At 38.9% G+C, this 144,179-nt stretch overlaps 1 pseudogene; it reads right to left on the bottom strand.

Moving 5' to 3' along the window:
- Positions 1-60,966: 60,966 nt before the first annotated feature.
- Positions 60,967-62,215, bottom strand: LOC131507977 (keratin, type II cytoskeletal 8-like; annotated as a pseudogene).
- Between the last annotated feature and the right edge of the window lie 81,964 nt (positions 62,216-144,179).

Here is a 144,179-nt window from a genome sequence, read left to right as displayed (position 1 = left end):
GCAGAGAATACTCAACACTGTCAACAGAGAGCCTGATGTGGGCATGACATTATGGACCATGAGATCATGACCTGAGTCGAAATTAAGAGTTGGGCGCTTAACTGACTGAGCCACCCACGTGCTCCAATAATACTTTTTAAAATATGAAGATAGAGATGCATGGCTTGCTCACTCGGTTGAACGATTGACTCTTGATCTTGACTCAGGTCATGATCTCACAGTTTGTGGCTTCCAGCCCTGCTATGAATCCCCCTTGAAGTATCCTGACACTATCAATATTGGCAACCTGAGCCGACCCAGGCAAGATTTGGTCAGAATAAAAATCTCTACTTGATAATGACCTTTTCACAACCCCCTTCTTTGTACCTGCCCACATGGGCTGTTTGCCTTGCTGAGCTCTCAGTGTTCTGAAACGCAAAGAGCAAGATTTTTAGAACTGGAACACCCCTGGGGTGCCTGGGTGGCGCAGTCGGTTAAGCGTCCGACTTCAGCCAGGTCACGATCTCACGGTCCATGAGTTCGAGCCCCGCGTCAGGCTCTGGGCTGATGGCTCGGAGCCTGGAGCCTGTTTCCGTTTCTGTGTCTCCCTCTCTCTGTGTCCCTCCCCCGTTCATGCTCTGTCTCTCTCTGTCCCAAAAAATAAAATAAACGTTGAAAAAAAAAATTAAAAAAAAAAAAGAACTGGAACACCCCAGTTCAGAATCTTTTAGCCTGGGACTTCGGAAAAGTCACGTGACACAAAGTCCTGAGACACAATTGTTTCTTGTACAAAAGGAGTTAATAGCATCACCTACCTCACAGGGCTGTTGTGAGTAAAAAAAAATTGAGTATGGGCAAGTGCCTAATAATTCCTGACATATAGTAAGTATTCAGTACATTTCATGTTCACAGAATATAAAGGATTAATTATTACTGATTAAATAGTGAGCTATTTTTTTTTTTTTTTTGCAACATGGCATCCACCTTGTGGTATGTTGAGGTTATCTCATTGGTAGTCAATGTTGTTCAACAACAGGTATCTATGTTATTGTTTATGTGTGTCACCTGATCACACTCAAATGAAAGAAGGAATAGATGGTACGCCTCTTTTCAAACTGAGTGGAGACGGCCCTCGCTGCCCTCAGTGCCTTTTTTCTGGACATCTTGACTGACGTCTGATTCCTTGCCTTGCAGTGGCTATTTGTGCAAATATTTTTATTGGGGACCCTCTGGGACCTCATGCAGACTTCCCACACCACCACACGTCCATAATCCTCAGCATAACCAGAAAGTCATTTCTCTTCTGAAATTACAGTAAATCTCAAAGGCCTGGGAGATGGAAAGGGCTGGAGTAGAGAAATGGCTGCTTCCCTTTGGTTTGCCTGGCCAGCCATTTTCTGCCATTCCCCTATGAGAGCTTTAGGAGGCCCCCAGTACGGTCTTCGTGACCTCCTCCGACATGCCTTATGTCCTCTTTGTGGTGGGAAAGCCTCTACCTTCTGTTTGAGAAATCAGTCCTGTGATACATCCAAAGCTCTAAAGGGGAAAGGGCTATGTCAAGGACAGACACTGTTCTCATTTGGAGGTTGTTCGACAGATCGAAATCTCAAATGGTGTACCAGTCTGGGTGTCCTAATGGAGGCTGAGGCCTCACATGCTACAGCCTTTTGAGCTCTCCAGCCCCATGTCTGTGGTGGGCAATTCTTTAAGGGGTAAAGCTTTGCGGCCTTGAGATCTTTTGCCTTTTCCATCTCTGCAAGGTGCTCCATTTATATAATTGTTGGCGGGTGCCTGGATTCAAGTAACCTTTGCTATGTTGTGTGACCTGTAGTCCTATCTTCATTATTTAAGCAGGCATAATAATAATAACTCATACAGCTCTGTGAACATGAAGGGAGTTGTTGCACTTGGCACAGCGTAGGTGCTCAAATACATGCGCTTTACTACTAAGCATAACAAACAGAAGTTCTAATAAAGATTATAAGAGCTTCAGAATCATGTACCTTCTTGGGGTTGAGCAAAGATTAACGATCTGATGGAGACACAGGATGAGCTTCCCCATCCTGGTTCTGGTAGTCTCTGCCTTCTCATGGTGGGTTCTACACTTGTTCCGGGGGTTTAAACCACTAAAGGTTAGGACAATTGCAGGGGGCCCCAGCTGGGGGGAGGTGGTCAATAGTGGCAGGATTTTCTTCATTGGTTTCTCAATGAGCCGTAACTCTTTCAGATTCACTGCTCACATATGGCCTCCAAGCAGATCTGGCAGTTTCCATCCATGATGCAGGCTGGGAGAGGTAGGGTCTGGAAAACTCATAAAAGCAGACTGAGTGGTAAAGGAAAATCAATCTTCTCCTGCTTTGGACCAAGTTGATGAGAATCATTCTCCCTGATTCTCCATAAATTGGAACAAGGCTTAGGACACTAATCCTACTGTAATACCATGTGAAGACGAACACTGACATTTGTGACATTTAAATAACAGTTCAGGTCTGTTATTAAACCAGGGCCTCCAACTGTTTAACCTTTGCCCTTGTGTACTATTACCCTTGGTCTAGTGCATGCAAATGTGTTTATTAATGTGTTTCAGCTTTCTGATGACACGTGCTTATTTAATACGCTGCATCATGTGAACTATACTGCATCAAGCACAAAATTTATTTTAAAACGTTTAAATATCATATTTTCCAAGGCTCTCTCTTAGATGGGTTTTATGCAGTTAAAACTAAATAAACAGTTGAGGTGATTAACCAGAAACTTTTCCGTGGGTGGAGGAAAGTGTATTTCTTGAACTAAACAAAATTATCTAGAGAAATCCAAAGTCATTCATTCATTCAACAAAATTTCTTAAGTGCATTTTACCTGTCACATAAAGAAGACATGCCTCTTGCTCTTTTTTTTATGTTTGTTTATTTTTGAGAGATGGAGAGCACAGGTAGGGGAGGGTCAGAGAGAGAAGGAGACACAGAATCTGAAGCAGGCTCCAGACTGAGCTGTCAGCACAGAGCCTGATGCGGGGCTTGAACCCATGAACCGTGAGAACATGACCTGAGCCGAAGTTGGATGCTTAACCCACCTCGACATGCCTCCTGCTTTAAAAGAACTGTACCTATACACCTGCTCACATAGTTCTGTACCTTAATTTATATGTATCTTACTTGACAAAATCCTTACTGGTTTCAAAAGAGCATTTCCTCATTAGTTTGAATGGGGATGTGGCTCTTTCCCACTCAGAGATGATATTTTTAGAAAGATAGTGTTGGTATTAAAGTCAGGAATAACCTCTTCATCTCTTGGGTATTTTCCTAAACAGGAGAAAAGACTTCTTGTTATATTCCTTATCATCACATACCATTTTCTGAGTATCAACAGGTCTACTCCACATGTAATGAGAAGTGAGTAGGGTCACTTGACTATTTAAGGTCACTTTGATGGCTGAGATTCTAGTTTGGCTTAATGTTAACTTAGTCCCAAACTGGCACATGAGAGACCGATGGCTGAATGACTGGTTCTGTCAGTTTCCAGATGTGTGAAATTCACAAGCCTCAGTTTCCTCATCCATAAAATGGCTTAATAATATCTACCTTGCTGAGTTGTTGGGAAGATCAGAGGAAATAATTCTGGGAAGATAGCCAACATAGAGCCTGATGCCCTACAACCCCTGTTCTGGTCCCCATACTTTCGAGAGACCCCCACCTCATCCCAGCCCTCCTCCAGCCCTGCCACATGTCACTGCACAAAGCTTTCCTTTCTAGGATGGTCCTTCTAACCTGGGAGTGATTTTGTCCCTATGGCGATATTTGGCAATGCCAGGAGAATGTTTGGTCGTTACATTTTTGGGGCAAGGGATGCTAGTTGCGTTTAGTAGGCAGAAGTCATAGATGCTGCCAAACATCCTATAACGCATGGAAAAAACTCCTCCGTACCTTGCGCAACAAAGACTTATCCAGGGCAAAGTGTCAGTAGTCCCAAGGTTGAGAAACTTTGCCCTTGATTCCTAGGACCCTGAAATTCTCTCCCTAAATAGCCAATTTCCAGGGTCTGTGCTTCTCATCCCCTGGGCAAAAGGGGTGGCTAATGTAGATGTGTAGGATGGGGTGTCCACACATGCTGTGTAAGGCCTCTCTCAGATGCTTGGAGTTGGGGGAAGGGGCGTGGCTCTTGGGCCAGCTCTCTCCTACCGTCATGTCTCAGTGTGGAACTCTGAGGAGTCTGGGAATTCTAAATTGGCACCTGGCTTCCTAAGTCTTTAGGAAGGTATATTTGTTAATTTCAGAGAATAAGATATATTTCATTTAATGGCTTGTAAGCTTGATCTATAGCTTTAAGTACTTATACGTATAATATGTGGGCCTTTGTTTCCACTCTTGCTCTGGATCCCACAAATGTTGGGAAGGGCATGCCAATTAGATTTCCAAAACTCTGCATCATTCCTTTTCCGTGGCTGGGGTCACCTGGTCTCCTTCCCTCAGGCTCAGTTTTAAGAACTTGCTTTGCTTAAGGCAGATGATGCACGGATGGTCCTATTGCCACATGCCCCATGTGCTGAGGCTCAGCACATTTCTTTTGATTGCTGGTGTGTTCCAGAGTTTGTGATCTCTTTTGCAGTTGGAATATTTATGGTGACCATCCTCCCGGTGACCTCTTTTCCTGAGAACTTCACTTCAGTGCAGGCATGGGCCTCTGGCAGACGTGTTAGTATCATCTGATGCAAGCAAAGGCCTTTAGAATCTTTTCCAGGGAATTAGTTTCTGCAAATGGCTGTACCTCAGTGCCATAAACATGACAGTTGCTTCTGGACAGCTATATCCCACCACAAAGAAAGGCAGTAGGTAGAAAAAGGAAGAGATAGAGAGAAATGGAGGCCTGCCTGGGTTCTTGATGCCTTTCCAGTCTCAAAAATATGTCTGGGTTCCATCAGATACCTCAGTTTCTTCCAAGAAATTATCTTGTTTGCTTAAGCTGGGTTGAGTTGGTTTCTGTTATGTGTAACCATAGGGCCTTGACTAAGACCCCATCTTTCAAGTTCTTCTTTTGGTAACTTGTCCCAAATTTTAGTGCCTTGCTTGCATCAGATTTGGCCTTATTCTCCCCAGTGCACTGACTGGCAGTGTGGAGGATGGAACCCACTGCTGGATGTGAAATTTTGCCTGTTGCGAGAGCTTTCCCTCATCATTTACAGGTGGGGATTGACTCCCAGGAGCTGTCCAACATCAGTGGATAGATCTGGTTCTGGACTCTCCTAGTTGCAAGAAACAAGACCATTAGGCCACGTCCTTTGGTGTGATGCTCCTTATTCTCTAGAAATTTACAGCTTAAAGCTGTGTCTACATATTTCCAAACATCCTAAGCAAATGAATAATGGTTTGGAAAATTCATGAACAATAGATAAGGAAACACATTTTCACTTGGACACGTGCAGTGTTTTAGACATAATCTTGAATATACACCAGTGCCAAAGAATGGTAGGAGAATATACAAATGAATATTAAGATTCATGGATATTCACTAATATTGATATTAAGGGGCCCAGCTCAGAGGACAGAGGTGGGGTTGTGGTTTAGAAATGTGTGCTTGTGAGTGAGCGTGTCAATCTGCTCCTTTCCAAGGCCTTTTTGCATGTTTTCTCATTTAATCCTCACTATAACCACAAGTCCATTTTTACAGATCAGAAAATGGAAGCCCCTGTTAATGATGAAGAAGGAATTGAAATTCAGGTCTCTCTGATTCCACAGGTATGGGGGCAAGTTGGGAAATACAGGAACCAGTGATTTTCTTGCAGAACAGAAATGTTGGGAATGACTATTTTTTAAAAACTGTTTGTCTCATACAAAAAATAGATTCTCAGAAATCATGTGGAAATTCTGTTATGTTACCTAACCGTTGTGTTCTTTTTTCTCTCTCTGTTTACCGGAGGATTTAAGCCAGCTTCCACAAGAGATCCTTGATTCATTAGTTCAGCCAAATTTTTGTTGAGGGTGAAAAAATCAAAATGGCTTTTAGATGTAGTGTAGTTAAGACGGTTGACTGGATTGCACACTCTCCCTTCTGTTCTTACTGATATTCTTTTAGTTTCTTCCCAGGAGTTTGCCATTGTTTTCGTCCTATTTTTATCTGTGTTACTCAGTCAATGACCAGTTTATTTGGATGGATGTGTCTGAAGTTTTCTTGTGTGAAGACTCAGGATGGTTGTCCGGCTAATCTGAACATCCATGCTAATGTTATTAAGATGACCAAAAAAAAAAAAAAAAAAAAAAGCAAACAAATTCCAAAAATCAATGCCTTGACCTCCTAAACATTCTATTTATATATTTACAGGCTTAGCCTGGCCATAATTTTAAATTCAAGAACCAAACCCAATTATAGATCTGTACGTAAAAAAAGATGTTTCAAATAAGTTTATCATGATCCAGAGAATTCTGTGCCAACAGTTTTCTGACTTAATTTTGTTTACTCCTAAAATTCCTAGTCTAATGGACACATCCAAGATCATTCAAACAGGGGAATCTTAACTATGATTGCTGAGTAATTAGATTTTTTTTTCAGAATTACTTTACCATGTATTTTAATCAAAAACTAGCAAAATCTAAAGTCCTGCAAATCCTACCAGTTACAGGAGAAAAGTAAAGGACTAGTTAAAGACCCATGTCCACAGCAGAAAAAAATGATGAGTTTTTCCTCACTCAGCAGAACGGGATGCTCCAAATATATTGTTTTTCCCCTCCTGGAGTTATTTATTGGCCAGAAGGGAGGTGGACAGGACTTCTTTGAAGTTAAACATCTTGCTTGGATGAGCAGATATGTTGCATCAAATCAAAGTAATAAAAAGACAAAATGCTTTATTAAATCTTCTTTATCACTATATTGTGCTCCAATAGGATGATCTAATTAAAGGCCAGTTAAGCCTTTTTTCATCTGAAGAGGAGTTCAGAAGCTTTCATTATTAAAAGGTTTGCACAGAAACAAATACATTGCTGCATTGCTTCCAAGTTTCTCCGTGGTGCCTCCTTCCTGTTTTGCTCTAATTGTTATGGATGTCTTGGCTGCCACTTCACGGTTTGATGCTAATTAGTCTTTTTCATCTTCAAAGGACCTGTAAGACACTAACATGATTAACATTCATAATACCACTCTGAGGTAGGCGCTGAAGGTGCTGTATTCGTTTTGGAGACAGAGAAACAAAAGAAAAGAATTTAAAGTGGTATCTATTTGGATGCTGCCGATGAGTGCTTTGCTCTCTGGTTCTGAGCTCCCAAATGCCTCAACTGGCTCCTTCTTTACCTCTGTGCCTGCCGCTGCACATCTCTGTCAGATGCTGCCAGTTCATTCTGCATTACGTGACATTTCTTCCAGTCATCTAACCACCATCATCACTATGAGAAAAATATATACAAATCAGGGAGAACGCGATTAGCGATCGCCCCTCAGCTGGATTCGCTCTAGGTCACCTTGATTTAGGCAGCATGCACTGAGATACTGACTCGTGTTTTAATTTAATTCTTCGAAAATATCATTCTTGCATAGAACTGCATTCAGTTTGGACTAAAGTGGAGATCCAAAACCAGCAACTGATACAGCTCTTTGGCCAGCCAAATTGTTTCACACTTTTCTGCACTTGCAAGTTTTGTGAAGTTTGTTCTTCCTAGGTCATCATAGACTCCTCTGTCCTCTATTGCTTTATACAGAGTTTAATCGGTGCGATTTATGTTACCTGCCTAACTGATGAAGGCGTTTGAGTTTGCTGACTAAATAAAGAAGGGAAAGATTGTCTTATTCCCCCAAACCAAGGCAAATTTGGCTAATTGGCAAAACTGGTACGTTGTTGAATTTCTTGGATATCATATCACTCCTGCCCCCAAACGATCTCTCTCCTTTCCCTGTCAAATCCTTACTAATTTATTTCATTTAGCATTCTCAGAGGAAAGTAATCTAATAAAGGAATCTACACGGAATTGTAAATGACTGACACCAGCTGGATGTTTTGCCCCTCTAGAGCTACTGAGAGTTTAAAAGAGAATGGTAACCACACCTTCATGTCTGTTTTCTGTGAAGCTAATGGAACTTTCTTTTTTTAAAATAATGGCATGATTGGAGTCTCTCAAGTCACATTATATACTTGTGATTATTGGCTTTTACACTGTGTGCATATAAGACAAGTCCCACCCAAAAGCCTATTTTTTTTTAATTCAGATTTCTATGTCGGAATCGAAAGTATTGGATGAAATCAACAAGTAAATCCTGGAAAGTAAATCTAAAACATTGCTTATTTATTTAGGCTTCTGTCTGTATTAAACAGAGAACAGGAAGAGAATGTTCTGGGGTGGAGGCATAACAGAGGCTAGGCAGACTCTCTTACATTTTTTTATTTCCATTTTGAATTTGATGCTGACTTGTCTGGCTCTGAAAGAATCAGACACAGATAGTAGAGATTTCCAGCCATGATAAATGACCTTGGACAGAGTCGCTGGTGGGGTAATGGCAACTATTAGTGGAAATAGGAAACATTCCAGTTGTGACCTGTTCCAGAATGCACCTGCAGGCCTGAGAGGTGAAAGCTGAGTACAGCCTTACTGTGTCACTCTCCTGTGCCTTCCATAGCTTCACTTTGCACTTTAACTTGACCTTAGTTGAATTAACTCAACCAAAGTCCCCAAAGGATCAGGCAGTGCAAAAGTAAGCCACTTTCTGAGACATGTGCATCTCAGTTAATTCTTTTGGCCTTCCATTTTTAATTTTTACAGGTTCTCGGCTTTCTCTTAACCATAATTTGTGATTGAGGTTAAATTAAAGTTTATTTTATTTTTGGTGACATTTTCATAACTAATTTGAACTTAGGTCCCTTTGTGGAGAAATATTTACAAAGAAATAACATCAAATTGCATGGTGTAAATACCATGCCATTCAACTATGTAAATAGCAGTTGAGATGTTTAATTGAAAATAAAGTACTGGTAAAATATAAACATCGTTTTTGTTCCAGTTGCTTTGAGTGTAGGCTTCAACGGCACAAATGAATTCAATAACTGATGGTGAAAGTTAGGATTTGTAACAGGGCCCAGTAACTCCAGTGTGTCTGGAAACCTTTTTTGTAATTGCTATATTCTTTAATGATGCTCAGTCCATCTCTCAAAACACACTCATTTGTTGTCACAGATATTGGCTGTTTGAGACCTACTACACTGGCATTTTAACGTACAATTCAATGTACCATTGTGGGTTTTGGTTTTCCTCTCATTAAGCTCTTCCGTGGCTATCAATTAGATATCTTTCAGGCTGCTTCATTGTCTCAGGCCGCTAGAAGTATACCAGACCCTCCAAAGTGATCAAATTATTAGTGTTTTGAACTTGTTTATTTATTTATGTGGCTGTAACTCTGTATTCTATGGCGCACGCCAAGCAAACCCCTCACAGTTCACAACTTGACAAGCATATTATTGGAAGAAACATACATGCTTGGTTATGGGATAAGGAATGTGCAACTACCTTGGAGAGGGTTAAATGTCTCTACTTTTTGGAGAGGTTCCTTTATTCCAGATTTAGAGACTCTAATATGTAAAGATGAAATTGTAACACCTTTTGATCCAAAATTTGATGGAAGGTCATTTCAATAATCCCAACCGATTGCATATTTCATCTTTACATTACATTAATGGGACCAAAATAAAAAGCTTTCGCACAGTGAAGTAAACGTTTACATCAACAAAACAAAAAGTCAACCTACTGAATGGGAGAAGATATTTGCAAATAATATATCCAATAAGGGGTTAATATCCAAAATTTATAAAAAACTTACACAACTCCATGCCCCAAAACCAAATAATCCTATTAGAAACGGGCAGAGAACCTGAATAGACATTTTTCTTTTTTTAAAAAAAAAATTTAATGTTTATTCATTTTTTGAAAGAAAGAGAGGGAGAGAGAGACATGGAGCAAGAAGAGCAGGGGAAGGGCAGAGAGAGAGAGAGAGGGAGACACAGAATCTGAAGCAGGCCACAGGCTCTGAGCTATCAGCACAGACCCTGATGTGGGGCTTGAACTCACCAACTGTGAGATCATGACCTGGCCGAAGTCAGGCACTTAACCGACTGAGCCACCCAGGCGCCCCTAGACACTGTTTCAAAGAAGACATACAAATGGCCAACAGACACATAACAAAATGCTCAATGTCACTAATTATCGGGGAAATGCAAATCAAAACCACAATAAGATATCACCTCATGCCTGTCAGAATAGCTATGTCAAAAAGACAAGCAATAACAAGAACTGGCAAGTTGATGGGAACATCAATATATGGGAACATATATTGGTGCAGCCACTATGGAAAGCAGTATGGAGGTTCCTCAAAAAATTAAAAATAGAAATACCATATGATCCAGTCATTCTATTACTATTTACCCAAAGAAAACAAAAACACTAATTTGAAAAGCTATATGCAACCCTATGTTTATTGCAGTATTATTTATGATACCCAAGATCTGGAAGCAACCCAAGTCTCCACTGACGAATGGATAAAGATGTGGTATAAATATACAATGAATTGTTACTCAGCCATAAAAAAGAATAAGAATCTTGTCATTTGCAGCAGCATGGATGGACCTAAAGGGTATTATGCTAAGTGAATTGAGTCAGACAGAGAAAGAGAAATACCATGTGATTTCACCTACGTGTGGAAATCAAATGAACCAACCAACCAACCAACAAAAACCAGAAACGGACTTGTAAATATAGAGAAGAAACTGGTGGTTGCCAGAGGGGAGGGGCTTGGGGTTTGGGCAACATAGATGAAGGGGATTAAGAAGTATAAACTTCTAGTTATAAAATAAGTAAGTGATAGGGAAGAAAAGTACAGCGGAGAAAATATGGCCAATCGTATTGTAATAACTTTGTATCATGACAGATAGTGACTACACTTACTGTGGTGAGCATTAAGAAATGTAAACAGTTCTTGAATCACTAATATAACTGAAACTAACATAACATTATATGTCAACTATACTTCCATAATAAAAATTAAAAAATAAAGTACATTAATGGGAGAACTTCCATTACCTTTCTTGAGTAACTGTATCTAGAGAGAAATTATAACTTAACTATTAAGAGCATAGACTCTGGAACCGTATCTATTGGATTAGTTGTGAAACCTTGGGCAAGTTACTTAACTGTTCTGTCACTCAGCTTTCTTATCTGTAAAATGGATGTAAAAGTAATACCTGGTTCATCCGGCTGTTATAAGGATTAACCGGAATAACATAACATAAAGTATTTAGAACAGTGCCTGGCACAGTGCTATATGAATATAGTTGTTATTCATTTAATTAGCAAACATTTATTAAGAGCTTTCATTGGGGCACCTGGGTGGCTCAGTCGATTGAGCGTGTGACACTTGATTTCGGCTCAGGCCATGATTCCAGGCTCATGGGATCGAGCCCTGTATCAGTCTCGGTGCTGAGCACGGAGCCTGCTTGGGATTCTCTCTCCTTCTGCCCTTTTCCCTTGCTTGTGCTCTCTCTCTCTCTTTCTCTCTCAAATATATTAAAAAAAAAAAGTCTCATCATTAAAAAAGCATTTATTATTTAGCATCTATTAATAAACATTAACTTTCTATATTATTATCTTTTATGACAAACAATTCTTTTATTTTACTGATTTATTTTATTGTTTTTTCCAGCTTTATTGAGGTGTCATGGACAGATATAAATTGTGTGTAGGTAGGTCGTGTAAGGTGATTTTTTAAAAGGTATACAACATGATAATTTAATATGTATATACATATTGTGAAATGATTATCACAATCAAGTTAATTAACATATTCATTATTTCACATGGTTACTATTTTTTTGTGTGTATGGTGAGAAAATTTAAGATCTATCCTCTTAGCAAATTTCAAGTATACAGTATTATTAATTGTAATCACCCTGCTGTACATTACATCTCCAGGACTTACCCATCTTAAAACTGAAAGTTTGTACCTTTAACCAACATTTCCCCATTTTCCCCACCTCCCAGGGAAACAATTCTTTAAGGAAGTAAATCTAATTACAAATTCTCACTACTTTATTCCACACAATGAAGGTCAGGCTTTGAAGAGTTAAAACCTAATGAAAATGTGCTCATATCTGGTAAAATTCTTGGTATGAACACTTCTTTTTTTATTTAAAGGGCAGCATCTGGACCTTAGTAAGCAAATATGCAATAAAATATTATTTTGACCTTTTAAAAAGTTGATCTTTATTTTATTCAAACGGTAAAAATATTCCAAAGAGTAAAGTTCCATGTTGAATGGCAGTTTGCCATCATTTAGGGAACTGTTTATGTGCAAATAATGCTTTTACATTGCATATTTTGTACAAAGAAAATCAGACTATAAGCTGACAGAATCACCTGAAGTGAAAAACTAGAAAGATTTCACCTAAGCTCACCAATCATGGGAATCCAGTTTGAAAAGATCCTTTTTAGTTGAGAAGCGGCTGCATTTGTTTTCCGGCAAAAGAGTCAAAGATTTTAGGGTAGATTATTTTGCTCTCTGTTACAGTCTCATCTCTCTCTCTATGATCCTTGTCAAACAAAACCCGGGAATCATTTTATAACCTTACTTATTGCAGCAAAGACATTGGTGTCAGGGACACCTATTTGGTTTCCATCTGAGGCATTTAATTTCTTTTAAAAACATTTTTTTTTTAACATTTATTCATTTTTGAGAGACACAGAGAGTGACAGAGCGCAAGCAGGGGAGGGGCGGAGAGAGAGGGAGACGCAGAATCCAAAGCAGGCTCCAGGCTCTGAGCTGTCAGCACAGGGCCCGAAGCGGGGCTCGAACTCACAGACCGGTGAGATCATGACCTGAGCCGAAGCCGGATGTTCAACCGACTGAACCACCCAGGCGCCCCAGAGGCATTTAATTTCTAAGGCTCAAAGTGGACCTTGTCAGAAATCGAAAATTACATCCCAAATGCAAAGGCTTTTACAAAACAAATCAAACTAGCACATTTATCGTAAACCTTTGCTGTGTGCGTGTGTGTACGCGCGCGCGCGGATCCAACTTCCTCTTTATTAGTCTCCAGGGGCCTTTTGGTGAAGCCTAACAGTGTGGAGTCCTGGGGAGTTGCACAACTGGCGAAGGGGGCTGGGCCCTCCCTCTTCTTCCTCGTCTGAGGTAGCTTTGTGGTTTAGATTTGGGCAGTTAGACCTTGTCTTCTGGGCCTTTGAATCTTGAGCAGGTGAGGAGGCAGGCAAGGGACGGATGGAGGCACATTCTGGCAATGGGATTGGAGCCTGCTCTCCCTGCCGCCTCTTCTGCCCCTGGCTGTCCAGCTGCGTCAGACCCCTGGGTTTTTGTCCCTTTTCCAAGACCGGTCCTCCAGCCTCCTATCAATGTTGCAAGCCTCCATATACTTCCATTCAGTCTCCTTCTCCACAATTTTTTTTTCCTTATGATAATCAAAGGAGGTTTCTATTTTATGCAAACAAGAATTTTCATTGATGCAACAATCTTCAAAGCCTGGGGAGAAATCAGTGCCAACCTGTTACACTGAATTATCAGTCTTGCCAATGGTAGCTAATCCGAAGGCGACTTGCCCTTAAATAATGGTTTATGGAATCGATTAGCTATTGGCAACTGTATCAGTTATATGCTTCTGTAGGACTGCACAAATAATATTTGCCCAAATGTATCTTGATTTGGCAGTCATCCCTAATCAGCCAGTGATGGCTGATCTTATTTCAGCTGCTATTTTGGAACTGGAATTTTGACATTGTTAGAATGAGCTATGCTACTGTCTTGTGGAGATGAAGTAAGGTAATTGGTTTTAATCCTGTGCTTTCCAGAAGTGAAATGTCTGCAATGGTGTTATTAGCTGAGATACTGTAGATAGTTTTACATGTCGGGAACAATTAACACGCGTCCTGTGGGTCTGATTACTAGTGTTAAGGAAGTTCTGTTCTGCATAACCCCCAAAGCAAAGCCTCCAGGAAAGTTAAAGGTCCCTGTTCCACCATTAAAATGGAAAAGTAATGTGCCTTTTTTTGATTGACTATAAACTTTGAGTCGTGGGACTTTGTTCTTAAAGGTGAAAACAAACATGAATAGGAGGCAAGTTGTTTTCCTTAAAAATTCTTAAAACTGTAGTTGAAACACTTTATCAGAAAATTTCTCCAAATAAAACTAAATCAATATCACCTTATAATTATCACAGGGAGAAAAAAGAAGCCAAAAAGCCAAAGTGGACATTTTCCTTAAAACACAGCAAGCACAAAAGAAATTTTATATGTTTAGGCCGTTGCCCAGAAGAGGGATAAATTCGATATTTGATATGTGAAACCGTTGTAGGAATAGCATGAGGAGTTGTATTTATAAAAGATTTTAGGACTAATTAAATGATTGAAAGTGAATTTACGAGACATCCTGATTACTACATATGGTAGGTCCTTAGAATATAAAGGTAATTAGGTGAGATTCACATACACACAGTAAATTCCCAGTAATATGCATATTCTCGATTACACGTGAGTAGAGCCAAGTCATAAGTCGGGCCTTCTGCTCTCGGCTTCTTCACTAACCACGTGACTAACCTGAGGCCAGTTGGCTCCAATGCAAAGTGAAAAACGTGGACTATAGGAGTTCAAGCTACCTGTCAGCTCTGAGATTCCATGATCCTAAAATTGTACGTTTCATTTTCTTTTTGGTCGTTGGATTATGTTTCTCTTCTCTGAAGGACGAAGGAGAAAAGAAGTAGTAAGAAATGTGATGTCAAAGAGGACAGGATAATCCCAAATGCCTGGCCCCTGAATGGCTTTGGGAGTGAAGGAACCCCCTTCCAGTCCAAGAAAGAGTGGGACAGGTGTTGTTCTACCAGTGGCCATCAGCCGAGACGAAGAATTAAGTCTTCCCGCCACAGGGAAGTCCTGATAACAAGTGCTGGACTGAAGAAGCCGGTGTCTGCCTCCATCACAAGCAACTGCACGGCTTTGGGCAAATTATGCAGCCTCTGCGGGAGTCTTATCTTCAAAAGAGGAGCTAGGACAGATCTTCAACATTTTCTCTCCCAGCAAACTGTTAAGCGGTGGGAAGATAGAGAGATTAGACATTTTTCTATCAAAGGCAAGAAAGCTGTAAGAGGAAAGTGGAAAAAAAAAAGAGTAAGAGCGAGAGAGCAAGCACAGGGGAAGAAGTGGGGGAGGAAGGAGGAAATAGAAGGAGCACTGGGCTTTGAAGTGAGGCCAGAACTGCAGCAAAGGATTGTGGGATAGGAGGTCAAGAGAAAAAGTAGATGGGGACCCTTTGTTCAGAGGTTAATAGTTATGTGTCAGAAGTGCTTTATCAGAATAAAATGCCCTCTGCGTTTTTAGATACTTTTTTAGAGGAGTAAACCACTTCCGTGGAAGTTTCCCAGGGTCCTTAAGAAAGAAGCGTCCTGTGGTTTCTAACCTAAAAAAGGATATTCTGCAGTTAGAGGCTCTGTTTTAATTAGAAATAACCAACTGTGGAAAAGGCCTGGTGTTTCAGATTGAAAATGACTCGAAACAAACGATTCTGTTTTTATTTGGGGTGCCCAAGGGGTAGGTGGGGGAAGCAGCTGAGAGAGATCTGGAGAGTCTTTTAATTGCTCACCAGGATCTGTACTCTTTCTACAAGTTCAGTGCCATGTAGCACTTGTAAATGATGAATGAGGGAGAGGCCCCCAGCTCTTCCCAGGCATTCTGATTCCGAAGCGATCCCAGCCAAAGGTCAAAACCGAGGTAAATTCAAGTTTGCTTTGGCAAAACCTGCTTTCTTATTCAGATAGCCGAGTACACGATTGTGTAAAATTAGCAAAGGTTACCATGGGAGCATTAAGAAAGTTTGTTGAAAGTGTAGGAGACAATAGCACAGTGGCGTTTCCTTGAATGAGTTATCCAAAGTGCTTTAAATCAGTAGTTCCAGGGAGTTACATATATATATATATATATATATATATATATATATATATATATATATATATTTGTTAAACAAGAAAGGCAAACAGTTTCCTTTACGTTTGGCAGGTTTCTTTGTGTGAAAGTGACGCAGTCAAGTTTTTATTTGTATAACTCTCCTCAAATGTGCAGTCATGCTGCCCTCGTGGATGATTAAGGGGGTTCGCAGGAAAACCTCCACCTCTGACTGTTTAACTTACCAGGACTTTTAAAAGTGAGGCTGATAAAATTCATAAATTTCTCACATCTCTAACAGTCGATGACACTCACCAAGTCCGTTTCTGATACACTTCAGTTCCACGCTTTCGTGAAGCCGGGTCACTGGTGACAAATCTCATGCAGAACGATCAAGTCATAACTAAACTTCAAGTGTTTCCTTGATGGTTAAGACCAGAAGATCTGAATACAAAGTAGCAGGATCCTTGATCTGATCTTTTTTCTGACATTTCCCAAATCCACAAGGCGGAGGGCACGGTGCAGGTTGGGGTATAAACTGTTCCATACTCTTAACCCTCACTGAGAAGCACCAGAGATATGTTCTATTTTGCAGCAGGGAAACGAATAAACACACACACATTATACAACAAATATTTGATTTGACCGTGGATTTATTTTTAGTAAGCTTATTAAAAACTGTTATCTGCAAAGAAGACGTAACTGCCAAGATGAGGGAATGAATGAAGGTAATGGATTATAATATAATCACAAAATGCTGAAGTGTGAATTTCTTTCGTTTGAGACATTTTAAAAAATTCTCTTATTTTCTAGGCTCTTGCAGTACAGTTGCTCTAAAACCACTGATTTAATCACCTCAGGATTATAAAAATTGTTTAAGCCGTGGGAAAGGGTTACATTTCCTCCTCTTTTAATTGTTGGTCAAAATTTCAAATAGAATGCAATATTTTATATATATGGTGACAGGCCAACTGCATGCTTTTTTATAGGATGGATGGTTAGTTGTCCTTGTATAACCGATATCACTCTCCGAAAAAGCAGGTCAGGTAATGCTAGACTTGGTAATAGCTGTGGGTGCCTTGAGCACGTCTCAAATCAATAATGACAGAGGTAGCCTTATAGCAATTTATGAACCACAGTCCCCTTGGGAAACATATTTCAAACCATAACTTCATCTAAACTGTTTATCGGCTAAGCTTGCTCAAATGTATGAAGTGTCAAAAAGTTTCTTTGACATTAGGCTTGTTATTGTCCTTTGATTTATGTACCCAAGCAAAACGTAGTAAATAAAAAGATTGTTTGGTGGTTTGGTATTTTAAGGAAATGATTAGAAACATTTGCCAATGCTATTCATTTTATATGTTTTTTTTTTTTCCTTTCCAAATAAAAAAAAAAGTATTTCCGTCCAGCGAGTGACTTCACAGTAATGGAACCTTGAATGATCATTATAGTAAGCAGAAATGCCAATGGAGTTGCTATGAAATATTCAGAAAACTGAACTAAATGTGTGATGTTCATATAAAGCATCTGTCTCTTTCCTTGAATTTTGCATGCCCAGGAGTTCACAAAATGTCCCATTTGAGGCACATTTATGGTGGTAAATCTGACTTATTAAAAACATGGTTGTCATATCTTAGTTAGTTTGTGTGGAAACTTTCACATGGAAAATTCAAAGGACTATTCTCTTGAAAAGCATCCTTAAAGAAAATTCTTGGGTATACACAAAGAATTTTTATTTGCTTAGGAATGGAAATATTGACTTCTTAGATTTTTTTTGATGGTGGAATATTATAGATGTATAAAATGCATCAAAAGGCAAACTATAAGACAAACCCTTTGAACAGTATTTCATTTAAGTGTTTTAGTCCAGGATTTTACATTTTATTTTAGTTTGAGGCTTTCCAGTCTTATAATTACTTAAGCAGATTTTCATATTAGGCAACCCTATGGGTAGAATGTATATAAAAAACCTAAATATAAGATTACAAAAGTTGGTCAAGGATTCCAAAGGATTGCATTATGAGTTTTTAAAAGATTAATTTTTAAATAATTTTTATATCGATACAAGTGGAATTCACTCACACATTACAGGGAAACAAGAAACCCAGCGGAGATGGACACATTTTAATGCAAGTGTTGCTTAAATAAGGACTATTTCTGTTAATGATATATATTTTTTTGAATAGTTGGAACTAAGTTGATGGGCACCATAAAAAAAAAAGTCACAGACATAGGACAAATGAGCACACAGATATCTATACCAGCGTGGTTAACTTGTTAGCAAATCTGTTTCCCTGAAAACAGGATACAGTGAATCTGTGTATATTTAATGGAAAGTGGCCACATTTACTGAAGAATTAGGAGAAAACACTCCCCAGTGGAGTCAGATCTGCTATCCTTCAAAGAAAGACTGTTTCCTAGGCTGGCCAATATTCCTATGGAGCAACCTATGCCTATTGATAAGTTATCCCATTCCTCTCCGGAATCAGCTGGTCAGGAAGGATACAGAGGGGAGGGAGAGGAAGGGAGAAGGCATTGTGATAGCGGCTTTGTCTGATCGCCAAGGTAGGAAGGGGGTGGAGGACTGAGAAAGGAAGAATAAGAGAGGTAAAAGATAGGAAAGAGAACAGGAAAAGAAGGGAAAGAAATCAAACAGAAACAAAACAAAACAAAGCAGGAAGATGATAGCTAGATAGAAAAAAAAAGCATCTCTGAAACAGAATCTCCTTCCTGACCTCCAAGCTCTTTACAACAGGGATTCCTAACCTGGATTTCATGGACTTCCCCAGGTCTGTGAACCCACTGTGCAATTGTATGCATGTTATGTGAGTATGTGTATGTGCATTTTTTTCCCTGGATGAATTGTTTTTTGTTTTGATCTGATTCTCCAAGGGGTTGCAAGACTCAATAAAACCTAAGAACTACTACTTAAGTGGGATCTTGTGCACACTGTAAAGACATTTATCTTTTAAGCAGCCTGAATGCTGGAGATGGACCGTCGATCATCAAAGAATGTTACTTTCTAGTATTCACGTTTGTGTAGCCTGAGGTTATTCATTTTTTCAGACCTTTAGAATGCTAGCTATTCAGTCAAACAGCATTGATTGACTATTTCCATTAAATTAAGTCAGCTTTCTTCAAAGTGGGTGTCCTGGGAGTGTGGACAAACAGTGCTGCACAGAGAAAAGGAAGAGTATGCATTTGGTGGCAAATATTTCTGAGATGCAGATACTGTAGGGAATGCTAACGAACTGTAGGACACTGTACTGGTAACATCTCCTCCTTACTCCTCATTAGTTCTGTATCCTCCTCTATAAATGAAGAAGAAGAAGGAGAAGAAGAAGAAAGAGGAGGAGGAGGAGGGGGAGAAGGAGAAGTAGAAGGAGAAGGAGAAGGAAAAGGGGAAGGAGAAAGGGAAGAAGAAGAGGAGGAGAAATGTATTACTGGCGGACATTTATTGGGTGCTTACCGTCTTCCAAGTGCTGTGAGAAGCATCTATATGCTTTATGCAACTAAGCCTTTCCAACAATTTTTATGAGGTTGCTGTTATGTTTTCATTTTATAGATGGGGAAATTGAGGCATAGAAGTCAAGAAATCGGCTCAAGGTCATGAAAGCAATAAATGGTAGAGACAGTGTATGAACACAATACGGGCATTGTAAGTCTGTAGCCCATGCTCTTGGGCCACTAGACCAGAGCAAGGCACCTGGCCAGGCAGTTGCTTAGCTCCTGTTGCTGCAAATGGGAGAGAATCGCCTGCTCCTTCTGTGGAGTGGTTACCATGGCACCGCTGTGCTAAAGCTGTGCCTAGATTTGAAATACACATTGTTATCTTATTTCCTTCCATGTTGAACATTATACTCCTCTGTTGTGACTTGTTCTTCTCTTCTCCCCTTCCAGATGACTTCCTAGGTTCTTGTGGTTCTGTAATTCTAGGGGAGAAAGGGTGACAAGAATTTGATACGACTTTCAGAAGAAAACTAATTTTCCATCACCCACACAAAGTTGTTTCTTAGAAGCTTCAGGAGAAATTGTGTCTCCCCAGATATGTGGTTTTCTATCAGAATGAGATCTAATGCTTCCAAAGTATTATCTCAGCAATATAGACCCCACCTACCGTAGGCAACATAAAAAAAATTCCTGGAGATGTAACACCTTTCTTTTTTAGTTAGCCAACTTCCTGTGGACAATTATATAATGTAAGTAGGCATTATATTATTTGGTACTCTACATTCAAAGAAAGTTCCATGTTTTTCCTCTTTTGGAATGTTTGCCTTTTTTCCCGAGGGATCTGGGTATTCACCGATGTGTACTTAAATCATTAGGATTTAGTGCACTTAAATCCTAGAAAAGCACACATTAAAAAATGTTAAGTATCTTTTTCTTAATAATCAGACTTCTTTCCTTCTTTGTTCTTAGTGCTATTAATCAATAAAATGGCCAACGTTGGTCTTTAAAGAATCTTATTCAGATTTTTGGGAGATTTGGGAAGATACATCCCTGTTGAAAGAGAGCCTTTTGTCCCCCTCTCTTTTGGAAGGCCTTAGCTTATATTTAGTGGCTCCTACACCCATTCTGGACTCCACGGAAAGGCCTTGAATGGGATTAGGTCCTAGAGATAGCATGTCAGCCATCATGAGGGATGGGCTAGAGCATCCTTTATTTTTTTCCTTTGGGTCCCGTGTGAAAAACAATTTAGCAGCATTGATGAGTGTTATTAACAATGAGATAGGATATAGCTCCCCTTCCCCACAGCGGATGTGCTTAAATATAGAATAGCTATCTTTTGAAAATTTAAATGAAGCTCGGGGGAGGAAAAGGTGGTTTGGCAGATATCTTAGGGAATTTTCTATTTCTATGCTGTAGTCTAAGGTTTAATTCCTCAACTCCCTGTATCGCCCTACTTCAATCAATGATCTGAGTAGTTTCATTTTTACTAAAGCTCAGAATGCCAACCATATTGATTATTTAAAAAAATCAAATAAATCTTTGTTTTCTTCTGAATGGTTAAGTTGATGGATTATTTAGCTCTATACCCTCACTGCCTAAAGGAGCTGATAGTCTGGGATTTTTAAAATAAAGCCCTCTTTATATATTTCTTTTTTCTTTTCCGAATGGCATTTTCTTTATTTCCAAAAATTACCTTTTAAATCCAAGGAAATGATGGTGCCTCGCTACCTTCCAGAGCATTTGGTCTTCATGTTGAAAGTCAACTATTTTTAGGAAGGGAGTTTCCAAATATGAGCTATTTGTCAGAAAAGGTTTTTCATTGTAGGTATACCAGAGCTTCCCAGTTTGAGACTGAGTGTGAATAATTCTTCTCAGAGGCTCTGGAAGGGCCAAGAGTGAAGTTTCCTGACCCGCTATTCCCTCAACATCTTCTCTCCCTCACCTCCCTCCTCAGAAGCAGTGAGCAGCACTGAGCTACAAAACTGGTTTTCACTGGTGCCTGGTGGAGCCTTAATTCCTTTCTGTCAGCACATCCCTAGGCCTCTCTCCTAGTTAGGATAAGGACTGGATAAGCAGTTGAACTTCTGGATAGTTTTCCAAATGAAATTCAACCTCTAGACCTTTTGAGGTTTACCCAGTCTTCCTCACTAGCCTGAGATGAGTTTGGAATGAATTTTTACCTAATGGATTCTATTTGAGGCAATGGTTGCATTACTCAGAGTCATGAGCATAACTTCAAATAAGGGAAAAGAGCTAAGCAAGCACATGAGAATAGATGTGAGCCTGAGGAAGGCGTCTGAGGAGATGCCGGGAGATTCTGCCTAGCTGTTGAATGGAGAAGTGGGATTTCATGAGATAGAAGTCACCTCCTAACGTCAGAACCATGTTTGAGTGATGATGTAAAAAAGAATATAGCTGATGAAGAAATGTGAAAAGCACTGTTTTGCAATATAGTGAAGTGACTATGCAGCATTCAGGATAAATTACTGAGTATTGATAAGCCCGGTGAAAGGCATTAAGACGTTAGAAATGAAATCTGTGATAGGAGTACCCTGAGTAAGTGGGACTGTGCCTCCTGCTGGTTTGTTGCAAGGAATTATCTTTGGGGAAAATCCTACTGAATTACATGACTTGTGAATCTGTTACTAGGGAGGGACTAAATGTTGATAAGAAAACAGAAGTATTTTATTTAAAAAATTTTCATGTTTATTTATTTATTTTGAGTGAGAGAGAGAGAGAGAGCGAACAAGCCAGGGAGGGGCAGAGAAAGAGGGAGAGAGAATCCCAAGCAGGCTGTCAGCACGGAGCCAGACACGGGGCTTGATCTCATGAACCGTGAGATCATGACCTGAGCTGAAATCAAGACTCAGATGCTTAACCGACTGAACCACCCAGGTGCCCTGAAAGGATAACTATTTTAAAGCACCAAGATATCTTTAAAACGTTTCATTTTTAGCACAGCTACTTTTCACTAAAAGAAATCATTACATCTCTATTTGTCCAAGTTACTGTTTTCGTACCAGGGCTAACATGAGGGTGAAGCCAGTGTGGCACCTTGTCACGGCCCTATTTTACACCACACACTTTGTTTAACTGGTTAGACCTCAGACATTTGTGTGCACACAACCTGTGCTTCTATAGATTTATCTTAGTAATGCTGTAGAGAATGGAAAGAATACATAAAAGTTGGCAATAATACTCATTCGAACCACGTCTATTCTTTAAAGATGAAACTTGTTTCCTGTGACGGAGAAACGTTATCACTAATAACTCCTTCAACTACAAACAGTTATACAGGAACATACCTTAAACAGTCAGTGAAGTCATCAAGAGGCGTAAGATTTAATCTTATCCTCGTAGAGGTTATGGAATAGTCAGGAATATGATGACTTTTATATGGTAGCATAAACTATGCGCTAAACGTGGAATACTGGTAAGCAATGCTCCAGGGAGACCCAGTGCTCTTTAGATTAGACAGGTGGATAAACAGAGGACTTACACCAAGGCTTGAACACAGGGTGTACCTGTTAGCAGAGGAGGAGAGTAGATGATTCAGGTAGTGGGGCTGATTTTTTTTTTTTTCAATTATTAACTTCTTTTCTTTCCTGTAACAGGATTATATGCTCCTGCTAATTTCAGTGTGATTTGTAATATCTACTTAGAGGGGAAATATATCTTATTTCTTAAAAAAAATTTTAATGTTTATTTATTTATTTATTTATTTATTTATTTATTTATTTATTTTAGAGAGAGAGAGAGGGAGGGAGCAGGGGAGGGGCAGAGAGAAAGGGAGACACAGAAAGGGAGAAGCAGGCTCCAGGCTCTGAGCTGTCAGCACAGAGCCCAACGCGGGGCTCGAACTCACAGACCGTGAAATCATGACCTGAGCCAAAGTTGGACGCTCAACCCACTGAGCCGCCCAGGCACCCCTTTGGGGGAAATATATTTTTTTGGTCTATTAATGTTGGGTTTGCCAATATTCCTTGCTTTGGTAATGAAATATGAGTAAGTCCTGACGTATGTCACATCAGAGCAGAAGCTTTAAATGTGAATGTTTTTCTTCTGTTTTCTGCTAGGACTATAGTCTGTCCTGGATAGTGGCTTCTTCTTGGGCATGGGTTCTTGAATGAAGTGACACATAGAGCAGAGTTGGGACCTGGAGCAGAACTGAAGCCCAGTAAAAATCCACATGTAATATGAATGAAAAATAGATATTTGTTGTAATCCAGAGATTTGGGGGCTGTTTGTTGCTGAGGCACAGCTGACAGATACATGGAGGGATCACAACTTGAGCAGTGAGTGGAGATAGAAAGCTACACGGATGAGGAAAAGTAGAAAATAATCTACTTTGGTCTCGTCAAGGGATTTGTATAGGAGAGAAATTAAAAAAGAGGTTGGGCCATCTTTTGAAAGCCTTAATAACAGATTAAGAACACTGACCTTGTTCTAAAGGCAGTGGAAAAGCACTAAAGATTTTGAGTGCAGGAGCAAAGGAACAAAAGGATATTTGAGGAATATTTGTCCAACAGGAGTATTAGGATAAAGGAGAACGTGGGAAAGACACACATTCTTAAACACGTTCTTTAAAAATGTTTCCAGGGGCGCCTGGGTGGCGCAGTCGGTTAAGCGTCCGACTTCAGCCAGGTCACGATCTCGCGGTCTGTGAGTTTGAGCCCCGCGTCAGGCTCTGGGCTGATGGCTCGGAGCCTGGAGCCTGCTTCCGATTCTGTGTCTCCCTCTCTCTCTGCCCCTCCCCCGTCCATGCTCTGTCTCTCTCTGTCCCAAAAATAAATAAAAAAAAAAAACGTTGAAAAAAAATAAAAATGTTTCCAAACGGGCACCTGGCTGCCTGAGTCAGTAGAGCATGCGACTCTTGATCTCAGGGCCGTGAGTTCAGGCCCCGCATTGGGTGTAGAGCCTACTGAAAAAAATTGTTTCTGAAGAAAAATAATTATTTTGTTAGAAGATATTTCCATATACATTTTCATATTTCATATTTCAATATATAAAATGCAAAGAAAACAAATCAAATGAACAAAACAAATTGTAAGGTAGAAAAAATTGATGTGACCAAGACAACACAAATGGTTGCTTAGGTGAGGGAAGCAGGACAATCTCCTAAGACTTATTGATATCTTTGTCAAGCTGGTACCTCATGGAAACCACCTGAGGCCGAAGCCTTCTTCATAATTCAGATTTGTTCCTTCTCTTTGTACACATATGGCAACTCACATGCAGTCTTTTTCTTTGTCTGCAGATCCATTATTAATGTTCTGCTCACTGTGGTGTGTGTCCTGTGGAATCATGAAGGGGAAGAGAACTATTTTCGGCACAGAAAACCTGTCGACTTGTTGGTCTGTAATTGGTACCTGCAGAATCCATAGAACTTCAGGATTAGTGACCTTTACCACACATATGAACGAGGATGAAAGTTGACATTAAGGTGGCTATCTGGTATTCCACAATAATATAAAGTTTACTTGCTTCTTATCTTGTTCAATACTTCACAAGCTTTGGGTCCACTCGTGAGTATCTTTCCTACCTAAGCGGCACAATTTTTTACATGGATTGGATAAACTATCTTGCATTTTCCTAGGTGATATGCCATTTGACAAATTGGTTTATTGAAGGCAGACATGCACGCAGCAACACAGAGCGAAGAAGGTCATCTAAACATTGCAATCTTCCCCTGTGTCCAGATGTGAGGGTCTTCCATTTCGAACTCCTCAATAGAGTTTTCTTGGTTGTGCTGAGACATTTTCACTCACTCTGATCACAGTGTTTGCCTCAAATCTCATAAAGCCTGGCATGTTACTGCTGTTCTGGAAGTCTCCTGCTTTGTGAACGACAAGGTTTAATGAATTGGGAGTATCGATGCACGTTGCATTCACTTACAAAGGGAAAATCCTTTCAAACGGCTATAGCCACAGAAATTCAATTTAGTTTATTTAGGAGGAAATGAGAAACTTGAATTGTAGGTGTGGAGTCTTACAATCTTTCAGACTGATAAAAACACAGTTTGGGGGATGGTTAGAACAGCACGGAATTGACTTAGCCAAAATTATTTTTGTGAGCACGTTTCCAAACGTAGGATCATGTTTTGATAAGAAAAATCCCTTTCTCCGCAAGTTCTCAGGTCCCACTCATTGGCCCCTCAGCCTCAATTCTGGAACCTCTGTCAAGCTGTTATGTGGCTCAGTTCTTGGTGATATGTTTTCAATTTGAGTCAACTTGATGAGAGAAAAATTACTAAAAAGTGGGAATGAGCTGTGAGGTGAATAGGGTTTTCCTATCAAAGTGGAGGTATTTTTAAAAGCATTTATTATTTCAAACTAAAACATTTATAGAAAGCCATGAGTGTGAAGTGTATGGTTACCAGTTGCGGCTTGCCATATTGAAAAATTCAAGTTCATAGGAAATATTTACTGAGGCTCTGGCTAGCAAGTAGTTTGTTCATGGCAATAACTTGGTCCAGAAGGCATGTCAGTTTAAAACAATAGTTCACTAACACAGTAGTAACAGGCAATTAGGATTCATAAATGTTGCCGTGATTGAGAGATAATTTGGGGTCTTAGATGGAAATAATTCTGTAATTAACAGAAAAGAGCTTAAATGCTGTATGGCTGTGTCTTACACATGATATGAAGGTCAGAAGTGAGAAAATAACTCCTCCATTTTCAATATTTTATGGGCTCTGATGTAATATGGTTATTTTTTTCTGTGCTGAAAATGATGAATATCGTTTTTGGCACATTTGTTCCCTAGTAAAGAAGTATTTAGCTTACAAGTGAAAAAATCTGGCTTTGACTGTGGATTAAAGAGATGTTGTATGGCTAAGTTTACTTTTGTCGGAAAGGTCAGCTTTGTGTGGCATTCTCTGGAAATTTGTTTGGAACGTATAAAATTCTCTTGCCATGTGAATCCTGGAGATCTGAGGGAAATATATTTAATCACATTTGGTGGGAACATTCCCTTTTGTGTGAGTTCTTAGTTCACAATGTGTTTCCTTAATTACATGTCATGGAGTTCATCTCACAGCAATGCGTATCATGTATTGTCGAATAAAAGAATAGGCTGCAAACAGTATTGACAGTATATGATTTTATATACACGTAAAATTTTGTGTGTGTGCATGTGTATAAAAAGAAAGATATCTTGCAGGTTGTTAATATTTAACTCTGGGTGGTAGGTTTTGGGTAAGTATTATTTTCTTTGCATAGTTTCTCATAGTGCTTGGTGTTCTTTTGTTATTATGAAATATGACACACATTTGAAAGAGGACATATGTACAGCTTAAAGAATAATAATGTAATGAATATCCACTGTAACAGCTAAAAAATGGGACATTTCTTTATCTTAGGAGCCAAAACTTTCTTCTGCTTCTTCCTCTTTCATGGAGGGAATTGCTTGCCTAAAATTTGAGCTAATCATTTCTTTGCTTTTCTTTCTGGTTTAGTCACCTATAAATGTATCCATAAGCCATCTATAGTTTATTTTCATTGTTTTGAGTTTTAAATAAATGGAGCCCTACTGGATGTATTCCTCTGTGACTCTTTCTTTTTCTTTCTTCAACTCATTACATTTTTAAGATTTATCCATGTTGATGCGTGCTGTTGATCGTTTTTTTCTTTGTGAGTGGATAATATCATTTCATCACACACAAAAAATCAATGCAGTTACAGTCATTTCTTGAAGAGGAAAACCTCATATTGACATTTTAGAAATATAAGTGATGAAGCACTGCTGAAAGAAGCATGCTTCTGTGAACTGAAAATTTGTTTTACTATTCTTTATATGTCTGTACGTAGATGGTGTCCATAGCTGCCTACAGAATGTGACTTCAGGGATCCCCAGCAGAGAAATATCCCCCTTTCTTGACCCTACCGGACAGTCACTGAGTCTGAAATTCAACCATTACCTATTCTTTCCTTGGGATTTTAGGAACTATCTCCCAAAAGGAAAATTGTATCATTTGCCATCTAACATGAATTAGCTTGGCCAGTAATTGGCTTTCGGACTTGGGAAGCAATGAGCAGATGTTGAGGGGCATAGGAAAGGAATAGTTCTAGACCTTGAGATGTTTGGAGGAGGGGCTTCAGTGGGGCATTTAAATGAAGACCTTGGGGGCCCCTGGGTGGCTCAGGCGGTTAAACGTCCGACTCTTGATTTCAGCTCAGGTCATGATCTCATGGCTCGTGAGTTTAAGCCCCACATCCAGCTTTTGGCTCTCAGTGAAGAGTCTGCTTTAGATCCTCTGTTCCACCCTCTCTCTGCCCCTCCCCAGTTTAATGTTATCAATCTAGAACTTCTGATCCTGCAGAGAAAACCCTATGAGATATTGCATATGGCTCTCAGATTCCATTCACTTGAATACCCCGAAAACCTCTCTTGGATCCCTCACAAAGGGAAGGTAGCTGAACAGCAGCAAGACTTGTGTTTTAAGCTGTCTCCCTGTTTCTTTCCCGGAGAGTATTCATTCAGGGGAATAAATAGGAACGTCTCTGTGCAAGCCACCATATATCTCACCAAGTTACTGTAATATTTTCCTAACTGGTTTCCCCACTTCTATCCTCGACTCTCCAGTTTATTCTCAACACAGTAGCCAAAATGATCTATTAATACATCACTCCTTGGGGGCGCCTGGGTGGCTCAGTCGGTGAAGCGTCCGACTTCTGCTCAGGTCATGATCTCATGGTCTGTGGGTTCGAACCCTGTGTTGGGCTCTGGGCTGACAGTTAGGAGCCTGGAGCCTGCTTCAGGTTCTGTGTCTCCCTCCCTCTCTTCTCCTCCCCCCCTTGTGTTCTCTCTATCAAAAATAAATAAACATTTAAAAAAATAAAAAAAAAAACAGTCACTCCTCTGTTAAACCTCTTTAAGATCGTTCACCTACTTTCCCTCCCTGCCTTCCACTATCTCCTCCTCCATCTTTCTCACTCAATTTTCTACTGCTCCCCTTGTTCACTACATATGCGACACACTGGCCTCCTTTCTGCTTCTCCAGCTCACCAAGCACCTTCTCGCCTCAGGGCATTTGCACTTGGTGTTCTCTCTGCCTAGTCCACTCTTCCCTCATATTTGGTTCATTCCCTCACTGCCTCCAGGTCTACACTCAAATGATATTCTTTTTTTTTTTTTTAACTTTATTTATTTTGAGAGAGGGAGAGCGAGAGCATGAGCAGGGGAGTGGCAGAGGGAGAAGAAGATAGAGAATCCCAAGCAGACCTCATGCTGTCAGCCTGGAGCCCGATGTGGGGCTGGAACTCATGAACCTTGAGATCATGACCTGGGCCAAAACCAAGAGTCGGACACTTAACTGACTAAGCCATCCAGGTGCCGCTCAAATATTACATTTTTGATGAGGACTTCCTTGGTGTCTGCTTTATATGAAATTGTAACTCCCAGAGTCTGTATTTCCTACTTTCCTCCCCTACTTTATTTTTCTTTATAGTACTTATTGTCATCTAATATATTATATATTTTACATTTTTCCTTTGCCTATTCTTTAAAGATTTTTTTTTGACGTTTATTTATTTTTGAGACAGAGAGAGACAGAGCATGAACGGGGGAGGGTCAGAGAGAGGGAGACACAGAATCTGAAACAGGCTCCAGGCTCTGATCAGTCAGCACAGAGCCCGACGCGGGGCTCGAACTCACGGACCACAAGATTGTGACCTGAGCCGAAGTCGGACTCTTAACCGACTGAGCCACCCAGGCGCCCCTCCTTTGCCTATTCTTTGTCTCCCTCCACTAGAATATAAGCTCTGTGAACTTTTTTGTCTGTTTTCACATTACTGTATTCCTGGTGCCTGAAAGGTACTGGCACACCGTGTGCTGTGTGTGTGTGTGTGTGTGTGTGTGTGTGTGTGTGTAATAAATGAATGAGTATGTAAAAATAAAGGATGACAGCTACCTTACGCCTATATCACTTTTCTTAGAATATTTAGTTCCAGCCTAGAATTTAGCTAGAACCACATTTGGTTTTCACTTAAGTGCAAACATTTGCTCATGGTGTTTTCTTTTTATGTACCACAATATTCAGTATTTGAATTTTGTTTTTTCCCAGCTGAAGAGAGCAATACATTAAGTGCAAGTTTAGTAATTTCTAACTGTTCTCACCTTTTGGAAAAGAGTTACTCATGTTAGAATGTGAAAAACATTTAAGTTTTCCAGAAATATTCTCTTTGAGGAAATTTATGCTTTTATCTATTTATTTATTTATTAGACATAGCATTTATTTATTTATTTATTTATTTATAGATTAAGTTTTTAAAAAATGCTTATTTATTTATTTGGAGGGGGGCAGGGGCAGCGAGAGAGGGAGAGAGAATCCCAAGCAGGATCCATGCTGTCAGTGAGCAGCTGTATGTGGGGCTTGAGCCCATAAGCCCTGAGATCATGACCTGGGTTGAAATCAAGGATCAGCCACTTAACTGACTGAGCCACTCAGCCGCCCTTAGAAAAAGCTTTTTTTTCTTAATTTTATTTTTTGTTTTTAAAAAATTTACATCCAATTTAGTTAGCATATAGTGCAACAATGATTTCAGGAGTAGATTCCTTAGTGCCCCTTGCCCATTTAGCCCATCCCCCCTCCCACAACCCCTGCAGTAACCCTCAGTTTGTTCTCCATATTTATGAGTCATAAGTTTTGTCCCCCTCCCTGTTTTTATATTATTTTTGTTTCCCTTCCCTTATGTTCATCTGTTTTGTCTCTTAAAGTCCTCATATGAGTGAAGTCATATGATATTTGTCTTTCTCTGACTGACTAATTTCACTTAGCATAATACCCTCCAGTTCCATCCATGTAGCTGCAAATGGCAAGATTTCGTTCTTTTTGATTGCCGAGTAATACTCCATTGTATATATATACCACATCTTCTTTATCCATTCATCCATCGATGGACGTTTGGGCTCTTTCCATACTTTGGCTATTGTTGATAGTGCTGCTATAAACACGGGGGTGTATGTGTCCCTTCGAAACAGCACCCCTGTATCCCGTGGATAAATGCCTAGTAGTGCAATTGCTGGGTCGTAGGGTACTTCTATTTTTAGTTTTTTGAGAAACCTCCATACTGGTTCCCAGAGCAGCTACACCAGCTTGCATTCCCAATAAATAGCTTTTAAATAGATCTTTGTGTGATCTACACATACAGTGAAAAGAAATCTTTGAGCAGCAAGACTTACTGTTAGGTTAGGGCAACTTTTAGAGTTGAGGCGGGCAATTACATTTTTAACCCGATTTTTCATCTTGAACTTTTCAGATATTTGAGAAAACATTTGGGTCAGGTGGTCAATGCGTGCATATATTCCCGTTTTTCTTCTTTAACTTACATCAGGAGGTGAGAAGAGAGTTTTCTTTGCAGAAACAAGATGCAGGGGGGTGTCAACAAATCTATCCTGCCACTAGTTTCTATAAAGTTGTATTGGGACACAGCCACACCCATTTGGTTATGTGCTGTCTATAGGTATCATCTATGCTATCTGGCTGTGTACAAAAAAGGTCTGTGGATCCCGGGGGCTCCTAAGTGGCTCAGTCGGTTAAGCGACTTACTCTTGTTTTTGGCTCAGGTCATGATCTCACGGCTTTTGTGGGTTCGAGCCCCACATCAGGATCCGCGTGCTGACTGCATGCACAGCCTGCATGGGATTCTCTCTCTCCCTCTCTGCCCTTCCCCTGCTCGCACTCTGTCTCAAAATACATAAATATACTTAAAAAGAAAAGATCCGTGGGTCCCTTATTATATTATAACCTAGCCAAGTTGAGGAGGCCAGCCAAAAGGCAGGTAATCTTACAGAGGAGGATGAAACAAAGGTGTTAGGACAATCACAGAACAGCTACTCAGTTCTTAATTAATAAGTAATCATACATTTCCTCAATTAGTACAACGGTTCAGTCCTATTACATTAGTTATAAATATAAATTTTCTAGGTAAAACCATGTATCTTCTTGATATATTAAAATCCAGAACTGTTTAATTTTGGATTGTTTTTCTCAAGTAATAGTGACACTCACCCCTAATTCACAGTTCTTTCACAGTTTTTTTAGATCAAATGTTCTTCTGTAAGCAACACAGATCTTTACAACACAAATTGCACTCTGATTTGCCTGTTTTATACGTGTCTTTTAACATATGATTGAAATTTGTTGCAAGTTATTGCAGTGATTAGTTTTAATGAAGTTATATCTCTTTTGACATTAACTACTTCACAATGAAATGTTGGGTACAGCATTAATGCTGTAGTCAATTTGGTCAGTTTTATAAAAAAAAGACTTGATTTTCTTAAAGCACAGACAGCATCTCTTCATTTAATATTGTGTCTTATTTCTGATACATCCAGAGAGATTGTATGGAAATGCCCATTGAGATGTGTGATAAATAACAGAATTAAGATGTGTCTAACATTTGAGAAGATTTCAGAATGTGTGTTTTGCATTTGGGAATCTCCAGGAAGGCTCTACTTGGAAGGTTTATCATCTGCTTAAATTAATAAGGTTTGTGTAGTCGAGACAAAGTGTCAAATCAAGCTTTCCAATAATGGTTGGGAAATAAAAGGACACGTGACATATTTAGCATTAAATACAACACTAGTGGTCTGAAAAAGTTAGGTGTCTTTGGAAACGTTATAATCCGATTAATTAAGGTCCTGTAGAAAACAGTAGACTTCTGCCTACAAGATAGGCTTAAATATAGAGCCATAAAATCAGAAATAGAAAATACATCTGGCACTGCATTGTTGCAGTAAATTCGATCATTAAATCAAAAAGTAATAATAAAAAAAACCCTACCATGTATGGAGTTTATGTGAGCCAGGCATTATTCGATGTGCTTTCCAGGCATTATGTAATTTGTTTTTCACAACAACCTTCCTATGTCTATTTTGCTGATGAAGAAACTGGGGTTGCAGCAATGTCTCAAGAACATAGAGAGGACGTGATGGGGCTTGACTGATCCAGGTAATCTGTCTGATCCCGAAGTCTGGCTCTTAACCTCTGCAGTGGAGCACTGCTCTAGAGAGGTGTAATCTAGAGGAAGACTTAAATAGATTCTCTCATCTGTTTTTATGGCCTGCCACTGGTTAAAAACATCATTCTTTCCAATCCTTCATGATTTCCTGAAGCCTTGAACCCTGCCTCCCTTACATTTGCATACTTAATTGCCTTTTAGAGAAGATCCTTATAAGTGAAGTTACAAATCATTTCTTCAAAGCGTTAGAGTTATCTTTCTCTTATTTACTCTTTCCCTAGGCTCCTAAATATGATATTGTAAATCTCACCTATCATCCATGCCTCAAAAGGTGCTTTCTCGTTAAAAAAGAAAAACAGAGAAATTCCAGTGTTGTTCCAGACAGCTGTATTATGTTGAGATGACATAGGTCTGGAAGGTGTTCATTCTACTGGACATTTCTGGAAACAAATATTTTAGCTTGATTTATGGTGCTGAAATAATTATTGTTATTTTAGGGATTCCACATACTTCCATTGGAAGAACATTTGGAAAGCATCTTCTGATTGTCTAGGCACCATTCCCTGCTCCGAATTATTTCAACTTAATTAAACCGTGTGGTGTTTTGTGTCAATAAATAATGCTTGTAAACAGACGTGAAGGTGAAAAGTACAATTTAGCAGGACACGTTACTGATATGATGCCATCAGCCCAGATATGTCAAGTAGTCTATAAGCACATTCTTTGTACACTTTTATGTAGAGCCAATCATTGTGGAATCTCGACACGATCTGGATCGCACCCTCTCTCTTCATGATCGTGGGACATTTTAGGACTTTTGGGGAAGAACCTAAGTTGTTTCGTGCTCATTCCCTTTGTCCCTCTCTTGGCTTTTGGGTTTGTCTGCTGAATGAGCCGAAAATTATGTAGTATCCACAAGCTGAAGAGTGTAGTCACATTCCCTGCTCGACATACATTTCAACATAAAATTTCCCCTTTAGCCTTCGGAAGGAGAAGGAGAAAAGAAGGTGCAATTTTGGGCGAGCAGTTAATAGGTTCAGCAAAGCTTGCTTAATTATTTCCATAATCAGTGAAGTATTGTTGACTAATTAAATGTTTACCTCATTCCAGAGGAGTTGAGGGGATATACATGAATATGTAAAACAAGATTAAAGGTATGCATGAGGAGGGGCACTTGGGCAGCTCAGTTGGTTAAGCATCTGACTTCTGCTCAGGTTATGATCTCATGGCTCCTGAGTTGGAGCCCATGTCGGGCTTGGGCTCTGTGTTGACAGCTTTGAGACTGAAGCCTGCTTCAGATTCTGTATCCCTCTCTCTGCCCCTCCCCCGCTTGTGCTCTGTCTCTCTCTCGAATATAAATAAACATTAAGAAATTTAAAAAAAAACTTAAAAAAATTTCTTTTTACATTTATTTATTTATTTTTGAGGGACAGAGAGAGACAGAGCACAAATGGGGGAGGGGCAGAGAGAAGGAGACACAGAATCTGAAGCAGGCTCCAGGCTCGGAGCTGTCAGTACAGAGCCCGATGCGGGGCTCGAACTCACAAACCACCAGATCATGACCTGAGCTGAAGTCGGATGCTCAATGGCTGAGCCACCCAGGCACCCCTAAAAAAATTTTGTTTTTAATGTTTATTTTTGAGTGAGAGAAAGAGAAAGAGAGAAAGGTAGAGAGTGGGGAGGGGCAGAGAGAGAGAGAGTAAGACACAGAATCCAGCACAGAGAATCAGCACAGAGCCAGATGCGGGGCTCAAACCCTTGAACTGTGAGATCGTGACCTAGGCTGAAGTCGGACGCTTAACCCACTGTGCCACCCAGGTGCCCCACATTAAGAAATCTTTTAAAAGTATGCATGAGGAAATATAACGTGAAGGTCAGAGCCGGGGAGAATTGGAATAGAACAATTCACACCCACATGAGTAAAGCCAAGTTCAATTTGGCTCTGAACTTCCAGTGACTAACATGGAAAGGGAAACATAATTGATAAAGTCTAAATTTAATTCACTGAAAAGAAACTATGCCAATACTGTGATTTTTTTTTTCCTATTATTTTGAGCATAAAAGTCACGTGGGACAGGGCTCTTCTAAGTCCCATTGTGATGTGTTGGTCAATTTTAGGGAAGTGTATTGATTCTTTCCTGCTACAGATCACAACTCAATGTATTATTACGTTACCTCAAATGTCACCTAGAAGAAAAAAATGTCTCTCCAAATATAGTCAATTTAAGCCTGGGCTATAATTAACTCACTTGGCAGAATCTGGCTATATCATTCTTTTTAGTTTTAATTTTTCTTATTCTTTTTTTAATGTTTATTTATTTTTTGAGAGAGAGGGAGACAGAGCATGAGTGGGGGAGGGGCAGAGTGAGAGGGAGACACAGAATCTGAAGCAGGCTCCAGGCTCTGAGCTGTCAGCACAGAGCCTGATGCAGGGCTCAAACTCACGAACTATGAGATCATGACCTGAGCCGAAGTCAGACGCTTAACTGACTGAGCTACCCAGGCACCCTTAGTTTTAATTTTTCTTTATTTTAGAGAAAGAGAGAGAGAGAGAGAGGGAGAGAGAGCACACATGGGAGAGCGGCAGGAGAGAATCTTAAGCAGGTTCCACACTTCGTCCGATGTGGGGCTGAATCCCATGACTCTGGGATCATGACCCAAGCTGAAATCAAGAGTCGGATGCTTGACAGACTGAGCCATCCAGGTGCCCATGGCTTGTTCATTCTTAGCTCAGCTATAAGGACCCACTACACTTGCTGTTTATTTATTATTTTAATGTTTTAAATGTTTATTTATTTTGAGAGAGAATGAGTGGGGTAGGGGCAGAGAGGTGGCCTCCAAAGCAGGCTCTATGATGTCAGCACAGAGCCCAACATGGGGCTCGATCCCACAGACCATGAGATCATGACCTGAGCCGAAACCAAGAGTTGGATGCTTAACTGACTGAGCCACCCAGGCACCCTCCGTTTGCTGTTTAGAACTACATAGAGAAACTCCTATCTTTCTGTGTTTCCCCCTGCATATTCCTGTTAGTAGGCCTTTATTCAGTATATGGCTTCTGCCTCAAATATGCCTGTTAGAAATTGCAAAGGGTATGTTATTTTACCCCGCTTGCAAACTAATAAGTTAGCTGCCATAGTTTCACGACTCACGGCAAATAGCAGTAGCCAGGGCTTAGCATTTATGTTGGTGTCCCGAGTGCCACTCCTGCAGGACCACATAAAGAGTAGGTGATGCGTACAAGCATGGTGGGTTGCATTACAAGAGAGGAACCCTTAGTCTGAAGGACCTGAATCTTTTAGTCATTTTGGTGGGGGTTAAGAATGCCTGCTTCTTGGCCCTGGAGAAAGACATTATCTCTAAGGTGGTTAGCTATACAAACATCCTTGAAAAGATAGTTTGGAACAATGACAGTGCCTCTACTTGTAAGAAATGCAGAAATGTGACAGACCCATGAAGAATTGTTTCTCAACACTACCCTCACTCTATTATATCCTTTTTAATACTACCCATCCCTGAAAATCAACATTATAAGAGCTACCTTATTTCAGCCTTCTTGGTTCCTACATTTTAGTGAAATGCTATCTCTCTTGAAACTCTCTTGGAACTTCCATTGTAATTATAAACCCTACCAGGATCTAAAAAAATGTTACTTTATTGTTGAGAGAGAGCAAGTCCACACAAAAGTGGGGGAGAGGCAGAGAAAGAAGGGGACAGAGGCTCTGAAGCGGGCCCTGTGCTGACAGCAGAGAGCCTGATGTGGGGGTCGAGTTCAAGAACGGTGAGATCATGACCTGAGCCAAAGTTAGATGCGTAACCTATTGAGCCACCCAAGCACCCCTCTTTCTTAATTTACCTAAGTTCTTAACTTTCTTTTTTAAGTTTGTTTTGAGAGAGGGGGTGGATAGGGGCAGAGAGATGGGGAGAGAGAATGCAAAGCAGGCTCTAGGCCATCAGCACAGAGCCTGACACGGGGCTTAAAGCTACAAACTGAGATCATGACCTGAGCCAACACCAAGGGTTGGACGGTTAACCTGGTAAGTGACTGAGCCATCCAGGTGCACCCCCCCACCAGGATTTTTAAATGAACCTTCTAATATATACTTTCCTGTTTCTGATGGTTTCATACGAGTTAATAGTTTTTTTCTCAAGGAAGTTCTAAGGTCTTAGAATGCAGAAACGACTTCTGGAGCTTATTTGGCATCCACTACAGTACTGAATATTGTAGATGGTATTAGAGAATATATAGGAGGATGAGAAAAGGCCACGGTTAGAAAGGTTGTCCATGGTAACAAAATGATAAATAATTGCCTGTAATTTCCCGTTTGTCTGCTTTAGTGACCAAAGAAACAGAATTCCTAACTAAGAATCTGGAAGTTTTTATGATTTCAGAGTCGCAGCAGGCCAGGATTCTACCGCCAACTCTTGGCTTGATTTTACTGGAGTTTAATCTTGGTGTGTTAGTGAATTGTGTTGATTTATCTCTGATTAAACATAAGGGATGGAAGTAACTTTCATACACAAAGCTGGCTGCTTTCATCCAAAAGGTCCTTGGATAAATAGGGCCATGCAGTGTGCACAAGATAGGTGGCAGGAGGTAGCAAGGAATATTCTGAGATAGCTAATCCACATAGATACTAACTCATAAGGAACAAGTCCATATTTATTGAAAGCTAACTAGGTATCTGCTCTAGTGTGGCAGCCTGGCTTCTTTCTGGTCCAGAAGCAGAGAATAAGGCCAGCACATATATTTGGAGTAATTTGGCAGTCCAAGTAGTTTTCTTTTCTTTTCTTTAAAAAAAATTTTTTTTAATGTTTATTTTGGAGAGAAAGAGAGAGAGAGAGGGAGACAGAGTGCGAGTGTGGGGGAGGGGCAGAGAGAGAGAGGGAGACACAGAATCGGAAGCAGGCTCCAGGCTCTGAGCCGTCAGCGCAGAGCCCGGCAAGGGGCTCGAACTCACAAATGGTGAGATCAGACCTGAGCCGAAGTCGGATGCTTAACCGACTGAGCCACCCAGGCGCCCCAAGTAGCTTCCCTTTTTTCTGCATAACTCTCTCTCTCTCTCTCTCAAAACAACAAGAACGGCATGCATTTTAAAATGAAGATAAAGGGGCGCCTGGGTGGCGCAGTCGGTTAAGCGTCCGACTTCAGCCAGGTCACGATCTCGCGGTCCGTGAGTTCGAGCCCCGCGTCAGGCTCTGGGCCGATGGCTCGGAGCCTGGAGCCTGTTTCCGATTCTGTGTCTCCCTCTCTCTCTGCCCCTCCCCCGTTCATGCTCTGTCTCTCTCTGTCCCAAAAATAAAAAAAAAAAAAAAAAAAAAAAAAAAAATAAAATGAAGATAAAAGGCTCCTTTACAGAACGTGACTTTATGGATGCGTGAGAAGCATCACAGTTCAGTGAAAAGCATAGACTTTGAGGCTCGGTTAAAATTTGGACTCTACCACTTACTCACTAAGGGAGTCAGGTTAAATTACACGTGTCTGATGAGTAACTTTAACAGTAAATGTGGAAAATAAAACCTACTTATTGGCATCTTTGAGAATTAAATGAGATCATGTATGTCAAGCACCCAGTGGGGGGTCTGCTATATACATTTGGGCCCTGGAACGATAATTTTCATTATTACTGAACAATTGACTCATAACAATGATTCAAGGCTGGAAAACTGGGGAGGTGATTAAAGAAGAATTTAAAAAGCTAGGATTAGGGGAGGGATGAGTAGGTAGAACACAGAGGATCTTTAGGGCAATGAAATATTCCGTATGGAAAAATTTTTTAATGTTTACTTTTGAGCGAGAGAGGGAGAGAGAGAAAGTGCAAATGCTCCTGTGCACACCTGCGTGAGTTGGAGAGGGGAAAAGAAGAGAGGGGGACAGAGGATCCAAAGTGGGCTCTGTCACGACAGCAGAGAGCCCGGCGCGTGGCTTGAACTCACAAACCGTGAGATTATGACCTGAGCTGAAGCTGGATGCTTAACTGACTGAGCCACCCGAGGCCCTTGTATGGTAAATTTTAGTGGATACATGTAATCGCACATTTTTTCAAACCTATAGAATGTAAAACACCACGAAAGAGTCCTAATGTAAACTATGGATCCTTTGGGTGTGACTCCTAATGTAAACTCTGGGTGATTATGATGTGTCAGTGTGGGTTCATCAGTTGTAACAAAAGCAGCACTGTGGTGGGGGATGTTCATAATGGGGGAGGCTATGCGTGTGTGGGGGCAGAGGGTAGATGGGAGATCTCTGCACCTTCTGTTCAGTTTTGCTGTGAACCTAAAACTGCCCTAAAAATAAGATCTCTTAGAGACATCCCCAAGCAGGAAATAACCTAAGGAAGGCTTTAGCTATCAGCTAAGGTACCCACCAGATCTCGGGAATGGAAGGAAAAAAGATGGCTGCTCTTCGGTGGGTTGTCCTGATTAGTGAGGCGTTAAATTGAGAATTTCAGTCTCCAGAGCCATGCAGAAAAAATTTTAAATTTTGTAACCTTATGGATCTTTGTAAAACTTCCATGCTAAAATAGACAACTTACATAATTGCCTGTGATGTACTTTAGAGGCTTTGTCTGAGTTTCAACTTGGCTTACCATATTTTTTTGCTTGCCTTCAGATATTCCCATTATAAAGTATAAAATAGAAATTATAACGTAGGGAGTAATAGCTTCTTTGTCAATTTGAAATAAAGTAATTGGTAGCTTTCCAAGATAGTCTGAAGGGGGCAAGTTACATTTGTGTGATCTAAATCCATTGGTTAAATGCACAGGGATTAACATCTGTTAAAAGAATCGGGCTTGGCATGCAGGTGTTTCAATATTTGCATTTAGTATGTGTTTCAGAAACAGCCTCTGAGAAAAACATTTATGTAACAATCTGGTGGTTTTATTGTTTAAATCTGTCAGGACAGTCATTTTGTTACTCAGACTTTGTGACCCTCTTGCAAGCTGTAAACTATTTAACGAAGTGAATATATTGAGAAAGATGACAGACTTTCAAACTTCGGGGGGGAAAAGACTATTATAGGAGAAGAATCAGCTTTCCCCCTTGAGACTGCGCCTAATATGTGAACAGCAAAAACAATTACATGGGTGATTTCAGGAAGTCCAATAAATTCCGTCGCACAGTTCTACTTTTGAAATATTACATCACTCAGCAAAAGCTTAGGCTCATATATTAGCTGAAATGAACTAATCATGAATTAATTACCATCCGTTCAGCTTTGTGAATGGAGTGCAGAGGTAAGGCTCTGGATTCCCTGCAGCCAGCGCCTTGAGGCTTAACGACTTCTGCGGTTCAGTCTCCCAGTGCCCGTATGTGGGGAGGGGCGCTCCAAAGCTACTTATTTCATCAGTCCTGGTGATCCCCTCTCATTGCGGTGATTGACTTAATCGTTCCATAATCCACATTGTTAAAATAAGTTGTGCTCTGGCTGTTTGTTTTGTAGGTAAAGTGGGGGAAATAAATGCGGCGTTTCTCCAGGGATTTGTGGCTTAAAATTAGAAAGAAAATAGAGCAATCAATTGGTTTCACACACTGCCAGATTATACCTCAAGCAAATTAAAACTGGGTAAAAGTTGAATTGTAGGTGATTTCAGCTTTATGAAATCCACACGTGGGTATGATAGCACATGATGGCTCACTTTGGCTTAATTACTTTTTTTTTTTTTTAATGTTTGTTTATTTTGACACAGAGAGACAGAGCATGAGCGGGGGAGGGGCAGAGAGAGAGGGAGACACGGAATCTGAGGCAGGCTCCGGGTTCCCAGTTGTCAGCACAGGGCTCGAACTCACAGAGGCGGGGCTCCAATTCACAGAGTGCGAGATCATGACCTGAGCCGAAGTCCGAAGCTCATCCGACTGAGCCACCCAGGAGCCCCAAGCTTGGTTAGTTTTCACGTGCCTTAAACGTCTATATCCAGTCAGACACAATGTTTGTGCATAAATAGCAACTCGTTTTGAATGTTATATCTGCCCTGTGCTTTATTCTCACACAGTTTTCTTTGCTTTTTAAACTTCTAGATCCTAGTTCAGGGTTATCTCAGGCCACTTTGGAAATTCACCCAGGAAGTTTCTGTTGGTGCAGATTTCATATACATTATGGCTTCAGGTAATTGATTCCAAGAGCAGCTGGTTGAGGTGGGGATGTGTATGTGGAATTGTATTCTGAATTTTCTTTGATAGCTTCTGGAATAGTCTGCACTTCTCCAGGCCATCTACTGTATTTTCTTCGCTTATACTTCCCCCAATTGCTGTAGCCAGTCCCATAAATTCTATCTTATTCATATCTCTCCTTTGATGCTTTCCAGATTTGGGATTGCACGGACCAGCAAAATCTCCAGAAAGTTTTTTGGGGAACGTATATTGATGGTCAAAATTTGATTTAGTCAGTTATGGACATGAAACAAATACTTTTATCATTTAATAATTGAGAGTACCTTTTAACACCAAAAATTAAGAAAGGTCTAATGTATGAATGAAGAACAGTGCTTTAAACTGAGTCAATTTAACTTATGCAGAAGTCATTTCATTTATGTCATTTTTCTCATTTGGATGACAACTTTGCTGGATTGACGTGTAGCAGGAGAATATAGAGAATTATTGATACATTTAAAGATGGCTTTGGGGCTCCTGGCTGGCTCGGTCAGAAGAGCATGCAACTTTTGATCTGGGGTTGTGAGTTCAAGCCCCACACTAGGTGTAGAGGTTGCTTAAGTAAATGAATAAATTAAAATGAAAAAAAAATGACTGGCTTGGAATCAGGAGACCTGGGTTAGGGATCAGACACCACTCCATGTTAGCTATTGGATTTTCTCTGAACTTCCCCTCTGTGAAAAGGGGATGATAACCCTGGCCTGGGCTTTGTCATGAGGTAACTGTGAAATTCATGTGGAATAATGTGTGCAAAAGTGTTTTTGAACCATAAAGCACAATGAAAATGAGGTGGTTTTAATATAAATCTATGCAAGACTATTATGAGAATTGTAGAATCTCCTGCGACTGGGCTTAGCCTTAGGAATTATCTGAGGAATCACCCCACCTCCTTTCTGAGGAGTATTTGACCTCCCTTTTTTTCAGTGGAGGAATCTCCTAAGAAGTCTAGAATCTCCTAAGAAGTCTCGAATCTCCTAAGACTGGGCTTAACCTTAGTTATTACCTGAGGGATCACCTCACAGCCTTTCTGAGGAGCATTTGACCTCCATTTTCAGTGGCAACACAAGCCATCCATGGTCTTCTGATGGGTAAAGTATATGGTTTTTAAATGGAACTGGTTTAGATACTTTCCTGTAGCATCTGCCTATTGGTACCGGTTCCTCGAAGAAAGAAATGCTATTCTTTCTCCTCGGTGATGGCGCTTGAGAAAAGTAGAAGGATTTTATTTTCTTTCCAGGCCCTAATTCCTTTAATCATTTCTTGTACAGAAAAATTCCGAGTCTCCTTGTCGTCCTGTCCTGCTTCTCCCATCTCTCAGGGGAACTAAAGACAGACCACGGTATTGGTATTGGAGGTATGCTGTAGTGAGCATGAAGAGAGGTAAGGTTTCACATTCCCTATTTAACACATCGCACTGCTAGCAATGCAGCTTAAGGTCTTGAGAGAGATTGCCTCTGGGAGATCTTCCCTGAACTTCTGGATGTTTTCTGTGTTGTCTTCTACGCTTCCCTCAGACTCCGTATGTTTCTGCCTTTGCTTTTAGTATGTTCTATATAATTATACGTTAATATACCTATATTTTCCAGTATGTATCTTCTTCAGAACAGGATAGATCTCTTTTTCATTTTTGTGCTCTTATTATACAGTAAAATCTTTTTTTAAATGTTTATTTACTTATTTTTGTGAGAGAGGGAGGACATGCACACATGCGAGGTAGGGACAGAGAGAGAGAGAGAGAGGGAGACAGATGCTGGGTTTGAACTTGTGAACCGTGAGATCATGACCTGAGCTACAGTTGGACACTTAACTGATGAGCCACCCAGGTGCCCCAACCCAGTAGATTATTAATAAATATTGAGTTCAACTGAACATGAGCCTTTTTCTTGGCACCTGCATGATTCTGTTTATAAATATTAAATGGACAGACCAAAGCTTCATGTCTTTTTTTATTGGGGTCCTTGTCACATATTTCCTATTTTTTAGTTGCTTACTTTTTCTGGTGTCAAGAGGAAAACCTTATAAAAAGTTAATTTTATCTTGTTAACTTGGCCCTGTACTCCAGTCTAGTAATTGAGTGCCAAGTCTGTTTTTTTAATTTCTTGAATGATTTTAAATCCAGGTAATAAAGGAAGTCTCTTTTCTGTTTGTCACAGAGCCAGCCATTTTTTCTTTGCTGGATGAAATTGTTACCTGTTTTCTTGAGCATTCCTTAGAAATAGTTTACACACACACACACACACACACACACACGAATATATATATCTTATTTTACAGCTTATCCAGCTTAACTCAGAAATTATTCACAAATGAAGTCATATGTATTTAAAGTTTATAATGTGATGATATGATATACATATACATTGTGAAATGATTACCAACATCAAGATAATTAACATATACATTGTCTCACGTGATTAACTCTCCCTTTTCTTTCTTTCTGTTTCTTTCTTTCTTTCTTCCCTCTTTCTTTTCTTTCTCTCTTTTCTTTCTTTCTTTCTTTCTTTCTTTCTTTCTTTCTTTCTTTCTTTCTTTCTTTCTCTTCTTTCTTTCTTTCTTTCTTTCTTTCTTTCTTTCTTTCTTTCTTTCTTCCCTCTTTCTTTCTTTTCTTTCTTTCTTTCTTTCTTTCTTTCTTTCTTTCTTTCTTTCTTTCTTTCTTTTTCTTTCTTTCTTTTGTGGTGAAATCCCATAAGATCTACTCTCAGCAAATTTTAAGTATACTGCACCATATTATTAACTATAATCACCATGCTGTACATTATATTCTCCAAACTTATTCATTTGACAATTAGAAGTTTGTATCCTTTGGCCTACAGCTCCCACTTTTCCCTCACCACAGCCCCTGGCAATCACCACCCTGTTTCTACAGCTTTCCTTTTTTGAAAAAGATTCCATATATCAGTGATACCATGCAGTCTTTGTCTTTCTCTGTCTGGTTTATTTCATTTAGCATAATGCCCTCCAAGTTTAGCCACGTTGTCTCAAATGGCAAGAACTCACTTTTATGGCTGAATAATATTCCATTATATATATATACATATACACTACATTTTCTTTATTCATCTACTGATGGGCACTTAGGTTATTTCCATATTTTGGCTACTGTGAATAATGTTGCAGTGAACATGGGTGTGCATATGTCTCTTCAATATAATGCTTCTATTTCCTTTGGGTATATTTTCGAGAGTGGGATCATATGGTAATTCTATTTTTTAAATTTTTTTGAGGAATCTCTGTAGTGTTTTCCATAAGGGGAATTTACATTTCCAGCAACAGTGTACAAGGGTTCCCTTTTCTGCCTGCTTGCCAACATGTTATCTCTTGTCTTTTTGGTAATAGTTTTTTAGCAATGTGAGATGATATCTTATTGACATTTTGATTTTCATTTCCCTGATGATTAGTGATGTAGGCTATCTTTTTCATGTACCTTTTGCCATTTATATGTCTTCTTTGGGAGAATATCTATTCAGATCTTTGATTATTTTTAATTGGATTTTTTTTGCTCTTGTGTTTTATGAGTTTCTTATATATATTGGTATTTACCTCAGATATAGGGTTTGTAAATAAACATTTTTTTCCCATTCCATAGGCTGCCTTTTAAATTTATTGATTGTTTTCTTTGCTATAAAGGTTTTTAGTTTGATGTAGTTCTACCTGTTTATTTTAGCTTTTGTTGCCAAGACCAATGTCAAGGAACCTTTTCTCTGTGCTTTCTTCTAGGAATTTTACAGTCTTAGATCTTACATCTAAATCCTGAATCCATTTTGTAATTTTTGCGAGTTGTATAAAATAAAGGTCCAGTTTTATTCTTTTGCATGTGGGATATCCAGTTTTCTCAACACCTTTTATTGATGAGACTATTCTTTCCCCATTTTGTGTTCTTGGTGCCCTTGTCAAAGATTAGTTGACTGTATATGTGTAGCTGTATGTTTGGGCTCTCTGTTCTGTACCATTGGTTTATGTATGTGGTTTTATGCCAGTACCATGCTGTTTTGATTACCATAACTTTGTAATATAGTTTGAAATCAGGAAATGTGATACCTCCAGCTTTGTTCTTTTTTAAGATTGTTTTGGCTATTTGTGGTCTTTTGTGGTTCCATTCAAATTTTAGAATAGTCTTTTTTTTTTAATTTCTGAGAAATGTGACATTAGAATTTTGATAACAATTGCAGTGACTCTATAGATGGCTTTGGATAGTATGAACAATTTTAATAAAATTAATTCATCCAATTCACAAGCATGGGATATTTTCCATTTGTTTGTGTTCTTCAATTTCTTTTTATCAATGTCTTATAAACATTTTCAGTGAACAGGTTTTTTGCCACCTTGGTCAAATGTATTCTTAAGTATGTACTGTTTCTATGCTTCTATAAATGGAATTGCTTCTTAATTTCTCTTTCAGATAATTCATTTTTAGTGTACAGAAACATAACTGATTTCTGCATGTTGATTTTGTATCCTGAAACTTTACTAGATTTGTTTATTAGCTCTAACAGTTTTTTGGTGGTCTTTTGGGTTTCCTATATAGAAGATCACATCACCTGAAGAGATCATTTTACTTCTTTTTCATTTTGGATGCCGTTCATTTCTTTTTCTTGTCTAATTGCTGTATTTAGGACTTCTAGTACTATGTTGAATGGAAGTTATGGGAGTGGGCATCCTTGTATTTTTTCTGATCTTAGAAAATGGGCTTTTAACTTTTCACTATAATGCTATTATGAATAGCCTTTACTATTTTGATGTACATCCCATCTATGCCTAATTTGTTGACACTTTATCATGAAAGGGGGTTGAATTTTGTCAAATGCTTTTTCTGCATCTATTGAGATGATCCTATGATTTTTATCCTTCATTTTGTTAATGTGATGTATCACATTCACTGATTTACGAATTTGAAATATTCCTGCATCTCAAGGATAAATCCCACTTGCTTATGGTGTATGATCCTCTTAATATGCTGAATTCTGTTTGCTAATATTTTGCATCTACGTTCATCAGGGCTTTTGGTCCATAATTCCCTTTTCTTATAGTGTCCTCGCCTGGTTTTGGTATCAGGATAATGTTGGCCTCATAAAATGCGTTTGGAAGTATTTCTTCCTCTTCAGTTTTTTGGAAGAGTTTGAAAAAGATTGTTATTAATTCTTCTTTAATATTTGGTAGAATTCTCCAGTGACACCATCTTGTCCTGGTCTTTTATTTGTTGGGAAATTCTCTATTACCAATTCAATCTCCTTACTTGTTTTAGGTCTGTTCAGATTTTCTATTTCTTCATGATTCAATGTTGGTAAGTTGTATGTCTGTAGTAATTTATCCATTTCTTCTAGGTTGTCCAAATTACTGGTATATAATTGTTCATAGTAGTCTCTTATGATCCATTGTATTTTTGTGGTATCAGTTGTAATGTCCCTCTTTCAATAATAATTTTACTTATATGATTCATCTTTTTTTCTTAGTATAGCTAAAGTTTTGTCAATTTTATCTTTTCACAAAGCCAACTCCTAGCTTTGTTGTTATTTTCTATTGTTTTTCTAGCCTCTATTTCATTTATTTTTGCTCTAATCTTTATTATTTTCTTCCTTCTGCTATTTTTCAGCTTTCTTTGTTCTTTTTTTCCCTTACTCTCTTGATGTATAATCTTAGGTTTATCTTAGATTGCTTATTTGAGATTTTTCTTCTTAAGTTTTTTTAATGCTTATTTATCTTGAGAGAGAGAGAGAGAGAGAGAGAGAGAACAAGCAGGGGAGGGGCAGAGAGAGGGAGATGGAGATCCCAAGCAGGCTGGGCACTGTCAGTGCAGATCCTGATGCAGGGCTTGAGCCCATGAATTGCAAGATCATGACCTGAGCTGAAATCAAGAGTCAGATGCTTAACCAAATGAGCCACCCAGGTGCCCCTTTTCATTTTTGAGTTGAGGTATAACTGACATATAATATTGTATTAGTTTCAGGTATTCAGTATAATGATTCACTATTTGTATACACTGTGAAATGACCACCACAGTGGGTCTGATTTCCACATCATAATATAAAGTACATTATATGCAATACAATATTGTTAAATATAGTCAAACATACTATATGCACAATACCCATGACTTATTTTATGACCTGAAGTTTGTACCTCTTGAGCTTCTCCTATTTGCCCACCTCATGACCCCTCTCCTCTCTGATAACCACCAGTTTATTTTCTACGTTTATGAATTTTGTTTTATTTTTTTTTAGATTCCACATATAACTGAAATCATATGGCATTTATCTTTCTGTGTCTGACTGATTTCACTTGGCGTATTACTCTCAAGGTCCATCCATGTTGTTGCAAATGGCAAGATTTTTTTTTTTTTTTATGGCTGAGTAGTATGTGTATATTCCACATATTTATCCATTCATTCCTTTTATGGCTGAGTAGTACTCCATGGTATATATACATCCCACATATTCTTTATCCATTCATCCCTTTTGTTGTTTCTATTTCTTGACTCTTGTAAATAATGCTGCAATGAACACAAGAATGCATATATACGTTTTTGAATTAATGTTTTATTTTCTTTGGATAAATACCCAGAAGTAGAATTGGTGGGTCATATGGTAGTTATATTTTTAGGTTTTTTTTGAAGAAAGTTCAAGCTGTTTTCCATAGTGACTGCACCAATTTGCATTCCCACCAACAGTGCATTTTTCTCTTCATCCTTGCCAACAGTTGTTTCTTGTCTTTTTGATAACAGTCATTGTAACAGGTGTGAAGTGATATCTCATTGTGGTTTTGATTTGCATTTTCCTGATGAATAGTGATATTGAGCATGTTATTAGGAGTTGGCCATTTGTATGTCTTCATGGAAAATGTCTATTCAGATGCTCTGTCCATTTTTTAATTGGATTATTTGCACTCCTCTTCAATACTTTAGAAGAATTTGAAAAGAGTAGGGATTAAATCTTCTTTAATTGTTCTGTGGAATGAGTCAGTGAAGCTGACTGATCCCGGACTTTTGTTTTTTGGGAGGTTTTTGATTATTGATTCAATTCCCTTGCTAGAAATCAGTATATTCTGATTTTCTATTTCTTTATGATTCAGTCTTAGAATATTTTCTGTTTCTAGGAATTTATCCATTTCTTTCAGGTTTTCCAATTTGTTGGCACATAATTGTCCATGGTGGTCACTTATGATTTTTTGTATTTCTTTGGTATTTGTGGTATCTTCCCCCCTTTCATTTTTAATTTTATTTAATTTGAGCCCTCTTCCCTTATTTCTTAGTGGGACTAGGTGAAGACTTATCCATTTTGTTTATCTTTTCAAATATCATGTTAGTTTCATTAATCTTTTCTATTGTCTTTTTAGTATGCATTTCATTTATTTCCACTCTGATCTTTATTGTTTCCTTTTTCTGTTACCTATGGGCTTCATTTGTTCCTTTTTTTCCAGTTTCTTTAGCTGCAAAGTTAGATTATTTGAGATTTTTCTTGTTTGTTGAAGTGGGCCTGTATCATTAAGAACTTCTCTCTTCGACCTGTTTTTTGCTATATCCCATAGATTTTGCTATGTTGTATTTTCATTCGTCTCAAGGTACTTATTGATTTCTCCTTTGATTTCTTAATTGATCCATTTGTTGTTCAGTGGCATATTATTTGATCTCCACATATTTGTGATTTTTCCAGTTTTCTTTTTGTGTTTCCAGTTTCATGTCATTATGGTCTGAAAAGGGGCTGACAGATTTTATTAAAAAAATTTTTTTTTAAATAAACATTTTTTTTTTAATGAGAGAGAGGGGGGAGAGACAGAGCATAAGCAGGAGAGGGGCAGAGAAAGAGGGTGACACAGAATCTGAAGCAGGCTTCAGGCTCTGAGCTGTCAGCACAGACCCTGATGTGGGGCTCGAACTCACGGAGTGTGAGATCATGACCTGAGCCGAAGTCAGACGCTTAACCGACTGAGCCACCCAGGCATCCCAGTGCTTGACAGATTTTAATCTTAAATTTGTTGGGATTTGTTTTGTGGCTTAACATATAATCTATCCTGGAGTATGATCCACGTGCACTTGAGAAGAATGTGTATTCTGCTGCTTTTGGGTGAAATGTTCTGTATATATTAAGTTCATCTGGTCTAATGTATCATTTAAGGCTGATGTTTCCTTATTGATTTATTGTCTGTATAGTCTATCCACTTATGTAAGTAGGGTATTAGAGTCTTCTAGTATTATTGTATTGGTGTGGATTTCTCTCTTTAGGTATGTGAATATTTGCTTTATATATTTATTTGCCTCTATGTTGGGTGCATAAATATTTATAAATGTTATATGTTCTTGCTGTATTGACCCTCATGTAATGCTCATCTTTGTCCTTTATTACAATCTTTGTTTTAAAATCTAGTTTATTTAATATAAGTATAGCTACCCCACTTTCTTTTGGTTTGCCTGAAATATCTTTTCCCATCCCTTCACTTTCAGTCTGTGTGTGTCCTTACAAAGGAGGTGAGTCTTTTGTTCTTTTTTCCCCATATAACCACTCCATGTCTTTGATTGAAGAATTTAGTCCATGTATATTTAAAATAATTATAAATTTGTAAGCATATATTTATTGCCAGATTTAATTATTCTTTTCTTGTCTGTTGAGATAGACCTGCATTGCTATGAGTTTCCTTCTTATAACTGCTTTTGATGCATTCCACAGATTTTAATGAGGCATTGACCAAAGTTCTTTTTTGCATTTTGTAAACTGTATTGTTTTTAAGATTTCAATTTTTAATTATTCATTGTTAGTGTGTACAAATAAAATATTGTATTCTGAAACCTTGTTAAATTCACTTATTGGCTCTAGTTGTTGTTTTGTTTTTGAAATTCCTGAAGGATTTTCTATGTAGATAATCATTTTTCTGCAAATAGAGGCAACTTTTTCTTTTCCAGTTTGGAGACCTTTTATTTCTTTTATTTGCCTTATTGAACTGACTTAAACTTCCAGTACAGTGCTGAATAGATATGGTAAGGGGGGCATTACTGCCTTTTCCCATATGATAGGGAGAAAGCTTTCAGTCTTTCTGCATTAAGTATGATATTAGCTGTAAGTTTTCTGGAAAGCTGTAAGTTTTCAAGTTGAGGAAATTCCCTTTGAGTTCTTCTTTGCTAAGAGTTTTCAGCAGATATGCTTATTTAATATTTCTCAACTGCTCTTTTTGAATTTGTTGAGATGGCAATATGATTTTTATTTTTTAGTCTGTTAATGTGGTGAATTACATTTATGGATTTTTGAATGTTAAACCAAACCTTGCTTTCCTTGAAGCATTTTATGCTATTTTATGTATTATGTATGATTTGCTAAAATTTTATTTAGAATTTTTGCATCTATGTGCATGTAGGATATTGGTTTATAGGTCTCCTCTGTTATAATGTCTTTCTGGGTTTCATACCAGAGAACTTCTGACCTCATGCAGTGAGTTGGAAAGCATTGCCTCCTGTTCAATTTTGTGGAAGAGTTTGTGTAGACTTGATACATTTTTTTTCTTAAGTGCTTGATTGAATTCTTTAGTGAAACCATCTGAGCCTGAAGCTTTTGTTTATTTGTTTGTGAGAAGTTTTTAATTATAAATTCAATTTATTTAATAGGCTATTTAGGCTATCTATTTATTCTTGAGTAAATTTGGTAGTTTGTATCTTTAAAGAAATATGTCCCTTTTATCTGAATTGTCAAATGTTGGCATAATGTTCTTAATATTTCCTTATTTTTCTTTAATATCTGTAGGATATATAGTGATGTCATCTCTATCATTCCTGATATTGGTAACTTGTGTATTCTCCCTTTCCTTCTTCTCATTAGTCCAGCTAGCAATTTATCAATTTTATTTATCTTTTTAAAGAAGCAGCTTTTATTTTTATTAATCTTTTCTTTGATTTTCTATATTTTATTCCATTGATTTCTAGTTTGATTTTTAAAATTATTTCCTTATTTCCTCTCTTCTACTTTGGTATGTATTTGTCTTTTTGTTTCTACTTTTTTTTTTTTTTTAAGATTTTATTTTAAGTAATTTCTAAAACCAACATGGGAATCAAATTCACAACCCCGAGATCAAGAATCTCATGCTCTACCAACTGAGCCAGTCAGGTGGCCCTCTAGTTTCTTAACATGGAAGTTGAGTCATCGATCTGAGGTCTTCTCTGTTCTAAGATAGGTGTTTGGTGTTATAAATTTACTTCTAAATTTTTTTTAACATTTATTTATTTTTGAGACAGAGAGAGACAGAGCATGAACGGGGAGGGTCAGAGAGAGGGAGACACAGAATCTGAAACAGGCTCCAGGCTCTGAGCTGTCAGCACAGAGCTGGACGCGGGGCTTGAACTCATGGACCGCGAGATCATGACCCGAGCTGAAGTCGGCCACTTAACCGACTGAGCCACCCAGGTGCCCCATAAATTTACTTTTAAATATTGCTTTAGCTGCATCTGACAAATTTTAAAATGTTGTGTTTTTGATCCAGCATAATTATTAATTTCCTTTTTTTTTTGACCCATGGTTTGTTTAAAAGCGTGTTGCTTAGTTTCAATATAATTGAGAATTTTCCAGATAATTGATTTCTTACCTATTTTTATTGAGCCCAGAGTAAATGCTTTGTATGGTTTGGATCATGGAGACATGTTTTGTGATCTAAAATATATACCTTGGAAAATGTTTCATGTGCACTTGAAGGAAATGTGTATTCTACTGTAGTATTGAATGGGTTGTTCTAAAAGTACCAGTTGAGGTCAAATTGTTTGGTAGTGTTCTTTAACTCTTCTATATCCCTACTCATTTTCTGTTTAATGATTGTATCAATTATTGAGATTGTTGAAATCTCTGAATATAATTGTGGATTTGTCCTTTTTTATTGCAGATGTATCAGTTTTTGTTTCATGTGTTTTGATGTTTTGTTATTATGTCCTCATTATGAATTGACCTTTCTATCTAAATAATGTATGTCTTTGTTCCATGCTTTGAAATCTACTTTATCCTATATGATATAGGTGTCCCATCTTTTGATTTCTTTTTTAAATGTTTATTTATTTTTGAGAGAGAGTGAGAGATCATGAGCAGGGGAAGGGCAGAGAGAGAAGGAGACAGAGAATCCCAAACAAGCTCTGTACTGTCAGTGCAGAGCCCGACGGCGGGACTCCATCTCATGAATCGTGGGATCATGACCTGAGTCAAAATCAAGAACCAATCATTTAACTGACTGAGCTACCCAGGCACCCCCATCTTTTGATTTCTGTTCACATAGTACATCTTTTTTCATTCTTTTAATTTTAATCAATTTTTATTTATATTTAATTTTTTTGATAGGCAATATACAGAATTGAGTATTTTGTTTCTTTTTTTTTTTTAATCTAATCAATCACTGTCTCTGACTCGTGTGTGTAGAACGCTAACATTTTAATGAGACTATTAATATAGTGGAGTTTAAATCCTGGTATTTGCTTTCTATTTGCTCTATCTGTTCATTATTCTCCTTTGTCATCTTTTTTTAAATGTGTTCTTCTGGATTTATTGAATATTTTATTGCTCCCTTTAATTCTTGTTGTTGATTTATTAGGTAGAACTCTTTGTTGTGTGATTTTAGTGGTTGCTTTGGTGTTTATAGTAAACATCTTTAAATTTATCAAATTCTAACTTCTAGTGATGATATTATACTGCTTTACATACTATATAAAATCTTTATCACATTTTCTTCTCCCAGCCTTTCTGTCATTATTGTCATATATTTTTGATTTCAGCTTGGATCATGATCTCATGGCTCATGGCTTCAAGTTCAAGTGTGGAGTCCATATGGTATTCTCTCTCTCCCTCTCTCTCTGCCCACCCCCCACTTGTGCTTGCTCTTTCTCTCTCTCTGAAAATAAATAAACTTTAAAAAATATAAAGATACTTAACTGATAAGAAAAAAGTAATTAAAAAACACGTCATTGCCATTTTTGGTGCTCTTTGTTACTTTGTGTGGCTTATGATTTCCATCTGATATTTTTCTTTTGACTGACAGACTTTCTGTATCAATTCTTGAACTTCAGCTGTGTTAGTGATGAATTCTTTCAGCTTTTGTATATTTGAAAAGTGTGTTTAGTTTACTGTTGTTTTGCTGAATAAAGGATTTGAGGTTGACCGTTTTTTTTTTTTTTTTTCCCTTTTAGAACTTTAAAGATGTTTTTCCACTATCTTCTGGGTTGTCTTTTTCTGATGAGAAATCTGATGTCATCTTTATCTTAGTTTCTTTTTGTGTAATATATTTTTTCTCTGGCTACTTTCAAGACCTTCCTATCACAAAGATTTTAAGTTACTTGATCATGACATGTCTTGGATATGTGGGTTTATGTATTTCATTAAATATGAATTATATTATATTTTAATATATTTTGGCTTTTATGTCTTCAAATATTTGAATGTTCTAGTGATGGTATGGGATTTATATAGGTTGTATAAGATGAAAACTGATAAAATGGAAAAATCTTCCTAAAATTTGTTTCATACTTCTTGACTTTTATATTTCCATGAATAACATGATTATTTTTAGCCATCTATCTAGGCTCAAAGCCTTGGAATAATGTTTTATTCATTTCCCTCTATACTGTAATCAATCACATATAGTTGTTACACCTATGTAATCAATCACCCTTTACTGAGCATCTAGAATTTGCCAAAAAACACTGTTATCATCTAAGTATCACAATGTCTTTGAAAGTAGGTATAAATGTTTCTATTTTCCCAGTGAGAACAAAGAAACTTAAAGAAGTTAATCTGGTGACTCTGTCATTGAGTTTGTAAAGAGAAGAGCCAGAATTTGGGGCCAGGTTTATTTGTACCCTGAGGCCCTCCCCCCTCCCCCCTTTTATTTCTGGTGGAGTAAGCCATTTCTCTCAAGGGACAGTATTATTCTTCAGGGCGTTTCCCTCCTGAAGAAATTTTGTTATTATTTTTTAAGTTTTAGGGACACAGATTAGTTATAATCCTTGGTTCACAACACTTTCATCATTGGTCCATTCATGGCCACATTTTATTTTATTTTATTTTTTTTATTTATTTATTTTTTTTAAATTTTTTTTTTCAACGTTTTTTATTTATTTTTGGGACAGAGAGAGACAGAGCATGAACGGGGGAGGGGCAGAGAGAGAGGGAGACACAGAATCAGAAACAGGCTCCAGGCTCCGAGCCATCGGCCCAGAGCCCGACGCGGGGCTCGAACTCACGGACCGCGAGATCGTGACCTGGCTGAAGTCGGACGCTTAACCGACTGTGCCACCCAGGCGCCCCTTATTTTATTTTTTAAAAATATTTTTAAAGTAGGCTCCATGCCCAGGGTGGAACCAAATATGAGGCTTAAACTCACAACCCTTAGATCAAGACCTGAGCTGAGATCAAGAGCTTAACTGACTGAGCCACCCAGGTGCCCCCCACACTTTATTTATTTATTTGTTTGTTCTTCTGTTTTAAAATAATAATAATGACAATAATTAAGTGAAGTACCACCCAACATGAAAGATAGGACCTTGCCAATAGCCTATATCTACTCACTGGCTCTTTTATTGATCTCCTTTCAATTCCTACTGATGCTACATGACTTACAAGTCTAGATAGCTCAGCTTTGAACTATTTAAATTGTGTCATAATTGACTCATATCCAATTTTCCCCCTCAATCCATTCTAAACATCTCTTGATATTTGATTGATTTCAACATACAACTCTTTTCACATCATTATCTTATTCAAATTTTTCATTCTTTCCCCAGGATTTCTTAGCTGGCCTTTCAAGACCTCTAAGATTTATGTGACCTCAATCTATACTAGTTATGTCTCACAGTGTTTTTGTCCTCTGCATGCTTTAGATGAGTCAGAGTGTTCATGATTCTCAGACAATCCCCCCATATTTTTATTTTTTTTTTTTTTTTTATTTTTTTTTCAACATTTTTTTTTTTTATTTATTTTTGGGACAGAGAGAGACAGAGCATGAACGGGGGAGGGGCAGAGAGAGAGGGAGACACAGAATCGGAAACAAGCTCCAGGCTCCGAGCCATCGGCCCAGAGCCCGACGCGGGGCTCGAACTCACGGACCGCGAGATCGTGACCTGGCTGAAGTCGGACGCTTAACCGACTGCGCCACCCAGGCGCCCCTGATCCCCCCATATTTTTATCCTTGACACCTTAAGCTGTTCTCTTTGCTTGTAAGGCAGTCTCTGATTATTTAGTCATCTTTTTCATGAAGTTCTCCTTGATTCTCCCAACCAGAAGTAAACACCAAACTAACAAATCACTCATAGACTACGGTCTATCACGTGGTTCTTGTTGCCTACTAATTCATGCTACAACAATTTGTATTCTTTTTTTTTTTATTTCCGTTAATGGATTGTAAGCTCCTAAGGAATGGGGATTATTTTAAATTTATTTTTGTATTTCTCATCAGCTCAGTCACTTACTGTAGTTTTTCCTTACTTTTGGGAAGGATGGATGTCCATTAACCTCAGGAGTTCAGCACCAACCAATTATTTCTGCCTTTCACTCTCAAAGCCTTTTTTCTTTTGCTTTTCCTGACTCACCACTTCTCCCTGTCTGTGCACTGAATATACACAGTGGTGGTGGTGGAGGGTTAGTGGGGGTGGGAGGAATAGAGATAAGGGAAGGAGGGAAGGAAGTACCCGATACATAGAGCTATGTCATAGCCTCCAAGAGATGGATCTACAAGGAAGTGATGTAAGCTCATTGACAGGTGAGAATATGACAGTATCGCTTATTTCAAGGGTAAGGAGTGGCTGCAATGGAAATTAGATCAAGAGAAAGAAGGTGGGTGGGGGCTCCAATTGCTTATCATGCCTCACGTGCTTTTTCTAGTGCATCCCAGGTGACTAGTCATTCTTACTACATTAAATAATAATACCTTGCCCTTGAATGGCACATGAGAATGTAATTCACATTATCCCTATTTTAAAGATGAGGAAAATGGATTGATGCAATTTCTTTAACTATCATATTTATTGTTTAGGAAGTTAGTTGTACTCTTCTCCTAGCCTAAAAGAATGTAGGGACTTTTGAGAGGCAGAAGAGGGATGATCTGAACTAAATCTCTAAATAGGTCTGAACTAGAGCATCGATGGAGAGAACTCCCCCCCCCCCCCCCCCCCCCGCTTGATGTGGTGCTGCCCTAATCATACACTTTCCTGTGCTGAAATGCAGTTCCTAAGGTTCTTTAGCATTTATTTTACAATATGTTTTCTTGCTTCTTTCAGGGCTCCGATGCCTTTTGGTGCTCTTGACTTCCTGGACTGGGGTTTGGGTCAGGGTCCTCCTCCTGCTGGTCTCAGTGTTCAGACCATCCAAGCAGTGACAAGGCAAATTGGGCCTACTTAATGGCGTGAATTCCAGTTTTCTTAGATCCATTTCAGTTAAGTTGCTAAGAAGGAACAGTCCTTTCACACACACATTTATTTCTGAGGAACACTGTAGAGTCATAATTCCACTTGCTCTCCAATAATTTGTACATTGTGTGCCCCACCACATGCTGCTTTTGCAGATTTATACCTTCAGTGGAAACTTGCCGAAAAAAGCCGCTAGGAAGGAAAGGGGGAAAGAGAGAGGGGAGGAGGAATGGAGGGAGCAAAGGAGGATGGGAAGGAGGAAGAGAGCAAGGGTGGGGAGAGAGAGAGAGAGAATGAGAGAGAGAGAAAGACTTTATTTTTAGGTTGACTCCTAAATCAGGGCAGACAGGAAACCATTACAGACGTACCTGACGTTGATGATTAGGTGATGAGGCTTGTCAATGTTACTAAGTTGGTCTCAGTGGCATTTCTTTAAAAATATTTTCTTCAAACCTACAGATTGAAGGTACTTATGAAAAGTTCCAGAAAAAAAGCTATTTCCAGTGAGTTCCTTGTGGTGGTGGTGATGAGGGGTGTGTGTTATTGATCTTATAATCAAAATAATGCCTTTAAACCAGGTTTTCTAAAGAAAATTAATGACTGCCTCAAGTTAATGGCCTTCAGCTAATCTCCCAGTCAGCCATTAATCCCCAGGAAATGCCCTGGGCCTTGATCATTGTTGTGTAAATAATACAAAAGTGGGTATAGTTCTCTTGTCAGATGGGAAGCCTACGTTGCCCTTGTCTCCTGGACTCCCTTTATGGTAAAAAGAATAACCCATTAGGAGGGAAAACTGTAACAATTTCGTTACCATTGTTTAACTAAAATTATTAAATAAGATATTAAGCAACTTGAACTCTGTATGTTTGAGTAAGAAATAATGGAGGACTCCAAGCTCCGAATTCTTAGAGCTGTGAGTGACGTAAAATACAGAGGCCAATATTGAATTGAGAATAATGCAATTACTGTCATATTAGATATTTCAAGTTAAAATCAGGGTTAAAGTAACACATAATTGACTACTTTACTGGTTGCAAACAAAAGATGGCACTGAAATTTACTTTTAAAATTAGGACCTTATATTCTAATAAAAATATCCTGAGGAACTGCATTTTACAAGTTTTCAAATAAATATCATGATGAATAGGGATATTTTTCTTATCTTAAAATATCAAAGGGTATTTATAGTCCTTTTCGTGGCTTATTCTGCATTCCACGATCCTCAAGAAGGCAAATAGTGAAATGAAAAACATGTGTGAGATATTAGTAGAGCAGTTGATGCTCCTGAGGTGGAAAGGCCTTCGAGGGGATTTTCCTACTTTGAACAGAGATGTCCACGCACATTGTTATCCCGCGTCCCAAATTCAGGTGGTAAACTTTACAGGAAGTAGGTTCTCAATAAACATTTTCAGAATGAATAAACATATTTTAGTCAAATATGAACAAACATTTTAAATGTAATTATTTCAATTTAAATAATTTAAAATTTTGGCAATTACACCCCAGTAAAGCTGGAAGAAAATAAAAAAAAATTACTCGTCCTTGCCCAGAGTTTTTTGTATATTTGGAAGATTAGCTTTTTCTTCTTCTTCTTCTTCTTTTTTTAAATTAGTTAGCTAGTTAGTGTATTTATTTATTTATTTAAGTAACCTCTACACCCAATATGGGGCTCAGACATGACCCCAAGAACTGAGCCAGCCAGGCACCCCAGATTAGTTCTTTATCTTTGATATACATTTTGTGTGTTTTCTCCTAGATTGGCGTTTATCTTTTTTCTCTTACATATTTTCTTTTTCCAAATGACTATCCATTTGTCACAACACTATTAAAGAGTTCATCTTGTCCTCACAGGTGTGAAATGCTGTCTCAATTATATTCTAAATTTCCATATGTAGTTGTGTTTATTTTTAAACTTTCCTTTCTGTTGTATTTGGTTGGCTGTTTGCTCATATGCCATGTTTTGGTACATAGGAGAGCTAATTAGTTTCCTCTTGGCTTTTTTTTTTTTTAATAAGTGGCTTATCATATAATTTTAAATGCATTTAAATACATACATGGATTTTAGAGCCAACTTATCTAATTCTAGAAAAAAAATCTCATTTATATATTTTTTTAGAAAATCACATTACATTCATATTAACTAGGAGGAGACCTGATACCTGTTTTCAGTTCAGTGATTCTAATGAAGAGTCCATTCATTCAATTTCCTTTTTTCTTATAGGGTGTTTGCCATGTCACCCATATAGGGTTTGTACATAACTGTTAATTTACAAAATGTTTATTTTTATTTTTGTTGATGTCTTTATTCTGTCATTATATCTTCTGATGGGTTATTACTTATATATATTATGGCTGCAAAATTTTGTATAATCTTGTATCTTACTAAGTTACTGAATTATTTTATTTATAATACTTTTATCATTGATTCAGATATTCCAAGTAAAGTAACATACCAGGTGAAAGTAGAGATGATTTTATTTCTTTTCTGATTCTTTTATCTCAAATTCTTTTTTCTTGTTTCATTGCACTAGCTAGTAAGTCTGATTCTGTGTTAAATAGTTAAAAAGAATAGCAGGCATTTTGCCTTATTCTGGATCTTAGTGCAAATGCTTCTAGTGTCTACATAATAAATAATATGCTGGCTTTAAGATTGAGGGAAATTTATTTTATTAATTTAAAGAAACATCTATGGCTTTCTATTTTATGAAGTATTTTATCAGAAACGACTTTTGAATTTAGTTGCATTTTTTTCAGTGTCTATGTCATAGTCAAGTAATTTTAAAAAATCTTTTCAGATGGTGATCATAGTAATGGCTTTCTTTTTTTTTTTAAGTTTCATTTATTTGTTTTAAGAGAGAGTGTGCACCCACGTGCATGAGTGGGGGAGGGGCTCAGAGAGAGGGAGAGAGAGGATCCCAAGCAGGCTCCACGCTGACAGTGCAGAGCCCAATGCAAAGATCAATCTCACAAATCGTGAGATCATGACCTGAGCTGAAATCAAGAGTCAGGCACTTAACTGTCTGAGCCACTGTCTTAATATCAAATCACTCTTGCATTCATGTAATAAACTGGTCATGATATATTAATTTTTTTAACGTTTATTTATTTTTGAGAGACAGAGAGAGACAGCATGAGCGGGGGAGGGGCAGAGAGAGAGGGAGACATAGGACATGAAGGAGGCTCCAGGCTCTGAGCTGTCAGCACAGAGCCCAACGCGGGGCTCGCACTCACAAGCTGTGAGATCATGACCTGAGCCGAAGTTGGAAGCTTAACCAACTGAGCCACCTGGGCACCCGCGTGATATATTAATTTTTAAATGAGAGGTTGGATTCTATTTCCTAATATTTTGCTTAAGATTTTTTGCCTCAATATTCCAAGGTAAGATTGGTTTCTGTTTTTCTTTACTATGCTATTTTATTAGGTTTATGTATTGATACTTCTTTTTTTGTAAAAGCATTTTTGGAATCGTCTATGATTAGAAAAATTTGTATAGCATTGGATTATCTCCACTTTGAAGGTTTGACTGAGCTCCCCTGTGAAACTATCTGCACGTGATCATTTTTGAGGGCCAGTTCTCCATTTCTCTTTTGAAATTTAATCCGAAATTTTTACATATATATAAGAAATGCACATTTGAATCTGTGATAGGAGAACAATGGCCCCCCAAATATCCATGCCCTAACCCCCAGAACCTATGACTAGGTTATTTTTGCAGATGTGATTAAGGGTAGGGACCTCCAGATGAGGAGATTATCCTGAACTGCCTACTTTTTTGAGAATTTAAAAGTAAATAACTTTTTCTTGCTGGGTCAGAGAGATACAATGTTTTACTATTGCTGACTTTGAAGATGGAGTAAGGGACCATGAGCCAAAGAATATGGGTGGCTTCTAGAAGCAGGGAATAGCCTTTAACTGACAGCCAGTAAGAAAACCAGGACCTTGTTCATACACCCACAAGAAAATAATTTCTACCAACACGTGAATGAGCCAGCAACAGATTCTTTTCTAGAACCTCCATAAAAGGAACCATCCTGCTGACATGTTGATTTTAGTTCAATGAGACCCAGAGTGGATTTCTGTCTTAAGAACTATAAAATAATAAATACGTGGTGTTTTCTGCCACAAGTTTGTGGTGACTTTTTATGGCAGCAATGGAAAACTAATACCTGGACAGAGAAGGTCAAATTTGATAAATGTATTTTGTATGAAATTGACTGTTTTAGCTGGGTTTTCACATTTATTTTCATAGAATTACACAGCGTGGACTCATGGTTTTCGAAATTTTGTCAATTTATTTCTCCTTTGTTATTTATTATTTTGTGTCTTTATACTTTTTTTGTGTGAAGTTTGGAAGAGCCATCTGAGGCTTTATTTGGGAAAAGGCACTTGAATTGGCTTTTGGCTTTTATTATTTTTTTTATATTTTTAGTTTTTAAATGTGTATTTTGAGAGACAGAGAGAGAGCACACACAGGGGATGGGCAGAGAGAGAGAGAGAGAGAGAGAGAGAATCTTAAGTGGGCTTCATGCCCAGTCCTGCGCCCCATGTGGAGTTCGATCTCACTGCCCTGAGATCATGCCTGGGCTCAGATCAAGAATTGGATGCTTAATGATTGAGTCACCCAGGCTCCTTGACTTGGCTTTTAGGTGGGGACATGAGCAAGATGGGGTATCCAGGGCACTAGACTCCTCCCGCTGGCAGGCTGAGGACTGAAGCGGAGCCTCAGGTGGGTCCTCCTGTTTCTGACAGTCCCCAGCACAGCTCCTTCCCCCAAAGGCTCTATGGCCGCCATGAGAGGGGTGGCTGGGAGAGACCTCAGTGGCTGTTCAGGTGGACAGGATACCAGACAACTTGGATGCCAGCTTCACGTGGCGGATCTCTATCTTCCTCACAACCACCGCCTTGGAGGAGCTGACGCAGCTGAAGAAATTGGAGCCCCCGCCAGACTAGAAGATGCTCAGGCCATAGTTGAGATCGGGGCTCACGAGGACCCTGTAGGCCGAGCTCAGCCCACCTGAGTACCCACTGGTGGTCTTAATATAGATACTCATGTTCTCATCCCAGACTCCAGCTAGCTTTCTTCGCTCTCCAGGGGCTTGCAGTAGGTGGAAATCTCCAATATCCAGGGCCAGCTTGATGTTCATGAGCTCCTTGTACTCGCATAGCTACCATGCTATGTCCTACTCGGCTCACTGCAGGGTGCCTCCAACCATGCCAGCTTGGCATTGGTGAACTTCACGGACAGCTCCCTGCGCTGCTCTGCATCAGCGACAGCGTGCTCTTTGATCTCCGGGTACTGCTTTTTGAAGTCCTCCACCAGCCCCTGCCTGCTGCCAAGCTTTAACCCCAGCTTTCGCTTCTCCTGGTCCAATATGTCCAGCTGCTGCTGAAGGTTGCTGATGTATCTCTAGAACATGTCCCTGTGGCTCCGAGTTGTGTTCTGCTGCCGGAGGCTGGGTTCGGTCTCCGGAATTTTGTTCTTCTGCCCCAGGTGCCAGCCCTATCGATGGAGGCAAACTTGTTGCTGAGGGTCTTGATCTGCTCCTTCTCCTGGGTGCACACGGCCTTGATACTGGGGTCTGTCTCCAGCTTAAGGGGACTCCACAGGCTCTGGTTCACTGATGCAACCGTGATCCTGCCCACTTCCCTGGCCCCACTGTAGCCGCTGACCACACTCATGCTGGTGCCCAGGCCACCCTGGAAGCTGCTGCCTCTGCCCACCCGGGACAAGGCTGGTCATCTGAAAGGGGAGTCTTGGATGAGAAGGCAAAAGGCCCTATCTTTGCCTCTAGACCGTCCCCATTCTCAGTGGTGTTTTGAAGAGGGCTGGGCCAGTCTTATCTCCTGCAAAATCTGCCTCTACAGAAATATCTTCTAATTCTCTTGAACTGATCTCTCCTGCAGGACTGCTAAACTTGGCAAGAAAGAGCCAATTCTTACCCGTATTTTGATAGTTTTTTCCCAGGTGGTCTCACTCATAAGCTCTATCTGCATGTGATCTGTATTCGTAAGATATTATAGTCCACAGCTAATCCGAGAGTCAGTTTATCACGTCATCTACCATGACAAGAAGGATCACCAACTTTCCAGCCCACTGTATCTGTTTTCTTGCTGATCACCAACTGACCACTGAATTAATATTTGCTATTTTAAGTTTTGTTAAGCTAGCTCATGCCTAGGTACGAACCTCTGTTGTTGTAGAGTGTATTGACTGTTCACAACGTAAAGAATAAAGTGACGGCGACTTTGAAACAATAAAAGTGTATTTGTGCCAATTCAAGCATATGCAGTCCGGGGTTATGATATGATAACCTTGCCTTTTCTTGCTCTATGTAGTCCCTTGGGCTTGCTCTGGTCTGCGTGGTTGTATGTGGCTCACGCTGCCGCTTCCATGTTCCAGGGCCGAGGATTGCATACTTCATTTCTGCTTATAATCAGCTGGCAGAACTTAGGCACCTTCCTGCATTCCTACCTGTAAGGAGAATGCAAAATACAGTGTTTAGTCTCAGTGCCAGTTTGTCCGGATGAAACACAAAGACGATCTCATAATGGCAAACAAAGGGGGAGAATGGATAGTGAGACCTATTGGTGGCATATACCACATCCTTTTCCTCATGACTTTTTCCCGTTTTTTTTTCCTTTGAAAAGTAAGATTTTTTTTTTTTTTTTGCATTTCAAGCCCTAAAAATTTCTCCCATAGTGAGTATTTTTATTTAGAGAAATTTAAGCTAGTATATTCTTTCTATAGTTCTTAGTTTTTTCTCTCCAATGCAAATAGCCCTTTCATCGTATATAATAATAATCCTTGTTTAAAAAAATCAGCCAACAGGGGCACCTAGGTGGCTCAGTCGGTTGAGCGTCCGACTTCGGCTCAGGTCATGATCTCATGGTCCGTGAGTTTGAGCCCCGCGTTGGGCTCTGTGCTGGCAGCTCAGAGCCTGGAGCCTGTTTCAGATTCTGTGTCTCTCTCTCTCTCTGACCCTCCCCCCGTTCATGCTCTGTCTCTCTCTGTCTCAAAAATAAATAAACGTTAAAAAAAATCAGCCAACAAAAGAGAAAGGAAATATCCAAAATCTCTGCACATTGAGGAAAAATACCATCAATGTTTTGATGATTATTGTTTCATGTACCTTTTTTAGAAACATACACATATACTCCTTTCCCCAAAGATTTTAGCAAAAGATGATCATATAATAATTTTGTTTTTATTTTATAAACTTAAAAAAACCCACAATTTTCTTTTTGTTCATTATCTCTTCTCCCGCCAGCTGAATAGCCCTAGGTATCAATGTTACCAACCTCGTAGTATCTTGGCTTACTTCAATTTGTGGTCATATGATTATATTCACACACATGTTTACATATATTCACACACATTTAGAGTTATATATGTATTTAAATATTTTGGTATTGTTTGGTTTAGAAAGGTAGGATGATATATATTTTTCTCTGTCTCTTGCCTTTCTCATTTAACAGCATGTTGTAGACATCGTTTTTTGTTTGTGTGTATTTTATTTTGTTTTATTTTATTTTATTTTATTTTTTCCAGAACTTAAGAATGTATTTACTTCCTCTACTTTATGGTGAATCTAACATTTCTTTTTCTTAAGTCTATTTATTTTTATTTTTGAAAGAGGGAGAGAGTGAGAGAGAGACAGAGGGGCAGAGAGAGAGGGAGAAAGAGAATCCCAAGCAGGCTCTGTACTGTCAGCACAATGCCCGATGTGGGGTTCTGTCTCATGACTGTGGGGTCATGACCCGAGCTGAAATCAAGAGTCAGACACTTAATTGACTGACCCACCCAGGCACCCCAGAAGCTAACATTTATTTTAGGAACTAATTATGAAATGTTTCAATAGCTACAAAATAAAAATGTCTTTTATTAATACTGTAGGGGCCAAGGGCAGGCAGTCCCAAAGTGTGTTGTGGGAATCTTTTTAATCATTGACTATAGATTCATAAAATTCCTTGTAATTGCTGTATGTTATTTCATGGAATGTTTTTAACCACAACTTATTAAAACTTTTACCCGTTAATAGACATTCACTCCCCCCACCCCCATTTTTTGTCCCTGCCCTAAAAAAACTGCATTAACTATCCGTATATACTAGTATTTTATTTCTATGGTACAGATTACCGGTAACAGAGATGTTGATTTGAAAAGTGTATGTGATTTGGGGCGCCTGCGTGGCTCATTCAGTTAAGCGTCCGACTTCGGCTCGGGTCACGATCTCATGGTTTTTGAGTTGGGGCCCCGCATCGGGCTCTGTGCTGACAGCTCAGAGCCTGGAGTCTGTTTCTGATTCGGTGCCTCCCTCTCTCTCTCTCTACCTCCCTGGCTTGCACTCTCTCGCAATAATCAATAAACTTTTAACAAAATTAAAAAAAAGAAAAGAAAAGTGTATGTGATTTGTATTTTAGCAGATATTGCCAGACTGTTTTTCCAAAAGGCTGTAACAATCCATACTTTCTCCAGCATACTCTCCTGTATCTCCCTCATCGATAGGTGTACCACTGTTTTAAATCTTACCAATATCATATGGGTTACGTATTGCTACCTTAAAATTTCATTTTATAATAGCGAGATTCTGTGCATATATATATTTAATTATTGTGTATATTGTATACGTATATTTAATCAAAAAAGAGACACAAATTTATTTAGAAACACAAAGTGCAAGGGGTGTCTGGATGGCCCAGTCAGTTGAGTGTCTGACTTTGGCTCAGGTCATGATCTCACGGTTCGTGGGTTCAAGCCCCGCATCAGGCTCTGTACTGAGAGCTCAGAGACTGGAGCCTGCTTCTGATTGTGTCTCCCTCTCTCTCTGCCCCTCCCTCTCATGCTCTGTCTCTCTCTGTCTCTCAAAATAAATAAATATTGAAAAAATAAAGAAAAAAAGAAATTCAAAGTGCATGATTGCTGTAGCTGTATGTAGTGACATACATATTATGAATGTCAAAATCAAATACATCTATTTGATGGTAGCAGTTAATTTTCCCCTGGCGGTATTGTGTTTCTCTTAAATCTTTGGGAGTCTGTAGGCTGCTATATAAATGGTCTGAGTGCTAGGTGAATTTTTTTAATGTAAAGATATACAAAATCGTAGCTCCTTGTTTCTCTGTGATAGAGACAGAAACTGTGAAATAAATTTGGTTGTTCTCGTGGTATTTTAAACAAGCAAAAAAAAAAGCTCAACTGTCTATAAAGAAACTGCATTTATAAGTTTTATTATTAAATCCACCACTGCTTTGCTGACTAATAAAATGGAAAATGTGTGCTTTTATAGGTTTATAAAAAGGCAAGCTATAGTTTCATGAAAAATATCTTGCACCGATTGAATACAGGTGGCTGCTTGTTTAGACTTGGAAGATGTAAAGGCTTAGTATAGATGTCTGAAAAAGGTAATATGGCACAATAAAAAAAAATCTTCCTTTCTTTGCTCATCAATCCTTTGGGTATTCCATGTCAAATAAACGCTACAACAATTTATAGTAAAAGTACACAGTGGAAGTGCCAACGTTAACACTCCTTAGGACTGGATACCTGCCAGACTTTTCACACCAATATTTAATGTGAACCAAAATGTCTTTTCCATTGGAAGTGTGAGAAGGAGCTTACTTTCCTATATTTGGCAACACGCTTATGTGAAGTATAAAGTCAAATGCCCGTGATGTTCTCTTTATTTCAACCGTGATAAATTGTGTTCATTTGTTTAAGTGCATGTGGCAGCTTTAGTGTTCCAACTATAAATTTTGGTTAACTTCTATTGACGTGCTGTATTAAACTTAAGAAAAACAAATTACACTTCACCCGTTTTAATTGACCAAATGTGTCAAAAACACAGTAAGTATAACCCAAAAGGTCAGAGCCTTAGTCTACACTGTAATGGGTGTCATGGCAGGGATCCAACTTTTCTTGTACATTTCATTTTTCATGAAGTTTTAGGACAAGGCATACGTTTAACATTCACTTCCACTTCTCATTTATACTTCAAAGTTTCTCATAGGCTGTATGACTACCAGGAACGCTTTTCTCTTGTGCTATTTAAAGTTCTCTTTGCATTGACGTGTGTGCCCAGAGAATACTGATGTTCTCCTGTAAACAAGGCCTTGAGAATGGACTTTGGCATCCTGAGGGACGCAATGCTGATTTATAGCACACCCATAGATCACTGTAACACTCCCTGGAAAAGACCTGGTTTACATATCTAGTCCCTGTTTCCATGACGGAACAAGGAACCATGTGGTTAGGTACCAGATTAAACTTGGCATATTGGATTCCCTTGGGATCTGATGCAAGTTACCAGTTTTAATTCTTTTGCTCTATGTCCAATCGTTTATCTAAATCTTTATTCCTTTGATAATGTATTAGCTTGGTGCCTGATGATTAAATGATATTAATTAAACTCTCTCTCACCTGCTGTTGTGTCCTCTCTCTCTCGCTCTTTCTCTCTCTCTAGTTACCCTGTGGGGTGGTATCTTTTCATCTCCTGTTTCAAAATTAGCTTCTTTTCAAGGGTTCAAACATTGGTTTCCAGTGTGAATTTATGTCTGGAGAAACTCAAAATGGAGCAGGTGTTTGCAAAGTGTCATGTTTCATATTGGAGGAAAAAAGCGATTCTAAATCTTCAAGTTTATTCCATTTCTATTACTATTTGTAAGAATCTCATTCTAAGGAACATGCTTTACCTCTGAGAAACCTTAAGTTTTATGTTGGCAGCAATGGGAGACTGTTTGTTCTGCTCTGATCAATTTAGGGGTGGAAAAGATAACAGTCATCCTTGTCTAAGAAGCCAGAGACTGACGGATGGAGCCTAATCAGGGGTTTTAATTCTCCTTAAAAAAAAAAAAAAAAAAAGGAAGAGATTGTTCCTTCCCTCCACTCCAGGGAATCACTATTATCATGAAGATTACCTGAGACTGAGTCAGGTTCTAAATTACAGTTGGCAAACTTTCTGTGAAGGGCCAGAGAAGAAAACTTGTGCTTTTAAGCCCATATGATCTCTGTCACAACTACTCAACCCTGCCATGGACAGCATAGCCATTGATATTGCATAACCGAATGACTGTGGCTGTGTTCCAATACATGTTTATGGACATTGCTATTTGCATATCATAGAAAATATCTTGCGGGTCATGAAAATGTCTTCTTCTTACCTTTTCCCAACCATTTAAGAATATAAACAACCCTTGCTTTGGAGCTGTATGAAAACAGTTGGCAGGTTGTATTTGGCATGAGGGTCTTAGAATGCCAACCCTTGTTCTAACCTAATATTAGTTTCTAAAAGGCCCAAGAAATTTAGAGTAAGGAAGTTTTCTTTTCTTTTTTAATTTTTTTTAACGTTTATTTATTTTTGAGATAGAGAGAGACAGAGCATGAACGGGGGAGGGTCAGAGAGAGGGAGACACAGAATCCGAAACAGGCTCCAGGCTCTGAGCTGTCAGTACAGAGCCCGACGCGGGGCTCGAACTCATGGACCGCGAGATCATGACCCGGGCCGAAGTCGGCCGCTTAACCGACTGAGCCACCCAGGCGCCCCAGGAAGTTTTCTTTTAAATTAATGCTCTAGTCTTCTTTTACCTGCAGCATTTTCTTTCATACAAAGGTAGTTTACTTCTCTTCCCTCATTTTTTTGATCAGATGATAAATATGTTGGTATTTTGGAGTCCAATCTAATGGGAATTAGGGGTAGCAAATGCTGTTGATGCCTTGTTCTATCTGCTCAGTACCCATCATTTACCTGCCGAGCTATTCTTCTTTGTGCAGCAAGTAAGTGCGATTCTGTGTAAGATCTTCTCTGGCTACTGGAGTGTATTTGGCCTGTGGGTAGGACGTGCAGGGAGTGCTGAGGCATTCAGACCCTTTGGGGGTAGCTCTTGGGCAATGTGTGATACAACTGGAGGGCAAATATCCCTAGCTTGGGCTATCTCTGAGGCATATTGCTCATTGTCTCCTTGGATTCTTCAGTGGGACTGAAACTCTAGTCACTAATAACTGTAGCCTGCTTGAAAACATACCCTTGATTGGCCTCCTTCCTTTCTCTATTTTCAATTCCCCACTTCTTTCCTGGTACTTTTTAGGATTACTTCCCAAAGAAAGTAATTGCTTTCTTGATTGCTAGATTCTTGATTGCTAGATTCTGAAGAGATTGCACATACTTCAATTCAAAACCAACCTTTTGTAATGAAGGCCACTGGCCTAGGTTGTACATTTTAAGTCCTTGCTTTCTTCTTTTGTATTTAGGCAGAGCCTGTCATCTTCTTTGTGTATGGCAAGGATTTCCCCTTCTCCTCTTTTGTCTTCAAAGGGAAGATACCATGACTGTTGGCCATCTGCATGACTGCTGCATCCCAAGAAGAGGTATGCTATCTCCACCCCGGTCATACTGATTGTCATGCCCTGTACAGTATGGCACACGACACAAGAAAATAGGTCAGAGGGGACATTGTGCATCCTCCACTTCCTCTTCATACCCATCCTGTAAATATATCAAACAAAGGCGATCTCTATTGACAGCTCACTTTCTCTTCTTCATTGTGAAGAGCAGAACTGGGATGAATTGGAACAATATGGTCTCTTTGAAATCCAAATCTTGGATAAATTTCACTCTGCATCTAATTGACCATAGATTTCCTTACTGCCCCCTGCACTCTGACCTATTCTGCACATTTTTCCCCCAAAGTGCCTATGTGTTATGGTGCTAGGACTATTATTCCCAGGTATTCCTACTATTATTCCTGGTTATTCCAAAAAACAAATTTTAACTTTTATTCAAATTCTTAAAAGTAGTAATTTCCCTCTTGATAACACTCTGTCTCTATATCTTTCTTTCATTAGCAGTAAGCATGGATATGCTTTACTAACTTTCCTCCTAGTACCTCCTGTTTTTGAGAGGTACAACCATTTTACTACTTGCAGTGTAAGTGAAAAAGGAGTAGGAATGACCACAAGACTTTTCAGGGTAAAATTTTCATAAGGAAAGAGACGCGAAGTGGATACATGCAAAGGAGAGATACTAGGAGCAAAGGGTGGTGGTGGTAAAAGCACCTGAATGTTAAATACAGAGTTGATAATATGGGAAGGCTATTTCAGACAGGCTGAAATAGAAGCAAATTTACACATTAATCAAAAGTTTATACATATATATGCAGTTTATTTATTTTGAGAGAGAGAGAGAGAGAGTGAGCACGAGTGGGGAAGGGGCAGAGAGAAGAGAGAGAGAATCCCAAGCAAGCTCTGCTCCATCAGCACAGAGCCCCATGTGGGACTCAAACTTACGAACCATGAGATCATAACCTGAGCCCAAACCAAGAGTCAGATGCTCAACAGACTGAACCACCCAGGCCACCCAAAAGTTTATATTTTAATAGAAGACTTTACTATTATTTCGATGTCAGATTTTTAAAAATGCATGTTTCAATAATTATTGTCAGATTAACTCCCAATCCCTATTACTATGAAACCAATGTCTACTTGGACCAAAAATATCTTAGGTAGTTTGGCATGAAGGATGATGTTAAAGGCTAAGATGAGAATAAGGAAGACCAGAGGTAGACCAGGAATTACACCTTTATAGGCCATATTTACACATTTCAAAACGAAATAGATGCATTCATATAGTAAGCTATGCTGAGTTAAGATACCCAGTTTGGTTCAGAAGTTCAGTAAAATAGTTGGGGAAAGAAAAAGACAGTTAAAAATAGTCCCCGGTTTATGAAGAGCAATGTTATTAGATGAAATCTTCTCATTTAACATTGTTACAAATATGAATTTGTGTGGATCAACAACTTTTCTTTTTAAAAAAAAAAATTTTTTTTCAACGTTTTTTATTTATTTTTGGGACAGAGAGAGACAGAGCATGAACGGGGGAAGGGCAGAGAGAGAGAGGGAGACACAGAATCGGAAACAGGCTCCAGGCTCCGAGCCATCAGCCCAGAGCCTGACGCGGGGCTCGAACTCACGGACCGCGAGGTCGTGACCTGGCTGAAGTCGGACGCTTAACTGACTGCGCCACCCAGGCGCCCCTCAACAACTTTTCTTAATTGATCCTGCATATAACCCTAGAGCTGGGTGCTGATGGTGCCCCAGATGCAACCTCTGGCTTAAGCAGCCTGTAGTCCAATGACCTGATGAGTGTCACCAAAAATGGTACAGGAAAACCCATCAGGTGCCTTATGTTCTTTGACCTATTTTGGTCTACCACACTGTAATGTGGAAAACCTATGGTGTGGTTTTAACTTTGCTTGGTTGCAGATTTATCTTGACTTCATCCTTCCATCCATCCATCCATCCATCCATCCACTCACCCATCTATCCATCCATCTATCCATCCATCCGTCTGTACATCCATCTACTCACTCAGTCCATACTTTTTGATCATATACAATATGCCAGGTACTGTAGAAGTGTTTCAGATGTCTTCATGGAGCTTACTATCTTGTCTTTAAAACAAATCAGCACTGAGATTTAGAAATACATTAGTAATCCTTGGGATCCAGGATTTATTAAAAGTAAATTATGACATTATTGAGTTTCAAAACAATCCACGTATGGAGGTTAAATTATGGCAGATTATAGTCTTTGGGGACTGCTTACTGAAAATGTATCACTGCAGTCACATGAAGACAGGAGATAATTTGAAGACAAGACATCTATATTGTGTTTAAAGATTTAGTTGTTGAGTGTTGCTCTTAATATTCTATATATTATCCATTTATCAAAATTCAGCCCCACCAGTCGTCCAGCTTCCTTCTGGTCATTTTAATAATCTCTCAGATAAAATTTTTTACTTTACAGTTGGACGTCCACCACCCCAAGATCACTGCCCTCTCACTTCATCCTTCCTTGGGATTTTCAGCTACACTTCATACATCATCACCTTTTAGCCTGCGCTGGCTACCCCATCTCACACTTCGTCACTTCTTGCATTCTTTGTGAGTTCTTTGCTCTGTTACAGAATCTGTCTCCATTGTCCACTAATTTATTATTTATAAACCAAATATAAATTAGTCACGCTCTATTGGTATCTAGATCAGTTCTTTAAGACTATTACACATTATAAAAAAAAATAATTTCTAGGATAAACTGGGGTCAAGAAAGTATTATATGATACTGTATATTATATTCCTTTTATATTGACTCTAGAAACTTGAGCAGGCAACTTATCAGTAGGCAGCTTTGTTACATTAAACTGAAAGTAATAAAGATATTTGCCACTGCTGTGTTGAGGTGTTAGCATTATAAGTCGGACATGTTGCTTTTGGTGATGTTCACTTGAGCAGATTTTTACTTTGAATACATTTTACAGTAATGAGTGTCATTCTAGGGGTCATTTTCTTAACTTAAACTATTAAGTAATTTCCTTCATTTTATTGACCAATCCAGGATGAGTGTTTGTGAGGTACTGTGGATCATCTGAAAGAAAATCTTTATACAAAAATACAAGTACTGTTGTTATATGGTTTCCTATTGATTTAAGTAGACTTTCCTGAGTGAATTACTCCTTCAAGTTTTCTTCTCTTTTTTTTGTTGTTTATTTATTTATCTTAGAGAGAGAGAGAGAGAGAGAGAGAGAGAAAGAAAGAAAGAGAGAGAACAAGCTGGGAGGGGCAGAGAGAGAAGGATACACAGAATCCGAAGTGGGTTCCAGGCTCTGAGCTGTCAGCACAGAGCCTGACATGGGGTTTGAACTCACAAACCGTGAGATCATGACCTGAGCTGAAGTCAGACGCTCAACTGACTGAGCCACCCAGGCCCTCTCTTCCAGTTTTCTAATGCAAAGTTGCCAACAATATATTTCATTATATAATAGAATTGGTCATAGGAAATGTAATATTTTTATTCATAGTTATTACATTTTATCCATTTAGATTCTCATGTATTCTATATGTAATTTCCAGCTCTTTGCTAATATAATGATCTCAAATTACCCAAGTAGATTTTTCCATCACTGTATGTGTCTTAGTCTGTTCTGGCTGCTGTAGCAAAATACTGTAGACAGTGTAGCTTACAAACAACAGAAATTCATCTCTCAAAGTTCTGGAGGCTGGAAACTTCAAGGTCAAGTTGCCAGCATGGTTGTATTCTGGGGAGGGCTCTATTCCTGGTTCATAGCTGGCAGTTTTATCCCCGTGTTCCTCACATGGTAGAAAGGCTAGGGAGTTCTCTGGAGCCTCTGCTAGAGGGGCATTAGACCCATTCACGAGGGTTTCACCATCATGAGTTGGTCATTTCCCAAAGGCCCTACCTTCTAATAACGTTATCTTTGGGGGTTAGGATTTCAACATAGGAATTTGGGGGAAACACAAACATTCAGACCATAGCACCATATCCACTGGAATCAAAGGTTGTACATTCAGAAGTTCACCATCCATCCCCACAAGGGGATGCAACTTTTAGCTTGCCATTGAGTTTTAATGTGGGTTAGTAGAGTCTAGGGGAGGCCAGCCAACAATTTCAAGATATAATGTGAATGGATCGTGATTTCTGATGGCATCATCTTAATAATTCTAGAAGTGGCATTTATAGCTGTATGGTGTATCTCATTGATGTTACTAGCTTGTCATTCAGTTAGCCCTGGAGAATCTTGGATTTATACTATTGAAGTGGAAAAAACATGCCTATGTAAGGCATTTTAATTATTATATAGGAAAATATTTACTATTTAGAACAATTTTTTTTAGGTTAAAAATCAAACTGCTGAGAATTTAGCATTAATTGCCTTTACCGAGTCCTCTTTGGGCACCTCATTATTGCATGGGTACTAAATTGTGACATTAATCACATCTGTTACAGCTAAGCAGGCAGGTGTGTGTGGCCAATTTTTAATTTTGTTTTTATTTTACTCTTTGGTCTGTAGAATTTACGGTTTTGTTTATTCGGAGGATGATGAGAAAACCCTGCCTTTGGAGTACTCCATAAAAATTTACAGAGACAATGGTTTTTTTCTTTAGTCAAAATAATGCACTGCATTTAATTTAATGACTGCTCAAAGCCGTAATTGGTTTGCACTTTGAAGCACTTTGGAATTTGTTGGTGGTTTTTAACTTAGGGTATGAGGGTCAAAATACAAATGGATTGATAAATCTGACTTTAGAATCTGAACTCTTAAAATCAATTTTAGTAATCCAAGAAAACAAATGTTGAAGTTTGTAGAATAAGAGGCTATGACATTATATAATCAAGTATATACAGAAACATTTTTAGATTCATCTGGTGTGACTCAGAACTGTGCGAATTTTTCAAATTCAGACGGGCAGTGTGGCATTGATATTTTTAAGTAATCAACTGAGGGAGCATGCTAGAAGAATTCTCTGTAATCTCTGCATGCAGACACAAGACTAACTTTATGATTGGATTCAGATGGAAAAGATCAGATGACTTAACTGATGAATTTTAGAGGCTCACGGCCAGTCTACAAAGGCCCAGTTGCGACCAAGAGGAGTCCAAAATATTACCTGTACTATTTTTTTAGCAAATATTTCTTGAGTTCCTTGAATATGTTAGGCCCAGGTGATGGAGATATAAACATAAATAAGACACTGTCCCTCCTCAAGGGCTATATGGAAACAATAAAAGCAGTAGTAGTAGAAATAATAAGTTACATTTACTGAGCACCTAAAGTTATGTCCACTACTTAAATGCAGTTATCTCTAACATAACAACTCTGCAAAGTATCATTTGCTCCAGCTTGCGAGCAAAGAAACAGCCCCAAAGTGGTTAATTAACTTGTCTGAGTCACCAGAGAGCAAATAGAGAATTTGGATTTGAACCTTGCTCTGATCCTAAGGTCTAAGGTCACCATTTTGAAAATACATGGGTCAGATCATGTAGATCATTTAGGACATTCCAAGTAGTTGAGATTTTATTCTGAAGGCTACTGAAAGCTACTGATTTTAAACAGCATATGGCATGCCAGGATTTGGGTTCTAGAGACAAACTTCTGACAATAGTATGGAGTATGGAATGGAAGGGTCTGAGACTAGAGGCAAAAAGCCACTGCAAGAGCTGAGGTTGGAGAGAATGAAGTCCTTACTTAGAATAGAGCAGGGGGACTGAAAAGGAAGTGAATGGATTTAAGACATGTTCAAGAGGAGGTGGGTGCAAGAAAAAAAAATCAAGGACTACATCCAAATTAGAAGATGGTACCATTTGGTGTTATTTTGTGAATAGGAAATACAGAGAGAGATGGAGATGAGATTAGTTTAAAAACTATTGAAAAATTGTACAAACTCACTATAAAACTTAAAGAGGTACAAGAAGACATAAAGTGAAAGTTAAATGTCACCCCAAGTCCTTGGACTCAGAAATATTCGTTATTAACTTTTGGAACATTTATTTCTGGACATATTTCTATGGGAAAAATATATAGAAAAAGATAAGTTACAAGATTCACTCGACTTCAGACGCATGATTTTTTACCGTAAGGGATATTAATTCCTAAAAGCTCCCTCTAAAGTTAAGACAAAAAAATGACAATACAGTTGAACAACATGGGTCTGAACTGTGCGTGTCTATTTTTACATGGACTTTTTTGGGAGACAATATGGCACTGTAAATGTATTTTCTTTTCCTTATGGTTTTTAAAATAACACTTTCTTTTTTTCTGGTTTACTTCATTGTAAAAACACAGTATATAATACATACACAATATATGTGTGTTGGTAAGGCTCCTGGTCAACAGTAGGCTATTAGTAGTTAAGTTTTGGGGGAGTCAAAAATTATATGTGGATTTTTTTATTGCATGGGAGTTGCGCCCCTAATCTCTGTATTGTTTGAGGGCCAACTGCGTATATGTCAAAAGCCATTCTGGTTTTATAATTACATGTTACATCTCTAAACAGTGTCCTGTGGATTCAAGTTCAAAACGTTTTTTAAAGTTTATTTATTTTTGAGAGAGATAAGAAGGGGGGAATGAGTGGGGGAGGGGCAGAGCTCTGCGCTGACAGCACAGAGCCTGATGTAGGGCTCTAACTCATGAACTGTGAGACCATGACCTGAGCTGAAGTCAGACGCTCAATGGACTGAGTCACCCAGGAGCCCCCAAGTTCAATTTTTAATGTGTTGAATCTAAGGTGTTCACACATCTTACTGACATCCATACAGAATAGTCCTTTATTCAGATGCATTTGTGGTCTTGGATTCACAGTGAGATCAGGTCTAGACATGCTGAGTCAGGAGATGTTATTGTATAGGTGAACGTTGAAACCCTAAGAGGTAACACTGAGTTAGCATGTAGAATTGATGAGGCCTGAGGATAAAGCCTTTGAGGGTACTCTAATATTTAAGGAGTGGAGAAATAAGAGATGAGTCTCCAAAAGTATCTATTTAGGTAGAAGAAAAACAAAGAGATATGATGTTATAAAAGCCAGGAGAGAAAAGAGTTTGAAAAAGTTGACCATAGTGTCAAATGTTACGGAACAATTAAGAACGATAGAGTGGCTAAATATCCACTGGCTATAGCAATTTGGGAACAGCATGAACAGCAATTTGGTCTCATCAGAACAGTTTTTGTAGACAGGAGAAAGAAACCAAATTACAGTGAGTGAAGAAGTAAGCAGGAGGCAAAGATCACTCTTAAGTAACTTGGTTGTGAGGGTCAAGGGAAGCTAGAGAGATTGCTTAAGAAAGACACAGGGTTGAGAGAGGGCTTGCTTTCTCACGAGGAGAGGCTTGACTATATCATATGCAGAGGGTAAAACCCCCAAAGTACAGGGGAAAACAGAGCTGATAGGCAGAGCAGGGACCTGAATGGGTGAAAGATGTGGATTGTAGGACTAGCTTTGGGCAGGAAGTGAGATATCTCATTCTCTGTGATAGAAGGGGCATATATATATGTAGATATATAGGAAAACAGGGCTACAAGAAAGTTCTTTTTAAATGATTTGTGTTTTCTATGTTAAGAAAAGGACAATATAAGGGGTGCCTGGGTGCCTCAGTCTGACTCCTGATTTCCTCTCAGGTCATGATCTCACAGTTGGTGAGTTTGAGCCCCACACTGACAGTGAAGAGCCTTCTTGGGATTCTCTCTCTCTCTCCCTCTCTCTCTCTCCCTCTGCCCCTCCCCTGCTCATGTTCTCTCTCTCTCTCTCTCTCTCTCTCTCTCAAAATAAATAAATAAAACTCAAAAAAAAAAAGAGAAGAGGACAAGATAATCTGCTGCAAATGAGAATGACAAGGTTTGAAAAAGGAGTTTGAAAAATAATAAATGTAATTAGTGAAGTTGTTTGTGGGTCATGGGAAAAGGGGCCAACTAGGGGCATGTAAAGGACTGCTGATTGGCCCCAAAGGCTCCATCAGGGCTGTAAACTACATTTCTTCCTGGCGCCAGATTTAGTGGAACAGACCAGTGGTTAGAATGATCCACGGGGTTTCGGTCCTTATGCATTAGAAGGGAGATCGACAAGGTCAAAGCCAATGGATGTTAACAACAGAATATCTGAAGGGATGGATCCCAAAGGCCTAGACCAGAAAGAGGAGAGAAAGGGAAGAAGATAAGGCAGGTTCTCTGAGGTTGACGGTAGGTATCAATGAAAGTAAGAGAGTGCAGAATATGTGAAGAGAAAAAGTTGTGACTGGGATGTGATGTTTTAGATTTAAGAGGTGGAAGGTTTTCAGTGGGAATGGGAAATTTCAAATAGCCCAAAGCAGTTGCATATTTTCTCATGAAGGGAACACAGAACCTGGGAATTCCATTGTTGTGGACTTGAGATTGCAAACACACTAGCTGTGGAAGGCACACACCCAGAACAAGTCTGTAGGGTGAAAGAATGACCTCTTTCTTTCCAGCTATCCATTCTACAGAGAACAGTCCTCCGAGGGTTAGAGAGATTGAGTTCCACGTGGGGTGATGGAGACAAAATGGAGCTGTCACTCCACATCTACTGCAGCTACTGTTAAAATATGCTCAGTTCTATTTTCAAGCTGAATCGATTATGTGAAATGGTTGTGTTAGTATCTTGTCCATCATTGTCATGCTGTTACAGAGCTTAGCACGTTAGATGGTAAGAACTGTAGTCTCTCTCCCATTAGACTGTGATTTCATCTGTGGCAGGGACTGCATCTTATTTATTTTTATATTCCCAGCACTTAACAGTGTCTGGCACATCAAAGGGGTTCAGCTATGTTTACTTCCTCACGTAGACAGAGATAATCAGGAAGAATTCACCAACTAAGCATGCTTGGAGCAACTGTCTTTTTTATCACTGTTTTCTATATTTGACTTACCCCCCAAAAGGACCAATAGGACATACAGTAGGTGTGGAATAAATATTTATAATCAGTTGGCTATAAAACAGCATCCTTTCTGGATTGTAGAATTTTGGGCATTGCTTTGTTGTTATTTATGTAACTCTTCCCTGTGGAGGTATATTTATACAGATTCATTTACTTTCCTCAGTAATAATTTATTCCCTGAAAATACACCTTTGCAATTGCCTCTGCACCTGGTTGAGGTGATGGAATGACATGAATGATTCTGATGATGATCGAATGATTTTAATAGTGATGGAATATCTCTGTACATTGTGTAGCTGCTATTAGAGATCTACGATGTTTACTGAGAACTCTTCTGGAAATGTCATACTTCTTGATTCAAAGGCTATGTCTACCTAACAAAAGTGGAAGGTTAACTCTTAGCTAATTTTTACCTTTTTTTTTTTTCTTCTTGACTGGCTCTCTATCAGTCAAAATCATGGGCTGATTACTCAAACAGCTCAAGTGTGGTTTGGGCAAATCAACAAGTACAGGGATCATTTGACTGACATAGAATGGAAAAAAAATTGCCATTTAAAAAAAGTGAAAAAGTCATTTTAATTACAGGGCTATTCATATACTGGAAACTGGAATGACTAGTTCTTCTCAGGCACACAAGCAAATGTCAGAGCTTGTTAGAATGTTTGGCTGGAACCTGTGCCCCAGTCTTCAAGAATTTCTGTCCCATTTTCACTCTCAATTTTAGGCAATATTGCTCTTCTTGTCTTTGACCAAAGGGTGGCCTTTCTTATTTTTATTATCTACTGAGAGCTCATTATCTATCTATCTCTATTCTGTCATCTATCTATCATCATCTTTGTCTCTCTCCCTCTCTATCATCTATCATCTATCATCTATCATCTCTCTGTCTATATCTCCCAGAGAAGCTTGAGCTATCTGGTCTCTAGATGTCTCTTATAAATAGTCATTCAACTCCACTTAACACATAAAGGGGACATGAGGATGTAAGCATTAACTGATTAAGTTGTGAACCCAAGTGAAAGTATTTCTATATTCAATGACCGTCACAAATAGCCACATCCTCATCTATATTTTGACCACAGATTAAAAAACCCTAGTGGGATCAGAGGCCAGATATATTATTATCCTACAGCAACTTCAAGATTTCTGGCTCAGGCTTAGTGATGAGACAATGACAAGTGTGACAAACCAATACAAATTGTTTGGGTCACAACACAATTACTGGTTTTGTTCCTGAGGGACGAAATTTGAGGGGCACCTGGGTGGCTCAGTTAAGCGTCTGATTTTGGCTCAGGTCATGATCTCACAGCTTCTGAGTTCAAGTCCTGCGTCAGGCTCTGGGCTGACAGCTCAGAGCCTGGAGCCTGCTTCGGATTCTGTGTCTTCCTCTCTCTCTCTGCCCCTCCCCTGCTCATGCTCTGTCTAGAAAGAATAAATGTTAAAAAAATTAAAAAAAGGAAAATTTTATCAAATGTAGTTTAGATTAAACTTACAAGCAGTATACAGAAAGAATAGTCTCATGGAAAAGAAATACAAAGCTAGAGCACTTCAGCGGGCTGTTTTCACCATTGACGTAAGGATCAACATTTACTTGGTGGGATATATTTTCATAAAATGACAGAAAATTAAAAAAAACACGTGTAATTAATGTTCTCAACTTCTGAAGCAACTGAGTGCTTCCTTTTTAAAGTTAGAGGTTTTTCAGGAAAGATTCAAGTAAGTATGCAATCCCAACCAGACGTTACGGTAATCCTTCTGAAAGACTAGTCAGGAACAATTTTTTCACTCCAGATTGCTTGTCTTGTTGACAAGATTTTTCAAATTCTTCTTGGATTCTAAGGAACCCAAATGGGCATGCATGGGGGGCATAAAACCTGTTATTTCCTACAATTAAGTGAGACAATTTGCTCTTACTTTTTCAGATTTGGTTCAAACATATTTCCCCAATATGTCAGGAAAGCTGGACTCACCTTATGGCTCTTGTTTCACCTCTGAGTGTAGTATTTTTGGGTGAGTTTCCCCCGGGTTTGTTCCTGGATTCCTTTTTGGGTGGAAACTGAACTCAGAATTCCCTTTTGATATTTCCAACCACACGCTTCTAATAATCTACTTCTTCTCTAATCCTTTTTCTTTTTCTTACACCCAAGACATCTACTGATGGGGTTCATGAAACTGGTTTCCTGTGCTCTCTTCTTCTCTTATAATGTATTTTTGGTGCCGTTTTCAAAGACCTCTTTTGAAAACATAATCTTTTTTTGTTACTTTTCTTTAATTGCAACTCCAGCTTGTGTTAATGGGTATAAGCCCCTTAGCCACAGACCAAACACAGTGTCTAGATAAAGAGTTCCTAAAGAAAGCTGGTGAAAAGGCTTGTCATCTCTTGTCTACCTGGGTGTTAGGTGGTGAAGTAGAGAATGATGGAGAAAACTAGTTGTTCAAATTTGTTGGAGCAGGAAGTTCATTAAATCACGGCATTTCATCCTTATCCTCATCGTACAGTTAGGAGGATCCTTATTTTTCTTCTACCACGGATGAAGAAACTGAGATGCAAGAGGCTGAACAACCTTCTTTGAATCATATAGTTAGAAACTAGCAGAGCAGGGATTTAATCTCAAGTCTGTGTCATTTTGAGGACTTTGTTAACTATCATACCACACAACTCAACCAGCTATTCAGAAACATTTGCAATAGATCATAAAGAACTTTGTTAGGGTAACTGAAAACTCAGCTGATATGAATGTTGGGTCCATAGTCTTGCCCTGCACCGGACTGTACAATGATGTTCAGAATGCCTCCACTGTGTCTGGAGAGAAAAGTATTACCTTCCAGGGAGGGTTAAACTCTGGGAGACCGATTCGTATTAAAAAGACCCACAAGAGGTTGATTTAGAAAGTAGAGGTCCAAAGTATTTCTGTAAAGAGAAATGCATGTCTGTGGGATTACAAATATTGATCACTTGGAGTAAGTTTTCCCTTTAGCTAGGTAGATTCACTTAGGAGATCCGTAATATATTAGAAACTTTCTATAATCAGGAACAACCCCCCCCCGCCCCGCAAATATTCCTAATGGGTTTCCTTTAAATTACTATAGTTGAGTATTGTGGGCTGAATTGTATCTTTGCCAAATTTACATGTTGAAGTTCTAACCCTCAATGCTTCAGAATATGAGTGTATTTGGAGATTGAACCTTTAAAGAGGTAAATAAGGTAAAATGAGGTCATAAAGGTTCAGTCTTAATCCGATATGACAGGTGTCCTTTTAAGAAAAGATTAGGACACATACCTGTGATCACACAGAGGAAGACCAAGTGAATACACAATGAGAAGGTGGCCATGGATCAGTCAAAGAAAGAGGTCTCATAGGGAAGCAAACCTGTGCCCACCTTGTTGTTGGACTTCCAGGGCTGTGGGAAAATAAAATTCTGTTGTTTAAGCCACTCGGTCTGCAGTATATTTTTTTAAAAATTTTTTAACGTTTATTTATTTTTGAGACAGAGAGAGACAGAGCATGAACGGGGGAGGGGCAGAGAGAGGGAGACACAGAATCCGAAACAGGCTCCAGGCTCTGAGCTGTCAGCACAGAGCCCGACGCGGGGCTCGAACTCACAGACCGTGAGATCGTGACCTGAGCCGAAGTTGGCCGCCTAACCGACTGAGCCACCCAGGCGCCCCTGCAGTATGTTTTTGTTATGATAGCCCCAGCAATAATTAATTTTTTTGTAGAATTATTTCCATTTCACTAAATAATATTGTTCATTAAAAGTCAGAGTTTACTCTCTCTAAACAGTCCCGAAGATATACTGAATGATTTCTCTCTAAACAGTCCCGAAGATATACTGAATGATTTTTAATCTGTTTCCTAGATTCTGAACTTACCTGTCTTTTCTGTTTTCTTCACTAATAAATTATATTATTTTTAAATTGCTTTGATTAGATTTGGTAAACACTCCAGGACAGCACTGAACAATTAAAATAAAATGTGAACCAGTAAAGTTCACATTATTAAAGTTTATAATAGGCACATTAAAAAATAAAAAGAAACGTGAGATTAATTTCAATAATGTATGAATAGAGATTGGTGTGTTATGTCTTATATATGTTAATATTACATGTGATACATCCAAAATAGAATCATTTCTTTCTTTTTTGTTTTTTTTTAAGGTTTTGAGTAATCTCTACACCAAATGTGGGGCTTGAACTCATAACTCTGAGATCAACAGTTGCACACTCCACCGACTGAGCTAGCCAGGTACCCCCCAAAGTAGAATTAATTCAACATGTAGTCAATATGAAATTATTAGTGAGAAATATTACATTTTCCCCCCATACTAAGTCTTCAAAATCTAATGTTTATTCTTAGAGTAGATTTCATTTTGGACCAAACATATATACATATACATATACATATACATATACATATACATATACACACACATATATATATATATATACACATATATACACATATATATACACATATATATACACATATATGTATATGTATATTTTTTTAAAAAGTTTTGTTATTTATTTGGAGAGAGAGAGAGTGTGTGGGGGAAGATCAGAGAAAGAGGGAGAGAGGGAATCCCAAACACGTCTTGTGCTGTCAGTGCAGAGCTGATGTGGGGCTCCAACTCATGAATTGTAAGATCATGACCTGAGCTGAAACCAAGAGTGCAATGCTTAATTGACTGAGCCACCCAGGCATCCTTGAACCAATCACATTTTAAATGCTCAGTAGTCAATGTGGCCAGTGGGTGGGATAGCTCTAGACCTATGGTTGAATCTTTTTCTATCAGCAATGTATTTGCACATCTTTTTAAAGTGATGCTTCTGTAGATGTCTGAGGTCACCTGTTGTGTGTTGGTGATTTGAAGTTTCAGTGTCAGAATGTGATATGCTCTTACATGAGAGCATAAACTTTATCTGAGTTTACTGCCATTTTACATAACAAATTCTTGAGTGGCCAAGCGTGATAGGAGGAAGTCATTGCTAGAGTTCCAATCAGATAATATTTTCCTGCTCAAACTTTCTGGAAACACTCAGTTTTTCCCAATAGATAGTCATGAAATGACCTGCTACATGCCAGGTAGGCACGAAAGAGGGAAAATATGTGTAAGGTCATTTATTTTTGAATTGAGTTATCTTAAATATTGAAAATTTCTAAATGGATTAACGGGGAGAATGCTTCCATTTATTGGTCTTTTACTATGTACTGACACATGTGATCTTACTTACCTTTTAATAATCTTGTAAGCTTCATACACATGAGAAAACTGAACCTTAGTGAATTTGAGTAAATTTCCCAAGACCGTGCTGTTCACAATCGGTGGTGTTTCTCACTCATATTTGTTTGATTTTCAAGGATTTGTGGTATGGTTAAATCTTATTCCAGGGCATGGTCTGTATTTGAAAAATTTCAAAGCAACATGGAGTGTGTATGAATTTTGCAGAAACTGTTAAATCTAGCTTTTAATGGCCATGGGTTTTGTAGTAGATTAAGCTCAAGTTCAAGGTTCCAGCTCTTCCACTTACTAGGCTTTTTGTTTTTGTTTACCTTATTTAAACTCCAGAAGCTTGTTTCCTCATTTAGAAAATGGCCGTCATAATAGTTTCTATCTCTTAGGGTTGTGTAAGGACTGAGTGAGCTAATTCAGGGAAAGTACATTGTGTGAGGCATATATTAATGACTCCCCATCTATTAGCTGCTTGTTCTTTTTTATCACAAGCAGTGACAAGCCTGGTATATATTAACTCTTTCAATTTACAAGAATTTTCTTGACCACTCAATATAGCAGCATACATTTTTTATACTTTAAATGTGATTAAGCAGAGAAGCCTGAAGTACTTTTCTATAATTAACTGCTCAACTGTGTTAGAGAATGAAAACAGCTTTCAGAAGTAGATCTGACATTCACCAACAGCCGGGAGAGGACCGAGCTGATGTCTTTTCTACCTATGAACTAACAGTTTTGTCCTTCAGAGGTGGTGACCTTGATTTCTTTCTGAAAGATACCTGAACTCTAGCCAATGCTGCTTTAGGATTTGATGTACCACCTGACCCGTCTCAAAGGAGAAAGAAGAATAAAGTTTTTCAAAGGTCACATCTCAGCCATTTACAATTTTTTGTTATGTTTCTGTCATGGCTGAAGATTGTATTCAGACAATTGCAACAAAAACAACCAAAGTCAAAATGAACCAATGAACACAACAGAAATGGAGAAAGAAGGGGAAAAAAGAGCTTCTGTCTAGGGTTCAAATGCTTCCACTCGTAAGTCTTAACCTTTTTGATAATTATATTATGTGCAGCGGCAAAGAAACAAAAGGGGATAAAGGTCTTAAGAGTTATATTGATAAACTATGTGTGGTGCTCAAAAATGGCATGGAATATCTTGTTTAAGCTGTAAAAATATATTAGCATGTCATGTTATCTTCATAAATTCTTCTCACACATAGGGTGGGTGGAGTTCCTAAATCCCAAGGCACATTACCAATTCAGTTGGTCACTGCCATTCATCAATTGTTTTGTCACATATTTGCAGCCCCTCAGTTGGGACTGAGGTATTATGATTCTAGAGGGTTTGATAATAGGTGAATTATTAGCTGTTGGGGACGGATTTGTTTCTGAGCCTTTCTGTGGCAGTCTCTTATATAGGAAGGCAATCATTCTCACGGAATTTGCTCCCTCAGACATAAAGAGATTTTGAATATGGCTTGTAATTTTTTTCCTAGTAAAATTTCATTAGTGGTTAATTATGATTGGTAGAGCTTACCGGAAGTTCGCCAAGTGTGTTGAGAGTTCAAACATGTCAAATTTTGAACTGCGTCATGATGGGATGGACGGCTCTTGGTATTCTCTGTCACCATGTTTATACACACTGTGTATCAATCTTCTATGCATTATCGCATGTTGAACTTGTGATTTTAACCTTGTTGGAAAACAAAAGGGGCTTTTAGAATTCACTTTTCTCAGTCTGGGCAACGGTACTTTCTGGGCTTTGAGCCTTTGCCTTATACTGTATGATTTGGGGTAAGAAATAATTCAAGGGCTATTTCAACAGCGTCTAACTTTGATAGGATGCAAGAAGTTAAGTTAAATGCTTTTTGTAGATGTTGCAGGTTGGGCCAGATGAACCCAAAGTGTGGCTAAGTCTGGTCAGTCTCATCTACAGTTTTCTCAAAGAGAAGCCAGATCAGATCTAAGGCAGATTAAGCAGAATCCATTTCTCTTCCAAAAGGGCCCATTTGTAAGAACCAGGAAGAAGATAAAACACAAAGGAATATAATAAACTTCTCAATACATCCTTCTGAAAGTTTCAAGTTTCTATTTTAAAAGGGTGTATCCTCATTAAAGGCAGGCACTTTAGGTCATGCAATTGTCATGAGCTCCGAAATCAGCTTGACTATTGCAAAAATTTATTGGTTTCTTAAATTTTTTTTTCCCGTAAGGGTAGGAGAAAATAACAAACGAAGGAGGCTTTCCCAAAAGTCAATACAAAACACAGTTATATTGAAATAACTAGGTAATTAGACACATGATTTAAATTACGCTGAATCAAAAGTTGTTGCCTGGCAGGTAATGCTGTCAGGGTTTTGTGCTGTCTTTCCTCTGTTTTACCGGAGACTGGATTGATCTGAAAACTGCATCTATAAGTTCCTCACTGGAGAATATAGACAAAGAAACGATCCCCTTGGCAGTAGAAGTCCAGTGGTGGCAGATGCACGTACAGCAAAAATTCTGGCATGCTGGAGTAGGTTTAAAATAGTGCTAAGGAGTTTTTAATGTGTTTTTTTTCTGTGTTGGGATATAAACATTTCTTGATGAGGGATGTTTCTGTTTCGGCAAAGAATTATGTGGCTGAATGATGCAGAATGGGAGTCAGGGCCTGAAAAATATTTGATTCTGCGCTACAGAGGCCTCGTAATTGAAATGAGGTCTGAGTCTTAGACCTTCTCTATCCATCCCGCAGTTACCTAAAATATTTCCGATAGGTTATTTTGAGCCCCTTTTGTCAGCCGTATAGCTCTGGTGCCATTGTGGAGAACCCTTGGCCTAGGGCGGACTCAGTCCTAGATTTTCTTTTCTTTTTTTTTTTTTAATATGAAATTTATTGTCAAATTGGTTTCCATACAATAGATTTTCCTATTTAAAGTGCTTGATAGGGGATACAAAATAAATCTAAGTCATAGATTCTATATTCTAGATGCTTACAGTCTATTTTAGGGAAGCAACACTCACTTATACAGGAGTAGAGAGAGGAAGAAGACCAATGAGGGCTTTAAGGTGCTATGGAATGCTTGTATTTGGACAGGCGAGGAACAAGGAGGATGATAACCCTGACCTGTATTAGGGGGGTGGGGCAAGCTACATAGGTGTTGAGGTTGAAATGTGTCTGGCATGAGGAATTAGATGGCTCTTCTCCCCCTGAACTGTTTTTTTTTTTAATTTTTTTTTCAACGTTTTTTATTTATTTTTGGACAGAGAGAGACAGAGCATGAACGGGGGAGGGGCAGAGAGAGAGGGAGACACAGAGTCGGAAACAGGCTCCAGGCTCCGAGCCATCAGCCCAGAGCCTGACGCGGGGCTCGAACTCACGGACGGCGAGATCGTGACCTGGCTGAAGTCGGACGCTTAACTGACTGCGCCACCCAGGCGCCCCTCCCCCTGAACTATTTTAACTCAGTCACCTACTCAGCACATGTTTATTGCACATCACTCATGGTCCAGGGTGCCTTGGTGAGGAACACAGTGCTGAAGACAAGGAGCATAGCTGCTGCCTTCATGAAGTTTAAGATCTGGTGGGCAATAGGCATTGAACACGAAAACAAACAAACGTATATAACAAGAGACCGTGCTAGGCAATAGTAAAGAAAAGCAAGATGCTACAAAAGAGGTCGTGGTTTGGGGAATACAGGTTGGAAGAAGAGACCTTTAAGGTGAGATTCGAAGGATATACTTTTTTTTTTTACTTAAATTTTTTTTAACGTTTATTTATTTTTGAGAGACAGAGAGAGAGCACGAGCAGGAGATGAGCAGACAGAGAGGGAGACCCAGAATCCGAAGCAGGCATCAGATCCTGAGCTGCCAGGCTCCAGACAGAACCTGATGTGGGGCTGAGCCCTGCGCGGCACTCAAACCCACGGACCGTGAGATCAGAACTGGAGCTGAAGTCCGACGCTTAACTGACTGATCCACCCAGGCACCCGCTGAAGGATATAGTTATTAAAATATACAGACACTTCTTATATAGGATGTGCTAAAATTAGATAGAATTTCTACCAAGGAGCTCTTTTATGTCATGTGTCTTACAAATGAGGTAAAGAAATATTTAGGACATGCTCATTCAATTGGCAACTGTATCAGGCAGGGGCTCACCAAGAAACAGATGCTACCTGCAAAATGGAGAACTTGAGGAGGGTTGAATAAATTTATAAAGTAGCGGTGATGGTGTACGGAAAGTATTTTCAGGGCCATTAATAACAGAGCTGTCACAACCCCTAGACCCAAAGGGACAAGCTGGAGGGCATGGAGACCTGAGTACCAGGAGGAGGGGCAGTAATGCTTTGAGATGAACAGTGACCTTGGTTGAGGGACACAGCGGCCCGAGGTGCCCCCGGTGTGAGAATGCAGGTTTGGGGGGCACGATACAACCTGAGATCTTGCTCTCCTTTTCCTTCTGCTCTCCTGGTAATGATCCCCTTTGGCTGGACCCAACTAGACATCATCAGATAATGAATTTCACACAGGCTGGCTTCCCAGTTAGAGATCAAGGCCCAGAAGGTAGAGAACATGGACTTTGGAGAGAGACAGAAGATACCTCATACGGCAAGGCTACATGAAGCTCTTACCGTAGACACAGCTCAGAGGTGTGAAAGAACGCAGGCCTTGTAAAACGACTCACGAAGATCTGCTCTGGTTTGAGTTCATCTGTGGTGGGTGTGGTGTGGTCCATCGGAATCCAAACTATGGCTTCTAGAGACTATGATAATCGCTCTTTCTTCTAAGGTTTTTCCTACTTGGTTTTCAGGCTTCTCTTCTAGTGGCTGTATTTTTTTCTGTAGCCTCTGTCAGAATACCCGAATCACACTGGGAAGGCACACCACATGTGATGGCAATGCCACGGGAAGCGCAACGGGCCAGAAACCTCTCACGGCTGAGCACCACGCTACCAGAATTACTCACACAGGCACCTACAGCACATTCCTACAATGCCACTTCTCCTTGGGACCATTGCTCTGCTCTTTCCTGGGGTTGTTCTGTCATTTTCTTTTTCCTCAGCAAGGCTGGGGATGTGGAAATGAAGAAAGGCAGAAGTTGAAATTTGTTGTAATACTAGCTGACATCTGAACGCTGGGATCGCTGTGTAAGAGGAAGGAATGGATGTATTTACCAAATAGCGCCAATCCCCCTTTCCGCCTTCGTTTCAAATTCTGCAGGAAAAAGACAGCTCTGAAAATTTACGAGCCATAACGTGCTCTTCATTACTTGGTCACAGGGTAAGCAACCAGCACCCAAGCCTAAGGGTCACCTGCAGGTCTGGAAATCTTTGTAACTTTATAGGGAGGTTCATTGGCTCCAGGAGGAGTGATGAGGTGCTGAGAAGCCACTCATTCACCAGGGAACTGCTAAGCAGTTTTGTTATAAATAAGGATATACATATGCACAGAGCTCTTTCGTTAGAGCATTTTCCCCAAACATGAGAATCTCAGTTAATTGTTACAGTGGCCCCGTGAATGGGGCAGGGCAGGCCTCACAAACTTCCATTTCAGATGAGAAATTGAGCCTCACAGGCCATGGGGTCTGCCAGGGTCCTGTGGCTGGGAAATAGCAGAGGTGCTGGAAATGAATTCCAATTTCCAATTTTTTTTTTTTTTTTTTTTTTTTAAATCACAACAGTTTCCAATGGAAGCTTTCAAAGCAGAGACTTGTCTAGCCCTTTTACTGTTCGCAGAAAATTCAAGGGTGTTGAGATAATCGGGAACTTTTCCTTTACTGAGTTTGTTTATAAATTTGTCCAATGAGGGGCGCCTGGGTGGCTCAGTCGGTTGAGCGGCCGACTTCAGCTCAGGTCACGATCTCGCGGTCCGTGAGTTCGAGCCCCGAGTCGGGCTCTGGGCTGATGGCTCGGAGCCTGGAACCTGTTTCTGATTCTGTGTCTCCCTCTCTCTCTGCCCCGCCCCCGTTCATGCTCTGTCTCTCTCTGTCTCAAAAATAAAATAAAACGTTAAAAAAAAATTAAAAAAAATAAATTTGTCCAATGAAAAGAGAAGTGTGGCTGGAGGTAAAATTATACTCTGTTGGAACTTCTGTTCAAATACCTCTTTCCTTGTTTTTTCCTCTTCGGGATCCTGGTAACAGGACGGGAAACCTGTTTCTCTCTTTGCTGTCATACTCGCTCTTAGTAAAACGAGGACTCGTGGCAGCATTGTGAACAGTGGAGTTCCACGATCTGTGGGGGTTACACATTTGTATTTTCTTAGTTACTCCTTCCTCCCTCCCTCCCTCCCTTCCTCCCTTCCTCTCTGTTTCTCTCCCTCTCTCTCTCCCTCCCTCCCCTCCTCTCTCTCTTCCTCTCCCTCTTTTTCTTTCTTTTGCCCTGCCCTTTCCCTGTGTAACAAATTACCAGAAGTGGAGTGGATTCAAATAACACCCACTTAGAGTTCTGTAGGTCAGAAGTCAGGCTGTGCGTGGCTGGATTCTCGGTTCAGGGTTTCATAAGGCTACAATCAAGGTGTCGGGAAGGCTGAATTCTTGTCTGAAAGCTCTGGGGAAAAATCCACTTCTAGGCCCATTTAAGTTGTTGGCAGAACTCGGTTTCTTGTGGTGCTAGGACTCAGGTCCCTGTTCTCCTGCTGTCAGGTGGGAGCTGCTCTCAGCAACTTGAGGCCACCCTGAGGTCTTTGCTCTATGGCCTTCTCCTCCCTCAGCAAAGGAAAATTTCCCTCCTGTTGAATTCCTCTCATGCTTCAATTTTCTCACTTCCTTTTCTGAGACCAGCTGGAGAAAGCTCTCTGCTTTTTTTTTTTTTTTTTTTAAAGCTCTCTGCTTTTATTTATTTATTTATTTATTTATTTATTATTTTTCACATTTTCTTACTGGGCTTGACATTCGCCTCTTGCAATTTTATGGAAGTATAATTAACATAATATTTTTAAATATTTAAGGTAAATGATTTGACATTTTGATATACTTCTGTATTGTGTAAAGCTCTCTGCTTTTAAAGGGCTCATGTGATTAGGGCAAGCCCACCTGGATATCTCCCACCCCCATCTTTAAAAAAAAAAATTATTCACAATTTGCCTGAACTTTAAGTATCAAGAAACCTGAAAAGGAGCTATGTATAACAAACTATTACTAGAAAACATAAGTAACTGTTTAAAAAAGAGTAGATGATTAGATTAAAGTATAGGTAACAGCAAATGCTTAACCATCCTGTATTATTTCTGCCTTTTTCTGGAAATATTATTTTATTTAATATAACATATAATATCATATTAGTTTAAGATATTCAACATAATGATTTGATATTTGTATACACTGAGAATGATTAAGGAAGTAAATCTGTTTTTTTTTTTTAATTTAGGATGAGAATTTTCAAGATCCTCTCTCTTAGCAACTTTCAAATATGCAATACAATGTTACTGATTGTAGTCAGCATGTTGTACATTATACCCGCCCCCCCCGCCCCCTCCGCCCCCCCCCCACCATGATTTATTTATTTTACAACTGGGAGTTTGTAACTCTTGTTCCCCTTCACCCATTTCACCCACCCCCTTATTCTCCTCCCCTCTGGCAACCACCAGTCTGCTGTCTGTTATCTATGAGTGCTTGTTTTGTTTTGTTTTGTTTTTTTAGATTCTGCATATACGTGAAATCATATGGTATTTGTCTTTCCCTGTCTTACTAATTTCACTCAGCATAATACCCTCAATGTCCACCCATGTCATTGCAAATGACACGATTTCATTCTTTTTTATGGCCAAGTAGTATTCTATTGTACATATATACCACATCCTGTTTATCCATTCACCCATCAGTGAACACTTAGGTTGTTTCCATATCTTGGTTATCGTAAATAATGATGCAATAAACATAGTGGTGCACCTATCTTTTCAAATTGGTGTTTTTTTTTTTTTTCAGGTAAATACCCAGAAGTGGAAATGCTGGATCATATGATGGTTCTATTTTTAATTTTTTGAGGAAACTCCATACTGTTTTCCATAGTGGTTGCACCAATTTGCATTTCCACCAACAGTAAATGAAGTTCTCTTTTCTCCACATTTTGGCCAATAGTTACTATTTCTAGTTGTTTTGATAATAGCCGTTCTAACAGGTGTAAGGTAATAATGTCTCATTGTGGTTTTGATTTGCATTTTCTTGATTAGTGATGATTAGTGATGTTGAGCATTTTTTCGTGTGCCTGTTGCTCATCTGTACATCTTCTTTGGAAAAATGTCTATTCAAATCCACTCCCCATATTTTAATTGAAAAAATATTTTTTTTGCTATAGAGTTGTAGGAGTTCTATAATTTATAGGTACTTTGGATATTAATCCCCTATCAGATATATGGTTTGCAAATATCTTCTCCCATTCAGTAGGATGCCTTTTCACGTGGTAGGTGGTTTCCTTCACTGTACAAAGCTTTTTAGGGTGATGTAGTCCCATGTTTATTTTTGCTTTTGGAGTCAGGTTCAAAAAATTATTTCCAAGAATAATGTCGATGCGTAGGTTTTTTTCCTAGGAGTTTTGTGGTTTCAGGTATCATATTCAAGTCTTTAAGTTAATTAAACTCAAGTCTTTGAGTTAATTTTTGTGTATAGTGTGAGAGAGTGATCCAGTTTCATTCTTTTGCATGTAGCTGACTAGTTTTCCCATCTTTATTAAAGAGGCTGTCTTTCCCCATCATATATTCTTGCCTTCTTTGCTGTAAATTAATTGACCATATATATAGAGATTTATTCCTTGGCTTTCTATTCTGTTGCATTGATCTATGTGTCTGTTTTTGTGCCAATACTATACTATTTTAATTCCTGTGTTTGTAATATTAGTTTGAAACCAGGGAGGGTGATCTCTTAGCTTGTTCTTCTTTCTCAAGATTTCTTTGGCTATGTGGGATATTTTGTGGTTCCATATAAATGTTAGGATTATTTGTTCTATTTCTGTGAAGAATGCCTTTGGAATTTTGATAGGGATTTCACTGAATCTGTAGATTGCTTTGTACATTTTAACAATCTTCATTCTTCCAATCCATAAGCATGGAATACCTTACCATTTATTTGTGTTGTCTTCAACTGCTTTCATCAGTGTCTTATTGTTTTCAGTATGTAGGTTTTTCACCTCGTTGGTTAAATTTATTCTTAGGTATTTTATTCCTTTGATGTAATTGTAAAAGGGATTGTTTTTAAAATTTCTCTTAATTTTATCACCCCCACCCTGCCTTTTAAGATTTAACTGTGCCATGTAACATAACATCACCACAGGAGGAAGATTCATCATGTTTACAGTCCCAGGGATTTTTCAGGGCATGTATACCAGGGGCCAGGAATCTTGAGGGACCACCTTAGAACTCTGCCTATCGCAATATCCAAGAGAAAATGTTGAATAGAAGTTTGGATATTCACATTTAGAGTTCAGGAGAGAAACTTTGGGAGTCATTGTGGTACAGATAGTACTTAAAGCTGTGAGGCTGAGCTCACTACAAGTGACTCTAGATATTGAAGAGAAGAGGCTCAAAGACTGGGCTCCGGGCAATGTTCATCTTAAGAGATCTGGCAAAAGAGAAGAAACTACAAAAAGGAAACTGAGAAGCGGTGATCAGCCGGTGGCAAGAAATCCAAGAACGTGGTATTCCGGAAGATGAATTTTAAAAAAGGATACCAAATACCAATATCAATTGAATCAATTGTATCAAATGCTGCTGCTCGATCAAGTAACATGAACAAAAAGAATTGATCTTTAGATTTAGCAACATGGGGGTCTTCAGTGGCTTTGATGAGAATGTTTTTTTATAGAGAGGAGAGACAGCAAGTCTGTCAAAAGTGACATAAGACAGGGGCGCCTGGGTGGCGCAGTCGGTTAAGCGTCCGACTTCAGCCAGGTCACGATCTCGCGGTCCGTGAGTTCGAGCCCCGCGTCAGGCTCTGGTCAGGCTCTGGGCTGATGGCTCCGAGCCTGGAGCCTGTTTCCGATTCTGTGTCTCCCTCTCTCTCTGCCCCTCCCCCGTTCATGCTCTGTCTCTCTCTGTCCCAAAAAAATAAATTAAAAAAAAAAAAAAAACGTTGAAAAAAAAAGTGACATAAGACAGAATGTGAGGAGACGAATTTGAAATAGTCACTCTAGACCATGCTTTGTGACTTGCCTTAAGGGGAGTTGTGAAATGATGGTAGCTTGTGCAAAGAAAAGTGGAGTCAAAGATGGGAATAAAAGTGTGGTTAAAGAAGGGGTAAACGACAGCATGTTTGTATGTTGAAGGAAATGGTTAGTTTGAAAGGAAAAACATTAATAATGAGGCACAGAGAGGTGAGAAATGCCGGTGTGGCCTTGAGTAGGCAGAAGACTGAAAATCAAATACATAAATGGATGGGTCAGCTTTAGATAAGAGCATAGAATGTCCTTCTAGAGTAATTAAAAATGATGATTAATCTCATTTTGTGTCCTTTTGCACAAATAAAAAAATCAAATGTATTTATAATTACCATGTGTTTAGCACTTTACAATTTATGAAATATTTTCACACCCATACTTTGTCTCAATACACATTTGAAATATCTTATTTGATTCTCACAGTGATTCTGGGAGGTAGAACTTTTACCCTCATTTTCCAGTAAGGACAGATAATCGAGGAAGATTAAATAAATGTCACATTGCTCATGGGTAGTATTATTAGAATTTGGAGCGTCAGCCTAAACTTCATGTGTAGCAATGTTTTCCAAATTGTTGAGTTGAAATCCTGAGTCAACACTCAGTCACTGTATTTGGATGTTGTTAGATGTGTCTTACTATCATTTTGTACATTGCCTTTATCTTTCAAGCAAATTCAATGAATTCTTTTAACATTCGTCTATATAATATCTGCTTATATGTTTGAAAATGAAAAGAAACTGATTGATGTAATTGGAATTTAGCTGTTCAGATAGTGAAAGAATATAGTTTTTAGTTCTGACTCAATCCTTAGCCATTATTGGTTCCACTCCCTTACTATCTACTAAGATCAGGGAATACAGGTAGCCTCAAAAATGCAGACACTCTTTCCCATGCCACATGCTTGACAACAGACTGACTGGAAAACAGTTAACATGCATGGTGATGTAAATTAAAAGTTTCTCTCCAGGAAAATGAGGGTAGAGGGACCTTAAGATGATCATTTCATTAAGAAAGGTCTCCTCACAAATACCTTTCATATGCCCCACGTGTTCTTTTATAATGTCAAATGAAGGCAGACCCATTGGATTTCTATTTAATATAGTTTATTTCACTTTTCTAGCTTCAACATATTCACTGGAAAGAGGAAGAAGGAAATTGGAAACAGGTATTCTTTACTATTTTTTGAATGAGGGCATTATTTTACTAACTTATTCTTGCAGTTCAATAAAACACCAATTTTTCAGCTGTTTTAATTTTTCAGGTTTTTTTGTTTAAAAATTTTTTAATGTTTATTAATTTTTGAGAGAGAAAGAGACAACAGGGGAGGAGCAGAGACATAGGGAGACAGAATCAGAAGCAGGCTCCAGGCTCCAAGATGTCCGCACAGAGCCCGATGCAGGGCTCGAACACACAAGCCGTGAGATCTTGACCTGAGCTGAAGCTGGATGCTTAACCGCCTGAGCCACACAGGTGCCCCGAATTTTTCAGTTTTTTAAGAAATATGGTGCACTTCAAACCTATTTCTTTTGAGTTTTTTTTTTTGTTTTTGTTTTTGAACCAGTGGAGAGTCATATACCTCGGTTGCAGCGGTATCTCTGCTCAGAATTTGACTCACTCCCCTGGGACGCAGTGGTGCATTCTACTAACAGGATGTTGGCTTTGACTTGGTGACTAATGTCAAATAGCATCAGAAGTTCAATATGAGGATATAGCAATGAAGCATGAATTCTTACAAATTATATACTGTCCTGATCCTTCGCTAAAGTGTAACCTATTGAAAGTTTGGAGCCCACGCTAATTCTTTCAGGGCATGGAGGTATCATACTTTGATAAGCAGCTTTACCACATTGAATTACAAGCAACTGAGAATACCTTTTAAGCTACTTATTAGTCAACTACAGGCTAAGACAGTGAGCACGTCGGAGATAATGAGTATTTCTAAAAATATCTTCAAGGGGCGCCTGGGTGGCGCAGTCGGTTAAGCGTCCGACTTCAGCCAGGTCACGATCTCACGGTCCGTGAGTTCGAGCCCCGCGTCAGGCTCTGGGCTGATGGCTCAGAGCCTGGAGCCTGCTTCCGATTCTGTGTCTCCCTCTCTCTCTGTCCCTCCCCCGTTCATGCTCTGTCTCTCTCTGTCCCAAAAATAAATAAACGTTGAAAAAAAAAAAAATTTAAAAATATCTTCAATAACTTATTTCGTAATCATAAAAAGCATGAGGTTTATGGATATGGCCATGTGAAGATATTCCAGTACCCTTCCCATATCTTCAATATATTAAAAACCTTTCTTCTACAAGCATTTTAGTTTTCTAAATAGGCAGAATTTACTAATACTGATACTAAATTACTTCTACTTAAATTACTTTAGGCAAAAATAATTGGGCATATTAGCACACGAAGAAAGATGCGGGTGATTATAATTAACTTCTAATTTTTATTTCCTAATTCTAAACTTCATATCATGAGAATCTCAACATTGCCCAAGAGATACAATCTGTTATATTATGTACAGTTGACTCTTGAACAGCACAAGGGTTAGGGGCACCTCCCCCCTACTCTCCCCCCGCCCCCCACAGTTGAAAATCTGCGTATAACTTTGGACTCCCTCAGAACTTAACCCCTAATAGCCTACGGTTGGTTGGAAGCCTTACCAATGTCAACACAGGTGACTAACCCATATTTTGTATATGAATTATATACTGTATTCTTACAATAAAGTAAGCTAAAGAAAATGTTATTAAGAAAATTAAAGGAAGAGAAAATACATTTACAGTATTGTATTATTTAAAAAAATCTGTGTGTAGGAGGCGCCTGGGTGGTTCAGTCGGTTAAGCGTCTGACTTCAGCTCAGGTCATGATCTCACAGTCCGTGAGTTGAAGCCCCGCATCAGGCTCTGTGCTGACAGCTCAGAGCCTGGAGCCTGCTTCTGATTCTGTGTCTCTCTCTGTCTCTGCCCTCTCCCCTGCTCATGCTCTGTCTCTCTGTGTCTCAAAAATAAATAAAAACATTAAAAATAAAATCTGTGTATAATTGCACTTGTGCAGTGCAAACCCTTATTGTTCAAGAGTCAACTGTACTTCCAACAGAAAACTTTTACTTGAAAAAATATTAAGAAAATACAGTTCCCAAAACCCAAAGCCCAAACCCAAAACCAAAACAAAACAAAAAAAGAGAATACAATTCCATCACGACTGGCTTTTTTTCTTCCTACTTGTGATATTCTCCCCCCCAACAACTCCTCTTTATCTATCCAAATTTGATAAGTCCTTTAAGATTTATCTCAAATGGTTACCCAGTGAATTCTGACTTGAGAATTCCAGCCTTTATCAGACTCTGCTTCGTGAGCAGTCATGAACTTATTAGCTATATCATTGATTGAGACACAATTACTGTAGAACTGATTGCATACAGCTTAGTGCAGTATTATGTATCACTTAAAAATTTTTAGTGCAGCAATTATTCTGTCTCCGGTAAGTTTCTAAGACATCTGAAGACACGTGGGTCACGCCTTTTGTTCCGGGTGCAATATTTTTTATTGAACAAGACATTTTATTCATTGATTCAGCCATCACTTATCCAGTGCTCACGATGAGCCGGGGACTTTGCTAATACTGGCACACCAAGGATTCATTTGCTATTTATCAATTCAACACATTTTTGAGTGCCTAATATTTGCCAAGTTCTTGAGATACAGGTGTAAAGTAAATTAAATCTCTAATTTTTTGTAACTCCCATCTTAGTGGGGGGGGGGGACAAAAAAATAAAGAAATAAGTGACCTCTATATATTATGAAGTAGTGATAAGGGCTATGAAGATAATGAGACAAGATAAAGTGATACAGAGTGATAGAGTGTGAGAGTGGGGATATTTGAACAAAGATGGTGAGGAACGGTCTGAGAGACAGCATTTGAGTGAAGTGAGGGGGCGAGCTAAGCAAATGTCTGACAGGAGACAGTTCTTTGAGTCAGCACATGCACACAAATGGGGAAAAGGCAGAGGGTGTGGGAGAGAGATAATCTCAAGCAGCCTCCATGCCCAACACAGAGCCCGACGCAAGGATCAGTCTCAGGACTGTGAGATCATGACCTGAGGTGAAATCAAGAGTCAGACGCTTAACCAACTGCGCCACTCAGGCACCCCTGACTTAAATATTTTTATGCAAGAATATAAATAACTGTTATTTGAATTGTAGGTCCCAAAGAATATTTGGTCAATATTTATAGCATATGTTTGCTTCAAATAAGGGCACAGGGAGGGGCGCCTGGGTGGCGCAGTCGGTTAAGCGTCCGACTTCAGCCAGGTCACGATCTCGCGGCCCGTGAGTTCGAGCCCCGCGTCAGGCTCTGGGCTGATGGCTCGGAGCCTGGAGCCTGTTTCCGATTCTGTGTCTCCCTCTCTCTCTGCCCTTCCCCCGTTCATGCTCTGTCTCTCTCTGTCCCAAAAAATAAATAAAAAACGTTGAAAAACAAAACAAATAAGGGCACAGGGATTGATTGTTAAGTGGATCTGAAGAACTGTGAAATTGAAACATTATTATATGACCCTACGGTATTAAATAATCAAAGGTCCTTTTTTTCTGTTCATAGATCAGCTCTTAGCACTGTAATTAAGGGATCTGGTTTGTAATGTTAATTTTGGTGTTGAAGCAACGGGTGACTTAGAGCAAGATACAATAATGACGGTTAACAGCTAATGCTACTTGAGAGCTCATTCTGTGTGAAGCACTCTGTGAACTACGCACTTTATGTTGGTGTTTTCTTGCCAGAGTTCTGAACCAAATGAGAGAGAGAACAACTGGTCAGATGGAGAACCAAATATCACCTTTAAATGAAGCTATTATCAGACAGCCTGGCAACAAACGACAGGCTCCCAAATGCTGAGCCCTGGGATACGATAGATTTCTACATTCAGTCTTGGGCTTTGCTGGTTGACTGATAGGTTTTCCACTGAAGGGCGTCCTAAGGGCATCCCGTATTGAAGAGAACAAAAGTTGAGTCTTCTGTGGGTAGCTAATCCCAGGATAAAGGGAAGGCAAGGATCTGGGCTCCCCCATTCTACCCCTTCTTCCAAGGTCATACTAAGGGGTACTTAAGGAAATTCCCTCTTCCCCGAAGTTATGGGCATGGAGAAGAACTGTTTTTCCTGGTAATGAATCTATTAGCTCATGTAAATTCTTACATAAACCCTATATAACAGATATTATTGTCAAAATTTTGCAGACACAGAAATGAAGGCACAGAAAAGTGAAGTGAGTTGGCAACGTCCCGCCACAAGGCTGTGGTGGAGACATCCTTGAACCCAGGCAGTCTGGCCCCAGAATTCACATTCTCACCCACATGCACTCCTGCTTCTCTAATCTTTTTGAGCTGAACTTTCTTATCTGAAAAATGACGGGGTTAGGCTAGAAAAATCTCTAAAAATTCCTGTCGACTTGAAAATGCTTTAATCTGTCTTTGGGTTCATTGTAGAAAAATCTGGGTGTGTGAAATCTTTGAAACTCCCCAGGCAAGGGATAACATGGAACAATATTACATACAACTTAAAACGTTATTTTGATGAAAAGCCACAGTAGGTAATTGTAACCCAATTCTCTTTTCAATGTGGAAAACTCAACAGTTTAAAAAGGAACAGACAGATGGAATTTTGCTAACACGTCCAAGAAGGAAATATGATTTCACATGCATATTATATGCAAGTTTATGAATGCAGTCATAGTGTCTGGAACCTAGGTAGGAAACTATGATGAAAATCAGTGAAGTAAAATATCAAAATAAAACACTGCATGACAACTCCTAATGGGTAGCAATGCTGGCGCCTTTCATAAAACCTCTTGGGAGTATTAACGTGAGACATAAGTGGCTGAACGGGTCTGAATTTCCCTGGTGATAGTCATATATCAAAATGAACGTTAGCTGGCAACAATTCAGGAAGCAACATGCCTCGCATGCCACTGTCGAGATGCCAAAGTTGTGATCACGGACGGCAAATTGTGACATTTTACCGTGGGTCAAAATCAAGTAGATGACCTGGTGTATAATTCCCTAAGAACTTGTTTGGGGCAAAGACTGACGATTATAATCTCAATTAAGGACAGAATGTGTGATTTCAGTAACAAAATCACCTTTGTATATTTGAAAGGACAGAGGCATTTATCAGTGTGTTTTCAACGAAACTGCTTGCAGGGTCTTCTGGGCAGTAGACAGCTTACTCCACATTTAAATACACTCTGGGAGTTTTGGAATAGTGTTCTTAATGGAAGAGTTTTAGAAATCACCTTAAAGTAATAAGCTCTTAAAAATGGCTTCCGGCCAACATAAATTCTCATCATGCAATTAATATTCAAATAACTTCAGTTTTTCTGTCAAATTAATTCAGTGGTTGGCAAGTGTCAAGTACCTTTATTTAAGGCAATACATGTGAATTCTAGCTGGTGAGCTTTCTTCTCCTTCTCCATCAAAAAAATTTTTTTAATGGCATTGCCATTACAAATTAAAAAATACATCTTTGACAGGTGTGACTTTTTAAGGAAAAATGTTTATTTATTTTGAGAGAGAGACATAGAGAGTCAGTGGGGGAGGAGCAGAGAGGGACGGAGAGAGAATCCCAAGCAGACTCCACAGCTGTCAGCTCAGAGCCAAGCACGGGCCTCGAACCCACAAACCAGGAAATCATGACCTAGGCTGAAACCAAGAGTCAGACGCTTAACTGACTAGCTACCCAGGTGCCCCAGTAAATATGACTTTTGAAAACAGATCATTTTCTTTTTTCAGGGGTTGCCTGGGTATCATGTGTAACTATAGTTCTAATTCTCAGCTTGCACTTGTCATTATTTTTAGTAGCATTATTTTCTAGATGACATCTCAGAGGTTCCTTCCGAAGAATTATTGTTATTTTGGGTTAAAAAGAGATTTCTTTGCCTGCTGGAACTTCGTGTGTATTTGCTCTTTCCAAAGTTTGTGTGTGTGTGTGTGTGTTTTGAAATTTCTTAAAAATTTATGGCACAAAGGGGATGTTATGATTCTTGATTTTCGTAGAGCCTAAGCATAAGAATGATTTCTTAATGACATAATTTGTGTCTATTATAAATTGCTTCCATAATATGTTTATTTTATTGACTAACATTGCAGGGTAGAGGACATGAATTAGTAAGGAACAGAGCTGGACTGCTAAAAAAGTAAACGACAAATGTCAAGTACTCTGGAGCAAAGTCGTTTAATGAGATAAAGAGAAAAAGCACCAGAATTTTTGTTTTCTGTATTGCAATGCCACAAAATCTAACAAAGTTTTTAAACATGCAGCAGAAAGTAAACTAAAATTATATTATCTGACTTCTAATAAATTACGTTGGTGATTTGTTACAAACAAATGAATAACAGGTAGTAAATACGAATGTATAAATAGGTTGACATGTATTTTAAAAGCTCTAATAATACCCAGGGTGTAATGACTGTGGAGATGCCAGGAAAGGGGACGTCTGTCTGAATAGTGCGATTTCATTTGCTGCTTATTTTGAGAACAGTCACTTGGACCTCTTGTGAAATATTCTCTTGTGATTTCTCCACCTATAAATAGCTTGCTTTTGGGCCTGATGGCTTCTAATCAGTGAATAATGATTACTGACTGGGCCCCAGTTATCAACAGCAACAACAGCAGCATTTATGGAGCATTTAGTCCTCATAACAACCCAGTGAAGTAAGGATTATAATTACCTTCATTTTACTCGTAAGCAAACCAACACTCAGAGAATTTAGGTCATTGCCAGAGAGAAACAATGCAAATATAACTGATATTTATTGTGCTCCTTCTGTGTCCTAGGCACTACGCTTGTCTTGAGGACTAAACAGAATAGAAGGCAGCCTCTGTTCTCAATTCCTGTAGAGTGTTCTGGGGGAACAGATGAATTTCCAGACAACTACAACAGAGAGAGCTAAGAGCTAATATATGAAGTACTGTGTTGGGGTGCTAGGAGATACAGAACACATTCTCAGGGTGTGAGGGCAGACTTGTGTAGGCAGACAGTAGCAGAGCAGGGTAAAAGCATCCTCTTTCTTGTGTGTACCTGGTGACCGAACATAGATCATGTTCACCTTTATTCTTTTATTTTTAAAAAAATTTTTAGTGCTTATTTATTTTGGGGGGGGGGGGAGAGAGAGAGAACAAGTGGGGGAAGGGCAGAGAGAGAGACACACACACAGAATCCGAAGCAGGCTCCAGGCTCCCAGCTGTCAGCACAGAGCCCAATGTGGGGCTTGAACTCACGGACCGTGAGATCATGACCTGAGCTGAAGCTGGACGCTTAACGGACTGAGCCACTCACGCACCCCCGTCTTTATTCTTTCAGATCTACAAGGCTTTAGTTCTTTGCAGTCAAATTATAGCTTACCATAATACCACATGGGAAACTACTCTCTCGCATATGTAATGCCAGAATAGACCTTACATTTATTTTCGGGGCTGCGTGGAGGAGACTACTCATCTATTTTGCCAAAGAAAATACATACTTGAGAAAAACACTGAATAATAATCCTAGACACATGGAATTTACAGCTGATTGTTTAGAAGATCCGGTTACTATTTATAAACTCTCAATTTTAATATGTTTTAGCCGCTGAAAAGTGTCTTTTTTTTTTCATTTTAGAAGTTCAGGATTACATGTACTAGCTACGTGGCACGATTGCATGAATTTCTAGCCTCGGAGAGCCGTCTGTATATCCGAGTAGGCTTGAGAATGAAATGCATGACATACTTGGTCAGTTGGTGAAGCTCTGTGCGGTGGGAGTAGGGCCCGAGGAAATTGCCAAACACCTCTTTTCTAGGAAGTGTCCCTCTCCTCTAAATTCATGTGATTGCCGTAGATGTCGCCGTGTTTATAGATGTGACTATTCATTGGTTTGGGGTGGGAAGAAGATCCAAGCTGGGCTAATCAAATTACCCCACTATTTTGGCCTCATTAATTAGGCTTGGCTGGTCAGAGTCCGTTGTTCCCTTCCCAAATGGGTTAACTACAATTCAATTCTGGCATTAACTGCCTGGAATTAGCACCAGACTCCACAGGTTAAGAGCTCAGTCCTCTGCAAGAGGGCAGTCCTAACTGCCCTCACCTTAGAAACCAGATGCAAGTGGGGTCCCCAGGTCAGCCACACTTCTGATTGACCTGCTCTGAATTTGGGGGTTTCTATGGCTCTTTCAGTTTCCATATATTTTTTTTAACATTTATTTATTTTTGAGAGAGAGAGAGAGAGAGAGAGAGAGAGAGAGAACGAGTGAGAGAAGGCCAGAAAGGGGAGACAGAAGTTCCAAAGCAGGCTCTGTGCAGTGAGCGTAGATCCCGATATGGGGCCCGAACCCACTAATGGTGAGATCATGACCTGAGCCTAAGTCAGGAGTTGGATGCTTAACCGACTGAGCCACCCAGGCACCCCTCAGTTTCAATAATTTAATAGATCTCACAGAACTGAAGGAAGTGCTATATTCACGATTACAATTTTATTATAAAGGACACAACTCAGAAACAGCCAGATGAAAAAGCTGCACAGGGCAAGGTCTGGGAGGGTTTCAAGCATAGACCTTCCATGCTTCTTCCCCACGGAGTCAGGGCATCTCACTCCCTGGCACATCTCTATCTTTACCAACCAGAAAGAGCCTTGGTGTTGAGTTTTTGTTGGGGTCTCATTAAGAGGCACGACTGATGAAATCTTTGGCCATGTGATCAGACTCAGTCTCCAGCACCCATTTCCTCCCGGGGAAGTTCCAATTGTCTAGTCACATGCCAAGTCTTTCTGATGACAGCCAGACAGTGAAGACTGTCCCAGAAGCCATCTCTGATCTTCGGGAGCTCACCTAAAATCACTCCATTAACATAACAAAGACATTTATCATTCAGGAAATTCCAATGGTTTTTGAAACTCTGCAAGGAACCAAGGACAAAGCCCAGATATATTCTTTATTATACCACAGGGTTCATGCTTGGAAATTTTGTTATTGGAATTCAAACTCTTTAGATTCCTGTACTGTGTCATGTAAAGCTTAGGGCTGTTGGCTGCCGTGTTCCCAACCAGGAAAACAGAAGCCAATGTGTAGAAGGTAGAAGAGAGAAGAGAGGAATGGGGCAGAGAGTGAGCCCATAGAGGTTCGAGTCTCTTTTCCAGCATTTTCCCATCCTTGGTTTCTGTGAGGCTTCACATCGTCTGTAACAAATATCCTTTCTCTCATCTGACTTCATCCAACTCTAGCTGTGTCTCAAACTCCTAACTGAGGGTCTGCCGGTAGAGTGAGCAAGTGAACACATGTGTGGGAATGGAAATGTGCGGTACTGAAATAACATTAAGCCACAGGCAGGATTTATTTCCGCTTCCTACACATTGCGCAGAAAGTCATTTGCTGCTTTGTACAAATGCTGATCTTGCTACTCTTCAGAATGAGTTGATGTCAGTATGTGGGGAACGTCATCCACCCACTGTCAGGTGTTGCCCTCCACACACAGGCGTCTGGCGGTAAGGACATCTCTGTCTTTATAAGACGCTACTGTAGCAGCTACAACAGAATTGGAACGAGGGCCTCGACTCCAGGGTTGGCTCTTGCTGACCCAGGATCCACCTCTGTGTACGGCCACACACGTTGTGTCCACGGTGGAAGCAACTCTGCTTCCTGCTGGTGGCCTCCTTCAGTAGTCTTGGATTTTTACAAGCGCCTTGCGGGCCCCCACGGTTGCGAGTTGGGAATTTTAAGTGTGGAAAAATGTTAAAGCTCTTAGGAATACTAGATAACATAGAGTTCGACTCTGGGCTTCGCACATCCGCCTGAAGGGTCCGTGAGACTTATCACGGCGTGTAGAACATAGTTGTCTCACCTCCGGCCTTTTGCATGTGCTGGGGGTGTGTCTGCCTGGAGGTAGTATACTATGTATTATTGCTCAAGTGCAGTCTTCTTAGTGACGTGTCCTGGACCCCCCTGTCAGGATGGCTCCCACTTATTCTCTGCCCCTCTATCCTGCTTGTTTTATTTCGTAGCACTTAACCGGCATCCGACATGTTGAACATTTATTTGCTCCCTTGTTTGTTGTCCGGCTGCCCCTTTAGAACGTAAACTCTCACGAAAGAGGACTTTCCCCTATTTTGTTGTTTTATCCCAGGGCCCAGAAGAGCAGCAGACACATTGTAGGCACTCAAAGATTTCTTGAACAACAAGAGAAATGAAGCAATGCTTCTGCTGTCCGGCATCTTTTGAATACCTTTCCTACATCCGGGGGAACCTTCCTGCCAAGTGATTCTTGTCTCTTTAAGAGGGCAGGTCACGTCCTTGATTTGCCTTGCCTGCGGCTGGGACACCGGTCGGAGGTCCCACACAATACTGTGAATTTGAAGTCAGTCACCTTGGGAAGTACGTACCAGGAGGAATGCGTGTGGGCTAGTGTGGAGATAACATGTTGCGGTTACTGTTCTGTCACTAAATGTGTATCTTTCACATTTTCCTGCACGTGTGTGTGTGTGTGTGCGCGCGTGTATGTGTGTAAAGGGAATGGTGGTGGATGTTCTAGCGGCCAGAGTTCAGGGCTGGTGGTGTGAACTGCGTTTCTGTGTCTGGTGGAGTTGGCAGTGGATTTTTCTGTGGCACGGTCCGTCTGTGTTTGGGGGTTGTACCTGGCTGCATCGCCCCTGGGTTTTACTCCCTCCCCCTCCCACAGAATTTGGGAACTGTGCAAGTTCCTTTTGAAAATAAATGTCTTTTTTCTATTTAAACTAGAGTTTAAGTGAGCTCTGTTGTCGGCAACTGGGGATCCTAACCGAGCCACAGCTGGTTTGAATCTGACTACCCCAAAGTCTACACTTTTTATAAGGAATGTGGCAGTTTATATGCTAGAACATTCTTTGGGTTAGACCTCAGTGTTCATCTGGTCAAGTAATTTTCAAATTTTTTTTTTTTTTTTTTTTGCATAGAATTATTTCTTCGAGTGACATTTTGCAAGAAAGTGGGCACCCAATAGGAAAAACATATGAATCTGAAGCTGCTCTAGTTGAAGACTGGTGGATGTAAGAATCCTTGGCCCCTCTCCCCTCGCAGTGTCCGAGGCCTCCTGAGTCCTTGAGGCATCCCGAAACATGGAAGTTCCCTGACAATTTTACTACCTCATTTTCTAGAAGAGGGAATGGATATGCGGGAAAGTGTAAAAGATACACATTCAGTGAGAGAACAGTACCTAGAACCTATTAACGATACACTAGCCCAGAGTTTTCGTACCACCCCACACTGCACACTCAAAAGAAGAACGAAAAGTAATCATTTTCTTTTAACCTCCTCTTCTGGGCACAGTCTGAGTAGCAAAAGCAATAGTCCGTTTATTTTTATTTAAAAACACTTTTTAAAAACGTTTATTCATTCTTTGAGAGACAGTGAGGGCGTGAGCAGGGGAGGGGCAGAGAGAGAGGGAGACGCAGAATCTGAAGCAGGCTCCGGGCTCTGAGCTGTCAGCACAGAGCCCGACGCGGGGCTGGAACCCATGAACCGTGAGATCGTGACCCGAGCTGAAGTTGGAGGCTCAACTGACTGAGCCACCCAGGCGCCCCCCCCCAAATTCTTTTAAATTTGAGTGCAGTTGATACACAGGTTACATTAGTTTCGGGTGTCCAACATAGCAATTGAACTTTTTTTATGTGTCATGCTAAGCTTAGCATAATTGTAGCTAGCATCTGTCACCATACGACACTGTTACAATATCATTGTCCATATTCCCTATGCTGTGCCTTTTATTGCCATGACGCATTCATTCTATGACTAGAAGCCTGTATCTCCCACTCCCCTTCACCCATTTTGTTCACCTTCTACCCCCCCTTCCCCTCTGGCAACCATCAGTTTGTTCTGTATCTGTAGGTCTGATTCAGCTTTTCGTGTGTTTATTCATTTGTTTTTTTAAAGTCTACATCTGATTGAACTCATAGGGAATCTGCCTTTCTCAATCTGACTCATTTCATTTAGCATAAAACTCTCTAGGTCCATCCATGTTGTTGCAAAGGGCATAATCACATCCTTTTCTAAGGCTGCAAATATTCCGTTGTATGCATCTATACGACATCTTCCTTATCCATTTGTCCAACAACGGGTGCTTAGATTGCTTCCAGATCTTAGCTATTATAAATAATATTGCAATAAACATAGGGATGCATATATCTTTTTGAATTAGTGGTTTTGTTTTCTTTGGTTGTAAGTACCCAGTAGTAGAATTATTAGATCATATGGAATTTCTACATTTGATGTTTTGAGAACCTCCAAATTGTTTTCCACAGTTGCTGTGCCAATTTACATTCCCCATCATCAACTTTCTTGATGTTAGTCGTAGGAGAATCATATAAGTGACAAAATGGGCTTAGTACATGGCATCCAAAAGAGTTTCTGGTGCTCACAGTTCAAGATACCTTCTGTGATGGAACCACTGTCCACACCTGTAGGCTATCACCGTTGGGCACTATTACAGTGGAAGGTACTGGATACGTAAAATTCTCAATGACCAATGCTTTGCTGTGTTCCACACCTCTAAATCTCTTCAGAGCTCTACTTCCTCTCTGAAGGCTATAATATATACTTATACATATATATGTATGTGTATATATATATGTATATATATATGTATACATATACATATATGTGTATATATACATATATATGTATATTTTTAAATTAGATCTGATAAGGAATAACTGACAGGATGAAATCTTGCTCAGGAGGTGGTCCAATCCCTCATGTTAAGACACTAATGTTTTCTGGATTCATGATTTTGACATGCATGACAGAATAACCCAAGGGACCATTACATTGAAACAGTAGTTGTGTGATATTTGTGTTGCCTTAGTAACTATAAAGTGCTACTCTGGGCATAACTGGCCTTTCTGTTCTTAGTTTACTCAACTATAAAATGGCTACTACACTACAATGTTTTCATATTTATAAGTTTTAAGGCTACATAAGCATTCATTCACTCATTTTTTTTCAACAATGCAATTCAAGCCTCTATCCTTGACCACATGTATTTAATATTGATCTATATAAAGTACTGATATCCTGCCATGAAAGGTAAATGTAGTTTTAAAAATGTAACCTAGGGGTGCCTGGGTGGCTCAGTCGGTCGAGCATCTGACTTCGGCTCAGGTCATGATCTCGCAGTTTGTGAGTTCAGACCCTGCATTGGGCTCTGTGCTGACAGCTTGGAGCCTGGAGCCTGGAGCCTGCTTTTGATTCTGTGTCTCCCTCTCTCTCTTTGCCCCTCCACCGCTCACTCTCTCTCTGTCTCTCTCTCAAAAATAAATAAACATTAAAAAAAAATGAAAAATGTAACCTATCCCAGGTCCTGACTTGGACCGTTTTCAAGGTTAAACAGGCTGCTGATCTCTTTCCATTCATCTGTGTAATGCTTGTAGAGATGATCACCTTAGACAAGGCCAGAGGGGCCATTGACCTGGGCGCCCCCCCTTTAGAAGGCCCTGTATAGCATAAATACTATTCAGTTCCAAGGAAATGCATCTGTACTTTTCTTGAACTTTATCCATGAAACAAAGGCTCCAGTGCCCTAATTCCATGAAGGCTTGGGGATTGTGTCCCTGCCAATGTCAGAGACAGACACTGCTTTGAAATGTGGGATAAAAATACTTGAGTAGAGCAAAAATAAATCAATTTGCCAAATCCCTTCTGTCAAATAACATTGACACAATATTTTCTTGAACAAAGAAGTGCTGAGTGTCTATATTCCTGCTTTTCCTTGTTGTCAAGAATTGAATTGTGCTTCCTCAAATTCATATGCTGAAGTCCTAACCCCCAAAATGTGACAGTATTTAGAGATAGGCCCTTGAAGGAGGTAGCTAAGTTTCAGTGACGTCATACGGATGGGGCCTAATCGAATAGGATTAGTGCTCTTGTTAGAAAAGATACCAAATTATCCCTTTCTCTTTGTTTTTCTCTCTCTCTCGGCATGGGCTCAGAGGAAAGGCCACGAGGACTGCAGCACGAAAGCAGCTGTCTGCAAGCCAGGGAGAGTCCTCATCAGAAACCAAACCTTGCTGGATGGTGATCTGGAACTTCTAGCCTCCAGAACTGGGAGAAATACATTTCTATTGTTTAAGCCACTCAGCCTATGTTTTTTTTTTTTTTTTTTTGTTATGGCAGCCCAAGCAGATTGATGCATTTGGGTTATTTTTTTTTTTTTAATGTTTATTTATTTTTGAGAGAGAGAGAGAGAGTGGGGGAGGGTCAGAGAGAGAGGGAGACAGAGGATCCGAAGCAGGCTTTGTGCTGACAGCAGAGAGCCCACTGGGGGGCTCGAACTTACAAACAGTGAGATCGTGACCTGAGCCGAAGTCAGATGCTCAACTGACTGATCCACCCAGGTGCGCCCCCCCAGATGCACTTGTGTTCCAATTCCTGGATCTGGAGATAGTTATAAATTAGGGAGGTATGCAAATAGCTGAACACAGTGTCTGAATCGCCTTTTACAGTGTCAAATAATTCATAGTACTTAGAAATATATATACGTCTGGATGAAACACGTGAACTGTGACACTCTTTTTTTTCTCCAGTTTTACTGAGGTGTCCCCGAGAAACAAAATCGTATATATTTAAAGTGTACAATAAGATGCTCTGATATCTGTATCCATTATGAATTGGTTACCACAGCCAAGTTAATTAACACATCTATCATCTCAGTTTGTTTGTTTGTTTGTTTATTTAGTGAGGATGTTTAAGATTTACTGCCTTAGCAAATTTTCAAGTACATAACACAGTATTATTATTATTATTATTATTTTTTTAATGTTTATTTATTTTTGAGAGAGAGAGAGAGACAGAGTACAAGTCGGGGAGGGGCGCAGAGAGAGGGAGACACAGAACCCGAAGCGTAATCCGGGCTCCGAGCTCTCCGGACACAGAGCCCCACTCGGGACCTGAACTCGTGCACCGCGAGATCATGACCTGAGCCAAAGTGAGATGCTCCACTGAATGAGCCACCCACGTGCCCCATAACACAGGATTATTAGCTATAATCACCATGCTGTATATTGGATCCTCAGAACTTACTCATCTTCCAACTGACATTTTGCTCCCTTGGACCATCGTCTGCTCGTTTTCCCCAGCACCCTGCCCCTGGCAACCACATTCCCGCTCTCTGTTTCTACGAATTCAACTTTTTATTTTTTGATTCCACATATAAGTGACACCATATAGTATTTGTCTTTCTTATGAAATTGATTCTGTACATTGGCTGTTAGGTCGACATTGAATGTTTCAGTTGTGAATGGTTTTATTTTTACAAAAATTTTTAATAAGGGGGCACCTGGGTGGCTCAGTCAGTTAAGCCTCTGGCTTCCACTCAAGTGATGATCTCACAATTTGTGAAGTCAAGCTCCACATCGGGCTCTCTGCTGTCAGCATAGAGCTCACTTCAGAATCTCTGTCCTCCTCTCTCTGACCCTTCCCTGCTTTCTCTCTTTCAAAACTAAATAAACATTAAAAAAATTAATAAGAGGTAATTACATTTTCAGGGGTGCTTGGGTGGCTCAGTAGGTAAAGCGTCGGACTTCGGCTCAGGTCATGATCTCAGGGCTTATGGGTTCAAGGCTCATGGGTTCAAGCCCCACATCTGGCTCTGTGCTGACAGCTCAGAGCCTGGAGCCTGCTTTGGATTCTGTGTTTCCTTCTCTCTGCCCCTCCCCTTCTCTCTCTCTCTCTCTCTCTCTCTCAAAAATAAAAAAAATAAATAAATAAAAAAAGAGATGTAATTACATTTTCAGAAATTAAATTAAAATTTCATTTTTATGTATATCTTCTGGTTTAAATTTCGATGCTGATTATAATTTTTATTTTGTCCTTTAATTGTAATGTATTATTTTGATTATTTTAGAGAAGAAAATAAGAAACATGAAAAATAGTTTTCCTTTTGTACCTTTATTTATTTTTTTTATACTTTGAAAACAGTATTTTATTTTTTAATTCTTTAGATCGGGGTTTAGCAAACAAAGACCTGTGGGTCAACTCTGGTCTGCCATTTGTTTTTATAGAAAGTTTTATTGGGATACATCCATGCCTATATTTATATATATTATCTATGCCCATATTTTTGTATATTGTCTATGGCTATTTTCATGGTACAACAGCAGAGCTGACTAATTGCTACAGATACAGTATGACCTGAAAAGCCAAAAATGATTACTCTCTGGGCCTTTACAGATAAGGTTTGCTAACACCTGCTTTAGATCATTGAGAACATGTACAATTCCAATCATGATAGAAGTAGAAATTAAAATAAGGTAAAAACTAAAAAGTAATAGGAGAGAGAAACTCTTCAAGTTAATCCTCCAAATTTAAATAACCAGAAGCTAGGAAAGTGAGCAGACTCCTGTACAGCATTGCTCACATAAAATTTGTAAGCAGGACATCATAAATTATTTAAAGAAGACTTAATGAAAACGAGCAAGGGACATTACCCACATGAAATTCACATTGGATTTCTGCTATGACAAATTCACAATAAATGAAACCATAGTCACTGATCAAAACAGCGAAAATGAAAGACAAAATTATTCACATCAGGGGCGCTTAGGTGGTTCAGTTGGTTCAGGGTCCACCTCTTGATCTTGTCTCAAGTCATGATGTCACCATTCCTAACCTGGGGCCCCGTGTCAGGCTCTGAGCTGACAGCATGGAGCCTGCTTGGGATTCTCTCTCTCCCTCTCCCTCTGCCCCCACTTGCACATGCACTCTCTCCTTCTCTCTCTCAAAATAACTATATGAACTTAAAAAATTTATTCACATCAAATTCATGATTCAGAGACAGAGAATAGAATTCTGGCATGCTTGTTAGAAATTGAAGAAAAATACATTCATAAAATCTGAAAATTGGATAAAAAAGTCAAAACTCTGGCACTTCACTCTGTTTATTGGATGATGATTCTGGAAAATGGTTGTCATATCCTGACACAAATGAGAAAGTTTCTAGCAGAGCACAATCTGATTCAAATCAGTGATTACAGTTTTCCATTGGATAAATGTGGCAGAAAATTTATGTTTCACTTTTTATAGATTTTACTTTTTAGAGCAGTTTTAGGTTCACAGCAAAAGTGAGTGGAAAGTGCAAAGATTTCCCATATCCTCTCTGCCCTCCCGCATGCATGGCTTCCCCCATTATCAAAATGTGCTACCCTCCATCAATGTGCTACATTTGTTACAACTGATGAACCTACATTGACACATCGTTATCGTCCAGAGTCCCTAGTTTACATCTTGGTTCACTGTTAGTGTTGTACATTCTATAGATTTGGACAAATGTAGAGCGACATGTGTCCACCGTTATCGTATCACACAGAGCAGTTTCACTGACCTAAAATTCCTCTATGTGTCATATGTTTCATTTTAAACCGCAAATCTTTCAAACTGGGCAAGAGGTTGTTATATTCTAAGTTTAAAGACAAAGTGTCTTGTGACCTGCTGTTATATATTTCTCAACCAACGTTCATAAATGGTTTGGGCCCATAAAGATATTTGTGATTGGAAACACGTTTGATTAAAAGAAAATGAAATTATAAAGTGGCAAACAAATAAAACATAACCAAGATTGAATCCCAACCAAATGGAAAGTGATTAAATACATTATGCATGGAATATTATGCAATATGAGCAACTGTTATTAAAGAATAGCTAAACTGAAAAAAAAAGAAGAGCTAAGCTAGAAAAAAAGAACAGGAAATGCCACAAGCACATAAAATTAACGAATACTAGACAAATGAACAAAAGGACTAAATAAATGACATATTTTTCAACCAAGAAGTAAATGTAGAACAGAATACATATCATTGGTATAATGTTCTTAAAAGGAGATTCAAGATGATATATCATGTGTCCAATTTGCAGCAAAGCACAATGATGCTTTTGCAACAATAAGTTTTTGTTCAGCTTTATTGAGGTATAATTGATAAAATTGTAAGATATTTCAAGTGTCCGTTGTGAGGATTTGATAAACATTTACGTTGCTAGGGAATTCCTCCCATCTAGATAATTCACACAACCATCAACACACATACATATTTTTTTGGTGAGAACGAATAAGTTCTACTGTCTTAGCAAATTCCAGTGATATAATACAATGTTATCAATGATAGTCACCATGTTATATATCAGACCTTATTCATCTTCCAGCTGGAAGTTTGTACCCTTGTATCAACCTCTCCCCAATATTTCTATAAACATGAAAAATTTTTGGATTTGGTAGAAATGACCTCCAAATTTGTCAATAGAATGGCTAAATGAATAAATATGAATACAAATGATAAAAATAATAAAAGAAATGTGACTCCCCTCTTGGGTGGAGAATTCAAATTAGATCATTAATTTATTGGATACAAAAGTGGGAGAAGAAAACACACAAAAAAGTAAATATTACTCAGTAACTGGATTTCAAAAGTTACGTTGAGAAGCTCCTCAAATAAAAATCAAGTTGTGATTTTTAGTAGAAAACGAATTTAATTTTGAGTGTCCGTGTTGTTTGCTATTAATAATGTTAGGAAAAAATAATGACCACAACCACACACATACAGAGATGTGCTTGGCTGCTTCATTTTTAAAAGGCTTAAAAACTTAAAAAAAGAAAAAAAAAAGGAAAAGAAAAAAAGCCCCAAACTTTGGAGAAAACCTTGGAGAAATTGCAAGAAGCTGCATGTTAAATATGCAACAAAAGTGACGTTTCATTAAAACAGAAGGAAATTACAACTAGAAATAGAAATATTTCCTGACTCTGCAGAAAAAGATTCAGGTACAAAATATTTCCCAAACTAATTTCTATAAAGAATATTTTCTAGTCATTGGAAAGCAAATTATGGTTTCAACTGAAGAGAGATTGGAATAAATTGAGCGGCACACTGCTATTTTCAGTTCTCCTTATAATATTCCAGTACCGACAATTTTAAAAGGAATATCATATGGCTGTAGATACTGCTTTAAAATACTTTGAAAATCCGATAAAAGCGATAGAGATTACTATAAGGTAATTAAATTATTTTGGAATGTTTTTGTGTTAACAATTTGTCATCAGTATCCCTATGTTATGTTCAAACATGATTTGTTAATTTCATGCTCCATTTTGAAACAAGTACTGTTGTAAATTTGTATTAACAATGCCAATGGCCACTGCCTCTGCAGAGCAATGTTTCTCCATATTAATACGAATAAAAAACCACCTAAGGACTACACGGACTCAAGAAAGATTATCCGGTTTGGCTGCCGACAGAAGCCAACTGTGTGGACACCTCGATTATACCAAATAATTAGTGACTGCGGAAACGTTATGAGATAAACATGCGTTTATGTTCGCTTAACAAACGTTTATGTTTGTTTGTGTTATGTTTGTTACGACTTAGATGCGTGGTTCTGAAATGAATTATGTTATTTCTGTGCTTTATTATCCACCCAAACCTTGCTGGGCCATCAACAGCACACCTAGATAGGCACAATAAGAACCGAATTGGGTTTTCTTTGATATTTTGCCAACTTTCAGTTTTATGCACATATTTCTCAATTTTATTAGGAAGGTATATTTGTTAAGAGAGGGGGGGATAGAGCATATTACGTATTTTATTTAACAGCCTGTTTGCTTGCTGTAAAACTTGAACATTTAGGCATGTGGTATGTGGGCCTCCATTTGTCCCTTGTGTTCAGGGTGAGGGGCCCTCCTACTGGCCTTATCTTCCCTGTGCGCTGTCACCAGGACCACTGGGTAAGATGCGGTGTGAAAGCATGTTGACCACAGACAAGTGATATGCTGGTGTCTCTCATTTAGCCTTCTCCCTACTCTTGTTGCATTTCAAACGGATCTTTCTTCGCGGTTCCCAGGAAGGGGAGAGACTGTTGCACACCCCAACCGCTCAGCATTTTCCTCCTAATTTGAAGCTTTTTGCTTTCTTGACTGAAAAAGATGCTCTAGTTCTGAATGAACCCACCTATGCAGGCTGGCTCTGTTGAAAAGCCAGAGAAATCTGCTTTTGGATTTGTCCTGCGTGCTTCCAAGAAGGATAAATGTCTTACCATCTAGGAGAATCAGCAGTCTGTCACGCCCCAGACTTACTAAATTTAATGATTTATTGTAACTAAGTCTATGCTATTATATTCAAGCAGTTATTACATATCTCATACGCCAAAGTTGTTAAAAATAACAAAGGACTATTATCTTGAGTGTGGGAAACAAAATCATTTTTTAAAACGTGATTAATGCTGTGAGCTTGGCCCTTTTATGTACATGTGGTGAGCGGTATTCCATGGGAACTTTCTCAGCATGTGTCCAACGATGTAAACAAAAAGTTAAAATACAGCTTACACTCTCCCTGGCATTCATTAGCATAGCCAAGAAAGCAGGAACCAACCACATTTTACATAAAAAGACTTTAGAAATCTGTGTCTACTTACATTAGCATTATTCAATCCGTGGGTGCCAACTAGATGCGTAGAAACGATTTATTTATAGGCCTATCACCAAAATGTGTTCTTCATTAATTCATATTTTTCCCAGCTCACATTACTTCTTGAACCCATCCAGGTGGTTTTTAAATGCTGACGGTAATTTAAAACTGAGCAAATTCATGCACACCCTTTTTTAGTGCCTAAGTATAATCGAATGGAAATGTCCTTACCGCCCATTTGATATTTTGTCAATTTGTTTGCCTTTAATTAACCTCAAGAATAACACCAATGTGAGCTTGGCTGGACCTTTTGAGTTGAGATGCACATCGGGAAGGAAAGAAACCTTGAACGCCTTGCCAAAGATATTTAGAAATATATTTCTCACAAGATTAAAGCTGAAAATCCAAAGTAACTGCAGCTTATTCCGACAATACAGTTCAGTGAAACTGTTACATTGAACATTTCCTTATATATGACATTCATTAAAATAGAAAAGGCCTCATCTGAAGGCTTGTAAAGTGACGTTTCCTCCATATAATATTTTCCTGTATGTAACGTTCAAAAAGCGTAGTGCCCTGGAAAACATTACAAAGGACTTTCCTTGTCGATCTGCGCTTGTTGTTAAATTTATTTTGGGCTGTCCTTGTGGTAAGCGTTTCATAGCTCTCCGCAGATTCAGTCAATATATAATAGAAAGAAAGCGCCCGGACTTTGCCTTTCAATCTCATGAAGAGCAGGAGGAAGTTTACATTCCAGGCTGAGGGTCCTTGAGCCCGTATTTTGGTTCCGATAAAGCTTCAGTCGCGCCCTTCCATTTTTTGCCAGGGACTTGTGTCACCTATGTTGTTGTCAGCAACTAGGAGACCTAGGGTCCCCAATCTCGTGACCTGATCATGAGAAAATCTTGTTCATAAATCAAAGTGACCCTCTCCACTCTGGAAAGCAGATTTACCTCCATGTTGTATTTCAATGCGGAGTTATATAGCCCAAGCCTCCGTTGAAAAAGCTGCAACTGATTTGTGTCCCTACGGTATAATTTTTCAATATCCATTATTCTTCAGCCTCGCAGATGATTCCCTTAGTTGACAAAAACATTTTTCTACATCACCCTAGGGCTTTGAAGTTTCCAGTAACAGGCTTCAAGTGTGTAGTATATAGGTATATATGTACAATGAAATTTATGCAGAGGTAATCAGCCCTCAGTTGTATGATTTTGTGGTTTATTTTAAGCAAATGTTAATCCAAAAGTGCCTTCGTATGCATTCACTCATTCACTTATTAAAATAATTTTTAATTAAAATAACTTTTTTTTTTTATCTTAGAAAGAGCACAAGTGAAGGAGAGGGGCAGAGAGAGAGAGAATTTCAAGCAGGCTCCACACTCAGTGCAGAGCCTGATGTGGGACTTGATCCCACAACCCTGGGATCATGATCTGCGCTGAAATCAAGAGTCAGACGCTCAACCGACTGAACCACCCAGGTGCCCTTCAAAAACATTTTTGAGTGCCTACTGCATGCTATGCTAGACTCTAGGTGTAAGAGTAACACTGTCTTCATCTGCCTGAGTGTTCAGACAAATTAACAGGGGCTTGCGGTAGAATGTGAAGAGAGTTGACAGCAATGGAGGTACTGGGTACTATGGGGACAGACAGCAGGGTGATCTGAACTACTTTATGGAGCCCAGGGGAGGCCTCACTGGGTGGGGGGTGGAGAGTGGTGGAGTGTGGGTGGGTATGGTGGTGGTGTTTAGTCTGACACCTGAAAGATGTTCAGGATAGGCTAAAGCAGGGGGTGCATTGAAGGCTGAGAAGATACTTGGCAGAGGGAACAGCACTTGCAAAGGCTCAGAGGCCAGGGAGAATGTGGTGTGTTCAAGGAGCCAAAAGTCTGAGTCTAAGGGTGAGGGGGCAAGGGGTGAACATGATGCCAGATTGCATGTCTCTCAGCATGATTCAGGCAGAGCAGACGTCAGCTAAGGTAAACCGTCATAAAAAGTGACATCCGCTAAGCAAATTATGGAATAGGTTTAAAATTTTTTTTAATGTTTATTTATTTTTGAGAGAGAGAGAGCATGAATGGGGGAGGGGCAGAGAGAGAGGGAGACAAAGAATCTGAAGCAGGCTCCAGGCTCTGAGTTGTCAGCACAGAGCCCGATGTGGGGCTTGAACCCATGAAGTGCAGGATCATACCTGGGCTGAAGTCAGATGCTTAACCAACTGAGCCACCCAGGCGCCCCGAAGATGACATTTTGATTGGACTGTCTGGCCTGGCCATTGGAAAGTACATTTATGGCATGAGGTTAAGAATTTTATAGTTTAGAGGAAGGAAAGGAATGGGTAGAAGGAGGGCTTTGTGAAAGCCCACGCTTTTCATTTTGTCAAGTCATTTGTGCTGCATGGGTCTTAGAATGTATTCCAAGTAGCTTTGGACCTTGGGTTGACTTTGTCAAAATGAGTCATGTACATAGTCTGATACGAGGGTGCTCTCGCCTTCGAAGATCTCTACCACCACAAGACAGTGCCTGAAATTCCAGTATTAGATATTCATTCCTTTGAACGTTGAAGAGTTTTATTTTACAAGATTCTCTTTAAACAAGTTTCTCCTTAAAACATAAATGTCTCTTTTGAAGGATAAATATAAGTCCCTTGAAGTGATGGTGAATACATGTTACCATATCCTGAAAATGTTTCAAGAGTATGGAAGGTTAAGGGGAGCAGGAAAGGGGTAGAGAAATACGGAAAAGCATTTTACTGAGACGATATTAGTGAGAAATTGCTTGTTGAAGTTCCTGAATTTATATGTGGCATCTAGTAGGCCCATTATTATGAAATTATGATTGGTAATGTATGTAAGTTTTCTTATATGGGTTCTTTTACTACATGTTTTATTGTTTAGAATGTGGAGTGGTTATTTAAGAAAGTGGTTATTAAAAAAAGTCATTGTTAACCATTATTTGTACATTCATACTTTTCTGAAAATGTTCTATGTCCCAGATAATGGTGAAAAGAGAGCTTATTTTAGGGGCGGCTGGGTGGCGCAGTCGGTTAAGCGTCCGACTTCAGCCAGGTCACGATCTCGCGGTCCGTGAGTTCGAGCCCCGCGTCAGGCTCTGGGCCGATGGCTCGGAGCCTGGAGCCTGTTTCCGATTCTGTGTCTCCCTCTCTCTCTGCCCCTCCCCCGTTCATGCTCTGTCTCTCTCTGTCCCAAAAATAAAAAAAAAAAAAAAAAAGAAAAAAAAAGAAAAGAGAGCTTATTTTAAAATTTATCTGGGGGCGCCTGGGTGGCTCGTTCGGTTAAGCGTCCCACTTCGGCTCAGGTCATGATCTCACGGTCCGTGAGTTCGAGCCCCGCGTCGGGCTCTGTGCTGACAGCTCAGAGCCTGGAGCCTGTTTCAGATTCTGTGTCTCCCTCTCTCTCTGCCCCTCCCCTGTTCATGCTCTGTCTCTCTCTGTCTCAAAAATAAATAAGCGTTAAAAAAAATAAAATTTATCTGAATAGCACTATTACATCACAGTGGAGAACATAGTATAACATCATATAATAAATTATCTATCTTCGAAACAATAACACATCCCTTTAGATGTGGTTGTTGTGGTTGTGTATCCATGTTAATGTTTGAGACTGAAGTTGCGTTTTCAACAACCTTCAATGGATCACTTAATTTATCGTTTTCCTCTCCGGCTGTATCTGTTACTCTGATTGTCACGTTACAATTAAAACAAGATTAAGATCCTACAGCACAGATAAGTAAACACAAAACACCCAACGTGTTAGGAGTTTATATTCCAGGATAAGTGATTAAGATGTGTAAATAAAAGAATTTATAAAAGAATTATGACCTAATTAAAAATATTGTATAATAAAAATGTAAGGCCCAGAGAATTTGTGCATGCAAAAAGTCTGTGTTTTTGTATTAGTCTGTGGGTTTTACAAGAGGTAGTGAGAAATCAGGGGTGTAATAACTGAGGCCTTAGGTTTCCTCTTCTGTAAAAAATGTAGGCTACTGTGGGGCGCCTGGGTGGCTCAGTCGGTAAAGCGTCTGACTTCGGCTCAGGTCATGATCTCACAGTTCGTGAGTTCGAGCCCTGCATCGGGCTCTGTACTGACAGCTCGGAGCCTGGAGCCTGCTTCACATTCTGTGTCTCCCTCTCTCTCTGCTCCTTCCCCGCTCAGGCTGTGTCTCTCTCTGTCTCAAAAATAAATAAACATTAAAAAAAATGTAGGCTACTGATACCTTTCGTGTACCTCTCAAGGTTGTTGGGAGAATCAGAACAGATTGTGAGTGGAAGGGCTTCCAAGCTATCATGGATGAAATATTATTAAAAAATTTGTTCAGAAACAGGGTGGGGGAGACGAAAGTTTGCATTACTGTCATCTCTGTTCATGTGTCACGAGACATTGAGGCTAAGTGGATGGAGTGTGGACTGTCTGGGAGACGGGAGACCACGAAACCCTTGAGATGTGATTTCATTACGGTGTAGATGGGCAGTTTTCTGCCCACCCCCATAGTGGGTCCATACCTTTATCCAGATTCTTTATCCAGGTCCTATGCACCTGTGAAGTGTTAAGGACCACTGTCTGGGAGGAGGTATTTTCTTTTTTTTTTTTTTTTTTAATTTATTTAAAATTTTTTTTTAATGTTTATTTATTTATTTAATTTATTTTTGAGAGAAAGAGAGACACAGTGTGAGCAGAGCAGGGGCACAGAGAGAGGGCACACACACAGACTCCAAAGCAGACTCCAGGCTCTTAGCTGTCAGCACAGAGCCCGACGTGGGGCTCAAACTCATGAACTGAGAGATCATGACCTGAACTGAAGTCAGAGGCTTAATGGACTGAGCTACCCAGGCCCTCCTGGGAGGAAGTATTTTCTCCATCCTTTGCCAAGTGGTCTGAGTAGAAGAAACAGTTTCACAGACCGTCTTGCTTTATGGAAATGTAATCAATTTTTAGAGTTTATGGAGCACGGTTTAAAGATCAAAGGGATGTGGCACTTTTAGGAACTCTGATGGTTCCTCATCAGAGTCTTATCTATCAAGCCTGCATTAATCGAAGCACGTTAGAGTTGACTTGCAATTCCAAATAATGTGCTGATTTCATGGCATAGCATGAAATATCACAAACATATGATTTGCATGGCATTTTGGGGTATGCTGTGTGGAATCTGGGTGTGTCTATATGGATCTTGGTAAAACAACTACTCATTTTCTTTGCAGAATTAGGATAGAGAAGATAAAATACAAATAATTAAAAAGTGAGATAGTAAGTACTGAATTTATAAGACCGTTCCAAAGAAAATATTTTGAAACAATTCTAACGAGAAGCTTGAGCTTGCTTTTATCAGCTCTAACGCCTGAAATGACTCCGTGAAGTGTTTGATCAAGACCTATACATGATGATCTCTTCCGTTTTTTAATATTTTTCGTTGATGAGAGACTGAATTCAAAATAATTTTTGTAAAGGACTTACCAACCATTCCAAAATTATGAGAGTTGAAAGTATATTTTAAAGTCTCTAATAGATTTTCCTTATCTTCCACTGAAAATTTCTTAGGTTAACATACATGGATTTCAAATCCAATGGAACATTTTCATATCAAGTATTCCAAACTAACGAAGCTCTACCTTTGGGAATATGCATGCATTGTCGAAGTAGCCATCGTCAGGAAGTAGCCATCATCATGAGGTAGCCATCGTCCGGAAGTAGGCATCGTCATGAGGTAGCCATCATCAGGAAGTAGGCATCATCAAGAGGTAGCCATCGTCAGGAAGTAGGCATCGTCATGAGGTAGCCATCGTTGGGAAGTAGGCATCGTCATGAGGTAGCCATCATCAGGAAGTAGGCATCGTCAAGAGGTAGCCATCGTCAGGAAGTAGGCATCGTCATGAGGTAGCCATCGTCATGAGGTAGTCATCGTCGTGAAGTGTAGCCAGCATGGACAACACTACCTGCACCGTCAATGCGTCGAGCGCTGTGCAATGGGCAAAGGAATTCAACATATGTGAAGACTCAGAGTCAGGACCTTCCACATGCTTTTGAGCTTGCCAGGAGTGCCTGCCTCGCTGTCCTCGTCTAACTTCTCTCCTCTCCACCCTCTGATTGTCTCCAGAGCTCTGGGCCTTGTGTCTTTCCACTTGGGAATGTGGCATATGAACTTCTTCAGTAGGTTCCATGGCCCTTGTTCAGATGGTTGCCAGTGGTGAAGTGGACCGCCAGATGGCAGAGGTTCCGAGGAGGAGTAAGAAGTGCTGAATGATGCACATCTCGCTTGCTGCCTCTGGGGACAAGTTGGGAACACATAAGGCACCAAACTCCGATTAGGTGGCTGGCCACTAGAGACTGTGGCTTGGGGGCTTTGAGCACCCAGTCGGTCCTACCCCTGAGTGCCGGGGAGATCAATATCTCTCCTCAGGGCAAGCCAGTAGGAAAGCTCCAGACCACGGTTTCGGAAACTTTGGTGTGCATCAGAATTACCAGAAAGGATTGTTGAAATACAGATGATTGGGCTCAATGCTTATTTTCTGATTCAATAGGTCTGGGGTGCAGCTCAGGATTTTGCATTTCCAGGAAGTGTCTGGGTGATGTTCATGTTGCTGGTGGGGAACGATAGGTTGATAACTACTGCTTTCAAGCGTGGGGTTTCTGATTGGATTTAATGTAATTTTCCACTTTTCCTCGATACATTTCTAAAGTCAATCTTTTAAAGTATCTCTGTATCTTTCAGAATTTTTATAGTGTGCATCTGTGCCATTCACAGATGTAAGATGCGTAGTTCAAAAACAGGACAGCAACCCAAATAAAATAATTTTTAATTTTGCTGAAACACAAATGTGAATTTCATCTTATACAGCCACTGTGTGTATAGACTGCAGTCAGCAGCTGGCGAGTGAATCAACGCAAAGGCCAGTGTCAACAATTCAAACTGTGTTTGTTTGCTACTCGTGGCTCTAGAGCATTTTAAGTGAATACTTGCATGTTCTTATGCCAGGGTCACAAACCCAAATGTCTAACTGGTCCAAGGAAGCAATTGCAAACAAGTGGAAAGAACTGAGGGAGAGTGTGGTGAACTGGTGGGCTTGTGTCCATCCTAGGACAGACACCTTCTGATGCCAGGTAGGAATGTGGGTGGTTTTGCCATGTTTTCTAAATTTCAAGAGAATCAGAAATCCAGATTTTTACACAAAATCCTTTTTTTTTTTTTTGATGTCTGCTCTCTGAAGGCCCAACAAAACACATTTGTGAGTCAATTCTAAATTTACTTTTCCAGTCAAATAACACCCCACAACTTGAGCATTAGAGAAGATTTTGGAAACATAGATTTTATGAATATCAAGTGCTCACCATTCAATATTTTGAAGGAGTTTAATTTAGTTTAAATATGTGACTGCCCTTTAACAGCAGTTTTATTACAATGAAGGAAAGGAAGTAAATGTGTTATGATGTTTCATTCTTGGGGTCAGGAGATGGAGTAGGAAGTTCTTCACAGAATCGCTAAAACAAACTTTATAAAGTAGGCATTCAATGCCACGAGTACATAATCGTGTGCCAAACAGAAATTACATTCTCCATGCTGTGCTTTATCCTTATTCACATTCTTTTACTAGCCTGAAAATCATTTTGGGAAATAACCCTCCAGTTGTTGAAAGTAAATATAATTTTCCTAAAGTGAAACAATTTGCCATTAAAATATTTTTATCCAAGGGCCAAAGTTGCCATATGACAGCTGAAGTGTTTATGGTCAACTCCCAATTATCTAGAACTGGGCGGTAAGATTTTCGTATTAATTCTCTTTTCCCTTGCATACCCTTTGACTATTTTATTGCTCATACCACTGCCGTCATTAGCCTGGCAGATAGAATGATAGGATGTGGTTTTACAAGCAATTCTTTTAAGAGTCAAGTTGAGAGGTTCTTGGAATCTAAACCTTAATTTGAAGTTAGGGTTTTGGCATTTTTCACTTATACATTTTCCTGCCAATCCTGCTTTCATTTAAGTAGCTGAGGATGACTAGGATTTGTGTTTCTTCTCTTTCCAAAACTCCCAAGATTTTTGGTGTTTTGCCTTGAGAGGAACAAATGCCAATCTTTTTATAAGAGAAGCCACTAGATAAACAGTGGATCTCAGTGAGAGTTGAGCAAAGGGTCGGTATATGGAGGAGCCAGTGGCGTCCTTTTTTTTTTTTTTTAAATTTTTTTTTTCAACATTTTTTATTTATTTTTGGGACAGAGAGAGACAGAGCATGAACGGGGGAGGGGCAGAGAGAGAGGGAGACACAGAATCGGAAACAGGCTCCAGGCTCCGAGCCATCGGCCCAGAGCCTGACGCGGGGCTCGAACTCACGGACCGCGAGATCGTGACCTGGCTGAAGTCGGCCGCTTAACCGACTGCGCCACCCAGGCGTCCCTGTGGCGTCCTTGATAAATCACTTCGCATCTCTAGGCCTTGGTTTCTTCATGTAGAGAATGAATAAGATTGGCAAGATCAGGGATTTTCCCCGTTGTGTTCTGTCCCAGACTCTCCCTTGGTGTGCCGTTAGTAGATTCTTCTATGGAATGTAAAGGATAGAGTGGCAACTTTACCAGTCAAATCTTGCCTAAATGACACTGTGCCTGCTTTAAACAAGTCCTAGAGCTCAGGGCTCCACTAGGAGTTTTAGGTAGATATTAATCATAAAAGGGGAGAAAAGTTAAGAAAAGAGTTAAAAAAAAAAAACCCAACTCTGATGAGCTGGTATATTATCTCTTTGAGTTAACTATAGCTAATAGAGCAAACAAATTAGTATTTTTTTCCCTGTGTAGTCTGGAATATCATGGCATAGAATAGTCTCTTTCCAAGATCATGTTATTGTCTTAAAGTGAAAGAGAATGATACTGCATGCTAGGTAAAGACAACAACACATAGATTTCCCAGCTCTTCTCTTTATTACTGAATAATTGTAACCTGTCAGGTCAAACACAGTTGAAAATTAGCCATAAGCTATGGGGATTGTAGTGATTACTTTGTAAGACAGACAGAGTGTGAGTGGGGTCAGGGCAGAGAGAGAGAGGGAGACACAGAATTTGAAGCAGGTTCCGGGCTCTGAGCTGTCAGCACAGAGCCTGATGTGGGGCTTGAACTCATGAACCATGAGATCATGACCTGAGTTGAACTCGGACGCTTAACCAACTGAGCCACCCAGGCACCCTAGTAGTGATTACTTTGTAAACAGAGTTTAAGAACATATTATTCAGCTGAAGCCAGGGGATTGGACCACATGATCATTCATGACCCCCTTTTATGCTAATGGTCAGCACTTACTTTGTCTATTGCTGTGATTGAATCTTTTGGAAGAAAGTTAAGAGACACATGAAATGTAATGGAAAATAACACAACCCTCTCAATATAGATCAGTATAATTCTAGTATGGGTTGCAGGGTTAATGGGAGGGGAGGTGAGAACAAATTTTTGTTAAGTGTGTGCTACTGTTCTATGAGCCAGAAATATGGGTGAGCAAAATAAGGAAATCTCACCTTTATGGATTCTATGGATTCTACATTTTACACACACACACACACACACACACACACACACACACACCACACTCTCTCTCTAAATGCTGCAAAGGTAAATAAATCAGAATAAAGGAGTAGAGAGTGATGGCTGGGGTCCTGTTTCAGGTTGTTTCTCAGGAGTTGGCATTAGAGCAAAGACTTAAATGAAGTAGAAGAAACGTAAGTTTTATTTTTTAAAAAAAAAATTTTTTTTTCAACGTTTTTTTTTTTATTTATTTTTGGGACAGAGAGACAGAGCATGAACGGGGGAGGGGCAGAGAGAGAGGGAGACACAGAATCGGAAACAGGCTCCAGGCTCCGAGCCATCGGCCCAGAGCCTGACGCGGGGCTCGAACTCACGGACCGCGAGATCGTGACCTGGCTGAAGTCGGACGCTTAACCGACTGCGCCACCCAGGCGCCCCGAGAAACGTAAGTTTTAGAAGAATGTGACAGCCAGACAGCAGGCAGTATACAAAAACCCTGATAAAGAGCATGTGCTTGATGTTCTTAAGGAGCAGCTAGAAGATGCAGGGGACCACAGTGTCAAGGGAGGTGATGGTCAGAGATCAAATTGGAGAGTTATTTGGGGCCTTGTGGTAAGCATGTCAAACAGTTTGCATTTCATTCTGAGTGTGTTGGGAAACCTTTGGAAAGTTCAGTAAGGGCCAGTGATGCCATTTAGTTTCCATCTAAAGAGGTTTCTCTGCTGCTCTGTGAAGGGTAAAATTTGGGGAGGGCAAGAGTAGAAACAAGGAAATCGTCTAGGAGTTGCCAGTCAATAGCTGATGACTTCTCTGCTGAAGACAGGGGCACAAGCGGTGAGAGAGGGGTGGTCAGATTTGTGGCGTATTTCAAAGTTAGAGCCAAAGGGTCTTGCTGATGGATGCGAATGGGGTGTGAGGGAAAGAGATATTACCAAGATGACCCCTTGGTCTTTGGTCTGATCAAATGAATGGAACAATTTACTGTGATGGAACAAACTTGAAGAGGAGACAAGACTGAGGAGTCAAGAGTTCTGTACAGTTAGGTATGAGTTAAGTTTGCCCGTTAGGTATCCAAGTGAAGATGTTCAATAGGCAGTTGGATATCAAAGTCTGGTGTTTTGAGGAAAGGCTGAAGCTAGAGAAAAAGTCAGGGCATCACTAGTGCAGAGATCATACTTAAAGCCACCAGCTTAGATGGCTTCCTGAGATTGAGTGTAGAAGGAAGACAGAAGAGGCTCTAGGACTGAGTCCTCTGGGGCACTGACATTTGGATGTAGAGAGATCAGGGGGGTATAGTGAGGACACGGGTGAATGGTCTGGTGGCTTCTACTTTATCCTGGTTTTGGGTAGCATGCCTCTATAATCCAGAGGAAAATAGCTGCAGTTTAATAAGATTAAATTCACTGCAGTGAATTAAAAATCTCACAAGTCCTTAACAGAAGGCACTTTTCAATGATATCAATCAAATGATAACCTCATTAAAAAAACAAAATATAAATGGGCCACTGACCTGGCATGATATGCCATTCAGTTATCTTAGCAATAGAAAGAGTGTGACAGTAGTCTAAAGAGTTGTGGGATATCACCAAGATAACGAGCTTGATGATCATTAGAAAATGCTTGGGGGCACCTGGGTGGCTCAGTTGGTTAAGTTGGTTAAGTCTTGATTTCAGCTCAGGTCATGATCTCATAGTAATGAGATTGAGCCCCATGCCGGCTTGGGATTCTCTCTCTCTCTGCCCCTCCCCTGCTCACACATTCTCTCTCTCAAAATAAATAAACATGAAAAAATACTATGTATGTGAATATTCCAAGACTACAGTATAAATGCAAGTAATAAGGCTGTGATCAGCTATTTCCCTTATTAGACAAAGGAGTTAAGACCTTGAATTGTGTTTGGTCCCAAGATTTAGGAGGTCTTTAAATTAAAAAGCACCTTAAAAGAAATCCAGTTTAATAGCAAAAAAAGCCAAACAATCCAATTAAAAAATGGGCAGAGGATCTGAGTAGACATGTTCCTAAAGAAGATGCACAGATGGCCAACAGACTCATGAAAAGATGCTCAATATCACTCATCTTTAGGGAAATGCAAACCCAAAACCACAATGAGATATCACTTCATACCTGTGAAATGGCTACTATCAAAAAGACAAGAAATGACAAGTGTTGGCAAGAATGTGGAGAAAAGGGAGCCCTTTTGTACTGTTGGCAGCAATGTGCACTGGTGCAGCCACTATGGAAAACAGTATGGAGGTTCCTCAGAATTAAAAATAGAATTACCCTACGATCCAGCAGTTTTACTTCTGGGTATTTATCTGAAGAAAGTGAAAGCACTAACTTGAAAAGATAGATACATCCCCATTTTCACTGCAGCATCGTTTACAAGGGCCAAGATGTGAAAACGACCTAAGTGTTTGTATATATGGCAAAGTAATCACCACAGTACGTTTGGTTAACATCCATCTCCATACTAGTTACAGAATTTTTTTAGATGAATGGACAAAGAAATGTGCTATGTGTACATAATGAAGTATTATTCTGCCATAAAAAAGAACGAAATGTTGTCATTTGCAACAGCGTGGATGGACCTTGAGGGTCTTATGCTAAGTGAGATATTTGGAGGAAGACAAATACCATGATGCCATATCATCTCATATGTGGACTTTAAGACAAAAACAAAACAAAACAAAACAAAACAAAACAAAACAAAAGCTCGTAGATACAAAGAACAGATTGGTGATTGCCAGAGGCAAGAGGTAGGTGAAATGGGTGAATGGGGTCAAAAGGCACAAACTTCCAGTCTTAATATAGATAAGCCATGGGGCATAATGTACAGCTTGGTGATTATAGTTAATAATTCTGTACTTCATATCTGAGAGTTGCTAAGAGAGTAGATCTTAAAAGTTCTTATCACAAGAGGAAAAATTCTGCAACTGTGTATGGTGATGGATGTTAACTACATTTATTGTGGTGATCATTTTGCAATACATATGCAAATATTGAGTCATGATGTTGTATACCTGAACCTAATATATTGTTACGTGTCAATTATACCTCAATTAAAAAAAAAAGCAATCTACTAAAAAAATATATATATTCTTTACCCCAGTGGAAACATGGCAAAGGATTTATACCAGCCGGTCAAAGGGAAGTACATTAGAATATATGCTGACATTTAGTAGCAATCAAATAAATACCAGTTAAATGAAATATCACTTTTAATATTTTGGAGTGGTAATGTTTTAAAAAGATGAGTAAATGTGTACTCACCTTCTTTGTGGGAACGTAAATTAGAAGAATTTTTCTAGACTAAGATTTCACAATCTATCAAAATCTTTAAAAAATTGATTCTTTCTTTCTTTCTTTCTTTCTTTCTTTCTTTCTTTCTTTCTTTCTTTCTTTCTTTTTCTTTCTTTCTTTCTTTCTTTCTTTCTTTCTTTCTTTCTTTCTTTCTTTCTTTCTTTCTTTCTTCCTCTCTTCCTCCCTCCCTCCCTCCCTCTCTCCCTCTCTTTCTCTTTCTTTCTTTCTTTCTTTCTTTCTTTCTTTCTTTCTTTCTTTCTTTCTTTCTCTCTTCCTCCCTCCCTCTCTCCCTCTCTTTCTCTTTCTTTCTTTCTTTCTTTCTTTCTTTCTTTCTTTCTTTCTCTCTTCCTCCCTCCCTCTCTCCCTCTCTTTCTCTTTCTTTCTTTTTCTTTCTTTCTTTCTTTCTTTCTTTCTTTCTTTCTTTCTTTCTTCCTCTCTCCCTCTCTCTTTCTTTCTTTCTTTCTTTCTTTCTTTCTTTCTTTCTCTTTCTTTCTTTCTTCCTCTCTCCCTCTCTCCCTCTCTCCCTCTCTTTCTTTCTTTTTCTTTCTTTCTTTCTTTCTTTCTTTCTTTCTTTCTTTCTTTCTTTCTTTCTAGGTTTCACACCCAGTGTGGAGCCTAATGTGGGGCCTCAACTCACCACCATGTGATCAAGACCTGAGTTGAGATCAAGAGTCAGACATATTCTTTTTGAGAACGATTCTGCTTCTAGGAATTTATCTTAGGGAAATATTCTGAGTTAGATACTAAAATATTTATTGGAGCAATATTTGTAAAGGTGAGAAATTAGAACTATCTTAAGAATACAGTGGTGGGGACTAGTTAAACACATTATAGTACATTTATATGATGTGATTTCTCTAGATGTGTTTGAAGATTTTCATGACATGGATAGATGTTCATTGGATACCATGGGAGAAAAGCAGATTATTGAATACTGCACACATTGTGATAGTAACTATATATGCATGTGCATGCATATACACACATATGGATATAGAAAAACACATGAAAAGATTTCTACCAAAACATTTACAAGAATTTTCTCTGGGTAGTAAATTGAGGTGATTATTATTATTATTTTTTTTAAGTTTATTCATTTATTTTGAGAGGAACAGACAAAGCACAAGTAGGGGAATGGAAGAGAGAGAGGGAGACAGAGTCCCAAGCAGTCTTCTTGCTTCCAGAGCAGAGCCTGATCTGGGGCTCGAAGTCACCAAGTGTGAGTTTATGACCTGAGCCCAAACCAAGAGTCTGATGCTTGACCACATGAACCACCCAGGCACCTCCAGGTGATTTTTAAATTCTCCAAATATCAGGGCGCCTGGGTGGTTTAGCATTGGACTCTGGATTTCTGCTCAGGTCATGATCTCACAGTTTGTGAGTTCAGGCCCTGCTCCTGGTTCTGTGCTGATGGCATGGAGCCTGCTTGGGATTCTCTCTCTCCCTCTCTCTCTGCCCCTCCCTGGCTTATGCTCACTCCCTCTTTCTTTCAAAATAAATAAACAAACTTAATAAATAAATAAATAAATAAATACTCCAAATATCTTTTACGTTTTCTAAAATTTCTATAACATTCACGTATTAGTTTTGTATTTTGAATTTTCAAAATATACAGAGATTTAAGAAGGAGATAACATTCTTGGATATTTTCATCTTGTTGATAATACCATATTATTATAAAGTTTGTTTTCCTATTTACTATTATTGGCCATTTGTGGCTTAGAACCAAATAACTGTTATAAGTGAAAGAATTTTGTGACTCATATGCCACGCGTTCTCTTTTCTTCTTTCGACGTGAAACTACGACAGTGATCCCATCTGCTGCTTACTGACAGCACGTCATTGTGCTATGTTGTATTGCAGCCACACAATATGCCATAAGAAGCAAGTAAAATATGGAAATAACTGGTAGTTAGCAGGGCTGAATTAGGTAATTCTGAATTCTTGGCGTTGTATTAAATGCTAGACAGTAAAAGACTAAATAAAAGACTACATATGTTGAGTTAATTGTTTTCTTTTTGTTATGAAGATTTTAATCTGACCGTGCCTAAAGATCTAATGCCAAAAGATTTCGTAGGCCAGACATTTCAATTCTCTGAACTTTCAACTTTAACCTGGTAGGGAGAGGTGGGAATTTAGATGGAGGGAAGGCTCTTCTCTTTCATTAATTAATAGAAAGCATTTGAGGAAGTAATGTGAAAAATCTGTAAAATTCGTTATAGATAATGATGAAGGTGACGATCTATACAGAAAAGCTCAAACTTCTATGACAAATATACATATCTGTGTATGTGTGTTTGCTCAAAGTGTTTAATTGGCTAAAAGTAATTTTCTTAAGTTTATAAACGGCATACATGAGAAAGGACATTAAGTATGCTTTTCAAGACAGGATATTTCTGGCGTCAGGATAATTGTACACTGACTCAGAAGAAAATAATATGCGTAAGTGGTAAAGTAATTGAGGCAGTCCCATATGTAATTCAAGCAAAAGGAAACAACTTTTCTCAAATCACCTCTAACACTTTGGTTTCCTCTGAATGACCCAGATAATTGCCATGATACTTCACTTCATGGAGTATCTTCTATGGAGACCTGAGTTTTAGCTTTTGGTTTCTACATAGAACACAAGGAAGAAAAAAAAAAGCATAAGCTTCTTCCTTTGTGGAATTTCCCAGTGAAATTGAAAAGGGAGTAACCAAAGAGTTGTAGGGTAAACCAAAGACCTAAGTTCTGTCGGAAGTCCTCTGGAAGAGAATTTAAATACACTGAAGACGGGAAAGCTGTTTCCATCAGTTTTGACAAAAGTAATCGTATGAAAGCATTATTTCTATGTAGACGAAAAGCAAAATGTCTTTACAAGATTATAAGTTAGCTTTAACACTCATCTATTTTTAGAAATTGCATTGCCAGGTTACCTTGATATTTTAGAATTTCCTTCTCAAATGTAAAAACAGAATGTGAACCCCACCAATGGTATGATTTCAGTATGTTTTAATGACTGAGGCTAAGAGAGACTTACAGACTCTTTAAGCAGAGCGCACACATTGATCGCCTAAGTCCTTTGAGATGGGCTTGGTGGTGTGCACCTAATAAGGCTTATTAAGGGTGTTGAGTCTTTTGGGAGACACATGAGGGTTTTTTGGCTGTTGTGAGAGGGAAATACTTAAATTACCCCTCTCTTCTCTCTGATTGTTTACAGTCTCCCCTGGAGATATCAGTGTGCTTGAAACACATAAATCTCCTTTCAAAGGTAGCTTGAGAGCCTGAAATGCAGCCAGGGAATTTTAAATGGAAAGGATAGACCAGGTCTACTGGGTCCTCTCAAATGCAGATATTTTAGTGTAAGTTATAGCACAATCTAGACCAAAGAGTAAAATCTCTATGAGAACTTAGCTAAAGGAAAACGTATAGCTGCTGTTGAAAATGAAACATTTGCAATCTCCAAAGACTCTTGTTTATCTGAGGCTACCTCGAGGATGTACTTTGGGGGGCAGTGATTTGCAATTCCACCACAGCCCCCAGGAACAAATGAGCAAACCAACCAGATCACAGATAGATACCTTAGTTGTTGATTCACACTGGCTAACTGGAATTTCTTAAAGCTCCAGCTTGGGGAAAAGTAAAGTTCGTGAGGTTAATGAGAGACTACCTGCCTTGATTCATCCTTCAAATTCTTGAATTTGTCAACTATTTTCAAGTGTTCGTTCATGTCCCCCTTATTTCTCTGATGTATCATTTAATTCACAAAACTGCACATCTGGCATTTCTTTAAATCACAAATTATAATTCTGTGCTAAATCCTGCAACATGTCAGACTGAGTTGAGTCCCATATATCTTTTGTTTGGCAGGAACTATTCTAGTGCTTAATGAAGGCTGCGTTGGCTGATCCCTCTGTGCCTTAATTTGTCTGGCCACAGTAGTAGGTTTTTGTCTTCTCCAGAAAATGACTCTGTAGCCAGTGTTTTTCATTTATATTGCTTCATAGCCATTGCATGCTTCATTTTACTTGGAAGCCTACTTTCTTTGGGCTTTCCTTGCCAACAGATCACTCCCCACTTTCTGACTTTATCATCTTTATTACAACAATCTGGGGGGGGAGCAGTACATAGCTGCACGCCATGATCAAAACACTTCTTTTGACATTTGGGTTAATGCCACGACTTTGATATCTGAAAATGAAGCTAATGCTGGAAAGAGCCTTTCACACAGTTGGTACAAATGTTATCTTTCCCACCAGTGTTTTACTGGATGATACAGTTTAATTAACATCTGCACATTCATGTCAAAAGCTCTGTCATTCCTTGCTGTCTAAACCTTTCATTAGTTGTTACCTCCTGGGAGTCAGTGGTACCCCAGCACTGAAGGCATAGGTGAAGTAGCAATTAATTCTGGCTTATTTTTAGCTATGATTGCTAGACTAGAGACTGTGTTGATGCTTCTATTTTCAGTTGCTGGCTTATGTATTTGGCTGAAGGTAGTTGCCCTTCAAGAGATAAGGGAGAAGATGTTAACTGGCTGTCGAATTTAAGTGAGGATTGTTATATAAAAACAGAAAACTGGTATAGTGATGATCTTTTTTTCCCTTTTAACTTTAAAAACACCTTATCTGATTTATTTGGAATATAATTGGAGGTCGAAACGCTAGAAGAATTACTAGAGAAATGCATGCTTAGGGAAGGGGAATCTTGAAGAGGGTATGTATAAGAAGAATGTGTGTGAGAACAGGACAGGATGATTAGACAACATTGGGAAAGGGAATGAAGCACTGATAGGGGATATGTGTTTGCTCACGTTGAAGTTTCTTTCTTGTTGGGGGTACTCTGTTAGCATAACTTTCCTCGCTTCTCTCAGCCCCCTGAATTCACTCTGCCATGAGGGAGTTGGAGTTCCCTCTCGCTGGTGAGGTGGGAAGGAGAAGTTCAGCATTCTCTCCTTTCTCTTGTGAGTGGGCTTCCCATAGAGAACCTTTTTCTTTTCATTTCCATGTCGTAAATCTAACAGAGGCACATCTCCAGGCAGTGCATGTGTCTAGAATGGAGAAATCTTTCTAATTCTGAGGTTCAATATTATGAAGTTCACTTGTCCATTTTCTCTAATTAACACCTTTATAAGGAATAAAGGCAATATTTTGGCAGCTGTAAGACAATAGCACCACGGATGGAGGGGACAAGTAGAATTATATCAGTTAAAGTCACACTATGCTCTAAGCGATAAATATTATTTGAAGATAGACTGTGATTGGTTAAATTGCATGTTACAAACCCTAGGGTAATCACTGAAAAAAGAGATATGTAAGTTAATAGAGGAGATAAAATGGAACACAAAATATGCTATCAAAATCAAAATAGGGAAAAAATAACAAAGAAAGATAGATGAGAAAAATAGAAAACAAATAGAAGGGGCACCTGGATGACTCAGTCGGTTAAGCACCCAACTTGGGTCATGATCTCACAGTTTGTGAGTCTGAGCCCTGCATCAGGATCTCTGCTGTCAGCACAGTCTGCTTCGGATTCTCTGTCCCCCTCCCCACCCCACCTCTGCCCCTCTCCCCGCTCTCTCAAAAATAAACACTTAAAAACATAAAAGAAAACAAACAGCAAGATAATAGACTCAAACCCAGCCATATCAATAAAAAATTAAACATAAAATGTCTAAACATTTTATTAAAAGGGAGAGGTTGTCAGAATGGATTAAAAAAATCGAGATCCAAATGTATGTTACCTAGAAGAAAAGCACTGTAAGTATAAGGATAGATAAGTTGAGAGTAAAAGATGTACCCTGCAAATACTAATCAAGAACAAGATAGATTGCCTATTTTAGTATTGTACAAAGTAGCCTATGGGACAAGGGTTACAAGCAGATATAATCATGAAAGAATGAAATCATCTAGAAAGCAAAGCAAACCTAACATGTATGCCCCTAATAACAGAGCTTTAAGATACAGTAAGCGAAAACTGGCAGGACTGAAAACAGAAATAGACAAATTCAGCAATTATATTTGGAGATTTCAACACTTCTTGGCAATTGAAAGGACAAGCAGAGAGGAAATCACTAAGGATGTAGAAGACTTGAACGTTACCATCAACCTACTTGAACTACTTCACATTTATAGAAGACTATACCCAACAATGACAGAATACGTATTCCTTTGGGATGCACATAGAATATTCATGAAGTCGGGCATATATTGTGTCATAAAACAAGTCTCAGTAAACTTTAAAAGACAAATCATACAGAGTGCATGATCATTAACAGAATTAAATTAGAAATCAATTATAGAAAGATATCTGGAAAATCTAAAAATATATGGAAATTAAACACTAATTCTACATAATCCAGGGCAAAGAGGAAATCTCAAAGGAAATCAGGAAATTTTTTGAATTGAATGACAATGAAAACATTGCATATCAAAATTTGTGGGATGCAGCTAAAACAGTGCATAGAAGGATATTTATGGCAATAAATCCTAGTATTATAAAGAATAAAACCTTTGTCAGTAAGTTTCCTCTTAAGAAACTAGACAAAGAAGAGAAAATTAAACCCACAACATTTTGCATACAATTTCAGGTGATCCTAGAGCCTTTTGAAACCCATCATAAATTTAGATTAAGAATCCCTGATCTTCAAGATTAATCCTAAATTTGTATCTCCATATCAGACCTCTTTCTTGAGCCCCAGAACGTTATATTTAAGTGATTTCAGGGCATCTACAATGAAGTATTTCACAGTCACCTAAAACTCAAAACTTATAAGAGGTAGTGCATTAACTTTTCCTTCCTCCCCCTTTCTTTGCTCCCTCACTCCTCTCTCCCCCATTTCTCCTCTTCTTTTCTCCTTTTCTAAACCTAAACCAAAGAACAATGCCACCATTCACTCAGCTGCAAGATCCTGGGCATCTTTCTTCTCCCTCATTCACACATCTAATCAATTACAGAATCCTGATTATCCTACCTCCCAAATCCCTCAAATTCACCCATTTCTCTGCATTCCTTTTGCCACTGTCCTAGAATGGGTCACCAACGTATCCTAAGTAGATTATATAATAGCTTCCTCACTTACCTTCATTGTCTCCCTCATAGTCTGTCCTCCAACATTTTCACTTTCAATAGGCAGTCAGAGTGATATTTCAAAAAGAGTAATGTGATCTTGTCACACCCCTGTTTATAACCTTTCTCTAGCTTTGCTGTGTTCTTGGAGTTAATTCTTGTTCCCTGGCTTATATGACTTTTCATGATGGGGATCCTGCTTATCTCATGGACCTTACTCTCTCCTCATGTTGTTGCAACTTTCTCTTTCTCCCAGGTCTTCCAGATGCTATTCATTTCATCTGGAATATTTTTCCTAACCCATTTCCCTTTGCCCTTCTCCCTTATTCCTACTCATCCTTTAGACCTAGCTTAGCTGTCGCTTCTCTGTCAGGACTTCCCACATCTAATTCTGCTGACTGCTTGTCTTCACCTCCAAAGGATCCAATGTCCCTGCTAAGAATCTCATTGCATTTTATCATTCTGAATTGTAATTTCTGACTTGTGAATCTCCCTTACCAGGCTGTACTATAATGTTTATCCTGTGGATAAAATCACGGTGCATTCTTTTTGACAATCTGTGGTAATATAAGAAGCATTCTGCAATTCTTAATCACTTGGGAAAATATATGGCCAAAATAATGTAAGTAGAAAGTAGACATTCAGTAAATATTCATATAATTAATGTACTTTATCTGTGATTTCACATTGTCATATGCCATTATCATAACGAATGCTACTATAGATTTTTTTCTCTATTCCATTGACAAGGAAAATATAATTGTTTTGTTAATAAGTGTTGGTACTGTGTTGGATAGGTTATGAAGACAAATTAAATGTTACAGTTTTCTCTCAATTTTCTGGGTATCTTATTATATTTTCTCCTCGCTGAGGGGAATTCTGAGCACAGAGTAAGGTTGAAAATGTAGGCTCTAAAGACCTCAGCCTCCGAACTAAATGTAAAATTGATGGGCTTTGAGTACGCTAAGTCATTTTACTTGGCTTTCATTTATAAGTTCATAATTGTAATTACCCATTCCCTCCTGCTCCTTTGCTATGAACATTCAAGTGGTCAGTACTAAAATTACACTATGCCATCACCAAATATCCAGCACCAAACCCTTATTAGGCTAATACCAGATTCATTAGAGATTAGAAAGGGTCACTATGCCCTTTTGGCTTGTCTTTCATACATTGTACTCTACTTTGGTGGAAAAACAAAATCATTAAAATAAAGTTATGCACGAATAGCCATTAAACCTTGTTATAAACATTTGGCTCATTTAACTGTGTATGGAGTTGGTTATATTTGTTCATCAAGTTATCCTGATAAAAGTGGTAAAGAATTTTGGGATGTTTTAAAAATAACCTACAGTTATGTGCCCATGATTTTAGTTTAATTTATAATACTGTAGGAAGAAAATAAGTAGCAAAGTAAATGTGGCCAGGCTTGGTTGAGTTGTATTTCTTTGTCATCTCTAACCATAAATATAACACATTTAGAAGTATTTTTGCACTTCTATAACCCTGGAGCTATAAGAAGGAAAAGACTTATCAGTCATACAGTAAATGAGTTGGAACCAGACTTTGCAGGTATTTAATTTCCCATAACTATATTATTCTAATAAAAGACTCCTACCAAAAGATTAATGCTGCATTTTAATCTGATGTCGGCCTTTTTGGTTGTTATTTTTTGGTAATTCCAGTCAACGATCAGTTTATTGGTGTTATTTACACATTTGTTCATTCATTCAACAAATTTTTATTTATTTAGTATGTATCAGGGACTGTGTGGTTGGGGTTCCAGAGATGAATAACATATAATCTATGATGTCAAGGGGCAGAGCTATGGTACCGGCTCTGGGTGCTCTATGCATCCATGTGTATCTACTGGGCTTCCTTCTCTGTGAGGAACCTTAGGTCATGGTCCCGGGACTCCATTCGAGGAGAACCTTTGCCATGGTGTCTCTCTCTGGAGCCCTGTGGACCTGGTAGGGGCATGTCCAATGGCTGCTCTGAGTTGGATGTTTTCCGTTTAAAATGTTCAGAGGGCTGACTCTAAGTCTGGCTCCGGGTTATCATTTTTCCTCAAATAAATACTCTAATTACGTTTAGGGTTTGATTGATTTTTGACTTAATTTAGAAAGAAGCTTCACTGATGCATTACATTTGTTTCTTTGCAATGTCAAAGAACACTATCGTTATGATTGGTGCCATTTGTGATAAACAAAGAGGAAGAAGCTTGCAACAGGGCTGAAGATTCAAAGCCTCTCTCCCAACTGACATGGGTTTGTGCTGGGACATCACCTCTAGGCTGGTGCAACCCGCATGCCAACACAACAGATACATTTCTCTAGGCTTTTAAATTTTTGTTATGTTTTGTGACTTCAAGGTTTCTTTCTTTTTTCCTCTAGGGAATAGAAATATGTATTTTTTTCCCCATTTTATAGGCAAACCACTTCAATAGAACATGGCTGGCAGCCATATGGTCATATATGAATCCAACAACCAATTTAGCAAAGAAAACTGCTTGTAACAAGTTTTGGATATGCCATCCCAGGTATTACTTTGATGATAAACAAGGAGATGATTGCCAAGAAAATGATAGTAACATATATAAAAAGGTACGTTCCCTTGAGTCATTTAATCATGGTCCAATTATTAGTTACCATCTATTTGAAGTGAAGTCCATGGCACTTGTAGGAGGTACTTAACACGTTTTATGTATAATTTTATAGCAAAAATATGGTGTTAATTTTCAAGCAGCTTACAATCTAGTAAACTTTTGAATGAGTGCTTGTACTGCCCTTATCTGGAACTTCTAGGTCTAGACTTTTGGCTGGCATGGCTTCCAGAACTGGCTTTATGACTCTATTTCAGAACCAGTGTTTCTAGCCAAAACTAATAAGTGGGGAATGGCTCAAAGATGGAAAAACAAAACAAAGCGAAACTTAAGTTAACTAAACACATTAGAATCTCATAAAGAGTTATTAGGAATTTGGGGGAAATGGCTCATCTCAGTTTTTGTTTTATGTTACAGGCTATCACTTCCCCGGATGGTTCCTTCTGCTCTGACATTTGCAGAATCAAAGCTTTAGCCAGACGGCCATCACTCTTCACATGCAGGCGCACACGTGGTGTGTCGTTAGAATTCTTTTCTTCTACAATCAGGAGTGGATAAAAGGCAAAACAAAAGTATTAGGGTATTTTATGAATTTTGTTTACACTTTACGGAAAGGTGACTGTTGAATCTGTCTGGGGAAATTAAATACTCCATAACCATTCATAGATGTGATAAGTGCACTTCTATAGCCACATGAACACAGTGATGAATATTTCCTCTGAAGGAATCTATAGTAGTTTGTTTTTATCTGATTTTATCAGCTATTTTCAGTTAGGTTACTATTTCGACATTTAGATATTTATTGAATGTACCATAAAAATAAACTTGGCTGAATTTCTGAACTGAACTTGTCAGGTGTCAAAAATTATAATACAATTCAAAGTAATAGGATATTACAACTATGATGACAGTTGAGGAACTATCCACAAAATACCAACAAGTCTGACTTCTGGAAGGAGATAGAAACATTTTTCTAAAATATTTTACAAGTAGAGATAAAGAGGAATTTCTTCTTTCTCTTTCATTGAACAGCAATGGAATTAACAATTAAGATTTTTAGAAAATCACTAAAATGGGTGCGCCTGGGTGGCTCAGTTGGTTGAGCACCCGACTCTTGATTTCGGCTCAGGGCATGGCTCCAGGGTTGTGGGATAGAGCCTGCTAGAGTCTCTCTCTCTCTCTCTCTCTTTCTCTCTCTCTTTCTCTCTTTCTCTCTCTCCCTCTGACCCTCTCCCCCACTCCTGCTCTCTCTCTAAAAAAATTTAAAAAACACTAAAATGTAGGCCATGACATTTTCCATATATGAAGCATGACAACCAGCTGCGACTGGTAAAGTCATACAACCACGAAGTCAGAGAGCAAAGAACTGAAATGTGCTCCAGTGCTGTTTCTTTTTGAGAAGCTTTCACATGTACACCAGTAATGTGCAGGGGTGCAAGTGCTGGGAAAGGGTTAAATACTGAGACTACCATTCCTTCAAAGCTGTTTCCCATGAATCTCTTGACTTTCAAACAGTTTAACACAATGTGACCCTTACAATATGTAGAAGTCATGACATGATCCAGGACGTTTACCAAAGCGTTTGTACTGTTTTATTTAGCCTGGCATCTAGGATTCCAGGGTGTTTACAAAACAATATGGATTCCTTAGAGAATACCCAAAGTGCACTACCTACCTCAAAGAAGAGAAGCTTGGAAAAATTTTAGAAAAGGATTCTAATATGTAGTAAATATTAGCTGAATTTCTCTGTAAAAAGTCTGTTTTACACTGGTTACTTCATCTAATTTTGAATTTGAATTCAGACTTAGGGGCAAATGGTCAGATTTTATATTTCAAAGCATAATTACTTTTTCTGGCTACAGGAGAACGAGTGTTGTCATGGGAAGAATTTCTAGTATGTTAGAAAATTGCCCACCATTGTATAGTCTTAGTTGAATTTAAGAGATGCTCAAATTTAGGCTTTGTTCTTGACTTGTATTTGGTTTAAAATCTTAAATTATTTTATGGTTATTTTTCTTCACGCATAAATAGGAAAAAAATAATCACAACCTGCCTTTTGGGGCTCCTATAGAAATTAATAAAATAAAAGAAAAATTGATCTTGGTTAATATTTAAGATGCTGGTGAACAAGGGTCGATAACAACATTGTATCTAATTGCCGTCCAAATTCTTCAGAAGGCAGTAGCTAGGGGCGCCTGGGTGGCGCAGTCGGTTAAGCGTCCGACTTCAGCCAGGTCACGATCTCGCGGTCCGTGAGTTCGAGCCCCGCGTCAGGCTCTGGGCTGATGGCTCGGAGCCTGGAGCCTGTTTCCGATTCTGTGTCTCCCTCTCTCTGCCCCTCCCCCGTTCATGCTCTGTCTCTCTCTGTCCCAAAATAAATTAAAAAAAAAAAAAAAAATGTTAAAAAAAAAAAAAAGAAGGCAGTAGCTAACTTTCAGTGAGTCTTCTGGACTTGCCACATCTTAGTACGAATTTATATCGAAATGGGTTGGAGGTCTAAACTTTAAAGGACTGGAGAAACATTATCCTTCACATGCCATTAGAGTGATCTGTCTAAAAAGCAAAATTTATCATTTTCTTTCAGTGTTAAAAGTTCCTCAGTGATATCTCCATCGTGTTGAAGACACACGTTGTATACGCCATATTGCATGATGCGGTTTTGATTATCTTTTTCATCTTTGGCTGCTGCCATCACCCCCAATTTATACCCTGTACTTCACTTCTACACATTTCATAGAGCTCCCTGAAGGCACCAAGCTCTCCCAAGCTTTCCTGCCTTCATATATGTCATTCCTTCTGCCTGATGTGTCATATCCTCACCACCTTCCATCACCAACCTAGTGAACTTTTTGTTCAATCTTAGAAATTCAGCTTATATCACCTTCTTCATGTAACTTTTGCTAACCTTCCCATTGCCTGAAAGAATGCTACATTTGTTTTATGACTGACCCCCAAATACACTGTGGGTTCCTGAAGTGTAGGTTCCCTATTCTATATATCTTTGTATCCCCAGAGTCTAGCTCAGTGGAGCTTATTGAACAAGTAAATAAATAGATGAAACTCTGATACAAATTATGCAGTATCTCTCTGGAAGCATCTGGAGTTAGGTACTAAAAATACATTAAAGCACTCCACCTTTCTAAGAGTGGGAACTGAGAGATGGGAGTCAAGAATCAGGCACTTGAAGTTTAAAGTGATGACTTTGTTCATGACAAAGCCTGGGTTGGAGAACATGGCTTAGGTATGTGGCAGTGGTGGGTTTCCTACTAGAACCCAAGAATTAGACATAATATTTTCCTGAGTCCAGGCAGTTATGGACAACCAGAGGCCTGGACAACCTCCCTATTTAGGTACAGAGTTTTGACCACTAAAGTTATGACATGATCAAGAGTAGACCAGAACACATGCATATGGTCAGATCCCAAAGAGAAAGAGGAAAGAGCCGATCTAGGATTGCCTACTTTTTGTTTCAAATTTATGAGTAAGTTAAGACAACATTTCTCCCTTGGGAAGGAATTAGTGTAGGCACAGAGAGACCAGAGGAGTCATTTGAATGGATATCCTTGTGCATGTGAACATGAAATCAGGGCAGAGGGAGATCCCCTCTTCTCCTTCTTCTGGTACTACTGACAGTTATATATTTTTTTTTTCTGCTAATGGCATTACTCTTCTCCCAGTTATCTAAGTGTAATTAGAGAGACATTGCTCTAGTTTATAGCTCATCTCCCACAAAAAGGAATTGGCGCTGGTCTTTCAGCCTATGTCTAGTCGCAGCACTAATTGTTGGTATCTGATCTTTTAATTATTTAAATATAAAAGTAATAACTGATTACTTTGAAAATAACAAATGCTTCCAATAAATAAAAACAAGCCTGCCTAGAAGTATCCTAGTCTTCCAGCACTTTTTCCTGCCTGAAGATAACTACTGTTCATGTACATATCTCTAGACTTCCTTCTATGCATTTACACATGTGTAGACGTAAAGATTTTTGAAAACTGCAAATACTTAATAATAACTGGTAGACATATTCCTATTTCCTATCTTATTTGTTTACCTCATTCCTTTTATAATTTCTTTCAGCATTTCCCTATCGCTGGATATTTAGGTTGTTTGTAATTTGTTACTGCTACAAAGAGCAAAGTACTTACTATTTTTGTAAGAGAGATTCACAAACAAAACTGTTGAGTCAAGTAATCTGTACATTATAATTTTGGTAAGCATTTTCATATATGCTTTACTACACTATATTTTATCTATATGATTATACACACACTATATATATTGTCTGTACTAACAATATATCAAGTTCCTATTTCCTGAGACTTACGGACTCTGGAAATTACAAATCTTTCCAGTTTTTACCAATAGTGTGGATAAAACACGTCTTATTGTTTTAATCCCATTTCCTTTATTACTTATGATGTTGAACATGATTTTGCCTGGTTATTAGTCTTTTTCATATTTTCTATCCTGCCAGTTCATAATTTTTGCCCATTTTTTAATAGTTTAACATTTTCATATATTATGGATTTTAATTCCATGTCTGCTAAATATGCTGCAAATATTTCCTTACAGAGTGGCTTTCTTTTCACTTTGTTTAATAGTTGGCTTTTTACTAATAGATTTTAATGCCAACATTTTCATAGACTGAGTTCCCATATAAACATCAATCTCTTTTGGGAATTTCAGTTCTGTTCCATTGATTTGTTTATCTATTCTTCATACAGTGTTAATTCTATAACAACAGAATTTAATAACAATAATCTCTAATATTTATTGAACCTCAAATGTGTCATTCTCTTAATCTTCACAAATACCTTATGTGGTAATTAACATTATTATCATCATCATTTTACATGTTAGGAAGCTGAGGTTCAAATAGGTTAAGTAACTTTCTCAGAATTACTGAGCTAATAAATCGTTGAGCTGGGATCAACACCAAGATTTTTGATTCAAGGTCACTGTTGGTAAGTCCTATACTATCAGCACTTTCCATAGGTCTATGGAATGCTTTGACATTTGGGATAGCAAGTTGTCTCTCAATGATGTTCAATTTACAATATTCTTATGCATTTTACTCTTATGAGTAAATTTTATAATCATCTTGTCAGGTTTCATAAAAGTTCTGTTGGCTTTTCAATAATTGTTTTGAAATTTTAGATTATTTCGAGAAAGGAATGTCATTGTTATGGACTGAGTTGTGTCCCCTAACCCCAAACTCTCATGTTGAAATCCTAACTCCCAGTACTTCAGAATGTGACTATATTTGGAGATAGTCATTAAAGAGATAATTAAGTTAAAATGAGATTATTCAGGAGCAACCAATTCAATGTGCCAGGTGTCATAAGAAGAAAAAAATTGGAATAGACAGATTCAGAGGGAAGACCATGTGAAGAAATAGGGAGAAGATAGTCATTGACAAACCTAGGAGAGAGGCCTCAGAAGAAATTCACTCTACAGACAACCTGCTCTTGGACTTCTAGCCTCCAAAACTGTGAGAAAATAAATTTCTCTTGTTTAAGTTGTTCACTTTGCACTACTTTGTTATGGTAGTCCTAGTAAACTAATACAGTTATTGTCATAATTTACTGTCTTCTCATTCAGGATAATTCTATGAATTTTAGTTTATTTTATCATTTTTTATGTTCTTCAATTATGTATAAGTGTTTTTTCAAGTATACATTAATATTTGTTAGTCTTGTTCTTATTCATTTTATTGCTTTCTGTAACTCTTGTGAATAAGATATTTTGTCTCTTTCCCTCTCTAACTTTTTTTTTCCCAAACCATAAGAGACTCTTAAAAACTGAGAATAAACTGAGGGTTTATGGGGAGTGGGAGGGCGGGAGGGTGGGTGATGGGCATTGAGGAAGGCATCTGTTGGAAGAAGCACCGGGAGCTGTATGGAAACCAATTTGAAAATAAATTTCAGGGCGCCTGGGTGGCGCAGTCGGTTAAGCGTCCGACTTCAGCCAGGTCACGATCTCGCGGTCCGTGAGTTCGAGCCCCGTGTCAGGCTCTGGGCCGATGGCTCGGAGCCTGGAGCTTGTTTCCGGTTCTGTGTCTCCCTCTCTCTCTGCCCCTCCCCCGTTCATGCTCTGTCTCTCTCTGTCCCAAAAATAAATAAAAAACGTTGAAAAAAAAAATTTAAAAAAAAAAAAAAAAAAAAAGAAAATAAATTTCATATTAAAAAAAATAAGGTATTTTGTCCATTATATTTATACATTTCTTATAATTTTTATATCTTTATATTTTATCTGGCTAACTTACTGGACTCTCTTATTAGTTTTAAATTTTTCAGTTGTCTTGGAGTTTTAGGCAAGCAAACATACGCAAATAAAAACAGTTTCCTTACTTCCAATATATACATTTCACTTTTCTTGCCTTATTACATTGGCTAGAATATTTCAAAATAAGCTTGAATAATAGTGGTGATAGTACACATCCTTGCCTAATATCTGACTTAATTTGGTCATCCTTAAGTATGATATTTATCATAGGTTTTGACATAAATTTTAATTTATTACACGTTTTGTAGGAGTCTTTATTCTCTCTCTGTATCAGCAAAAGAAATGATAGGAGTTGATTAATTAGAAGTTTTCAAAATAATCTTATAGGTTTTTCTTTTCATGTGTTAATATAGTGAATTGCATGAATAGATGCCTAAATTTAAACCTTTTTTTGATTTTAAGAATAAGCTTGTTTGTTTATTGTGCATTCTTGTTATAATTCACTGCTGGATATGAATTACTACTATTTTATTCATGAATTTTTCAGAAAGATGTGTGTAGTAAATTTTCCAAGTCATTGTATGACTGAAGATTAATTTTGCCTATAGATATGAATAATAACTTAGTTTGGTATATAATTCTAGGTTTAAATAACTTGATAAACATTGGCCCATTATACTCTGGTATCCAGTATTGTAGATGAAGAATTAGAGGCCAGTCTAATCGTCGTAGGTCAGAAATTTTAAGAATAAGCCCATGATTTGATGTGAATCACAGGAAAAATGGATTAAAATGAAAAATTTTAGATTCTGTATGAGCTATTTTGTTATGCCTTAATTTTATGTTTTCATACTCTAGAGTTTTCACTGCAAGGTAGAATGAAGTAAGAAAATTAACACAGGTCATCTTTTCATTCCGTCAGCATAATCTAATGAAAGAGCATTAAACTCAGAAAGAAGTTAAGAATAAGAAATTCTTGCTATTGAAGAAGAAGCAAATTAAAGATTATACCGCTTTGTCAATGCAGAAGTGAGAAAGGAATCCAATCTCTTAATTGATTATGAAATGCATGGATTCCCGTTAGGAAATAGTTTGTTGGAGCAAGGAAAAATTGGAACTTTTGTGTAAATGATAAAGGCATTCTGGCAATTGCTAACTCTCTAGGGGCAAAGATAACCTGAAATGCACAGTACTTTGGCATTTTCTTGTTCTGACTATTGCTATGTTGGATTTATAATATTTTATATATTATATATATATTTTATATATTTTATATATAATATAATATATATATTATACTAATATTATTATATTAATATAATATATATAATATTATATATATAATATAATATATTATATTTTAAATATTATATAATATTTATATATTATATATATAAAAATAATATTTTATAAATAATATTTGCATATATAAAACTCTGGAACATTTATTAGCTCCTAAGAGTATTTAAAGTACTGATTTAGAGAAGAAACTCAATTTTTCCACATTAATTTCATCAGTTGGGAGTTGTCTGCTGGATATGAATTTGCTAAATTTGAAATGAGAGAACACCCAAACAAAACTTTTATTTGTGAATTAATTGGCTCCTGGATTTGTCAAATAAATCTGATGGTCATAACACAAGTTGACCTGCAGGGCTTCATGAAAAAGAA

This window comes from Neofelis nebulosa, chromosome 3 (genome assembly GCF_028018385.1).
Source record: "Neofelis nebulosa isolate mNeoNeb1 chromosome 3, mNeoNeb1.pri, whole genome shotgun sequence".
Lineage (NCBI taxonomy): Eukaryota > Metazoa > Chordata > Mammalia > Carnivora > Felidae > Neofelis > Neofelis nebulosa.
The sequence above is the reverse complement of the archived record's forward strand: the minus strand, read 5'-3'. Positions and strand labels throughout refer to the sequence as shown.